Here is a 127,986-nt window from a genome sequence, read left to right as displayed (position 1 = left end):
AGAAAATTACAATTAATCATGACAAAATGGATGATGTGCAATTGTTCAGAAATTCAAGAAGTGGAGGCATCCATCATCATTGGATTTAATTAATACGAATATCGACGGTGAGGATTATGTTTCTATTATTATGACCTGTCATAAATAATTGTTGATAGAATAAGAAGGTATCACATCTGAATCTAAACCAATTTGTATTTAATATTTTCGACATTTCTTTTTCCCTTTTATTTCGTAAGTAGCTATTATTATAATTATCTTGCAAGCTAAGAATTATACTCTTCGCACGTGAAACATCACAAATAAGGAATCAAGGGCCTACTTTACACGTGGCGTGAATGGGATAACTATTATTTATTTATCTCAGAGTAATAGAGTTTGCTAATTATCAGATATATTGCTAATCAATTGAGGATCAGGAACCAATAAGCAATAATTATGAATTTGTTTGAAAGTGTTTTTAAAATTATCGAAAGTGAGTTTTTGATGAAATTGATTTTGAGTCTCAAAAACACTTCAAATACTTTGTCAAGATCAACTCGAATTTTTATTAAGGATTGGTTTGAAAAACATTTTCACTAAAAGCGTTTTCAGTCATTTTAAAAGTATATCCAAACGAGTTCTATGCCTTTCATTTTTTACAAAATAACGCATGAGGTTTGAGATGACTATAAAGAATGCGGAATCGTTATTAGTATTTGGAAAGAATGCAGAATGATTTTTTCAAACTAATTAATAAACGTTTTTCCAAAAAAAAAAATGTGGGATTGACATTTTCAAATGATTTATATCCAAATCAACAACAATTCTTTGAAGTTAAGTCAAGGGTTGAAACCCCACAAGAAAATTAAAATTTCCAATGAGTAGTAATGAGGATTTATGAGACAGAAACTCAGAATAAAAAAAGGTAAATGAAGACATAGAAATACTTGAAAAGAGACTTTAAGAAAATACATAGAGTAGTTAGAGTTAACAAAAGACTTAGCACAAAACCCAGCACAGTGGTGTCCTAGGATTCATACAACCGATCCTACTTAGTGGAATAATGCTTTGTCAATGGTTGATTGTCTTAGTTGTAATGGAGTTAAAGAAAAAAAAAATAATGATATCATCATGAAACAAAAAAAATAAGCAAAATATAAAAAGTGTAATTGAAGCAATCCAAAACAAAGGTTTGTTTCTACTCATATTTTTTACTCAAGAAATTGCCACAACAGCCTCCCCTGGCCAACTACGTTGTTGGGAATTTGGAGATTACAAAGTCACCAAAAACAACTAACCCCAGAAGAGTCCAAATCAATTTCTCTGATGAAACCAATAGCTTTCCCAAACAACTCCAACTCTCCAAATTTGTTAGTTTTCAGTTGTTGGCCAGTCCTTCAATCCAAAACACCAACCTCCTAATCCTCTCCCCTAACCCACCAATTAAGAGAGAGAGAAAGAGAGACACCATTAAAAAAATTTGGAAGAGAGGAGAACCAAACCTTTCTCTTCTAATACACACCCAAATTTGTGATTGACACACCCAATTTCATATCAATTTCCTCTCCCTTGGAGTGCAAGAAGGCTCAAAAAGCTCTTGCAATGGAAACAGCAGGCAAAATTCTCAGAAGATCAGTCCACATATTTCTTCTAAACTACCAATACTTCACCTCAACTGCTGCACTCATTGCCTTACCCTTCTCAGCCTCAGTTCTCATCTCTCAAGCACTTCTTCCTTCAAGCTCCGCCCTCTTGGCCGCCGTCTACAACCGCCTCCACAGTCTTTTCGACGCAGCCGGCTTCCCTCCCTCCTTGGAATTCTTCACCATTCTCAACCACAAGCTCTCCCAAACCATCACCTCCTCAATCTTCACATTTCCATTCTCCCTCACCTTCCTCCTCATAACCAAATCTTTTGTAATCCAAACTCTCAGCCGCCACCAGAAACCGAATTCCTCGTCGCACCCGTCATTTCTTTCCACAATTTCTCTCTACACCCCACTCCTCCACACCCATGTTTACAACTCGTTTTTGATCCTCTCTGCCAATGCAACCGTCTTTTCTATCTTGTTCATCGCCTTCAATGTCCTCGAAGGATCCGGGTTCTCTTCTCCTAACACCCTCCTCTTCTTATCAGCATCTGGGGCAGTTTTGTACTCCATTGTTCTTGCCAATGCACTCATAATATGCAATCTTGCATTGGTTCTATCAGGTACACAAAAGAGTGGCGGCTACTTAGCAATTCTCAAGGCTTGTCTTTTGATCAGAGGAAGAACTTCAACTGCTCTCTCTCTTGCTCTGCCTGTCAGCTTAACCATAGCTGCAGTTGAAGCATTGTTCCAATACCGCCTCGTACGAGCCTACCATTTCACAGGACAGCTCGGATCTTCCATGGCCATGGAGGGTGTTTTCATTGCTTATTTGTACTCAATTCTTGTTGTTCTTGATACAACTGTGAGCTTTTTGTTCTTGCAAAGCTGCAAGCCGAGTTCTCGAGGGATCGAATACAGAGACGACGAAGAAAGTTGTGGAGATTTGAAGGCTGTCAAAGTGCTTCCATAAATTTTGGTTCAAGAAATTGAAGGGAACCCTTCAAAGTTCGAAGGAATCCAGTTTTAGTACATTCTTTTTTATTTTATTTTTTTAGAGGAAAGAATATAAAAAAGGCATTGCCAAAAAAAAAAAATTAGTTTGTATCTTCAATTCAAAGCATGATTTCTTTTGCTTGGTAATCACTCACACCAGGCAACTTTCTTGACATAAAAAAAAGCATCCTCTCTAAAGTAGGAGAATTGTATACACAACTTTGCTTATGATTATTATATTCCAATTTTATTTAGTTGCTTTGTTCTAATTTTATTTTTATTTTTTTAAAAAAGGGACTACCTGGTGGCTTTGTCACCACAGTTCATTTTTCAGGGGCCGGTAAGACTCACATAGGCATTTCAACCTCTCTTTTACCACCATCGTGTAATTCACAAGCGTTAGATATCAAACCCAGAACATGCCGTGTGGAATATAGATCTGTAATTCGTTCCCAACCACTAAAATTTGGCAACTTTAGCAGTGTGGATGATACATTTTGGTCTCTTTGTTTCTTTTTCCATTTTTGTTATTGAAGTTAGAGTTTTGTGTTGGTTTATAGCATTAGAGGGATAATATTGGTCAAATTCCAATGAATTGTACCAGAGTGATAGAGCAATATAAAATTTACATCTTGCAGCGGTTTATAAACTCATGCATGAAATTTCAAAGATGTTCTATTGTGTACGCAAAGGATATTTTGAAACTCAGTCATCACATTTTTTCACCCAAAAAAAAAATGTAGCTCACGGTCTTTGATTGATTTTGCTAAAAACTGCAAAAATCATTCTAAAATATATTTTCGTGAAATTTTCACCACACCATACGGTTTTTTAAATTCATGCATGATATACAAGAGATATTTATGACATCACATGACGATGTTACGAACATTCAACAATTACACTTTTCACAAAAAATGTGAGCATTAGCTCACAAGTTTTAATTGATGGTCCAAATTTCATGTTTAATTGTGGGACTCATTTTATTAATTTGAAAAAGTTGCAGGTGACTCTGGAAATATACAAGGTCAGTTAATAATTGGGCTGATATTTTCGTTGAATGTGTGTTTTTTCCCACGTGGCATAGTAAATCTAACTTTGTTACTTATGATGAAGATGTTTGTACTGTGATTTGTCGTATTATTATAATCGTATTTTTGTTTTCTTCTGATCTTTTAAATTTGTATTCCTAAACAGGAAAGTTCAGCCATCAATTCGTTTGATAGTTAAAACTCTTTGAGAAATTGATAGAGGATACAAATCATAAATTTCACTAAAAATATGGAAATTCTGAAAATTCATGAATTTAAGTATATACTTTTTGACTAACAACCATAAGGAAGAAACAGTCAGTTTCTTAAACCAACCTATATTTATTTTACAATTACAACAAGAACAAAGCCTTATCCCATTAAATGGGGTCGGCTGTATGAATCCTAAAACGCCACTGCGCTCGGTATTTATTTTACAATTACCCTAAAAATTAAAAAAATTCCCTGTCGTAGTCTAGTTTCTTTCTGAACCTGATTCCCTATACAACGCCTATCACGAGGGGGTCTCCTATCCAAAATTTCAATGTAACGAGGAACTAAATTATATGTTACAGGAAAATGAATTGAATTCTAAACTACGGAGAGAGGGTTAGTGTGATTTACAGGAGTTCCACGGCACAGCAGGGATGTGGGATTTACAGATCCCAACGGCATCTTCCTTGGCGCTGTACATTTTATGCCAAACGAATGATGAAAGCTGAAACCTGATTGTGAACCGAGACTGAACTTTGCTCTCCCAAGGATGCCAGAGGGGGCCAGATCCGACATCATGGTGGCAGACGAAGCCAGTTGCCTCGGGAACCCTTGCTTCTTAATGAATGGTACACAACTGTAGAGTGAGAGCCAAGGTCCGGTCTCTTTGTATGATATCCCACATGACTGATCAGTTGGCCGTGATCATCTGACTGAACATCTTGTCAAGCATGTATAGTTAAGATTCATGCATGGTTCAAAACTTCAAATGCTGCAGGACTCGAATAGTTGCCCTTTCCGCCCTCATCCAAATAATATCTCGAAGGGCTTTCCTTTGCACTAGTTCTGAGAAGGGGATTCCGACCAGGATCCTAAAAGCATATGCTCCTTGCCACTAGTTAGCAACACTGCGACTGAACACTCTTCTGTAGGGCAGGAGAGCTCGATTTCCCATGTAGCGATAGAATGACTATATCCTTCACCTATTTTGGTGCTTTTTTTGTGAGGTTAATGCCCTGGGCCTTTTCCATTTCAGCTTCCTTTTCTGCTTTCTTCTTCTCCAATTCAGCCTGTTTGATATTCTCTTCGTGTGCTTTCCGAAACAACTTAACAAAGTTCAAGAGAGTCACAGTAACTGCAGTCATCAAAACAGGGGTTTTAATACGGCTTAAGTCAGCTCCATTATTACCGAATGAAAAGAGTGCATTTGTAGGCATCCAGAGAAGCCCTCAGCCCCTAAAATAGCATAAAGGTCCCAAAAATCTCTTACAAAATTCAAAATCTAAAAAATTCAAAATCCCCCCGACCCCATCCACAACTAACCTTGCTCAAATGGACAGCGGGCGGGATCCTCACCAAAATATAATGCAAGAGCATCTGCATTTCTACCCTGTCCACCAAAAGCAAATGACAAAATTGAGATCACAAAATACAAAATAAGACAGGCAACAAGGAGACGATAATTAGCAAATTACCACCACAGAATATAGGTTCGTCACAGATGCCACTTCGGTCTCAGCAACAGTAATGAACTCTTTCAATGTCTAGAAATTCAACAACAAAAACAAGTACAAAGAAATTGTTAGGGAACGGGAAAAAAAACAGAAGAAGAAATGAAGGGCCTTTCAACAAAGCTTTATAAATTTTAAAAGAGAGAGACTACATACCTTACGGAAAACTTCTGACACAGGGCCATCATTTTCTGATGCCGTCAGCTCCTGCTTGAGCTTTTCTAACCCCTTGATTAAAGCTTGCATTTCTTCAGCTAAAGACTTCAATTGTATCTGCATGGAAACAAGATCTGTCACATTCAAAATCTAACTACAATGCTTAGAATTAGCACCAAGGAAACAAATGTTCACCTTTGTTGCAGGCTCCAGGCTGACAAGGTCCTGGTAAAAATCAAGAAGTCCTGGCGATTTAGAAGCAAGGATCTAAGACACAAGAAAGCCAAATGTGAGACTCAAAATATGATAGTAATCTTGTCTCTCAAAACATTTGGCAACAAAAACATAAATTTTGCAAGCGGTCATCTCTTATTTGTTAGTTCTAGATCTCTTATTCCCCGCTTTGGTTATTCATTACATAACCAAAAATATTTAAGAAACGTACCTTACAAAGATAATGCATGAGTGTCATCTTACTAGTAGAGGCACGCGTATCATAGAGCTTCAGTAGACTGTCCAACTTGAACCCAACAGCAGCACCTGTACAAAAACATTTGACAATTCATATTATTTTGGAGGCTACCTAAAATAAAGCCAAGCGCAGATAGGAATTTAAAATGGAACACGAAATAGCTGGTTTCAAATATAAAGGTTGCTTCTGCCAGTAACTCTTGATTCTCCCAGATAAAAAGTCCAGGATCAATTCTAAGCTCCAGCATGTGAAGCACATGCCTCAGAATAAAGTGTCATAAAAATTAATTAAATCCTCCTCTTTGAACCCAACAGTGATCATAATTTCAAAACAGAAGCACAATTTTCCGAAAGGACTTGCCTATGGTTAAGTTAAATCAAATTGAAAGCCATTTGGAGATATGAGGCAGTTGCTTTGCATTCATATAATTTATCTTAATACTTCCCACCTCCCACCTCCCAGTCTACAGTAATAGATTATCTAAAGTGCTTACTTTAAGCAACATGTAAAAGAACCTTCCTACATGCTCTAAGTCAACAAACATAACAAATTCCAATATAACTTACCCCTTGCAGTTCCTTGGTTCAAAGTGTTCCCCAAAAACAGAATCTTCTTCATAATTTCCTTCAGCTTAGAAGAGTTCCGAACCTAATTTATCAGTAATAGAGTAGCTAAGTTAAAATCGGTATCTATATACTGCAGGAAGCAATTCATTGGTAGTGCTGACATACCTCCTCACATGCAGAGTTTACTGTGTTCAAACTTCTTTTAAATTCTGAGACCTGCAAAAAAGGTCAATAATTAGATAATGATGCAAAGAGACATACATTAGGTCCCATTTACTGCATTGGGAACAAAACAGCAGGTACTACCAAACCTGAGTGTTGAACTGAATCTTGAAAGAAAATACTCTCATCTTTGACTCCACCCGAGGCACTTTCATCAACTCCAAAAAAAACTGAAACATTACAAATATACAGAGAGTTTATATATCTGACAATTAGTTATAGCTGTAAAAGTATTTAAGGGGCATTACAATCCAATATGCACTCAAAACACAATTGCTATTACTAAAATTTTCTGAGCAACATAAAACATTTTTAGGAAAACAATATTCAAAAACTCAATAAAACTACAATCACAAAAACTAATCTGAAATGACTCCGCCTGAATTAACATCACTTCATATAACATGCTATGGTGCCTCACTAAATGTCTGGGTTTTTCCTATGTCTATTTAACACACCAATTAAACCAGTAGCAGTGCAATTTAGCATCTTAAACAAGGACAAGCGAAATATATCCCTTAGAATCTTTCATTTTTCAACAGTCTAGGGAAATCCTTTATTGATGTTTACCGATTATCAGCCCCTCTTCAAGTCTTCCATTGCCGCCACATATATACGTGTAGTAATATTCGAGGAATATTTGAAAATTAAACTGAATAAGTAGTGAATGGACTGATGTGTCTCCTTAATATTATAACTTCATAGAGCACAGTATAAGGGGCACAGTATAGAATTTAAATCATAATGGGAGATGCAAAATCCCTTGAAATGTGTAATATACAATTTTGGTTGGCCAGTCAACTTTCCAACGGAGAGATGCAAATATTAATCCTACCATTGGAGATGCTCTTATAATAATTAATCTACTACGACAAATACTTCAAGAATATATTTGATCTGGTCATACCTGTTCACACCTCCCCAGGGCCTCCTTGTCACCAGTGTAGTTCTAAACAACAGAAATCACAAGCAAGAAAACATATGATTAATGAGGAGATGGAGCCATGTCAGGTTGTAAAAAGAGTAAAATAACCATCAAAATAGTAAAAATAAAATAAAGAATAAAGGCTACACCTTGAGAAGTTCCATCTCCTCTTTAGTAGGACAAAATTTAATTAAATTTTCCACCTGATCAACATCTAATACTGAGTCATCCATTTTTAAAACAGCAGCCTGAGAATGTGCATATAAATACATAATTAGCTAAGTATGAAAAGCGTTCATTTACAACATCAGCTTTAAATTATTCGGGAAGTAAAAAGCCAATTGAGAAGACTCATCAGATATGCAAATTATCTATATTCACAAATCATGAGTAAGAAGAAATTCAACTATATCAGCTTACCATCATATCAGGAAGTGGCATCTTAACTTTTGTGAGCATAATTTCTGTGTTGTATGCCCTTCTCAGGTCAACCTACAATGTGGTACAAAGAGAATCACAGTAAGAAAGGAGAGAAGTAATAGCATCTGACATTATATGGAAAAAAGAGAAAAAAAATATTCATCAAAATAAATCTCCGCGTTAACAAATATAGCCAGCATTGTACACACCCAACTTATCAATACAAGTGGAACTCTACAACAAAAACTCTAGAGACATGGAGAGATGGTTGACAGATAGTTACACTCTAACAGAAGAATCAAATCCCATAACTGGTAGGAAGACCCACAAAATATAAAAGAAGAATCACCTTTAACAAGCATAACTTTTTTGTTCAAAAAAAAACAAGCATAACTTTTAGAAGATATGATTTTACAGTAAAATAACCAATTGCATAAAATTACCAGTTGAACTTTGTCAGGTTTAGAACCAGCAGGCTTGCGGCGCCCTCCTTTATCTCCTGAGTTTGCAGATTTTGGAACTGTAGCAGAGAAAAGGCTCTCTATCTCTGACACATCAAATTCCGGCGCACTAGATTAAAAGAGAAGCACATTAGTGATTTGAAATGAACAATCCTGAAATAAAATACATTTGTGTATGTTGAACACGTAAGATCCATCAAATCAACAAAAAAACTTTATGGCAGAAAACAGCTACCAAGGCAATAATAAGTTGAAAAATAAGATGGAATACTTTTGAGTCTCTCCATGTCTTTGCAGTTCCTCCCACAGGCTTCCTTGCAACGCCCTTGTCACCTTGTTCCAATGTAGTGGTTTCAAGGAGGAGCGTCGAGGCGCTGTGGCAGGTATCCCACGTCCGCGCCCTCTGCCAGCAGCAGGTCCTCTGCCACCTAATGAGGGTGGTGGTGGAGGAGCACCACCAGGAAGTCCAGGTGGAGCAGGAGGCCCTGGACCACGACCTCCTGGAGGTGGTGGCGGAGGTGGTGCTCCAGGTAGTGAGGGAGCGCGGCCTCCACCGGGAGGTGGAGGAGGAGGTGGTGCACCATGCCCTGAAGGTGGTGGAGGGGGTGGAGGCGCTCCCCCACTCATTGGAGGGGGTGGCGGAGGTGGTGCACCACGTCCTGAAGGTGGTGGAGGTGGCCCCCCACGCATTGGAGGGGGCGGTGGAGGTGGGACCCCATACATTGGAGGTGGCGGCGGAGGGGGGGCACCGTGCATTGGAGGTGGCGGTGGAGGTGGGGGCCCACGCATTGGAGGTGGTGGTGGAGGTGGAGCTCCGTGCATTGGAGGCGGTGGTGGTGGTGGAGTAGGTGCTCCATGTACTGAAAATGGTGGTGGGGGTGGTGGAGGTGGAGCCCCTTGCATTGGAGGTGGTGGGGGTGGCGGTGGCGGTGGCAGTGGAGCTCCACGTAAAGAAGGTGGGGGTGGTGGTGGAGCTCCAACTAAAGGAGGTGGTGGCGGTGGATGTGGAGTTCCTTGCATTGGAGGCGGAGGCGATGGTGGGGGTTGTGGAGTAGATGAAACTCCAGGCAAAGGAGGCGGCGGTGGAGGAGGAGGTGGAGTACCACGAGTAGGTGGTGGCGGTGGAGTAGGTACTGCAACTCCAAGAGGTTTGGATACACTTGCAGCAAGAGGAGGTGGAGGGGGAGGCGGCGGCGGGGAATTTTGAGAACCTGCCACAATAACATGAACAGCTGAAGAGTACCCAACCTTCCAAAGAGACGAAGAAGGCTGTGGAGGCATTATGGTGCCACTATTCTGCCCACCAGATTGCAGCGGAGGTGGAGGGAAAGGGGGAGGTGCAGGGACCAAAGCTATACCAGTATTCTGCGTGATAGATGACGAGGCATAAGGAGGTGGAGGTGGAGGTGGAGGTGGAGGTGGAGGTGGTGGCGGGGTAGAAGATGGAAACAAGCACGAGACTGAAGAGGGCTTTGAGAAGACAGAATTAGAACTTAGCAGAGGAGGCGGCGGCGATGGTGGAGGAGGAGGAGAAGGAGGTGCTGTTGCAGCTACTTGCGACAATGGTCTAGCTGGTGACAAATGCTTTGGAGAACTGTACAATGAAGATATTTGAGACATAGGTGGTGGAGGGGGAGGTGGAGGAGGAGGTGGAGGTGAAGGGGAAACTACTTGTGCATCAGTATGTTCCATTGTAATAGAGGAAGTCTCTGTCTCTTGGATTGGTGGTAGCGTCGATGGCAGGCAGGATGTGGATGTCTCTGTTAGTGTCTCTGGTGCAGACTTTGAATGCTTCAAAGGGTCCACTTTACTATGTTTCAGTTCAGTTTCCATATCCTTTGAAACCGCAGTTCCAGAAGAAGCTTTCAGTTTAGCATTTGCATTTGTATCTTTTGAAGAAGCAGCACCGGCAAAACCAGCTGGTGCACTATTATATCTTGATGGTGGATAGGAAACGTGCATTGAATTAGTATAAGAGCCTTTGTTAGGGGGAATCCACCTAGACACCGCATTTGGTTTTGCTATTTTTGCCGAAGTGCCCTGAGTTTCTTGTTGTTTAGACTTCTGTTTTGCTGCCGTAGTTTCTACACCTACTTTTGCGTTAAATGAAGGCTGTCTCTTAAAGGCAGGTGGCTGCAATTTCTCAGCTTTTGGTCTAGAGACCTCAGCACTCAGTTTTGATTGTGCAACCTTGGTCTCTAATCTCTTCTGTGTAGCCAAGTCTTCTTCATTAGTTATATCTTCCATCTCTTCCAATTTCCGGCGCACCTCTTCTACCACTTCCTTAGTTCCAGTATGACTCCGCACATCAGCAGCAACTGGGATGGAATTTGACTTCATATCTCCATCATCCACAGCAATGTCTTTCACAGCATCGACATTGGAATCCACCTCATCGAGCTTGTACTTCACATCATCAACAGCAATGTCCTTCACCGCATCATTATTAGAATTTTCCATTCTGTCCTTTTTGTGCTTTCCATCGTCTGATGTACAGTCTACAAAAGCATGACGATCTAAATCCTCCTTCCAGACTGTTTGCTGATCTATATGTTTACGAGTATTGTCGTGAACCATGGAAGTGTCGAAATCTGCCTTCACTTCCTGTGAATCCAATGCATTGCTAAATATCTCTTCCACCTCAAAAAATTCCTCGGGTGAAGCACTCCCTGTCTCGTTTTCTTCACTTGCCACAACTGTGGTGATATTAGGCACAACAGCATCAGCGTCCAGAAAAAGTACCTGATACAGATTTGAGTATGCATTCAACTCCTATAGCTTCAGAAAAGGACATCCACATAATAAACAATAACATACCTCTGCTCTAAAGTCCTTTGGAAATTGATCCTTGGCATCCCAAAGAATATCAATATCATCACGACCGAGCATCAATATATTTGACCGTACAAATGCTGTGTGGAACATAACCCTGAACATCATCTCCTCGCGAACAAAATCTTCATCCAGGTGGATGCATTCAAGAACCACATCCCCTCGAATACGGCAACGAATATCAATTTTCACCAGCACACACTCTGCCTGTGATTAGGATTCATAAGAATGCTTCAAAAATATTTCATCTTATACAATCAGATTTCGTTGCATGAAGTAGACATTACCTGTACATAGAGGTGGGTATTCTTTTCATTCCTTAAAGTTGAAAAGAGAAGCTTAGAGATCCTGTTAGCTGGTGTAGAAGGGTCTTGACCAAAAACACGTATGAAAGGCCTACAACCTTTTCCATCATCAAAAAGCGGAAGGTTTCGAAGTATCAGACAATCCAAAAGTAGAGGTGTATCTGATGGAGGCCATTCAGAACCCAAATTTCGTCGCGAAATGTATTGAAGATATCTCATCTGCGAAGGCTGTGGGTTTAAAGGAGACAAAAGATGGAGAAGTTCCCTAGGAGCCTGCTTGTAAACCATTTCAAGGGTCTTCTGCTCCCCATTGTATTGTTTACGGTACAACAGAAGACCCGCAAGCATAAATGCGAGAACAGGCCATCCTCCTCTTTCACAGTGCATCAGTAACACATTCTGTTGCCCCTCCAATGACAACCAACTTTCACTCGAACGAAGGAAGTGATGAATCATCTCTAGTGGCAACAAAGGACATCCCTCATATTGCCGAGGGTAATCCATTACTGTCATGTCATACTGCGAAAGCACATCGGAAATTTGGCTCCGCCTATCCCCTTCTCTGAAGTTAAACACCATGAAAGAAGCATCCGGGAAGTAGTCTTGCAGCTGTGCTACAATGCCACCCAAGTATACTTTGTACTCATCTTCTTCCAACACATCGGTCGAGAAGCAGCAGTCAAAAACTGCATAATTCGGAGCCAAAACAAGTTAAAATCAATCCACATTACACTAAAAGGTTCACAATTTTGAGCTAAAAGAATCCCCAAACATACAAAATGCACTAAAAAAACAAAATTCAATCGATTTCGAAGCAAATTCAATCGCATTTCAGCAAGAACCCCAAAAAAAGACTCTGAATTTCCATCAAATTCAACCGCATTGGCCCAAACACGGACCAAACCTCAACAATTGAGCACCAAAAAACCAGAATTTCTCAAATTCTCAAGAAACAGGAAACGGCAACGTACCGTACACCCGCTCGGAGATCTCAAGAAGGCGGTCCGGCGGCTTCCGGTAAAAGAATCGTCTGAACAGCGCCATCAGATGGCGCTGTTTCTCCCCCGATCGGATCCAAAACGGTAATCCAAACCAGCTCCAATTAGATCACAATTCCGATCCCTAACAATATACGCAGCCAGATCTCGCCCTTATCCGATTCTTCAACGGTCCAAAACCCGACCCGAACGAGCCGAACCCTTCCGGCGAAACGAAAATCCCGAAAGAAATCGCCAATTGAGAAAAATCAAAAGGGGGAATTGAATTCCCGAGACGAAGTGAGGGAGTGGGGGTTTTGGGAATGCAAAAGCAAAGGGAATTGGAATTCGAGGGAATTCTAGAGAGAGAAAGAAGAGAGGAGAGAGAGCGAGAGAGAGAGAGAGAAGAGAAGTGGACTGAGAAGGAGAAAGCAGCTATTGGGACCCGACCCGTCTTCTTCTCCTCGTCTGCTTGGGGCACCTGTGCGTCTTCTGCAACTCTTCCTTTTTTTTTTTCTTTTTTAAAAAAAAAAAAATTAATTCTCTTCTTTTTATGTTTTTCTGTTTTTCAGTTGGGCAGCGCGGGGAGGGATCGGGCGGGCAGCTGTCCGACGTGGCAAATACGATACTGGTAAATTAATCGATCAATGAATTAAATTCGTTATGAGTTAATTAAGACCACTGTAACTGCCTGAAAAGGAAAAAGATTACGTTTGTTTCTTTGGTCTTCAGGTAAAACATTTGAAATATCGATGTAAGTGTCACTCATACTACGATATATGATATTCATTTTTGTTTAAAAGTGAGAGGTTTTATGTTCGAATATCGTAAATGACGAATTAGATATCAAATTAGACTGTCCATTGTGTGGTTTAGCCCAATTCTCTCCTTAGTAAAAATATCGATGTAGGTGAAAATATTAATAGAGTGAAATTATCGATATACAAGTCACTTAGTATTTCAGTCTAGTTGTATTCCTCTTCATTTGTAAGTGAGATGTCTTAAATTCAACCACATTATTGCTATTAGGTACATCCTTCTCACCTTACGATAGATAATATTGTTTGTTAAAAAAAAAAAAAAAATTACCGATATACAAATTTATAAAAATATTAATGGTTATATCAATATTGCTTGTCTTTGACGAAAGTTATGGAAAGTTGTAATAGAGTGGGTATATCAACTCATTCGGATTTAGTCAAAATTAGAGAAAAATTCTTAAAAAAAATAAAAATAAAAAATTCGAAATCTGAAGTGGGTTTTAGAAAAATATCGATATTCATTGATTTTTTTTATATATCGTCAATATAGGATGACGTTTGCATTTCACTCTTTTACATATCGATCCTTGTTTTTTAGATATTTCATGAAAAATATCAATACTTTCGTGGATATTTTATACACTAGTAAAACCGTCAAGGGAAATAGTGAAAATACGAAGGTTTTTTTTCCTCGTCAAACTTTGTTTTTTGTATATACGAAGGTTTTTTTTCCTCGTCAAACTTTGTTTTTTGTATTGGGAAGTGATATTCACACATTCATTTTACCTCCCACACACCCTGATTATTTTTTTTGAAATTGATTTTTTTTTAATTCATTTGATCTGATGGGCGAGAATTAAAAAGAGTGTGTGAAAAGTAAAAATATGTATGAATGACGCTACCCTTAATATTTAGTTTAACTTATGGTTTCAACACAAAAATGATTCATGTTTACTACATATTAAACTCATCATCTATATTTTCCGTTTCATGATTGATAAGCATTGAGCAAGTTTACTTTCTTTTAATCACAAAAGGTTAGCATGGTCAGAAACTTAAAAGTGCTGAATAGTAGCAACTCAAGTTCATTTGAAAACAATTTATAAAGGGCCATTCTCAAGATATTTTTACTTTGATCGTTGCACGAGTCATAGACGTGTAATTTGAGTTTTGTCTAACTTTTATTTTTATATATTTCAAGTATAATGCTGCTTCAAAATGCACAATAACAACAACGATTTATCATGAGATTTTTAAATTTCTAAATCAGACAAAATAATAAAATAAGTACTCGTTAATGAGTACCCAAGTAATATTCTCGATCTTAGGCTATATCAAAAGACACTTTATTTTGATTTGCTTTGATTTACAATCCAAGAATTCAAATTTGAAGTTCCAATGTTCATCTTTTGAGGATAGTGGGGCCAAGAAGTTATACAATCATATTGCATAACGTGCCCAAAAAAACGTCACGTCGTCGCGTGTTTACGTTTCCCGGAACGTCTTTCGCTCGTTACCGGCAACACGACAGCCTTTCAGCGCCGAGCGATGTCGTTAAGCAACTGGAACCACCACGTGATTGCTCTCACGTGTTGTCAAAGTATGGGCCGCCTAATTTGGTTGTCTTCAGGGTCAAGGTTTTGGGCCGTCGCTTTGCTTCGTACAGCAGGTCAGGTTTCTTAAGGCACCAATCACTGCCCCCCATTTCCTTACTTTTCATCCGATTCATGCAATGGACGGTGACAATTTAATGTAGGGTGATGGGCAAGCAACCTTTGTTTTTTGTTTTATGTTATACACATATTTTTTTAAACAATCGATTATATCTACACTAAGAGGAAGGAGTAGACTTAGTCTCATGATGGATTATCAATAATATAGTTCAAACTCGTATTTGACGATAATCGAACCTAAGACCTTTCGCTTACAAGTGAAGAGAAATATCACAAAACTGTAATACTAGGTGACAGCATCCTTTGTCATATTCAAAAGAGTAATTTACAAAACAAAAAAAAGTTTAATTAAAATTGACAACAACAAAAAAGATTAATTAAAATCATTGACTAGCGGGTAAGTAGCCTAATCCAATTTACAGGTGCAGGATGAAGCAATTTTTCTCCAAGGACAAGATGAAGCTCGCACGCCATTTTGGTTTGTGGGTTTTAATTTTTTTTTGGGTAAAATAGAATTTAGGGGAAGATCCGTTACTCTAACCACTAGCATTGAGGAATATTTGCAATCTTGAGTCGGAATGACTTACGCGTGACACTTAACTATCATATGTCACCGTTATGAATTTACGTAAAAATTTAAAGATTGCGCATCGACAATGACTGTTGGCAGCAGGACTCGAACGTTAGTGGAGTCGTCACTCATCATACGTGTTTCATACAACTGATGAGATAAAAAAAGCAAGCCAGCAAGCAAAGGAAACAAATTTCTCATAGCATGAAATGCATTATTGGATTGGTTTTAATTAAGGAAAATTAACAAAAAATCCTCAAAAATTTTAGTTTTAATCAAAATGACAAAATAAAAGTGTAAGTAAATAATACCAAGAATCATTTTTTAGACTAAAAATGTTCTTAACGTTAAAAATAAGCAGTATTATGAGTGTTTTATTAAGATTCTCTTTTAATTACCATACAATACCAATGAGGATCTTAAGTTGTTAATTACTTTGTTAATCTCCTTAAATATCCTTGTAACCAAAGAAACATGGTCATCTCAGAAATCGCAGAAATCAGAGGGACATGTTGGGGGTGAAAGAAGATAGGACCATAAGGTCAATGAGATCTAGATCCACGTGGCGTGCATGCCATGAGGTGATTCGTCACAAAGTCAACAACATGAACGGTGCGATTACTGTTATCATCTTAAAGCGGGACCCACGAAATGATTCCAGCCACTCCATGCATGACATGTGCAATCCCAGCATATTCTGAGAGAATATATATCAATTGGTGAGATGATCATGAAAGTGAGATCTCGCCTGCCACATGTGGACAGATTTTTCAGTGCACTATGTACAGGGTCTGATACATTAAATGTCATAGTATAAGTAGTTGTATATTTAAAATAAAATTTCAATAACTTCAAGGAAGCTTTCTCTCGTTACGAAGTTCGCTCCTATGAAAATTCATATCTTTTTGTTCCGATTTGGACCATATTTTCGAGATATTGAAAAATTTCTTCCGAATATGATATTTGTGGAAAACTGAACTTCACCTAGCTTCACCATCATGTGTTTTACCAAGGTAATTATTAATTTATTATGGTAACAGTAACCCCAATTGCTTCAGTCTTCAGACAACTCTTTTGATTAAAATATGGGACCTCCTTTTTAATTAATTAGAATGGTACTGACAAGTGCTAGTTATTCGGTTGTTAACAATATTTGGAAATTCTCTAATGAGGATTGTTATGGTGGGAAAAGGATCATTTCCGAGTTCCTTCCACCTAATCCTCTTAATTAAATAATTCAAGCTCTTGAAATTTGATCCAATGGGTAAAAACACGAGCCCACTTTAAAAGTTATAATAATTTTAACCGTTGGATCAAATTTCAAGAGCTCAAATTGTTTGATGAGGAGGATTAGGCGGAAGGGATCCAGAGAGAATCCCTTTCCGTTATGGTGTTCATCAAGAGCAGATGTGAGTGCCGCTTGGTCACTCAGTCCCGCACCTGATGTGCACCATAGAGCACTGCATAAGAATGTGCACTGCATGAGAATGTTGTTGTAAAAGTATCTTAAGTCAATTACACACGGTCAGGTGAGGAAGTTAAAATGTAAAATATAATGCGTAATTGACTTAAAATATTGTTATAGTGACATTCAAATGTAGAAATTTCTCATGCGAAATGTGATCCTAACTAATGTTGGCCACCAAATGTGGGTGTGAGTGGATGGTCGATCGACCCCGCCCTTGATGTTCACCATTAAGATTTGTATAAAAAGAAAACTTTCATTCAACCTGAACGTCATTGTAACAATATTCCAAGTCAATCACGCAGCGTAAAATTTAAAACATATAACAATGTGTCGTTGACTTTGGGTATCAATGTAATGTGAATATCAATGTGGCAGTATTTCAAGGGAATCATGCACCGTCACTTAGAAAAATTACATGCATAATAATACGTGATTGACTTAAGATACTGTCATAATAGCATTATGATGTACCAAGTTTGAGTAGAGGATAACCATGCAGATAGACCCATGTTCTGTGGCGGTGACAGATTTGGGCCATTGGTTCCTTTTCATGTTCCCCTTTACATTACAATCATGGAGGTTGGAGAGCCCTTCACTCCACCCATGCCTTTAATTTCCATCTTAACGTTGTTTTTTATTTGTTTTCATCCAATTGATGCAAAGCTGGCCAACTAATTAGTTGCTGATGCTGATGCAAAGCCAGCCATATGATTCTTTGACATGAGAATCCAACACTAAGATTACAAGGTGTAGTTGCGGCTAAGGTTTTGAGATATCCAATAGAGACTTACATAAGACGGGGACGCCAACGTAACATATCAAAAGGTGTTCCAAATTTATCATGTGTCATCATAAATGTTTTAACTTTTTTACACTATGTCACATAATTGGTTTGGGATACTACCCTTTATCGCCTTGACTTCCTTATTTCTTCTAATTTCTCTCAATCACAGGCTAAAAGTTACATGAAATCGAGTGCACTCCCTAGATATTGTCTCTCTCCTCCCTTCTCACGGCTCACTTCCATGCCATGACACGAATACACAAGCCACCATGACGTCTCGTGAAGAATACATCATCATGTATAAGTTTTTCTCTACACGCTATTGTTTTATTAACACGGGACATTACAGTAGCAGTATACTCATACCACGACGTCTCCATCAATTGAATGACTTTCTAATTTCTCAACTTCACATAATGTGAAGTTAGATTGGACTTAAATCTGAATGTGAAGTTGAGATTTGTCCTAAGCTCTCAGATTTTGGGCCTCAAAATGTTCTATATGTGCAACAATCTGAGCTTGTCTAATATGTAAACCTCCTTCCATTTTTGCTATTCTTTCACTTCAAGACTCTTCTGAAAACTAAGTAGTTTGGAAGAACCAAACGAGAAACTGATGCCCTAGCCTACGAGGCTACGAAACAAGAGACTTTACACGGCATTTCCTCGGAAACCATCGCTACTAATGTACACATTTGCCCAATGGGACTTGACAAATATAGGAAACCAGGAGCTAATCAGGCAACAAACAAAAAGTTTCGAACAAGAGAGAAAGAACATTACTCTAGACAACTGATCCAATCATTCTCGTGCTTTCCTCCCCTCCCGGATATTCTAAAGTGGAAGGATAGTTCTTCGCCTTGTCACCGAGCTTGTGGCGGAGATTTTCAATTCCTCAACTTGTGGATGAAGCCACCTAGATGGAAATACCAGCTACCAGGCTGAACTCTTGTATAATCTGTTTCTCGTCGAGACCTGTTTCCTTTTCTGGTTTACTCAAAGTCTCTCCATCATATGATTACTTCCCCTGCTGCTTACCTGCAATTTAAAAGTCACAATATTTAGCTAAAGACAGCCATTGCAATTATCACTATATTTAGTCGGCTACACGTTTATGTATCGTTCTCCCTCCCCAACCCACTAGGTATGGGGAAAACGCTTGCAGAAGAGATATGGAAAAATTAGTATTAGTCCTGTACCTCTATGGAACCATGAGTTCCGGGTCGCTCTTCTGATGTGGCGCTCATGTCTTTCTAAAAATTCATCAACTCTATACGGTTGAGACAACAAGGGTCCGGAAAATTCAACCTTGTCTTCTTGATCTTGAAGTTGAAACCCCTGTTAACGAGGTTAAATATGTTAGGTGAATATATATAACATCATCAAAAAAGAAAACTTGTTTGCCTTTTACTTGTATTTTCAACTCAACCAAACAAACGAATAATTAAAGAAAAGCTACAAGATATATGAGACAGTATTCCTTGTGGTGTTCCAGGTAATGCGAAAACTGGGAGTTCTACGTCAAAAGTCAAATAATGATGCATCTGATTTTTGTATTTACAAACTTACCATATCACCGTGAGCTGCCATTTCCTCCCTTTGATAAAGTGCCAACGATAATTCCTGCGAGTGGTACCCATCGCAAGCATCAAAGGAATCTGGATTTTCAAGCTTGCCCCATTGTTTCAGCATCGCAAGCTTTGCAATCTCATACGAATCATGCCCTCTTGAATCATTGCGCCCCTTATACATAAGCTCCGCATTTTCATGCCTTTTGGAGTCAAAGTTACTCCTTGTATGCACTGTGATTGAAGATTCTATTGCGTTAAAAATGTGTCCTCTTGAAAAAGACCGAGTATGAGATCTTCTGGCCTCATCTTTTCGTCTCTTTGCCCATGCAAAGCCACTTGATGTAGAAACCTCTAATGGACCGGAGAAGGGAATGTCTCCTTGAGATGCATTCTTTACATGCGAAGAGTCTTCTACTTTACCAGCCGATGGCTTTGGAAGCTCCCTACCCAGAACTGAATCATCTTCCTTAAGAATATGTCCGTTAGTGCCATTAATTTTGTAAGAACCTCGAGACTGTACTGCCAAGTTCTGCAAGACAAGCTGAGTGTCAATAAGAACCTAGTGGTTACCATTATAACACGCGGATTCACAAATATACATGAAGGGAAGAGAGAGAGAGAGAGAGAGAGAGAGAGAGAGAGAGAGAGAGAGAGAGAGAGAGAGAGAGAGATACCTCTGCTGGTGCCAATTTAGTAAACCCAAGTGACTTCCTTGTTGGCTTTCGTGTTTCAGATCCACGAACTCGCCCACCAATTTTTTTCCTGAAAATTCAGTGGCCATATATTAAATTTCAAAATTCATATTTCGGTGAAGACTCTACTCAATTTTCGAGAACCACTCACCTCTTTGCCTCCTCCCGGTTCTTTGCATCAATCTCTTTGCTAGGTGGGTATATAGGCAAGCTTGACGGATCACATGCATGAGGCTTCATTTTGAAATACTGAAGTGGTAAATGAAGAATACTGTATTAGGAAAATCTGCACGATGCGAACCAATGTTTAAGGTACATATTACATTATTTTGCGAGTTACCTCGGATGCAAGAGCAGAGGAGGCAGTCGCACGCTTGTGTGGTTCTACAGAAAGGAGAGTCTCTAGTAGGTTAAACGTGGCTGCAGGCAAATCTTTAAAGGTCTCCCGCAGAGAACTATCGTAGGGTTGTTGTGGCTTAAATAGAGTTGCATGAGGAAGTTTGGACTTTTTCCAGTATTCATCTGGTGGGGAGCCACAAAGCTTGAAAATCTTGTGTAATTGTTCAACCTGTGGAAAATGCTTATAAGAACTTGAATTGGAGAAGTCAAAGCAAAGTATGACAAACAATCTAACGCATCCTAAGAGAATCAACCAGTTTGTTCTTGTAAGCACATGCCTTAAGAGAATCAGATACTTAATTTCTTGATTTATGCAAGCATAATTAGAATGGGGAGGACTCTGCATTCAAACTGTCGTGTTGGTAGACATCCAGACTATTATAACAAGATTGATAACGGGAATTCATGTATTATGGTTTGTTAATTACCTCTGTTCTCCCTTGAAGAACAGGTTTCCCCATCAGTAGCTCTGCAAATGCACAGCCGACACTCCATAGATCTATTGAAGCTCCATAATCAGTCGATCCAAGCAAAAGTTCAGGAGGACGATACCATAGAGTGACAACACGACTCGTAAGGGGTTGCTTATTCCCAGAATTACAGAAGTTTGCCAATCCGAAATCAGCCACCTTCAAAATCCCTTCGTTGCTCACCAGAAGGTTTGATCCTTTTATGTCCCGATGCATTACACCCCGCGAGTGACAATGTTCAAGTCCAGATAACAACTGCTTCATGTAACATTTAATCTACAAAATCAAAACCAACATCGCCAATGTCAGCTTGAAAGTGGATGGATAAACAGATGACTAAGGGTGAAGTAGAACATCACGAGAGATGAAGCCTATGAAACTAGCATGATAACAGCAGCTATTCATAAGGGCATTGGCAAGCATACCTGTGCCTCACTGAACTTGATGTCAGGGTTAGACAAGAGTCCGGTAATGTCATGTTCCATGTACTCGAACACAAGGTATATGCTACATGATAATCGGGAAGTTATTAAGCCCTCCAGTTTAATGACGTTTGGATGGTCAAGCCTTCTAAGAATCAAGATTTCTCGTGCCATAAACCTGACACTCTCAGGCTCAAAATTGTCAAACCGCACCTTCTTCAGAGCAACTATCTTCCCAGTTTCAAGGTCGCGTGCTCGGAACACACTACTATATGTACCCTGTCCAATCTATTCAAGGAATTGCGATCGAATAAGAACAGAGTTTTAACAATTCACAATCAACTAATACTTGCAAGGAGGAATACAAACAATAACAAAAGTATGAGATTATGATCCTATCGAAAACTTATCATGTGCATATTCCGGGCAGCAAAATTAATCATGTCGAAAGTTTAGACAGCAGAAAAAGCAGTCACAGAAACACCAGTTTGGATTTGAAGGCCTTGCATTTTACCAAACAATCTGAAAATGGTAAGCTGTTGTAAGCTTACCCTGATGCACGCCGTCGATTTCAAGCAAGTGCTTAAAGTTTCTAGCTTTTTAACCCGTCGATATTCTAAACTACTCTAATTTACACGGGATGAAACTCGGGTTCAAAAACTACTCTAAACAAAATATGCCAACTTTCTATACAAAAATGCCAACTTTCTATAAAAGTGTAAGCAAACGTTTGTGTTCAACATTTCTGTAAAATCCAAAACTTTTTAAACAAAAACCAAACAAATCAGTATCATCACCCAAAAAGACACAAACTTTGCAAAAAAATCAAATAAAAGGAGGGAGGGAGAGAGAGAGAGAGAGAGAGACTCACTTTCTCTAACTTCTCGTATGCATCGGCACGGAGTGGGACCCACCCTTGAATGGCTTCGCCTGCGACGGCGCTGAGCCACGCGGGCCAACCAGCCGCCACATGCTCACCCTCCACATACTTATGCAGATTGCTCAATCTAAAACTCAGAGACTCGGGATAACTATTATTACTCTTGTGACAATTCCCGCCGCCGCCATTTGAACTCGCTCTTCCCGATTCACCCAACTCGCTCCCACTCAACTCAGCCCCCTTCTTACTCTTCTTCTCCACCTCCCCCACCCCGACCCGACTCCGACCCGAGTTTCCCACATTGTCCCTGAAGGCGCCCGAGTGGTCGATCGCCGGCGTCACCGACACCGCTTGCTTCGAGCTCACGCAACCCATCCCCTGCCGCCGACCCAATGACCATGCACGACCCGCCCGCCGAAATTCTGGGTCGACCCGGATCGGGAAACCACCGGCTCAGCTGGGGTCGGAAGTCCAGAGCAACCAACTAACCAACGAACCAGCTGGTAAGCTCAAAACATAAAAAAAATGGGAAAACGCAGAGCTTGAATTGAGGAGGAAACAGAAATTGGGTTTTTATACAAACAATCCAAAGATAGAATGTTTGTTTGTAATTATCTCAACGATCCATTTCATCACTCGCTTTCTCTCTCTCTCTCTAACTTTTTTTCTTCGCTTTTTGAAAATTTACTTTCTATTTTTTGCGGTAATCGCGGCCGATGGAGGATAGAGGATTTTAATGCGCGGTCCTCTTCATGCAAACAGAAAAGAACAGAATTTTAAAAACACCGAAATCAACGGAAAGGTATTTGAGCCCGTTTCAGTGCTGGACACGGCGATTTTACAATTGGTTGAGTTTTTTTTTTTTTAATTTTATTTTTAACTAGTTGTATTATTAGATTTAAGATTCGTTTGGATGTACTTTTAACATGATTGAAAACGCTTTTAGAGAAAATGATTTTGGGTTTTAAAAGTACTTGAACTGCTTTATACAAGAAGCACCGATGTGCTTCTTCCAGGAAACAGTGCATTTTCAGCATTCACTTGCATATTTAATAAAAATTGGTTCTAAAAATATTTTCACTAAAAACACTTTCAGTCATTGTAAAACATATCCAAACAAACTCTTAATATAGTGAGCTGTGTACCTGACATACTGAAACATTTCTTCTCGTGGTGCTAAAGCTTAAGTTTCTTTTTGTTTTTTGTTTTTCAATACAAACTGTATAGTATACTAATCTATATTAAGAATACTAATATAATATTAAAAAGAAAATGAGAGTTTGAAATCACAAAGACTCTTAAATACAGGAATTCATATAGTTTTCTTTCATTTTTAGATGGTACTTATAAATGGTATTGCTCTTCACTTTCTTGGGGATGAAAAAGTCTTAAATTTGATTTAAGTTGACGGCGAGTTTCATGTTCATATATTATGACCAACTTATTGTGTAGTTTCTTACAAACCTCTCATCATTATTAAGTGTAAACATATAGTTGTCTGAAAAAGAAACGACACTAATCTACGTTACGTTTTTAGGAACATTTCTCTCTAGTTGTGAATTCAAGTTCCATAGATGACTAGTTCTATTCTTTACTTTTTGAAAACAAAATGAGAATGCGTCGTGCGATTGCCGACGGACGTGCGGGGACCGTTCTTGTTTTGTTTGCAGCCATTTTATTCTTTGTTTTTGTTTTTATTGCTATTTTCTTTTGTTTCCATTGCTATTTCGTGTGCTCAAAGTTAATGAGGCTGTATTATTTAGGCACCATTAGGCAACTACATGGGGATGGGGGTTACTGCAAGAAAGATATTTTTCAGTGTGTCAGTAATACAGTTTCGGTATACCAGGTGTCATAATAGAAACGGTTGGATACTTGAAAAGAAAAAAAAATTCTAACAACTTGTATTATGACATTTGGTGTCCATGATTGTGTTTTCGGCATAGACTGGCATTATACAAGTGGTCCCGATCAAGTTTGGCGATTTTGAACTAGTATAGTGGTTGGGTCATGAGTCATTAGTCATGAGGACTCATATATCGGTAGTTGTTGTAATGTTGACTAATGGTATGTAATTGGGTTGTGATTATTTTCTGGATTCTGTTTTGGGTTATAAAAATTTGATTTTGAACCAAGCAGTTCTTGGTTTAATGGTAGTTGTATTAATATAGTCCATGATGTCTTAGACTTGATTATTCTGGATACAAGAATAATCTAGTTAGCAGTTTAATTTATTGTTATTTCGACTCATTTGGGTTATTAGCTGTTCTTTCCACTCATATCATGCTCAACTCACTTGATTATTAACTTTGTTGTGGATTCAACTCACTTGGTTTATTGGCAGCTATCTCCACTTGTCTTAAGTTCAACTGACTTGCTCTATTTGTATTTATGATGAATTCAATACCTAGATGTAACTAGCTCAATTAAAGTAGCCTCTTTGCACTTGTCTTCACTCATCTCAGATTCGACTCACTTAGTTTTAGGACTTGTAACGAAATCAATATCTAGTTGTGATAGGCCAAATTATAGTGACGTAACTTTGTTGTTGATGTGATGGTAATATATGTATACGGAAAATATATATATAAATTTCAAAATTAAATATATTTGATTTTGTAAAGTCTGTTTCAAGCTTTGGCATAAGAGTAGGGGTAGGGTTTGTGGAAAGATACAAGAGGGGGGAATGGAAGAAAAGAAAGGGAGTTGATTAAAGAAGAATTGGAAAGCAATAAAGGAGAAAGGAAAACTCAAACAAAAGACCTTTCCTTCGCCTTGCTGTTCCTTTGCCCATCTCCCACTTCTAAGTTTCTGACATTTCTCATGAGGGCTTCAAACTTCATTAGTCTCATGGCCCTACATGTTGGAAAAAAATTTCATGTGTTGAGAACACTTCATGTTATACTAAGTGTAATAATACGGTTGGTTATAAATTTGAAAAAATAAATTCCAACCAATTATATTATTACACTTAATGGCACACTAAAAAATTACTCCACATGTTCAGTTTGATGGTGGGTTCCATTTAAAACAATGGGACAAAGCATCTCTATGCTTAATCTTAGTTTAGCAGTTTTTAGCTCAAGTTGGTTTGCTGCATCTGCCCACTTTAATGAAGAAATAAACATCTTAATTATATTATCTGTTTTTACCTAAGTTTGGTAGGAGTATCTAAATCCGTAAATGTAAATCCAATCTCATAAATTTCTAAATATTGAGTGACATTGACCACATTTCATTTCTTGAAGGAGTCCTTTTTTAAGATGCTGAAAATAAATGAATGGTGGGATTTCACAATTTGACACTTTCATATGATGTTTTTGGGGACAGCAATTAATGATATATGTAAAAAGTAGTTAGCTAAAAACTAATATATTTAAGGGCATGTCTGAGAAAGCGAGGAGCAATGCATAAATGTAAAAGTTGTGATCTACTCAAACCACATCTCAATTTTGACAAAGTAAATTCAAAGCAATTATGCATACAATTGATGTTAAGAGGAATTTTTGTTAGTTTAATATGCATTGTCGGCTTTTCTTTTTTGGTGGTTTAAAGTTTTGAGTCTAATATATTATCAAAGTTTTGGTTTCATGAGGTTTCGTTGTGTCGTGTATTTGTCTTTACTTAAGCTTTTGGGACTTAATAGTTATATGATATGGTGTTAAAACTTGGATTCCATAAGGGTTCGTTGTGCTGTGCTTCTTCTGATCCATGAGGGTTCGAGTTTGCAGCAGTAAATTTACTGCGGCGCGTATCGGGTTGTTTACAGCAGTGATTGGTGATTGCAGAAGACAGGAGAATGAGAAGAGTGGGTAATTCGGAGGATCCGGATATAATGGATCCTGAGAGAATCCTAATCCAGTTTTTAGTACTTAGTGGTTGTCTAATATACTATTAGAGTTTATATTCTATGAGATTTAGTACGCTGTGCCTTGCATGTATTTCTGCTTAAGCTTTTGGAGCATGATAATTGTCTAACAATGCTAATCCTTCACCTTAAGCTTCCCAATTACAAAGATATCTAAATTAGCTGACCTCGTCAAGTCTGTTTAGCTGAGTTTAACAATTACATGTTGCTGGGGAGTGGGGTCTGCTGCTTTGGTAATCTACATGCAAAATACGCAATGTGTCAACTTCTTTTTTGGTTTCCACCAAACAATATGCATGAAGTTTCGTACGCTCATATGACACACAAAAAAAATATTATAATTTATATCTTTGGTTTTTATAAAGGGACCATCATGTGCTATTTGAAATATTCATACAAGTATTTCAGCCATTCTTCGGGTCACTATCTTGTGATTCATACGCTCCAATCGAATTCAGAACATGATATGTAAAATACAGACTTAGAACTCATCTCTGTTCACCAGGTCATTCTATAATGTTTGTTATTATAATTTATAACAAATTCACTAGTTTAATTACCTAGTTGTGATGCTGCAACTTGAACCAGTCCATGAATTGGGTACATGTATTAGGTATATAATGAACCTTCTAATTAGTTAGTTAATAAGATAATGATAATCCAACTTTTAGGTACTTTAATTAAGAAATTGGCTTGTGATGTGTGTGCATGCCAGTTGCCACCACTACTTGAACCCACCCTTGAGTTATGATTGCTGCTTCCCATGATCCAATCAACGATCTCTCTAGCTACTCATCGATAGCACTCACGCACCAGAAAATATAAGAAACCTTCTTTTGATGAAAAGAAAACATAATAAATTAGTTGATATCATTTTTTTTTAATTTATACAAAGAATTTGTTATCATATTAATTTTTTTTTATTAATTATATCGCATTGCAAAAGAGCACCAGAAGCCCTAGATCACTTTCCGAACCTAAGGCTTACTTTTGATGGCCTTGAAACCTAATTATCATAAGAACTTAACCCTAAATCCTAATTCGTAAAACTGAAAGCTTCATTCGGATATATAACGTAAATAAAAATCTAACTGTTAAAACGCTCAGAATAACTCATACTCACCGCAAAAGATCTCATGACACAAAACTGTGCGATCTGCAGAAACCAAATTGCCCAGTTAACCTTAAAGAAATAGGGACATTTGATGGGGTAGTTAAAGGTAGGTCTGGTTGCATGTGTATCACAAACGAAGACCATGTAGTTGAACGACTTCAATCATATATAATTAAGATGAGTATATATATAAAATATATATTGAGATCAACTAATTAATCAACAGCTACATATGTCTCCTTGGTGAATACAATTTTTAATATCTTATTTATGATATAAAGATAGAAGAACAATGCATCTGCGCACAATCTAATATCTTAGTGGATAAGATGTTGAGTTTATACTTATGCGTTTTGAGTTTGAGACTTTTACTCTCCTAAATTTCAAATCATCCCCTTCTCTAAATAATAATATTAAAAAAAAAAAAGAAAAAAAAAAAAGAAGAAGAAGATAGAAGAACAATACATATTATAACACACTTGCAAGGACAGGTCACAGACTCTCACAAGGCAAACAAATAAGTAGATATTTTGGTTCAGTTATTTAACTATCGCAGGACAGATGGATTTTGACCTTTGAGACTCTTGCACATTGTTTGTCTCAGAAAATATCTTATATAAGAACACTCACAAAACAGAAAAAATAAAATAAAAGAAAGATATAAATTCTTAAATCCTTCAAGAATAATGCTTTCAGGTTTGGTTGCATGCACTACCATATAATAATACGCTTTTAGGCTTTTAGGTTGGGTTAATTATAATTGTTTTAGAGTTTGTTGGAAAGTATATTTAAAATAATTGAAATCATTTTTAGATAAAAAAAAAATTTCCTACAAGAATTAGATGCTTATTGCAGAAAGCATTTTAAAATGTTTTTTTTTTTTCAGAATTAACTTGCATATTTACTAAATGTTAATTCTAATAACATTTTCCCCAAAAGAGCTTTCACCATTTTTAAAAACACTTCCAGACGAGCTCATATTTAAAAGTTTAAAACTACTCTATATAATGTCAATACCAGTAGGAGGAAATGAATATACATCGCTCTAAAAATGCATGAATGCTTGTCTGTATATCCTGGTCGTATACCCCTTTACTCCTATAGCACATATGAGACTAGACTGGATTAACTAAATAACTAGATTTTATGTGCAATCATGAAGAACATACAAGTTTTCTAACTTGGAGATTGATGCCTAAAATTTATCCGCACAATCAGCTTGAAATGGTGAGACTAGTAAGAATAAGTTTTAGACATCAACTGCCTAGGAGGGTAGGAGTATTCCTTCTTAGTCCCTAAGCTAGAAGACAACTAAGTTAAAAGACAACTTTCAAATTCTTAGGGCATGGTTTGTGGATGTAAAAGCTTGATATGAGATAAACAACTCCCCTAATTAATACTTTCTACATGTTTTGGGTAACTCACATTCAAAATTAACGAGACTCACATAATTAATACTTTCTACATGTTTTAGTAAATGCAAAATTCAGAGAATCATACCTATTCATTCTTATTCTCAAATATGATAAACAAATATGCCATTAAATACGCATGAAATCAAGTTATTTAAGTAGTCTATTATAGTACAATCTAGTATCAAACTTGTCAATATAGAGCTCATTTGGAAGTGTTTTTAAAATAACTGAAAACGTTTTTGGTGAAAATATTTTTCTAAATAAATTCTTAGTGCAAGTGAATCATAAAAAAAAAAAAACACTTAAAAAACTTTAAAACTCAAAAATAGTTTTACTAAAAACGCGTTAAGTTATTTTAAAAGTATTTTAAAAAAAAACCTTACACTAGTCTTTCAAAAAAATGAGCTTTAAAATCCATGTTTGCTACCGGCCAGACTTGTACCGTAGTTGGTGGGTCAATCAAGAAGGTAGGTCTCCCTTGTCAATGGAGGTATGACCCATTCTTCTCTTTATGTCCCCTCTAGATAGTGTTCCTATTCTTTATTTACTTATTTGATTTTAGTCCAACCTTCAATGATTCGACGGTGGCGCAGCATCAATCATGCATATGCATGCTTAGATCTTAGAAATGCTAGAATTAATAATGTCCCTTTCACCAATCATGTATGCTAAGATTTTATTTACTGAAATACGTCCTCATCTCATGTACGATAGTTGTACAAAAATGTAAAAAACAAAGAAAGTGGTTTGTTGTTTGTCAACCAATGAAAATGATTTTTACATGCCCAGCTTCTTTTTTGCACTCTTGATTATTTCTAACATTTGTAGTGAATACAACAACAATAATTATCAAAATAAGTGGGTCGGTTATATGAATTTTAAAATATTATTGTGCTTAATTTTGTACTAAGATTTTTGTTAGCTCTAAATACTCCATGTCTTTTTTTAAAGTCTCTTTGTAGTCTTTCTAGGTATTTCTCTACCATTTTGCCCTGAGCTTCTGTTACATATTCGTATTTTCTAATCAGAGCATTTGTAGGTCTTTGGTCACGTGTCCAAACCACCTTAACCGATTTTCTCTCATCGTATTTTCAATTGCGGCTACTCCTATTTCACCTCAAATATCCTCGTTCTTAATCATGTCTTTGTCTTTTCTCATGTGCTCACACATCCAATAAAACATTATCATCTTCGCTACACTCATTTCTTGATGTGGTGATGCTTTACCACCAAACGTTTGAATTGAATAAATAAATAAAAATTTAGAGACGTAAATACTATACACATGAAGGAGAAAAGAGATATGCGGTAATCATTTTCGTGAAAGTTAAACAATAAATCATAACTTTATCGTTTCCATTGACTTGGCACAGCAGTATAAGAAAATTGCTTTGCATAATTGCTTTTTATAATGGGGAAGGTAATTTCCAAACATTATGTCAATGGCCATGATGGCACAAGGAAATTTAAAATTTGATTAACATGTCTAATCAGACATTAATCAAGTTGACCCAAATTTGTGGGCTGGGTTACCCTTCTCAAAAACTATATAGAAACTAGCAATTGGTTGCTGAAGAGCCTAAGCTATGGCAACTTGCAAGCAGCTGTTTGGTCCTTCGACTTGTGCTGGCCAAGCATCTCGGCCACAGTTCTGCATCGGCATTGGTTTCCTGGCCGGATCACGTCACCATACACGGCCATCTCGATTATGTCCAGCTCCTTATCTGCAAGTTAAGGAGATGCATGTGTGACCGGTTCTAGTTACTACTACAGGAACAAGAATGTGAAACGTTTGCGCATACATTCATTTTATGTTCGGTATTCGATAAATGAAAGCATAAGATTCACAGAAAAATGAACAAATGTTATAAATCATGTCAAATCTAGGTTTATGAATATATTTCAAGAACGAGATCTGACGCAATTATGTCAGGAACACGCAACGGGAAGTCAAGGTTATGAGGAAATTTCAAGTAAGCAGTTAGTTATTGGAAAGTTCAGAGCGAAGGTATAGCTTAAACGAATATAAGCTAGAGAAAAATGTACTTCCCTAGCTCCCTGCTGTCTGCTACTCAGAATTCTTTCACAAATAATCAAAATGCATACCAGAACCTAAGAAAATTTGTATTTCCGACTCCCAATATTGAATCAATGAGGATATGATATGATAATGATATCAATATCTAAGTAACTCAAACAAAGACCAAAGCCAACCAAATTCAACCCTTCAGTTTGTCAAAGTTGTGAAAGAATGACCCCAACTAGAACATTTACAAAGCACTGGACATATTGAGACATAATTCATGTTACCATGACCAAAACAAATATTCTTATCGCGAATCTTTGCATCTTACATCAGGAAGACAGTTCATAGGCATTCTTCAACTGGTGATAAATGATTTTGGGGATGGCACCCACAATAGTTACCAGTGGAACATAAGAGCATTGCGTCACACAGATTGACGAAGCGATTCAAACCCCCCGCCCCATTACCTCCAAACCCCAACCCCCCCCCACAAACAAAAAAAAAAATTCATTAGAGGCTAATTGGGGGTGCAATGTCAGATTAGATTGTAACACTTGTAATTCCTCTCCTGCCACTGTCTTACTTGTGATTTCATTGCAACAGTTAAGATCATATCGATCTGATCTAAAGAGACTAATTGGGGGTGCAATGTCAGATTAGATTGTAACACTTGTAATTCCTCTCCTGCCACTTTCTTACTTGTGATTTCATTACAACAGTTAAGATCATATCGATCTGATCTAAAGCTTGAGGATAACTCTATCAGCCCTTCTGACACACCCGATCCTGATATTCTCCAAATACCAGGGTCAGCAGTGTTGGCCGACACTCGAAGGTGACGAAGCCATACTAACATGCATAAGAACAATGAATATAAATAAAAGTTATGAATTAAAATACAATGAATATGCAACTTAGGAATTGTTCAGAGCATACAACTAACTAGACCACTAAAAAGAAATAATATAAAATTGAATGAGCAAAGGAATGGGTCCTACACCGAGAGGAGTCGAAGATGCCGATGCGGAAGTGCCTTGACGCCGGGATTGTACGCCTCGATTCTAAATCCTGAAGGGGTGCAAAACAAACATAAGTGGACCAAGTTGATATATATATAATACTTAAACAATTATTAATCAACGTACTAACCCCCAAAGTTTTATGAAAACTAATATCATAATATGTAATAAGTTTTCCGAAACCCTAGCATGCCATAGAACCTTTCATAAAACATATATCGTATATAATGTGCTAAATAGTGCTATCATAATAGACCGAAGTCCCTACATCACCCGACACGTAGGCCAAATATAATATATCTTCCGACCCATACGCTCTTACATCACCTAACCCGTAGGCTAAATATAATATATCTTCCGATCCATAGGCCCTTACGTCGCCCGATCCGTATGCCAAATATAATATCTTCCGACCTGTAGGCCCCTACGTCACCCGACCCGTAGGCCAAATAAGTATCATCACCTGTAGGAAAAACATTGACCACTAGATAAGCACAAAACATTGAATATAATCTTTCCAACATAAGTACATTTATCTCAAAACATCTTCATAGTATGTAGTCATCCATCATATATACTACAAAGAGTGCAAAAACATGTTCATAAATAGTATACAGTCATCCATCATATATACTACAAAGAATATAAATTCGATAAAGTACGGTATTCCAAAATATTCTCAGTAAAGCATGATAATCATATGGTGTAAATCTAATTTACTCATAAAACGTAACCATAAATCATGCTTTTCAATGTAACCATAAAATCAAGCTTTTTCATGTATGCATTTCTATTAAAACATGCATTTTAGAAAGGGTCCACTCATAGATACTTCGCCGCCAAAGAGCCACGCAAAATAGCAAAGACGAAAACGCCACAAACAATTGCCCCTAAGCACATAAAGGGTTCAATTAATAAAACTCTATTCAAACGATTGAATTTGGGAAAACGGACATAAAAAACGGATTCAGGACGTCGAATTACCCTAAGAAGGGTCCTGGGTAAATTTTGAAAAAATCAACAAAAAGTCAACACAAGAATATTCCTCGAAATATTCTAGGAATATTCCACCAGGTTGGGTTGGGTTTGTTTCTGGGCTTGGTAGCCCGACCCAAGGGTTCAGGGATAGGTTAGGTATTAAGCTTGGGCCAAGGTTCAACTAGGGTCTAAACCAGGTTGGGCTGAGGGAATTTGGGTTGAGCTAGGTAATTAGGTTTAGGCCTAGGTAGCCCGGCCCAAGGCTTTGGGCTAAATAACAGAGATGGGTTTGGGGGTTTGGATCAGGTTGACCTATTTCTAGGCCGAGTCGGCTGGTTTTGAGGAAGAGGAAAGTCGGAGCTTTCCAAGCTTCGTTCAACCCTAAAACGTGACCAAAACATGTCAAACAAAATACCAAAATGAAGCCTAAGGAACAAGGTAAAGATCTATACCAATTTCATAACATGTGGTGGCTGGCTGGAAAACGCCTGCAAAGATCGGGTTCCTTACCAGCAAATTGGGAAAGGTTTTTCCCATGAGAGTTCTATGTCCACAAACCACAAAAACAACTCAAAATTGTCCCAATTTCACATATGAACACCATCTAAGTGATTCTAGGCCTTACCTATGTCGAGGGTTAGTCGGAGGGGAAGGTGCATAGTGGCAGTGCTGTAACGTCCCATATCGACCAACAGAGAGGGGGGGGGGGATATGCCTTCTATGTACATGCCCACCTCCATATAGCAAGAGGCCTTTTGGGAACTCATTGGTTTCGGGTTCCATTGGAACTCCTAAGTTAAGCAAGTTTGGACAAGAGCATTCCTAGGATGGGTAACCCACTGGAAAGTTCTCGTGTGAGTTCCCAGAAACAAAACTGTGAGGGTGTGGTCGGGGCCCAAAGCGGACAATATTGTGCTACGACGAAGTCGAGCCAGGGATGTGATAAGTGCCACGGTACCACGAGGAGGTTTAAGTGCGTCCCTTCTTTGCTCCAAGTCTCACACAAAGAGGGAAGAGTGATGGTGGTGGGTGGTGGTGCTCGCCGCTTCGGCGAGGGTGGTGCCCCTGTCCTTGTTCGAAGAGAAGAAGAGAGATAGTTGGGAGAAGGTTTTGAGTGAGAGTCCACGGGAAAGAGAGAGAGAAGGAGAGGTGAAGAGAGATTGGGGCCGGGGGACAAACCCAAAAGCAATGGGCCCCCTTGGGCACACATAATAAGACCCAAAAAGTAGTCATTTCACAAAATATCTGGTCCGAACCAAGTGAAATTACGAGAAAACCCTTCCGTTCCATAAATTACGGGATGGGTGCTTTTTGCTTATTCACTTCTTTATTGGTTTGCAATTTCTTTTGATAGTGATTTATGCACACATTTTTCCACTATCTACGCATTTTCTTTTAATTTTGGCCCTTAATTCTTCTTTTATATATTCAATGCAACGGAAGGAAATGCACATGATTCATTTCCCTTTCATTTCATCCAAAATTTCGTTCTATTACCTTCATTATGTCACATGATTTCGTTCCAATCTGCATTCGATCGAATTGAATTCAGTGATGATCTTTTTGTTGCCAAAGCTCCTCTAAACCTCATTTGTTTTTGCTGTCTTTAATTAAGTGGAAATTTCCAAGGGCTTTTTCTTATGGTTTCATGTCAATGGTGATTGGTGAGCCTCTTGCTACAAAAACACCGTGCGATCTTCTTTTGTACAAGTAATTTTCTGATATATGAAAAACGGGTGAATGAATGTGTGAATGAATATTGCAGTTCACCCGATTAGACCACAGCTTGGCAAGCCTTCTGATATGAGCTCAGCTACTCGGATTTCCCTCTTGATATGTGTTGACATTTACTTTTTGATTAGTTTCTTTGGCGACGCAGTTTGGTGACTCGACAAAACTTTGATCAAAACCCTGATTTCCGCTTTGGACCTCAGATCTCAACGACATTGTTCGATTAAGCTACACAGCTCTTCTCCTGCTCGTGTTCTGTGTTATTAACTTCTCCTTGACGGGGAGCATAGACGAATTGCTTTTCGTAAAGAAGCCTAGTTTGTCCCGGGACACCTCAAGATTTGTATCCCTCACTTGCGCCTTGCTCTTCTTTACTTACACAGTGGCATTGTTATCCCAAACATATGGTGTTTCTTTCGGTTCATGCGATCAACTACTATGGTTTGTCTCTCGTTTATATTCTCGGCCACTCTAATCTTAAGTAAGAAAAATAAATAATTTTGACCTTGTTTACTTCTCTAGATTGCATTGCAAGCATGTTTTATATGGAGAATTGATTTTCGCATACTCATTTTCTCTCTATGAACATCCTTGTTTATTTTGCGCCTTAGATTGAATTAAATAAAAAAAAAAAAAATCAAGGAATAGAAATAAACCGGAATGTGCAAAAGGAGAAGAAGGATGCATGGAATTTCGCTTTCTATAAGGCAGTTTATAGTTTCACATTCTTGACAAGGATGGAAATCGTATAACAAGAAGGGACAAGATAGTTGCAGTTTTGGTGATCATTTTGGCCGTGGGAACAAGCTCAATTGCAACATCCACCAATATGTACAGTTCACTTCTTTGACATTCAGACTGCATTTCTCAAAGGCATCAGCGCGAAGTGAACCTGCCCGGCGCCCGCCCTTGAACTCGCTCTTTCCGAGGACTCGCCCCAACTCATTCCAACCCAACTCAACTGACGGAGTTGTGGAGGTTTTATCAGTTTATTTTTTATCATAGTTGTTTGTTGTGAATGATCATTTTTTTCTTTACATCTTTCAGAAATCTATTATATTGGGAAAATGATCAAGTCGCATGACAATTTCTGCATATTGAATTTAAGAAAACAATTGCGTGAACAATTATTTGCTTAAGATTTTGATATTCCGAAAATATAACGAGTGTAAAAACGAAAAACCTCACACATCCTTAGAATTCTTCGACTATAATGGCATCGCGAGGCATTTCATAAGCATCTTTGGGTCGTGATTTCTTCATACCAGCGGTGAACCATACTTTGTCAGACTTATAGCCCTCGACAGAAACGCTAGTGACTTTCACCCACACCAGAACCTTTGTCTTCATTCCTTCGATTCCACTAAGCTTTCCCCTCGACAATGTTCCTTTGATGCGAATGCTGTATCGTACAACAGATGAGTCCTTGAAGCTCACTTCACAGGGAGAAGGCAAGTAAACAATGAGCTTGCCCTTTGATTCGTCAAATTCGTAACATGTTATGTTCCGGGGAAACAGGCCGGGCGGAAGGTAGTACTCTCGGAGAAGATCAGGCAACGGTTTTTGTTGCTTACCTGTACAAGAAGATAGACAGGAGGGTTTAAGTGTGAACTTAAAGAACTATAAAGTCGTACTTCTGATTAATCAAGTGAATAACCATGTGATTAAAGAATAAATTGGGTCAGTCCAGCTAGGTACCAAAACCGTTCATACATAGCACACAAAATTAAGGCTGTATTAGGCCAAGAACATGTTTTGAGAAATCCAATCCGTTCTCATTCAAACCAACTCATACTCCATAACTAGTTAAGGATACATGCATTACCATATTTACTCGTTGTTGATTCACCATTTTAGTTTTTCTGTATAATGCCTAATTATTTGATGGATAATACAATTCACGCACCTATTTTTACCTCCCTCACACCTTTTTTTTTTTTTTTGTCATTGATCTTTTTCAATTCACTAGATCGCAAAAAATTAAGAGAGGTGTGTAAAAAGTAAAAATAGGAGTGCGGATAACACTACCCTATTTGATTACATCAAGCATATATCGTCCATCAGCTTGCATGCATCTTACCATTAGCACAATATAACAGATGTAGGAGTTTTATTACAAAAATCGGTAGTCTAAGCAAAAGTGGAGTCACTCCAAATAAGTCATATTTAATTTTGTCAAATTTTTATGTGACATTCAATGTATTCTTATAGAGTAAAATCACAAGGAATGAGGTTAAAATAAAAGGCTCCATATGTACCTTTGAGCTTGTTGAATATCCGTTTTGCTTTCTCCTCAACAGTGTTTGATAATGACTGAAATTTTCAATTAAAAGAAGAAAAATTGGGAAAGATTTAGTAAAAGCAAATATACACACAATTAATCTTAGACAGAACAAAAAGATCTCAATTAAGCAGCATTAATCCAAGATTACTTCCAACAAAAGAAAACAATATAATCAAGATCAAGAACAATGCATGCAACAGAGGGTGAGAGTGTATGTGTGGAAGTTAGGGTGGTAGAATTACATACAGAGAGATCTTGAGTGATGTGGGAGATCTCTTCCTTAGCTTTCTTGGAAACCCAAAAGCTCCCAACTCTTGTCAGAGTTTTCTCCATTTTCCAACTCTTCGCTAAAACACCAGATTGCAAGAAGAAAGAAGAAGAAGAAGAAGAAGAACAACGCCTCAGCCTCTCTCTCTCTCTCTCTCTCTCTCTCTTTCTCTCTCTCAATATGTGTGTTTGTTGGAGAAAAATAGAATTAAGAGATGAGAGATGATGAGACATCAGCATATGAAGTATCATTGGCAACTGCCAATCTGCCAAACTCACATTACTGCGCTGGTTTGGTATTGTTGTGCTTTGAAAAAAAAATTGTTTTTGCTGTACTGTGAGAATAAGCACATTTTTGCTGCTTCACGTTTCAACTTTTTTTTTTCCACCCAAAACTGTGAAAATAAGCTGTTTTTAAGTGTTTATCAAATACCTTTTTAAGCTCAGCTTTTTTTTATACCCACTTTTTATAAAAGCATCTTAGTACCAAACAAGTACTGCATGTGAGGAAAAATAGTTAATTAAAACGATTCAATAATTCATGAAAGAAAAAAAATTCTCAATATATCCAAATTTGAAAACCTTTAAAAGAAAAGATTGGTGTGTGGCGGCTTGAGTCACCACCACCTTATTTATCAACGTTGTATGAGTTTATATTTCAATATCTGTGCAGTGAATAGACACAAATCTCAAAATTTAAACTCATCCAATGGATTTTTCCAAAAAAACTCATTCAATGGTAATAAGTAAGGTGGTGAGCATTACCACCATTTAAGGATAGTGAGCCAAAATGCACCCCATAAACCATATCCAAGCCTATGTAGCTCAAAACAACCAAACCTCTAAGTTAATCTATACGGGGATGACCTTAATTCGTTTTTTCTTAACAATCCCATTAACTATATGCTTCTAATTCAATCAAGCGAATCATAATTGTTAATTATTTTGTACGTTAAGGAAGACAAGGACGAAAAATCACCATTTTCTCCATTCATAGATTCAATAATAGTTCAATCATGGTTGGGGCACATGACCTATATATATTTTGAAGCAGTGCCATGAGACAATTACAGGTCATCCATCACAGTTGGTATTCCCCATTCTCAAGTGACAAAGTACAAGTCAGCTCTTTAAGATAGCCCTTTTTACACGCGCTTATGCACGTACGAAAGATTTTATTTTAGTCACGTATATTTACTAAATAGCTTTATAATAGTATAGATATGAAGATGTTTGTGTGTAGAGTTTTTCATACATTTACTAAATAGTCTCTTATTAGAGGATATTCTAAATTCGACTCACATAAATGACGATAACGATATATATTTTAGAAGAGTTTAGAGCATTGTCTTGCCCACGTCGAACCACAGACGTGGATACAGAATTTGGGAGTCATATGCTGGAAAATTTATGGTATATAGTATATACCATTATTACCAACAACAAATTGGATTTAGCACACAAGTGCGCAGGCATATTTTTGTAATCTATCTATATGTCGCATAGTCCAACTATAACAAACATAGTCCAACTACATTTGTTGCTCCTAATCTTTTGAACCAAAGAGGTTTTTGTATTCTGCCATTTTTGGTGATCAATCCAAAGCACCGGCGGAACTTACACAGGAAGGACCTTCTCCTTAATTTGTAGCATCCTCCAAAGCAAATAAAACAGTGTTTCATTCTATCAATAATTCCCAGAATTCACATCAAGTTTCCTACACTTCTTTCTCCACTTTCACTCACTCAATTTCCCTGTCAGGTATCATTAATTCATCATTACAATTTCGCCCATATATGATTTAACTGACTGGGAAATATGGGAGAGATTGATACCAAACCAATCGAATCAGTCCGGGCTGCTTTGTCCTTGTTTGAAGAGAAGACTGATCACCTGAAAAAGCGGGTTTCTGGCACAGATGTAAGTGATCTAACTTTGTATGTGTACACATGAACAATAGAACTTTTACGGGAATCTTTTTATATTGCTTCTTTAGAAATATATATATATATATATATATATATATATATATATATATATATATATATAAAATCAGTGTTCAACTAGGAAACTAAATAAAGCTTATAAACAACCTACTTAATAAAGGACTCCTACTATTTACATTCCCTTTTTTCCTAATATTGACTCATGACTAACACTCCCCCTCAAGTTGGTGCATAGATATCACACATGCCCAACTTGACAAGTGAGTCATCAAACTTTCGACTACCTACTGCATGAGTTAGAACATCTGCAAGTTGCTCCTCTGAATTCACAAAAGGTATTGACACAATCTTCCTTTCAAGTTTCTCTTTAATAAAATGTCGATCAACTTCCACATGTTTTGTCCTATCATGCTGTACCGGATTATCAGCTATATCTCTCGCTGACTTATTATCACAGTATAGTCTCATGGTCTCCTTTGGCTTGAACCCAAGCCCCACAAGGAGTTTTCGAAGCCAGAGAATCTCACAAATGCCGTGAGCCATCCCTCGATACTCAGCCTCAGCTGAGGATCTTGATACTACCTTCTGTTTTTTACTTCTCCATGTAACCAAATTTCCTCCTACAAAAGTAAAATATCCCGAAGTAGACCGTCGGTCACCCACACTTCCTGCCCAATCAGCATCTGTGAACCCTTCAACCCTCAAATGTCCATGCTTCTGATATAAAACTCATTTCCCAGGTGCAGACTTCAAATATGCTAAGATGCGCATAACAGCAGCCATATGATCTACACTCGGTGAATGCATAAATTGAATTACTACACTCACTGCATAAGCAATATCAGGACGTGTATGAGCCAAATAAATTAGTCTCCCTACAAGTCTCTGATATCTTCCCTTATCAACAGATTTCTGATTCGGATCTAAACATAGATGGTGTTTTTCAACAATAGGAGTATCTACTGGCTTACATCCCAGCATACCAGTTTCTTTTAACAAATCCAAAACATACTTACGTTGTGACAAGAAAATACCTTTCGAAGATCGAGCAACTTCGACTCCAAGAAAATACTTCAAATCCCCTAGGTTCTTCATTTCAAACTCAGCCGCAAGATTTTTCTCCAACCTTGAAATCTCATCAAAATCATCTCCAGTAATAATCATGTCATCTACATAGATGATTAAAGTTATCACTTTCTCATGCCTCTGTTTAACAAACAATGTATGATCAGAATGACTCTGATAATACCCAAACTTTTTCATAACTCGAGTAAACCTATCAAACCATGCACGAGGCGATTGCTTAAGCCCATAAAGAGACTTACGCAACCGACATACTCTGGTATTTCTGCCAGCACTGTATCCAGGAGGAAAATCCATATATACTTCTTCCTCCAAGTTCCCATGGAGGAAAACATTTTTCACATCAAACTGTTTTAATGGCCAGTCCATATTAGCAGCTAAAGATATCAGAACACGTACCGTATTCATCTTGGCAACTGGAGAGAACGTTTCTTGATAATCTACACCATATGTTTGGGTGTATCCCTTAGCTACCAACCTTGCTTTGAACCTGTCTAATGATCCATCGGCTTTGTATTTGACAGTAAACACCCAGCGACATCCAACTGTTTTTTTTCCTTCTGGTAAGGACATCACCTCCCAGGTATTATTCTTCTGTAATGCCAACATTTATTCATCCATTGCTTTTGCCCACTTTGGATCCTTTAGAGCCTCCTCCACACGGGTTGGTACTCGAATAGCCTCCATATTGTCCACCAAGGTCTTGCGTTCTGGTGCAAGACCATTGCAGGAGACATAGTTGGCTATTGGATACTTCACTTTGCCTTCCGGAGAAAACCTGTCAGGTGGCACACCCCGATTTTGTCTCGGTGGCAGCTTATATGCATTTACATCATTACTCGCGTTAGTTACATAATCATCCACAATACTTATCTCAGGTATATCCAGAGAAGATTCATTGGGCAGCACTGTGGAGCTAGAGAGAGAGGGGGTTACGTCCGCAGACTTGTCAACAATCTGCCCTGATTGCAGATCACTATCACTCTCGGCTGCAATCACTCCTGAATGCATGCCGCTCTCGGCAACAATCTGCCGTGGCATTCCAGCCCCATTATCACGCACGACATCTATGATCACTGCCTCATTATGCACGGCATCAGCTACAGTGTTCCCTCCCAAGTCCAACCATTCCAGATCACCACTACAGCTCGCCCCCTAGTGATCTGAAGATGAAGATATGGGAGCATAAAAATACTCCGATTCAGAAAAGGTCACATCCATGGTAACATACATATGCCGAGTCTCAGGGTGATAACATTTATATCCTTTTTGGTGAGATGAGAAACCAACAAACACACATCGGAGGGCACATGGATCCAACTTAGTGCGATGAATTTTCTGAATATGCACATAAGCCACACACCCAAATACCCAGGGGGTGAGAGTATGAGTAGATACCACTGGAACATGGTGAGTGAGGGCTTGAAGAGGAGTGCAAAAATCAACCACCCGAGAGGGTATACGATTAATCATGTAGATGGCATAAGTAACTGCTTCAGGCCAAAAACTCTTAGGAACCGACGCGCCCAGAAGGAGAGCACGTGCTGTTTCTAAGATATGGCGATTTTTCCGTTCAGCCACCCCATTTTGCTGTGGAGTATAAGGACAGGTTGTTTCATGGAGAATGCCTTGATCACACAGAAACTCTGACAACTCACAATTAATATACTCACCCCCATTATCAGAACGGAGAACTTTAATCACAGACAAGTATTGTGTCCGAATCATCTGAAAAAAAAATCGAAATACCATACCAACATCACTTTTATTTTTTAACATATACAGCCACGTCATACGAGTGCAGTCATCCACAAACATAACAAACCACTTAATCCCAGAAGAAGTAACAACAGGGGAGGGTCCCCAAACATCCGAGTGCACAAGTGCAAATGGTAAAGCTCTTTTATTCATACTAGGAGGAAACGAAGCACGATGGCTTTTAGCAAGAATACATACTTCACAATGTAAGTCTGATTCATTTATTCCACTAAATAGACTAGGTAACATATGCCGTAAATACCCAAAAGATGCATGCCCTAACCGACGATGCAACAACCACACTTCTTGTAAATTACTAGACCGGGACGCTCGAACTGCATTAGCTCTGCCAGAAACAACGTCGTCCACATAGTACAACCCCTCTCTCTTAGTGCCACGCCCAATTATCTCCTTGGTCTGAATATCCTCAAGTAGACAAAAGGACGGATACATTAAAACAACACAATCCAATTGTTCAGTAACCTGTGGTATGGACAACAAGTGATGGGATAAAGAAGGAACAAGCAAACAATGATGTAAGGGAAGTGACGGGGTGAGATGCACAGTGCCGACACCACACACGGGTGCCAAAGTACCATTGGCAGTTGAGATATTTTTTCTGTGAGATGTAGTTATGTATTGAAACATATTTTTATCATATGTCATATGATCAGTTGCCCCAGAGTCCAGAATCCAACTTGTATGATTCTGAATTTCGGAGGCTAAGAGAACACGTCCCACGGTACCTGTGTCGGAAGACGAGTCACCTCGAGTACGAGTCAACAAATTGTGACTAGAGTCACTTGGGCTAGGCACGGCTTCCTGGACTGTTGGTGTGGCCGTAGCAAGGGAGGCACGGCCTCCACTGGACTCGGCTGCTCCACGCTCCTTGGCACGCAATTTTTTCTTTAATTCTGGAAACCAATCAGGCACCCCATGCTTAGTAAAGCATGTATCTTCAGTATGACGGGTTTGTCCACAAAAAGTACACTTCAAATCATCTTTATTTTCTCGGTTGAAAGGACGAGAATTGAAAGATTGAGTAGAAGAATTACTAGGACGAGAAGCACCAACTGGCCGAGAGATCATGGCCATGGACGGCAACCCTCCGTGATTATTATTTCCACCCATCATAGTAGCATGTCGTTGAGCTTCACGCCGAACAACAGAAAACACATCCTCAATAGATGGTAGGGGCTGAGTATGTAAAATATCACTACGCACTTTATCAAACACATCATCCAAACCCGCCAAAAAAGCATACACACGATCAATCTGACGTTCTTCTCGAAGTGTCTTGAGATCCACAGCACATTCCATCTTGATTGGTCTCCGTTGATCTAACTCCTGCTAAACGGACTTGAGATCAGCATAATACATGCCAACTGGCCGGCCCTCTTGACGAAGTCTGAACGATTTAACCTTCAATTCATAAATCTGAGAAATATCTGAGCCATCATAATAAGTCTGAGCCACCTCTTCCCAAATTTCTTTAGCGGTACGCAGGTGAACAAAAAATCTCATGATAGCAGGTTCCATGGAATTGATCAACCACCCTTTTACTATTGCATTCCCTGTCTCCCACGTCTCATACTCAACACTATTCTCAGCAGGTTCCTTGGTGCTCCCAGTCACAAAGCCCTTCATACCGCGTCCAGCAATGTGCATCTCCAAAACTTTGGACCAAAGAGGATAATTTGATCCATTTAATTTCACGGTATTTGGTACAGCAGACGCATCACTCTGAATAACAACCAGATTCAATACTGGATTATTGGTTGAGTTACTGCCCTCTAACTTCAACATACCATTGCCTCCTTCTGATGCCATTCGACTTTACTCACAAAAAAAAATAAAGCAAGACTGATACTGATATTCACCACACTGCCAGAAAAACACAGCACACCCACGCAGCACTACCACACATACACGGCAACACTGCAGAAATCGCAGCAATACCACACACACACAGCAACACTGTTTGCTGCAGAAAAATTGCAGAAAAACACTGCAGAAAACCACACTGCAGAAATCGCAGCAATACTACACACACACAGCAACACTGTTTGCTGCAGAAAAATTGCAGAAAAAACGCACCACCCACACTGCTGCACACGCAGCAAGATTACACACACACGGTACCACTGTTTTCTGCAGAAAATTTGCAGAAAAACAGTCAACCAAGCACAGCGGAAAAACTAGGGTTTCGGCGCTCTTGATACCAAATAGAACTTTTACGGGAATCTTTTTATATTGCTTCTTTAGAAATATATATATATATATACAATCAGTGTTCAACTAGGAAACTAAATAAAGCTTATAAACAACCTACTTAATAAAGGACTCCTACTATTTACATTCCCTTTTTTCCTAATATTGACTCATGACTAACATGAACAGCCTAACCGCTCAGTTCTGTTGGAAGATCCTTCCTTTAAGTTTGAGTTGTGATATGTGCATATGGTTTTCAAGTGTAACTCATATTTTCATTTTTTTTTCATGCAATTATAGCGTGTATTTAAAGATGTGATGTATGATGACATAGTAAAATTGGCTAGCACCGTCTGCTCATACTTTTGCATCCAAGTTCAAATCTCACTCTTCGTAAACCGTAATTTAGATTACATTAGAATATTATTCGAATAAAAAAAAAAACAAGTGATGCACGATCATTACCAGGTAATTTCTAGGATTTCTAGGGTTCCAAATGTGAGGATGTGAAAAACTAATTCACATCGAAAAGTTAAAAGACTTGCAAGTTTATAAGGAGTTGAGCTACTCCTACTACTACCATTGTTTTTAAGGAGTTGTGCTCTCTGTCAACCCAATTCAATTGTTCATATCAGGCTTGAACTTTTGCCACGCGTGAAAGGAGATGTGAAGGATGTGAACAATTCTCCCATATTGCAAAGTTAAGAAACTTTGCAAAAATGAAACCTCAACTTTCTTCACCAAATTTGATTTGATATAGTGCTTATGGAAAGGTATATTTGAAGATGCTTACCAAAACTAATTAACTAAATACATAATCTGGTAGTTTGTGTGTAACCATTCTCTTGATAGGCTGTTTTGGCATGCAAATATTGTTCTTAAGTTTGTTGATTCCCACAAATTTTTTTTTCAGAAGGATAGTGAGAAAAAGAGGGAGCTTGAAGGTGTGTTGAAGGATTTGGCCAATTACAAGGTGCAGCTGGAAGCAAAAGATGCTGCCTACATGCAAGCCCTTCTCAAGCTGCAACACCACCAGTACACTGCAGATGAACTCTCCGCCCTCCTTGAAAACATCGAGTCCGAAAGAGATAAGTACGTTGAGGAATGTAAAGAGGCTCGGGCGCAGATATACCAACTCGAATTCAAGGTAAAGGAGATGGCAGATCAGCTGACAGAAACTCTGAAGGTGAGAGAGCAGCTCATGCACGTTTTTGGTGAGTTGAAGGCTACACAAGCAGAGCTGCTTAGCATGGAAACAAAACTCGCGGACGCTAGAGATTCAGAGCTAAAAGCTCTAACGCAAGCGGAGCTGATGGAAACAGCTTTCGTGATGGAAAAAGAGAGGGCAGAAGAGCTTCTTAAACATGTCTCGGAGTTAAGTGAAGCCATGGTTATGTCAAGGGTTGCTGCTAGTGAAGGAGAGAAAGAGAAGTTAGCGATCTTATCTGCGAAAGATGCTGAGATTGAGGTAGCTATACAGGCTGCTCTTCTAGTACAGGAGCAGCTTGAAGATTCAAACAAACAAATGGCGAAGATGGAGGAGTTGGAGAATCAGCTCCAAGCCAAGTCTTCGTTCATTGAGATGCTTCAGTTGGAGATTAAACAGGCGAATGAAAACCTTAGTTTCTCTGAGATGGCGTCTTCTGATGCCATGAATGACTTGAAGCAGCTGGAAAAGGAGTTAGAAGAGAAGGAAAGAAAGATCTCGGATCAGGGAGGTTTCATCAGGGCGCTAGAAATGGAACTGAATCAATTAAAATTGGAGCTTATTGATGCAAGTCAAGTGGCCAACAGCCTGAAGCGCGACGTTGAAGTTCTTACTGAGGATTTACAGAAAGCTATAATAGAGCTTGGTGAGATGGCGGAAAGGGAAAACAATGCGCAGGTTGAGATAGCAATGCTGGAATCTGAGCTTCATAGAGGGAGGTCAAAAATTGCAGCAGCAGAGGCAGCTGAAGCAAGAACCGAAAATGTGAAATCGGGGTTGTACCTCGCGATTCAGCAACTAGCAATAGAAGCTGAAGCTGCCAAGAACGAAAACAGAATGTTAAAGCAAGGAGCAGAGAGCGCAGATGCAGAAACGGACGAACAATCTCCCCTTGTTGATTTTGTTGAGGTTTCCGAAATTGGTGAACTGAAGGAAGAAGCTGAAGAGCAAAAGGACGAGAACGATTACCAAGTAACAATTTCGTTGAAGGAGTACGAGTCCTTGGTTAAGAAGGCTGAGCAGGCTGATCAAATTCCTTTGTCATTGGAGGAAGGCCTTAGTCGTCAGTTCAGCTTCAGCGCCGCGGAAGATAAGTTAGAAAGTTTGAAGAAGGAGTTGGAAGCTGCAATGGAAAAGGTTGCGCAATTCAGGAACCGGGCTGAGCAGGCTACTACTAGGGCTGATCTCGCTGAGAGAGCGAAAGAAAGACTAGAGGACCAGATAAGGATTTGGCGGGAGGTGAAGCAAAAGAGAAAAGCTGCACTTGCCGCACTTAGGGAGGTATCTCTTCCCAAACAATTTAGCCCTCCCGAGTACGAATCTCCAGGTGAATTTAAGCCTCCTGCACATGAATCTGGAGAAGAATTTATGCCTCACGCATCAGAAGAAACACACAAAAAACGTCTGCAATTGCGTGAGGTACTTAAAATGAAATTCTAGTTGCGATCTTTGTTACGTTGAGGCCAGTTATTAATTGTTCATGTGAGTAAGACATACTGCTTGTTGAATTAATATATTCAGTTATTAATACCAGTTCTTGTTATCTAATGTGTTTTTCCTTTGCAAATGTATTCCTTATGCGTTCCATTGCACGCGTTCGTCTTGTTCATCTTCCTTATTTATATGATATCATTTCCTGTGTTACAAATTTCATTCAAACATATTGAATGATATGTTTCAAAGGGAGATTTCTGTTCATAAATCTGCATAAAAGCCTTAAAAGAGTGAAATTTGAGTAAATGTTTTCGAAGCATGTCGGTTGGAATTGTTGCATTGCTGTTCAAATTTGTATAAAATCATTGAAGAACATGATTACCATCTAAATCTTACTTTTTACTTGAACTCGCCATTTTCTAAGTCCGACTAGAGGTTCATGTTCTTGAATCCAAAGTAGTTGCCGAAAAAGTTTGTAACATACTGCACAATGTGTCGCATTGAGCAACCCTAGCACAGGATATTTCGACCCCATAAGGGATTTTTTATTTTTTATTTTATTTTAACAAACGATATTATCTATATTAAAAGGAATGAGGTAGGCTAAGTCTCACAATGGGTTAGCAATAATGTGGTTCAAGTTCACCCTTGACGAGAATCGAACATAAAACCTCTCACTTAAATCAACTCTTAATTATTATTTGAGATTTATGAATTTGAAAAGATTAAATTAACAATAAAAGAAATTTGGAAGTTTGTAAATAATATTAGCAAAGAAGAAAAGCGTTTTTTAAATTAAACAATTTAGAGAAAATATAGGGTTTAGCTGTCACCATTACAATCCTATTCAATTCTACCAATTACTTACAAATTTCCACATACATGCTTTGAAGGCTAGGTTTTCCTAATGCATATTCTCATCGTGATGTTCAAGCGAAAACGTATATCTAACATGCAATCCATATGTGATGTTCAGATCATAAACATACAAGACTCATTAAGTTTTGTAAAAACCCTTTAAAAAACCATGCAACCTTTAAGTGACACACCCCGATCGAGATCAGGGCATGCTGGCCGTCACGTGGAAGTGACGTAACCATGTGCACAGTGCGGAAGCTAATAAAATAATAATAAAAGTACGAATAAATAAAAACCAACTTTACACAAAGTAAGAACATACATGTGCAAGCGTAAGTGTGAAAAACAAAGTTCAGAGCTCGAAGACCTAATGCAGTCCGGGAGAAATAACACTACAAAAACACACCCAAAGGTGGTCCTACACTGGTGATAATCTGTCAGATATGCCAGGGAAATCCTCTGGGGAGCCACCAAAAGTGCTAGCCAACTAGAACCTGGAGGGGCGCAAAACAAAAAGTGTGAGTGGGCAAAAACAAAGCTTTTCAAAAACCAATTCATAAACAAGTTCTAACCCCTCGCCGTAAAACCTGTATACTTCCCAGAAAAGTAGAATGTACATATATATATATATATATATATATATATATATATATATATATATATATATAAGTCATGCTCAGAAATATGCCATGCCAAATGCCTCAAATAAATGCAAGTGCTCAGGAAAATGTCAAAACCAATGCCATGGATATGTCAGCCGGAGTCACCTAACGTGACCTGTACGGCTGAATCTAGAGCTCAGATCTCCATCTCACTAACTGTACCTGCACACGAGTCGGAACCACCTAGAGTGGTCTGTATGACAGGACTGGGTGTATAAATAGTACGCTCAAGTGCTACGATCACGTGAAGGCTAGGCGACTAATCGCGGGTCACCTACGAGTCGGAACCACCTAAAGTGGTCTGTACAACAGGACTGTGCACCTAACTTGGATCCAAGACGAGCGTGTGGTGCGGGAGGTGAACATCACGTGAAGGACTGTGCCCAAGTCTGGGCGGGAGAACTAACACCGGGGGTGCAGGTTATGAGCTCTCTATGCATCTCAAACCACTACTGAATATAAGCATAAACCATACTCACCTGGCACTTACATGTGCGCCCGCAGCACCAACATACATACATATATAGGCTACTAACAATGCATAAACAAACGGCAAATATAATTTATGGCATAAAAACGTATAAACGTTTCAATTCATTTTCTAGGAAAAGCATAACTATATAGGTATATACGGAAAACCAAAAGCCCACTCACTGGTATGTAGAAGGGTCGTAACCCCCTTGCCTCGAGTGACCGCGCTCGTCCTCGAGATAGGTCTCACCTATATGCGAAACAACTATAAAAACGTTAATTTTAAAACACATAACCAACATCACGAAATAACTTCTCATACAATGCTCAAATGGGGTGTATGAATACACCAACGTGATCTACTCAACCTTAGGAACATCCCCATATTTTTAGAAAAATTTTCCACCGCCGCACGCGCCCTCACGCGCTGGCCAAGGCACAGCCACATGCGCCGCCCACGCGCAGGCACGTGCCTGGCACACTGACGGCGTCAGTTAACGCCGTTAGGAATATTCCTTCCAAACTGACGGAATATTCCGTCATCTTCTCCGGCGAAGCTCCGGCGCCGTCGCCGGCGCCGGAAAATCGGGAAAACTTTAAAACCTTGCATGGAAAATCGGGAAAACTTTAAAACCTTGCATCTCACTCGTTTTTCAACCAAATTTCACAAAATTGGTACCAAAATGAAGCTTACAACAAGAGGAACAAATCCATACCACTTTCAAGCACTAAAACACACGGAATCTCGCCGGGAAAACACCACCAACTCCGCCCAACCTTGTAACTCACGATCCCGACGTCCAAAACCTTCAAACGAACCACCCCGAGCCTCCTAAGGACCTAACCAAGCTTCCTACAAGCTTGAAATTCCCAAAAACACAAGAATTAACGTGTGCATGAACAGTGACCAAATCGGGGTATCCCGAGTTCGACGTGAAAACGAAGGTATCCTTACCTGAAATGGGTATGGTTGAACTCCTACGGACCTCACGAGCACGAATATGTAATTTGTTTCCTCGATTTGTGAAGGTTTGGATGGTTTTGGTTGTGTCCGTACATGTGGGGATAGAAATGGGAGAGAGAGAGAAAGGAATAGGGTACGGGACACGGAAAGGGGTGAAGGGATGTGGGAAGGTGTGTGTGGTCCAGAACCAGCCAAACAAAACCCAAAACAACCACACAACGAAACCAACATGCTAAGGGCAAAATCGTCATTTCACCTTTACGGTTCGAAAATCCGGAACGGGCTGTCACAACCTACCCACCTTATTAGAATTTTGTCCCGAAATTCAAAACAACCACACAAAGGAAATCCCTAGCGATCAAGGAACAACCGAGGATACAAATCCCTCATCCGATCTTCAGTTTCCCACGTAGCTTCCTCCACGGAATGGTTCATCCACAAAACTTTCACCAAATTCACTGTCTTGTTTCTCAGAACCTTTTCTTTCCAATCTAGAATCGTCACTGGTTCTCATCATAAGTCAAATCCGAATTGATTTCCAAGGGTTGAGGAGGTATCACATGAGACGGATCAGAAACATAATGTCGAAGCATGGACACGTGAAAAACGTTATGTACTTTAACCAACTCGGAAGGCAACTCCAGCCTGTAAGCTACCTCGCCAACTCGCTCGATGATCATGTACGGTCCGATATACCTGGGACTCAGCTTACCTTTCTTTCCAAACCGTACAACGCCTCTTCATGGTGAAAGCTTCAGAAACACCCAATCGCCAACCTCATACACTCTATCAGTAGCATGCCGATCTGCTAAACTTTTTTGCCTATCCTGGGCCGCCTTCAGGTTAGACTTGATTACCTTAACATTTTGAGTAGTCTCCTCAACGATCTCCAGGCCCACCAAAACTTTTTCTCCAACCTCTGACCAACACAAGGGTGTGTGACAAGATCTACCATATAACGCCTCAAAGGGTGCCATACCGATACTCGAATGAAAGCTGTTGTTGTAGGAAAATTCCATTAAATCCAACCGCTTGTGCCAAGCATCACCAAACTGTAACACCGAAGCTCGCAACATATCCTCCAAAGTTTGAATGGTTCTCTCTGACTGTCCATCCGTCTGAGGATGATACGCCGTACTATAAAGTAGTCTCGTACCCAAAGCTTCCTAAAACGCCACCCAAAATTTAGATGTAAATCTTGGATCACGATCCGAGACAATACTCACAGGGACACCATGGTACTTCACGATCTTCAAGATGAACAAGTCAGCTAATCGGCCTAAAGAATACTTCTCCCTTACTGGAATGAAATATGCTGACTTAGTAAGCCGATCAACAATCACCCAAATGCCGTCGAATCCATTATGTGTACGCGGAAGCTTGTACACAAAATCCATAGTAATATTTTCCCATTTCCATTCTGGAACGGAAAGCAGCTGCAACAACCCAAACGGCTTCTTTCTTTCCGCCTTAACTTGCTGACAAACAGCACACCTACTCACATACTCAGCTATCTCCCTCTTCATCCTCGGCCAATAATAAAATGGTCGAATGCTATGATACATTTTAGTAGCTCCTGGATGCATAGCATAAGCCGAGATATGTGCTTCATCGAGAATTGCTTTCTTTAAATCCAAATTATTAGGCACAAACATCCTACCCTCCTGCATCAGCATGCCATCCGAATCACGAACTCTGAGGTCTCTCCTCCTCCCTCGATCTCGAGTTTGGATCATTTCTTGAGTTTCCCTATCAGCTACCTGAGCTTCAAGCACCCAATCAACTAAAATTGGCCTGACTTGAAAATTAACAAGTAAAGCCACTTCTCGATCTTCTGCCTCCAACCTCACTCCCGTGGATCTTAAGTCTGTCAAAAGAGGAATGTGACTAGCGTACAACGCATTGATATGGCCCTGGGATTTCCTGCTAAGTGCATCAGCCACTACATTTGCACGACCAGGGTGATAATCAATCGTGCAGTCATAATCACTGTGCAACTCCATCCACCTCCGCTGACGAAGATTAAGATCCTTCTACGTAAAAAGATACTGAAGACTCTTATGATCTGTAAAGATCTTACATTTCTCTCCATAAAGGTAATGTATCCACAACTTCAACGTAAAAATAATGACGGCTAACTCCAAGTCATGTGTAGGGTATTCAACTCATGAGGTTTCAGTTGTCGTGAAACATAAGCAATTACCTTACCATGCTGCATCAACACACAACCCAAACCATTCAAAGAAGCATCACTATAGACCTCGATACTTCAACTGCTGGAAACTCTGCTCATTATAGACCTCGATTTGTGAAGGTTTGGATGGTTTTGGTTGTGTTCGTACATGTGGGGATAGAAATGGGAGAGAGAGAGAAAGGAACAGGGTACAGGACATGGAAAGGGGTGAGGGGATGTGGGAAGATGTGTGTGGTCCAGAACCAGCCAAACAAAACCCAAAACAACCACACAACGAAACCAACATGCTAGGGGCAAAATCGTCATTTCACCCATACGGTTCGAAAATCCGGAACGGGCTGTCACATTAAGAGCGTGATGTTCATCTTAAGTGAAATTTCAATTACTAATCACAAGAAACCCTCTTCAATTTCAGGGTGATGTTCTAACAGAAATTGCATCAAATTACTTGTCTAAATATTCTAATGGTGATCAATCATTAAAATATATAGATAGTTTTAATCACGGTGATTAATAATTCAAAGCAAGCATGTATGCTTTCATAAGCAAATTAATAAAGTCACATTTTCATGCTAAGATTCATGGCCTAACCCTAGTAAAAGGAATTAGTTACGCATACTCATAATAAAAATTAAAGAAAATAACATTAACTAGAAAAGGATTGAAAACACCTTGTAAGGAAAAAAAATATGAAATTCTCCAAAGCTTTGCTAAACTCTCTCAATGTTGCGTAGAGAACCCTAATGGCTAAAAAGCCTTATTATACTACTCCAAATTAAAACCATCCTAGAAAAGGTTTTCTAAAAACTAAGAAATAAAATAATAAAAGGATAAATAGGAATTACATTTTTATTCTCACTAGGAAATCTGCCCATCAAAGAGATAGCTACCTTTATGGACCTTCAGGGCTCCAAAACAAGCCCAAAATGACTCAAATTAAAGATTAGGACCTCCTCTTCAAGTTCCAAGAAGAGCCCAAGTCCAAAATCGATCATCTCCTAGCCCAAAATTGCAAGTAAGCTCTGCAGCCCAATCTACCAGCACTACGCGCTAGGCATAAATTAATTTGCCACGATCAAATGTTTTGGGATAAAATTATGAAATTTTGACACAACCTTCTTGACAGCTTCACGAACCTGCTTCAATTGGAATCACTCAAAAATTCCACCATTTGATTACTTTATAGCAAAACATCAAAACCCTAAACACATAGCAAAACATCAAAATCTCACCAAAATATACCAAGAATAGGGAATAATATATAGTATATCATTCACCTTTGACGAGAATCGAACCTAAAACCTCTCACTTACAAGTGAAGAGGAATACCACTAGAATCTAGACCATAGTACGAAGTGGCGACCCCAAAAGGGAAATTTAAGCCGGAACGGATTCAATGTGAGGAATACGAATTATCAAAACTTAAAACCGATGTGGCCGGGTTTTAGATTTCTAGCTGTAAGCTTAGCACCACATAGTTGATAGGAGTAATGCTTAAAATATTGATATGCAAATTTATAGAAATATCAATGAATATATCGATATCGGTTGACTTCCATAGAAATTTGCAATGGGTGGGTATATCAAGTTTAGATTTAGTCAAAATTAGAGAAAAATTTCTCAAAAAAAATTCAAAGTTTCGAAATATATAATGAGTTCCGGTAAATTTTGTATTGAATCAGTAAATATCATTGATATTTATTGATTTTTCAATATCTTACCGATATAAAGTAAAGTTCGCATTTCACACCCTCTATTCCTATCGATTCTTAATTTTTCGATGAAAATATCGATTCGTGAATATTTTTAACACTGAATAGGAGTCACCGTTGGAACCTGTGAGCTGATGTTCCCCACATACTCCTATTGACGTCAGGTCTTTAAATAAAGTTTGAATTTGAAGGATTTGGAGTGCATTTTTCAGACCAGAAGAAGGGTCTGAAGTTTCTGTACACGGGTGACGTGGGAATTGTTGCACATGCTTGACCAGAGATTAGCATTAATAATCTTATAGTTAATATACTAATTGTGTTGTACTTTGACTGGAATAGCCGTAACCCTGCTGTCGTGGTGAGGACTAAGGAAAAAGAAAAGTCTTTGAGTATAGCTTTGAAGTCGAATATTTGAAAGTGAGGTGATTTTTACACGTTTTTTTGAACTTCTTACACAATTCTTTTATTTCTAATCATTAAATTTAATAAATTAAACAGAAATGATGAGCAAGATTAAATAGTGTGAGCGTTAAAAAGAATGTATGTTTATCATTTTCCTATTTTCAAGCAATGCATTTGCATCTACCTTGTATTAGTATTACTCTTTATAGGCAAAAAGCCAAAATTAATTGGTCCATCTCTACCCAATCACTTCTACTGTGATATTTAGGAGCTAAAATCGTTTGCACTCAAAATTCTCTGTAGCATCTCTGTGACATATGTGAGATTTAAATGAATGAGATAGGTCACAGAAATGCCACATAAAATTTTGAATGTAGAAACTTTGAACTCGATATTTAGTCTAATATTTAATTTGAAATCGATTTGAACTCGATATTTAGTCCAATATTTAATTTGAAATCGATTTGAATCCAGGAGTGAGTTGCTAGCCATTATAGTCTTTATGTTCATTCTTCCAACTTGATCAGTTGCAATAAGCGCTAATTAATTAATAGTTTCAAAGAACTTAATTCGTTGCAAGCCTGTAGTTAAGACTTGAGCTTGCATGGTTAATTACCTTGTAATTTCATTTTCCATAATTAACTAACAAATACCTGCAAGTTGGGGGTGCATTGACCCCCTATAAGCGTGTGAGATTTTATTTAAGTATAAATAAATTCCCTTTTTATGCATCTAATTACTATGATCTTTGTTGGAGAGATTTTTAAAGTGCCCGAAATATAACACGGTATGCTATATGTTATTATACAAGTGGAGAGAAGTTTTTTTTTAAGCGTCCATCTACTTGTATAATGACATATGACGTATGTACCTGTATTTCGAGCACACTGAAATTTTTTTTCTTTCTTTGGATTTTATTTTTCGACCTCAGTCCAAAACCCCATTTTTGCATGCGAATAATTAAATGGCCACTAGCCATCCAAATTCAAAACCCAAATAAGTGTCTTTTAGAATATTTGGCTGAGAGCATAAAAGTAAATGGAGCTCCAAATTTTATATGATTAAAATCTCTAAACTCATCACAATGATTCATATAAATATAAGAGTTAAAGAACCCATATGTCCAAATTCGATTACATCATCACTAGTAAAGGATAAGTGTTTCAATTTTTTTTTTTATTGTGTTGATGTCACACCCTTGAATTATTTAGTTTAGTCTTGTCAATTTATGCAAGCAAATTAGAAAAGAGCTTCCTATTGTGCAACAGATGGGAGTGTTCATTTTCTCTACCACTACAAAAAAAATCCCTTGGCAGATGAAATAAATTTGTCAGGTCAAATGAGGTTTCGTCGCTTAAAATTTTAAGTGATGAATATCTATCGGGAAAGGTCAACCCAAAAGTCGTTGTTCAGAATAAACTTATTCCTCAGGCGAACTAATTTGCCCAACGAAAAAAGTCCGTCAAGTAAAGGAACGTCAATTGACTTTACCTGACGAATACATCTTGGTCGACGAACTGTATTTCGTCGCGCAAAGCCTTTGGGAAAACCATATATGTTGATCAGCATTGCCCAACAAACGCAAAATTTCATTGGACAAACTCACTTGACCCGATAAAATATAGTTCATCGGGCTAAATTTTATCGTGGTAAATAGTATTTTCTGGTAATGTTGTTATCTAACTTATTATATGCTTGAGCTTGACTGTATTGTGCTTGCCACTTTCTTTTACTTATCTTATTTATTTGTATGATTTGAAAGGAACTTTTCATCTTCTTTGTTTCTTTATTGCGATAGGAAGTACCAGTTTGGCATAGTTGAAATTATAAAAAAAAAACAGGTATGAAAAAAAGTTAGGATCTATTTAATGTTTGATAAACACACTAAAATCAGTTTTTTTTCACTCTACCGTTGAGGGTGAAAAAAAGCCAAAATCCTGAAGCAGCAAATCATAGCTTTGAAAAAACAGTTTTTTTACAAAACACGCGGAGCTACAGTGCAATATTAATGAAACTTTCTAAATTCCAATAACACCTTGTTATTTTTACAAAATGACAATCATTATCCCAAACGACTGGAAGGATCTCTTTCCTATTCCCTCGTTCTCCACTCACATCAGATCCCTAGGACCGCCGTCGTCCCTCCCACTCCCGCTCGACACTGACCACCACTGCACCAACGATTATCCCTCTCCTCCACACACGATCAAATGTGATGATTAAAATACTGTTTTTTTTTAAAGTTACCAAACACTTAAATACTGCATTTTATTGTTAAATCACTTTAAAAAAAAAAAAAAAAAAAGTTTACCAAACACTTAACTGATTTATTTTACAGCTATTTAATCTCACAGCACAGCAGAAACAGTTTTTTTAAAAAGCACAGTAATAACAAACTAACCTGAATAGTGATCACAATAGATTCTGGTTTATAAATTTATAATTAGGATATATCTAGCGTACATAAGGCAGAGCCAGCGCATATGTCAATGAAACATATACCCCTCTCAAATGTTGTTGTATAATATTATGTTTGTATAAATATTATGATTAAAATTCTTTTTGAGTTGCATATATTTTGTTTTCTCAATGAGTAATAGCCTATTTCGTTCAATAACTGAAGAAAGAAAAAGTGGACAAAAGAGACCAAATTAGGGAGTACTAATTAAAAATTAGGTTAACAATCACTAAAAAACAGCTTGAGTATACTAAAATGTCATATTTGAATTGAGTTCCTCTCCAAATCTCCATCTCCAGAGCCGACGAACTCAAAAATTCAAACCACTCAATTTAAATCATATTTGTCTTTCCTCTATCATCATCATGTTAAAATTTGCAAACTATTGAACAAAAAACATCATGTTAAAATTCTACCACTCTCACCAAACAAAGAACGTAATATATACTAATATATAAATATATAGTTGACAAAAATGAGTATTCCACTTTGACTTTGATCAACCTCATTCACATCCCACGAGTACATCAGATGGAATAGTTCCCTTTCCCCGGAAGCCAAATCCAAGATCACGACCTCCGGCCGACACACACATGCCTTTGAAAACCACCCAAGCACAGAGACTTGTTTCCATAGATTCCTAATCCTGGATTAAAACTAATTAACCCATGAAAAATGAAAAACAAATAAAAAAAATGCCCTTTGACGGGTCAATTTTGTTCCTAAAGATTTACAGATTTGCAACAGCAGTTTATAAGAACCCTAACTTTATGTCATTTTCTTGATTACTTTTCTGTCTGGTCTGTCTGGGAATTTTTCACATGTTTTGTGTAATACAGTACTGGTATTAGGGCTTTTTGGTTTGATGTTTATTCCCCAAAACGCAAATTAAACAAGCTTATATTCTTTACGCCAACTGTTTCAAAAGTAAAACAGCCCTAATTGACCAGCTTTATCAATGTCTTGAAACTTTTTTTTTTTTTTTTTCCCAAAAATTGGATTGCACGGGAAAAACGACCAACAAACATATGTGACCCTTCTCACATAGCAAGGGTCCCATATATTAGATCTAGAAGTTGTTGGGAAATACCTAAATGGCTTTGAATATTTGCAAGCTCAATGTTACAAAAAAATGAGGTATTAGTTATATCATAAACAACCAAAGATTGTGACTCTTTTGACCATATCATTGTTGTTGGCTTCCAAGTTTTGGACAAGGATCTCTCAATGGTTTTGGGACTTCATATTTTAGTCTTGCTGAATAGTTGAAGAATGTAAGTGGCTAGTTGATCAAGTGATTGAGCTGATTAATCGACCGATTGCTCTCACATTCCGCAACGTATAGCTTACAAGATATGCACTTGAGAAACCATTCACGACAAAAAAAAAAACAGTGTAAACCATTTCATTTTCGTTATATGTATATTAATAAAATAATTATTGCATGTTGAATTTATAATTTTGTTAGGTGAGACACCACCATAACACACGTAAGTTGTAACCCTTATGTTAATAAAGGCTCTAATCTGCATATTCAAAGTTTTGTCTTCTTAAGATTTTAAAACCATTTTTGTATAAAATTCAAAACTATTTTGTTGTAAGACTAATGCATATTACAACATTTATTCGTAATGAAAGTTAATTAGAAGAGTAATGCTAAGTAGATCGATTTTTTAGACTAAATTTGTAAACCATATAATGTATTACCAACAAAAAATAAACACGTTAATCAACACCTAAGTGATAATTCAATCATTACCAGTCATGTCATATGGTTAAATACATGATAGATTTTTCAATGTGAAGGGAAGTTTTTTTTTTTTTTTTTTTTTTTTTTTTCCACTGTCCCTCTCTAATTGTATAATGACATATGATGTTCCACTCCATACTCCAAACACACTTGAAAATCTCTTTATGTAGATGATTTCCTAGCATTGGAGTTTAATCAACAGGCAGGAAACGGGTCTAACTCAACAACCTTCTATATGGATAAAATTTGAGAGTATTAAGGATAATAATTTTCTAAACGGTTTTGCATCAAATTCCAAAACCATGGGTGCCCTTTCGACTTTGAAGAATATTATTCTTAGTAATTTTGTTTTGGATTAGTATTACGGTTTAATGGTATTGATCTTCACTTGCAAGTGAGAGGTTTTAGGTTAGTTTCTCGTCAAAGACGAATATAAACTACATCATTGCTAGCTCATTGACAGGTTAAGCCCAACTTCCTTCCTCTTAGTGTATACTATCGTTTGTTCGAAAAAAAAAAAAAAAAACAAAAACAAAGATTCAAGTAGAACATGCTAAACAACAAAAATGGTATGGTTAAATTAGAATATGATGCTGCTTAAATACTAATTAATTAAGAACAAAGATAATGTCAGTTCATAGAATCCAAACAGACCAACGTGAAAGCATATAGACATGGACATCACAGTATTCGTTTCTGCCTATCTTTTTCTCTCCCGAGTCAAAACCCAACGCCTGTTTACTCAAACCGGTCAACATGGGCGGCTCAACGGCCCCCAGTCGACTCTATTAGCAGAGAGTTTTTAAGCTAATCAACGCAATCAAGCAAGATCTTTCATAACCAATAATTAATTTGTAATTATAATTAAATCACTGAAATAAAATAAATTCAAAAGAAAAATTCCTTGGTCCAAATTTTGGTTTCGTGTGTGTATGTATTGCAGGGTGTGTGTCTCTTCAGAAACATTCCTCCGACATGTTCAACCTTCATACATTCTTCACCTGTAAATAAAAAAAAAATACTCTTTAATCTCCACGAACACATTTTTCATTCAATTGTAGCGCCTAATCAAGATTCAATATCGAAGTTCTGCATGTAGCGAGCAGAGAGAAAAAAAGTTTGTATCATGTACTTATCAACTTCGAAAACTGGTTCATGGCGTGCGGTGTGTTCAATATTCTTGGTCTTAGACGTGATCATGATCACAGGTACATGCTCCAACATGTTTCAGATTTCTAAAACAATCTTTGTTGTGGGTACTTTTGTTTTCCGATTTTAAATTAACCCCCTTGATCGTTTTCCGAGGATGATTTTGTTTGGATTTAGTTTTTCGAGGATGATTCTGTTACATTTAATGAAAAAGTACAATTGTGTGTTTCAAGGAGGATTGTTATGTAATTTACTATGTTGCTGGATCGACTCTGAAATCTTAACAACTTTTTTGTCTTTTCGCAGGTGCTTCCGTTGTAGTCGGAGATTCTCTGGACACAGACAGAGAAGTTCTGCTGAGCCTCAAAGCATTTCTGCAGCAAAAGAACCGCGTAAACCAAGGAATATACTCGCAGTGGAACCAGCGCAGCAGCAACCCCTGCGAGTGGTCCGGAATTTCATGCAGCAATGACAGCAAGAGAGTTAGCCGTGTTGAGCTCACCGACCAAAAAATCACCGGCGAGATTTTCCGAAACTTCTCTGCCCTTACAGCACTTTCGTACCTCGACCTCTCGAAGAACACAATAAGCGGAGCACTCCTGGAGGACTTGAGTCAATGCCACAGCCTCAGACACCTCAATCTGTCACATAACATTATTGATGGCCAGCTGAACTTGAATGGTTTGAATAAGTTGGAGGTTCTTGATTTGACTGTCAATAGATTTTACGGCGATTTGAAGATGACCTTTCCCGGAGTTTGCAGTAACCTAGTGGTTGCGAATCTTTCAGCGAATAATTTCACCGGAAGGATTGATAGCCTGTTTGATGAATGCTTTAATTTGCAGCACTTGGATTTGAGCTCAAACTATCTTAGTGGTGAGATATGGAGTGGATTCATCAGGCTTACGGCGTTTTCAGTATCCGAAAACTATTTCAGTGGCGCTATTTCGCCTTCTGTTTTCGCAAATAATTGTAGCCTGGTAAAGTTGGACTTGTCAGTAAACGGTTTTTCTGGTGCAGTTCCTGCAGAGATTTCGAAATGCCAGAGACTGATCATATTGAATCTTTGGGGGAACCATTTTACGGGGCCAATCCCGCCTGAGATTGGATCAATTTCGGGACTGCAGGCCTTGTTCTTGGGTAACAACAGTTTTTCTAGAGATATTCCTGAATCCCTTTTGGATTTGACCAGCATGACATTCTTGGATTTGAGCAGGAACAACTTTCGCGGCAAGATACAAGACATTTTTGGGAGATTCAGACAGGTGAAGTTTCTTTTGCTGCACTCAAACGGGTACACCGGTGGTATCCATTCGTCTGGGATTCTCAAGCTACCAAATGTTTCCAGGTTAGACCTCAGCTACAACAATTTTACAGGTCCTCTGCCAGTCGAAATTTCTCTGCCGAAGTTGAAGTTATTTGTCCTCGCCTTTAATCAATTCAACGGAACTATACCACCGGACTATGGAAACATTTCGAGCCTCCAAGCCCTGGACCTTTCCTTCAACAGCCTAACCGGTGCAATTCCTAGCACCCTCGGAAACTTGAGATCTCTCTTGTGGTTGATGCTTGCGAACAATTCCCTAACCGGTCCAATTCCACACGAATTGGGAAATTGTAGTAGCTTGTTGTGGCTTAATCTCGCGAATAACAAGCTCTCCGGGCCAATCCCATCTCAGCTAACAATGATTGGGAGAAATGCTAAGCCAACATTCGACATGAATAATCGGGACAATGATCGGATCGTAGCGGGATCAGGCGAATGCTTAGCGATGAGGAGATGGATTCCTGCAGATTACCCACCATTCAATTTCGTGTACACGATCCTCACTAGGAAGAGTTGTCGAAGCATATGGGACCGGCTGCTTAAAGGAAACGGCCTATTTCCCATATGTGTAGCTGGCTCTTCTGTACGGACGCTTCAAATCTCGGGTTACATTCAACTGAGTGGGAATCAGATTTCGGGTCAGCTCCCTGCAGATATTGGTACAATGCACAGTTTTAGCATGATAAATTTGGGTGTCAATAGATTCCAAGGCGAACTCCCTGCAAATATTGGTCAGTTGCCACTTGTAGTGTTCAACATCAGCAGGAACAATTTTTCGGGTCAAATTCCGGAGGAGATTGGGAATATTAAGTGCATGCAGAATCTTGATATGTCATATAACAATTTTTCTGGCACATTTCCTGTGAGCCTGAACGACTTGAATGAGCTAAGTAATTTCAACATTTCGTACAATCCGCTCATTTCCGGCACAATTCCTTCGACCGGGCAGTTGGCAACGTTCGAGAAAGCGTCCTATCTCGGTAACCCCCTCCTGCAGCTTCCCAAATTCATCGACAACTCCACGTATCCAGAAAACAAAATGAATGGGAATCCAACAAAGCCTACAAAATCTGTTGCATATATGGTGGTCTTCGGTTTGCTAATTGCTCTCTTAATCTGTGGAGTTTTGTCACTTGTAGCATGGTTATTCGGAAAGAGCCGGCCACAGCCCCCAGGATGTTTGTTGCAGGACATCAAATACCGGCATGACTTGGCCTCGAGCTCTAGCCGTTCATCCCCGTGGCTGTCAGATATTGTTAAGATCATTCGTTTGGACAAAATGGCTTTTACACATGCTGACATTTTGAAAGCTACACGCAATTTTTCGGAAGATAGGATTATAGGGAGTGGAGGGTTTGGGACAGTGTACCAAGGAGTATTGCCGGATGGGAGAGTAGTAGCGGTGAAGAAGCTTCAAAGAGAAGGGCTCGAAGGTGAAAGGGAGTTCCAAGCTGAAATGGAGGTTCTTAGTGGGAATGGCATTGGTTGGCCTCACCCGAACCTTGTAACTCTTCATGGCTGGTGCCTTTATGGATCCGAAAAAATACTAGTCTACGAGTACATGGAAGGCGGGACCTTGGAGGATTTGATATCTGATAGAGTGAGACTGACATGGCGAAGGCGAGTTGATGTGGCAGTTGATGTGGCTCGAGCCTTGATGTTTCTACACCACGAGTGCTTCCCTGCCATCGTGCACCGCGATGTGAAGGCGAGCAATGTGCTGCTAGATAAGGATGGAAAGGCGAGAGTTACAGATTTCGGGCTTGCTAGAATAGTCGATGCAGGGGATAGTCATGTGAGCACAATGGTGGCGGGGACTGTTGGTTATGTCGCTCCCGAATATGGGCAGACATGGCAAGCCACGACGAAAGGAGATGTGTACAGCTACGGAGTTCTGGCAATGGAATTGGCGACCGGAAGGAGAGCAGTGGATGGAGGAGAGGAGTGCCTTGTGGAATGGGCAAGGAGGGTAATGGGAAATGGACGGCAAGGATTCAACCAGTCTATGATACCGGTTATGCTCATGGGGTCCGGGCTGGCCGATGGGGCGGAGGAGATGTGCGAGCTGCTTAAGGTGGGCATAAAGTGCACGGCGGAGGCACCGCAGTCAAGGCCAAACATGAAGGAGGTTCTAGCTATGCTACTCAAGATATATAAAGATGAAAACATATATAGTTTACAAAGTTATTAATTTTTATACTCAGATTGTGTTTGTGTATTTCTCTCTGTGAAGAATCGAATCAAATGTGTGCATAATTAAACCAAATGAAATCATCTTCCCCTACCTTCAAATTGCAATGCATTGATCTAATTAAAAATTAAGAATAAATTGTAGCAATGGTCTCTCAATTTTAACTCAATTGGAGTAATGGTTTCTCAATTAAAAATCCATTACCATTGGTCCCTCAACTCATCAAAACGTGTAAATATGATCATTTTCATCAACTCTGTTAGAACTTCCATCAAAATGAGTCACGTGACATGCCCGTGAGGTTGAATCAAGGGGCAAATATGGAAAATCAAATAAGAAAAATTCTATCAATGGTCCCTCAACTTTAATTCAATTGGAGAAATGGTCCATCAACTTTAATCCAATTAGAGCAATGGTCCCTCAATTTTAACCTAATTGTAGCAATAGTCCTTCCAACGTAACTCATTTTGACATAATCCTGATGGAGTTGACGAAAAGGACCATAGCTACATGTTTTGATGAGTTGAGGGACCAATGGTAATTGATTTTTAGTTGAGGGATCATTAATCTAATTAGGTTAAAGTTGATAGACCATTGCTATAATTTACTAAAAAATTAATCATTGATTAATGACATGTTTACTTGCTTAAGTAATACAGAAGACAACGTCTTGAACAGAAATAAAGCATACGATATATGATCAAGTAAGTCCCCTATGAGAGAACACAAGCAAGTCCCACATGAGAGAACACAAGGAATATCCTTAAAATTTTGAAAAGTAAAACAAACGAACGAACAAATAGATTACAAACTACAAATATTCTTTGATTAATGGAAAAACAAAGAAAAAAGAACTGCCGAGATGGCTACATATAGAGACTACATTGTGACCGACTTATATGAACAACAAACATGTTATGCATAATAAACTAAACCCTAACCTCTAAATGAAAACCTAATTCTAACGTGCTAGACCCAAACCCTAAACTTATTATTTTTGGGGGAAAAAAAAAAACGTATATTTTTCCATGTCTATGAAAAGAGTATGAAGACCATAAGTATTTTACAAAAAATACATACGTATATTAATATATATGTTATACTCTAATATAGATTGTCACAATGGTCCTTCCAATTTTTTTTTAAACAAATGATAATATAATTAATACTAAACCATTTTAAATTACGAGAAAGATTAGAACATAGAACCTCAAGTTTACAAGAAAATACTCTTAACAAATTGATCTACAAGCCACTTGCCTCTCAAAGTTAATTTAATTTTTATCTTTTGTTATCTTAAAACAAAAGAAGGGTGGCTTGTAGCTCAATGACTAAAAACGTTTGTCTCTGCCACGTCTGGTATCAAACAAAACTCTTGTCCCTTTATTTACCTTCAACAGAAAGCAAAAGGAAAATCTCAACTTCCCTTTTCTTGTTTCTTATTTTAAAAAGCTTCGTCAGAACTCGGTAAGTGATATTTTTACTTTTGAATTCTTTTTATAAACAATAGCATTAGTGGGTTAAATTGTAAAATGTTAAAGAGGAGAGAAATCGATGGAGACCAAACCCGCACCAATAGAGAATAACTACAAATTATTGTTCAGCAATTAACACAACAATTCTCAACATTTGTGAAAGAGTAAAATAGGTACAACAAAAGAGAAATTTGTAAGTTGTTATGATTCAACACTATTAAAAGGGAAAGTCTTGCTTAGGTGGATGAATGGTCAAAAGATTCGTTTTATAATAGGAAATTAAAGTATATTTAATTGTATTAAATTACATAGGCACATGCCACATAACATTGTTTACCCAAATTAATTTTATTGCTTGATTGAGAAGGAATAATCCAAGTCCACCGAGGAACTTCACACTTTTCTACTCCTAAATATACATATCCTTCTTATCAGTCCTCTCCTACCAGAAAACTCATTGGAACAAGCCAGTCATCAAATTACATAACTTCCAACGACGCCATGGCTGCCAAGATCTCCTCCCCCTCCTCCTCCTACGGCAATCCCTGCCTTGATATGTTTTTCCATATAACACAAAAATACTTCGAGGATGACACCGAGCAGGCCTCACATAATTCCCGTTTGCTTAACTATCTGAAGCAACTTCTGCCCTTGGCCTGGTCTCACAATCCCCTAATCACACTCAAGCTCATAAGCAACCTCGACTCTGGAAAACTTTATGATGAAGCGTTCTTCTCCGCCGTGTTTTGGCTCCACCACAACCACCCAAAGACTCTGCTATGTAACGTTTCATTTAAAGACTCGTATGTCCTTATTGACATTCTCTACAGCCTTCTGGAAGGCCAAGACGCCTCTGAGAGGCTGCGCAGCGATCCAAATTACAAGTTGTTGCACGACCGGGTGATGGATCTTTTTGTGGAGAGGTTGAAGTCTGATATTGAAAAGTTGAAGCAGAACAAGCTGAAACTCAAGTTGAATGATGATGTTGGCAATGATATTGATGATGATGTTTTCGTTACTGAGGCTGCAGCGTGGTGCGTTAGCACATGCCCCTCGGTAACCAAAGCCACCCGCGCTGTTTTGCTGCGTGAAAGCGTTGAGAGAAGGCTTTTCTCTCCAGAATCATCAGTTCATTCAAAAGAGTGGGAGCGGCTGACGAAGGAGGTTTTGGAGCCCTTGACCAAATACTACAACCGTCGAGGCATTGTCGGACACAAGCGCTGTGACGATAAGAAGTATATGGAGAAAATTGCAGCAGGCAATTTCAGTGGCATAAAGTACGATGCTCTCCTTCCACATCAGATCGTGCTCTATGCTGAAGATGGCAGCGATATCGAGCAAGCAGCTGAGCTTCAGTGGAAGACAATGGTGGAGGGCATGCACCTGAAGGGAAAATTCAAAAACTGTTTGGCTGTGTATCACACCACCAAATACGCGGACAAGGGAGTTGGACGAAGGATGATGATGGGTTTGGCACTTTTGCTGTCTCAACTGAGCGAAGGGCCATGGAAAGACAAGGTGATCACTTTTGGTAATTCGGCCAAAGATCGGCCAATGCTATGTCCCATACAAGGCAATGATCTGAAGTCCAAGTGCGAATTTATGAAGACAATGGAGTCCGACTTTTTTGTTGATTATGAGAAGTTGTTTGATATTCCGGAGGTGGCTGCCATTGCCAAGGGGAGTGTGAAGCCAAAGCAGAAGATCAAGAAGGTGTTTGTATTTAGCGAATCCCTTAGCGGCATACAAGAGAGCCAGTGTGAGGCAATACGGAGAAAGTTTAAGGACAAAGGGTATGGAGATGACACGGTGCCACACATTCTGTTTTGGAATTTTGGGGACTTAGAAGATCCGTCGATGCCTCCAAAACAACATCCAGGGATGACACTGCTCAGTGGCTACTCCGACAATTTGATCAAGGTCTTCTTGTGCAATGGTGGGGAAGTTGTCCCGCGCCATCTCATGGAGGCAGCCCTTTCGGACAAAGAGTATCAAACTCTTGCTGTAGTCGACTGAGCTTCAACTGATCAATCCTCGATCCATTGGATTGGGGTGGTCTGATCTCAATATCGTTTCTTTCTTTTTTTTTAGTATGTTTCAGATTATTACCTTTAAATTTCTTTTGCAGGGATATCATGTTATAGGTTATATGGATGAACTGATAAATCCAAATTTCTGGTGCAGTTAGTTGCTCCATCTTATGCTTATATATATTATATGTCATATACATCTACATACATGTAAGTTAAAGACATTACTTAAGGCACAAGCAATAGCAATCATTGAATTCTAACCTTAAGCATCTGCGAGACCGATTATGAGTTGGATATAGTGTCTTGAATCGTCATGTTCTCCAACAAAAAACTAATTCATTGGAACCCAGAAAATCTATCAGTCAAAGGATATAAAACAGAAAAGAAAGCATAGAGAGCGAGCGAGCGAGCGAGAGAGTGAGCATCACCACTGTTTGATTTCAGTTTCATTTTATGTGATCGAAAACTGATGTATATGCTTTCTATATTATAAACACATAGCAAATCTGTATTAAAACAGGAAAGCAAATCTTCCTAATATGTCCTGCATTGTAAGTGTTTAATCATATCTTGCCTTTCACTCCAAGGCTCTCGTAATTACTATACAATGGCTACAGGCCATGCCAACTGAACCCTATCACTCTCGTAAACTTCGTTGCTATAGCTTCAATCTCGTTCTGATGGCACATGATTTCAAGAAAAAATAGCCCAAGGTTTTGTTGTTTTAATTGAACTCAAGAATTTTAGTCTCGACATTCACAGTTTTCCAAGATGAAAAACCAAAAACTTCTCAGATATACATTCGTTGTCCTTATTAATTTCAATAGTCACTTGCTTCTCAATTCTTCTAGAAAGCAATTAACATGAAAGAACACGCAATTGACAAACAAATCATTTTTCTTGGGTTGAATAAATAGGCTGTAGTATATGAAAAGAATGATAGTAAACTTCAGCCAAAAACAAAGAGAGAAAGATGGCTGTTTCTATCTTTTGCAGCGGCTAATGACCATTGTCTGCTGCTTGGTGACCAAATATGGGTGCTCCAATCACGACTTTTAGCGCCACATCAAACCGCTATTAAAGGTATATTTAGCGACCACTGTTGATTCGCTGCTAAAGGGATTTTTAGCCACTAGAAATTACACTTTTCGCGGCCACATAAACCGCTACCAAAGATATTTTTAGCGACAACAGAATTCGTAGCTAAAGAGACTTTCAGCGACGAAAAAAGGCCGCCGCTAAAAGTTGTATTACAAACTTATTCTTCTCCTGAATCCGCACCAATTAGATTTTTTTTTTCATACACAGTGGGAATTTGGGAATCTCCACCGGTATGAAGTTTTCTTAATCATTTGTAATTATGAATTTCACATTACATTTTTACACTACGAATTGTTTTGGGTTTCCGAGAGAACTTGTGAAGATATCTAAAGATAATCCCCATAAAGCCAATTCACAACTTCCCGCAAAGATTCTTGACTGTTGAAACGTAAAAGTTTCTCTCCCGTGCGGCCACGCTGCATTGAAAACATTGATGTAAGAGATGGAATGCCATGGAAGCAAGAATCAAAATTATAAAGAGAGAATCCACTACACTGGGGTTTAGGGTTAATGCATTGGTCAACAATTGTCTACATTGTAAGATCGTTTCTACAAGACGGCTTAAACCTACTATCAAAAGCAAGAGAAAGCATAAACAAACAAAAAATGAAAATCTTCACTAGAATGCAAATGGATGAACACTCAAACGTCCCACAACTGATAGAACAACAAATGGTGCTTTACCGCAGTGGCAGAAAGAAAAAATTCTTATGCACCCTGGTGTGGGTTTGATTTCCAACGATCTCCCTCCCCCTAACATTTAACAATTTAACCTACTAATGCTATCATTTATCAAAAGAAAAAAACGGATGGAACAAAAAAAGGACAGAATATGGCCAGAAGATTCTAAACCACATACATCCATTTAAAATGAAGAATCGCACCATGCGATTTGCACAGCTTCGTAAAGGCAGAGACAACAGTGAATAAGTGAGCCTATGTACATAATGTCCCTCGCACAGGGGAAATGACAAAAAATTAATGAAAAGGATCAAAAGCGGGACTGAAAATTGTGCAAAGCAAGACAAACTTATTCATAACTATTCGCACGATAACTTCCTAAATGACAATTGTAAACAATGATAAGATTACTGAAATTTCATGTAGAGATTAACAAAGAAGGCTCTTATATAAGTTGACAATTAAAGATCAGCATGATAGATACGGCGTGTGCAAACACAAAAAATTCTATCAACTAGAAACAATTCATTATGGAACTCATTAGGTGACGGAGAAAAAATAAACGAGGAACTGAGAGTCAGATTATATTCAGCATAAGCAGATAAAATATATGCCTAAAGTAAGTTGGAATCGAGTTCTCACTTATAAATTTTGATATCTGCGTTGCAGAGCGTCACCAGGAAGTGATAATGCCTGATTAGTGATCTCTTCCAACCTGCATTCCAGAGCCTCCATATACAGGCACACACCTGAGACCCAGTACCCATGCAACTTGGTAATATTAATACGCTGAATCTGCTGAACAAGCTCCCTCATCCGCCATTACAAGACCAAAAGGCCCATCTCCTGCCACCAATGGTAGCTGGTCCTTGATATGCCTCAGCATTCACAGCACATATGCAAGGGTTTACCTGAGCCAGTTTTTGCAATGCCATTGCAATCTCGACTGCTCATAATTACAGGCACTGCCTGAGTCTGAATTGGCATTCGCTTTCATAGTTGAGCTTCTTTATTAGTTCCAAGATATATTTAGAAACCCCGTTTGGTGCAAGGTCTTAATATGCTTTGCCACAACTTCACCATGTATCTTTAATTCCAAATGTTTTCGGTATGCACCTACATCTTCTGGGATCATTTTTGAGATCTCCTTCACCTCACTGTAGAAATCCTTCCGGATGGTTGATAGTCTATCTTTGAGTGGTCAACTGGAGAGAGCTTCTCAAATTTTATCTTCATCGCCCTTTTTGTGAACAAGACATCACCTTCGTCTTCAAATGGATCTTCATCACTCTCATAATCCCATAACCGGAGTATGAATCCACCCCAAGAATTTTTCTAGCCAAAGATTAATTTGACCCATTTTCACCAACTACTAATTGGTCGGCAGCATTGGCCAGCTTCTCAACCTCAGGCAGCTCTGTGGCATCTAGCAGATTAATTTCATCATCCAGCAAAGCAGGTGAAGTTGTTTCATTCTCGGAACCAACTTCCATGGCAGCTCCATATTCTTTGTCAGTAAGATAGGCTTCTCCATCAACATCCATGCCCGTCTCTTCTTCATCGTCAGATTCTCCTTCAAGAGTCCAGGTATTTATGGACTTGGGTTCACGGGACATCATCTTTGTTCACCAATATCACTTTCCCTGTGGTTCTCTCTCTCTCTTAGATTATGTTTCCTTTCTTCTTAACTCCAGCCACTCCTGAACTCTCCTCCTCCACTTTTCCATTTCCTCATCCAGCTTCTTCTGTTCATCCTCTAACTCCTCCTCCTCCTCCACCACCTCACATGCTGGCTTCTTCTCTTTCTTGACTGGATATTCTTCATCACTATTCTTTATCGGGCTCTCAACTCCACCATCTCTATGTACATTCTGACCTGCTGCTACTCCTTCAACTCTCTGTCCACATTCTACTTATAATCTTTCTTACAGCACTTCCTATCACTCTCCCTAGCATCATCATCCTCATCTATATCATGCGCCCTCTCTCTCTCTCTCTCTCTCTCTCTCTCTCTCTCTCTCTCTCTCTTCTCCCTATCTTTCTCTCTACTCCACCGATGACTATCACTTTCCCTATCTCCTCAATGCCGCTTCTCTACATCGTGCCTCTCAATCCTCACAATAATCACAAAACTTGTCTCTCACGGAACAACTACAATCACAGTCTCTCTTATCTCTATCCTTACCCCTACAGCGTCCCTTCTCTCCAATCCTCTCCTTTTCGCCATCTCCATCTCGAAAACCACTAATCCTCTTCCATTCTCACTCCTTAATAGGTTTACATTTACCTTCTACAACAGCAGTTCCTCCTACAACAACAATATTCCCCTGCAATTCACCAAACAAACAAAAAAATTACTCCTTTTTCCGACTTACATACAATTGAGACCAACACAAATAACAGGAAACCAATTTAGACGAGAAAACACTAAAAAAAAAAAAACCCTAAACCCAAATCGAATAAGAAATAAAACAAATTCGTAAATTATTTGTCAAATTGAAGAAAATTCGACTCGGAAGAGTTTGATTACCTGATTGACACAGAGAAGCTCGTGAAAAAGGGGGAAAACGCAGAGTTAGGGTTGGGGCAGATTGATTTATTTGCCTCCAAAACCCAAAATAAATGAAATTGATCGAAATTGGGCTATGGTCGGTTATTTTGTTGGGTTACTTAATTGGGGCTTTTTTTTTTGGACTAACGTTGGGCCTTATTTCTAATTAACAATTTGGGATGTGTTTGTTTGCCGTTACTAACTTTTACTGAACTAGACTAGACTAAGAATTAGTGTAGTCCAGTGTTTATTCACAAAAGGGATTAACTTTAATAACATTAGGTGGGACTCGTATGGACTAAAGAGCTCTCTAGAGGGGCAAGAAGTGGAAGGTCAGAGAGGAGGGAGATTTGACTGAGGTTGAAATTGGGAGAACAAAGAACGGCAGAGAGATAGGGGTGAGATGCAAAGTTTGATAGAAACAAAGAATATAGTAGAAAGGAAAGTAAATTAAAAATAGTATTTTGTAACATAATATTTGATTATTTTTTGTTTTTTAAAGTAAAAGTAAATTAAAAATGATAAAAAAAATATTTTGGGCTTTAAAAATATTTTAGTCCGGTACTAAACCAAACACTTCATTATTCTTATCCTACTTAATCTCTTAAATTAGTTTAGTCCGAGAAAATCCGGTGCGTTTGTGACAGGACGTGAGATTTGAGGCTGGTTTGGGATTGTGATGACTTAAAACAAAACAAAAAAAAAAAAAAAAAAAAAACCGGTTGTCAATGACAATAAAAAAAACATAGAAAAGCAGAAGTAATGTTTACCATGCTTCTAAAAAAATGTTTTTTAATTTCAACGCATAGTAATCAGTGCCCATTTAATAAAATTTTTAAAGGATAAGTAGACCCTCACATATTTAACAAAATTACAATAATTGCCCCTACATTATTCTCTTTGACAATTATTATATCACATTAAATATTGTATCATTTTTAGTCATTTAACATATTCACATCCATTTAAATTTTTTTTTTGTTGCACATCAATTTATATTAAAGTTTACTAAATACTCAGACGCATTTTGACATTTTTTTTCACGCATACAAGCTTGGTGTTATGCTTATGATTTTCAAAGTTTTTTCATAGGCTCAAGGCCCCAATTTGACTTTTTACTTTAATTTCTTTCATCGGGTTTGATTGGAGGTTGGTGGCTCCTATGGAGTTCAGGCAATCTGTTGTTTTGTGAGCTTTGAGGAGGAGGGAGAAAGAAAATCAAAGAGGCCTAATGTTTAGGTTTAAGAAAGAGGATGATGATGACGACACCATACCAGACCTACACAACGGTAGTCAGTTGTTCACCACACAGCAGAGTAAATTTTACAATTTTGCAAGATCAGTATAGTATTTCGGATTGAGATTTTTGGGTCCTTCTAGGCTAAAGTTTTGACCCTGCCACTGCCTAAGTGGTAACGAAGGCTTTACATTCACTCTGCTTGTTAAGTGCATATGGATTAGCCGCTAAACATGTTATCAAATTTTTCAAATTCCATTTCATATAGATAAGAATCTTAAAAATCGGTATTTTGAAGTGGGCCAGAAGAGCAGTTAGCGTCATATTAAGCTACAATCAAGCTCTAATACCAACTGTGACCTCAAGTGGGAGATCGAAAATTGAGGAATACAGATTCATCTTAATCCTCTAGCTGCGTTGTGTGCATCATCAGATCAATCATCACCGGGAAGGAAACTAGTAAAGCTGCTTCTACAAAAGCACTTGTGGAAACATGAATCAGAAAATGACAGAGTCCCAGAGCTGCCACTAGATCATTCCACCCTATAGGATTTTACAGACAGCGATGGCGACACCTTTGGAGGCACCTCCTAGGAGCTGAAGTTTAGTTAGTATGGCAAAAGTTAGCACAAGTCGGAAGGCACCTAGGTGGGCACGAACGCTTAAAGCAAAAAAAAGCTTTGTTTCCTTTCACACTTTTTTTCTGCAGTGGCAATAGCTTTGCTAGGTGTATTATTTTCAACTTAGACTCAATTTCCATGCTTAATTATAAAGCAATGCTAGTGTAGCGTGACAAATGAAATTAAATTTTTTGTCTAGAGATGTTTTTCAAGTTCCGATACTTATGTCGGAAACCGTCCACGCTCGAATCACAATTTTTGGTTTCATACAAGCAAAACATAAGCAATGGTGTGTTTGTGTTGATTCCATAAAAGATTGAGAAGCCAAATCTTTTGTGATTCTTATGAAATCTAAAGAAACAAGCTAGTAAAACTTACCAATATTGTACTTGGTGGAGATAAATCCAAAATGTCAAGGAACAAATCTAAGGAAGATTACCATAGCCATAGCCATGGGTCGGTGGATTCTTGTGTGCAAACTAGGGTGCATCTCTAGATCAGTATTTCACTCATTACGTGATGAAAGAGATATTTCTATTATTATAGTTTTGAGTCTCTCTCATCACTTGACACAATATTAATATATCTCATCACGTAACGTAATGAAATCACTTGTCAAGTGATGAAAAAGACATTTTCGTAATTGCAATTTTGGTCTCTCTCATCATTTGACAATACTAATATATCTCATCACGTAGCGTGATGAAAGAGATACTTCCTAAATGTTATCTTAGATTTTGTCTCATAGTTAGTGAGACAAGTGATTTGGACCAATTGCTTCCCGTAATATTATGGAAAGTGTTATTTGCACTCCAAAAATCTTATTCTACACTTCTCACAAGTGTATTTTTCTTTCCTAATATAGAAAGTTTGAAGTGTAAAATGAGATTTTTTGAATGCTAATAACAATTCCCAATATTATTCATATATAAAAAAATTGCAGGTGGGAAATGAGTGATTTCATGTCATGGATGATAAGATTGAGACATGTTTTGTCCCTTGCCTGAAATGATTATTGTACCGAGGGGAACATTGAAGTGGCCCGTCCACTATACCAAATTGTGCTTTTAAAACTCTCTCTCTCTCTCTCTCTCTCTCTCTCTCTCTCTCTCTCTCTCTCTCTCTTTCTTTAAATTTGGTTGTGCTGCATGAGAGCCAAAGCGTGGAGGTAGGAAGATTAATTAGAAGAGAAATGGCGAGTTCTCATGAGCTTACAAGGAATGGCCATAAGGATGTTTCACTTCAAGAACTCAGTGATAGGCTTGCTGAGTTTGCCCAAGTAAGAGGATGGGAAGAATATCACAGCCCCAGAAATCTCCTTCTAGCACTAGTAATCTCTCTCACCCATTTACCATCTTATCTATTTACTTACGTTCTTATATGCACATATTTATTTTCTCATGTGAGACGTGAGTTAGGACAGCTGACCAGGTAGAAAATGAGTTTGTCGGCTGCATATAGATTGTAGTAGTTTAGAATATCGTCTTATCAAGCAGAAAAAAGAACTTACACATGGCATGTGTTTGTGCAGGTGGGAGAGGTTGGAGAACTGTCTGAAATTTTCCAGTGGAAGGGTGAAGTTGCAAGAGGGCTGCCTAACTGGACTTCTGATGAGAAAGAGCATTTGGAAGAGGAGCTCTCTGATGTTCTGCTCTACCTGATTCAACTCGCCGACGTCTGTGGACTTGATCTGGGACAAGCAGCTCTCACCAAGATTGTCAAGAATGCAAGAAAATACCCCGTTACGAATAAAACAACAGCTTCCACCACCAACTAGCTATAAGATCAAAATTAAGAACCACCTCTATATGTTTGGACTCATGCTGCTTATTTTTAATTAAGTTGATCATGTAAATTACGATCAAAGTTTTGTTTAGAGAGGAATCTACTTCCTAATCCTTCTTAATAATATATCTACGCATGACTTTTTTTTATTTTTTATTTTATATATTTATTTTTTTTATACAAGCGATATTATACACTAAACTTGTTTAAATTACGTAGAGCAGGGCGAATTTAAGTGCAGAGAGTAAAGCACACTAATCTAGTCAACTTAACTAAAGTCATGTCTGATAAGCAGGGCTTTAAACCCGAGCGTGCCAGGTGGACCAATTGGACATTGTTGTCTGCTAAGCAAGACTTTAAACCCAAATGTGCCAGGTGAACCAGTTAGACATTGTAGTCGTCATTTTGTTTGATTGTTATTATATACCTTTGTTAGGATTAATAATCTGCATTGCAAAGACGATGTATTTAATCAGGCCATTACCTTAAGTTTAGCATAACAATTAGCAAGCTAGAAATTTTATATTTTTCAATATGTTCGCGATTTCCTTCTTTAGCCAAACGGGGTGTTGGTGCAACTTGACAAAATTGGTCCTTCTTGGGGTCATCTATGCTTTTTGATAAGGGCCAACCATTCAAAGTGGAGGGGATATTATATAGGTTAGGCTTGCTTATGATCACATGGATATGTCTACCATGGTGTGATTAGTGAAAACAAAGAGATAATGATCTTATCCGATATAGTTAGTGTGTGGTGGGGTTAAATTTTAATCAATTTTTATTGTTGTGGTGGTATTCGAAACTAATAATGTAATGTCATGTATTTTAACTTTTTCATGTAACTGTGCATTATTAATTTAAAACACCATTATAATAATGTGCTTGGTGTAAGTAAACCTCTCTGTTTGGCAAGAGCCAAGCCAATCATCAAAAGTGGAGCAAAAATATAGGCCATTGGCCATCTTCCTAGTACTCTAATCAAAAGGGTTGTCTACCATCACCAAGTTGTGATCATTGAAAGCCAGAGGGCTGATGAAAACTTTAGCCAACAAAGTTAGTGTCTGGTGGGGGAAAGCTTAGGGTAGCTAGTCCCACTTCATGCCACCTTGCTCACTCACGTTAATCTCGTTTATGTTAGTTCTTCTATCCTTGTTATTGACCTCATTTGTGGTGATGTGAGAGCTTGTTATTTGGTGGTCGCACAAGTCATATTGCGTGGTGTTCTTACTAAAAAGTTCTCTGATGTGGTGGGGTTTTCGTTTGATTACTTTCTTATCCAAAGAGATACAAAGCTTCAAATGCAAAATTAAAATGTAAGTGTAAAAGAAAAGGATTGTAAAAAAAAGTGCAAATACATAACGAAAATTAATTTGAGTGATAAAGTGTTCAAGAAAAGCCCAATATGAGAAGTCATGGGCCTTCTCCGAAGAGATACAAAGCTGCAAATCCAATATTTTTTAGGCTTTTTAGTTATAAATGTTTTTGAGGTTGACATAACTTCTTACTTTGATTCCTGATAATTAAAATCGATAGATATGGTCATTGAGTATGTCCATAATAAATTAATTTGGTCATTCTGTGAAAAATCTGTCAATATCCTTGTTAAATTATCACGTGAACGACCACATGACTATATTTCCAAGGTATTTTTGTCAAACAAACCCCTCCACTTAACGAGGATATTGACTTATTTTCACTGAAGAGCCAAAATAATTTTCGATGGACACACCCAGGGAACGATCCTATCGATTTTCATTCATAGAGACCAAAGTAAAGGATTATGTCAATTTCAGACACTATTTTTAACTAAAAAAACCTATTTTTTACTTGCTCCTCAAATATTTGCGTACAACTTTCTTTTGCATTACCTATCCAAACAAATATTCTTTTACGTTGACAACTTGAGAATACTAAAACTTTTCTAGCCATAAAAAATTATTATCGACACTTCGAATCATTTCATACTCCTTTAATTTTCTACGTATTAAGAACAAAGAATGAATATTGAAAATGTCAGCAACCTCCAAAAATAAAAGCCAAAAATATGAGATTGCTTTGGGCTTGAAAAGACTATTTTAATCTTCACGGCAGATGTAAGAAAGTGAGACCCGGGAAAGCGACATCCAAAGAGGGACAATGTAGTAAATTGAGCAAAATCAAGGGGCAATTTTGTAATATGCGTAAGAAAAAAAAATAGTGAAATAAAATTGGAAGATCGAGGCCCCAGAAGGTCGACATCGGGATTGGACGGAGAAAAATACAAAGAAAAGGACGAGGGGTCCCACCGGAGAATTTTCGCCGCAATGCGTACATGCTGAACCAATTTTATACGGAAGATTCTATTTTCTCCACCCCCCTCAATTGTAGTTTATTTACAATTTAGGCTCATAAGTTTTTATATTTTCAAAAAGGTAATTCATTTCCTTGGCTATGGTTCATAAATCATGGACAAGATGATGAAGAAAAATAAAACTAAAATAAATATGTTTTGGGTTGGAAATTAGAGGACCACCACCTTACTAATCATCAACAAGATATAGCTATTTGGTACGTTTATTTGCTATAAGCAACAATTTTAATATCAAATTTTAAAGTAAAGAAATGTCAACTCATTTAGGCTTAAAATTTATCCACAAGTTTTACACATTGTTCTAAAAAAATTCCCCAATTAATCTATAAACGTTGAAATTAAAAAAGAGCGCCCACCTAATCCACCTAGACCTGCCTAGGTAGTGACTTTCACTTAAACAAAAAATAGAAAACTTTCATTTTGCATTTTATTTTTCAATAAATTCCAAGAAACTTGTTTAATATTTTTTTTCTAATACTTTATAATTTATATGTCGTTTCATTTTGTAATTTAAATATCGCATATATAATTATGTATTTTTAAGCATAAGTAAATATTTATTTATATGTCATATAATAAATTTAACTAAAATCTAAAAAACCGCCAAGACGCTAGGCTCTTACCCAACAAGACGCTTAGGCTAGTCTTTTACTGGCTGAGACGCCTGGGCGCCATGCTACTTTTAGAACCTTAGTTTTACAATATAAGCGCTTTGTCACTTTTTGTCATGAGGAGGGGGTATTATAGTTTCTTTGCGTACAAGTTGGTGATATCATATGACCTATTTCGAAGAATATTGACTTCAAACAAACAATTTTCCAATTAGCATTTAAAATCAAGTATTTAGTGCTTGTTTTCCCGTTGTCAATGTCATGCACCTCTTTCAAAATGAAAGCCAATTATTGTTACAATTTTTATGACACATATTTTACAATTTTTTATTGCATATTTTAGTTAGTGTTTATTTCTTTGATTTGAAGTTTTTTCATAAGATGTAACCTTGTAACTAATTTATTAAAGTAATAATTACATCGATTGTCGTGTCAGTTGTTTCTAGGGCAATGATTTTCAATGTGCTTCTATATATCATTATACAAGTGGAATGACATTTGAAAAATAAAATTTTCTTTCACTAATATAATAATATGTGATATCCACTTTTATTCTAAGCACACCAAAAAATTCTTGTTCGCGAGACCTTAATCATTTCCATTGCTAAACGATCATCATCACGAGATATTTTTCAGTTTGGGCCTTGTACACCCACAAGTGTCATAATAAAAATAGGAATAGGATTCTTTTTTTTTTCTCTCTCTCTCCCCTTCCTTCTTATTTAAATTGTCACAATTAAGTCACATTAATGTCGTATATAGGGAGAAAGATAAAATAGAAAGTGTGAGATGAGGAGAGGGAATGAGAAGCGAATATGAGGGAAGAGAATCATACTCTATAAAGTGGTAAAAAATTATTTTTAAGTATCCAACCATTATATATTATAACATTTGATATACTAAGCTATATTTCCGACACATAAAAAAATCTCTTCATGATTTGATTGATTAGATTGTTATAGTTGGCAACATATTTTGAAAATAAAAAATCAAAACTACTCACACAAACACAAGTGAGTGATTTCCGCATATTTGTTTCTTTTCGTATATATGTACGTTTATTTTCTACTTTTGAGTTTAATAAATTAAAACAGATTTTTTTTGTCAGAAAATTAAAATAGTATTTAGAGATACATGTAAACAGATGTGTGGAAAGAAATACAAACATGACAAAGACCCTGAATACAAATTTGTCATTGGTGGCACCAAAAAGTATCTTGGTTCATGTATTAACACTAATCACGGTTTCAAGGCAGGAAGAAATTCTCTACCCTCCTATTCTTATTTTCCTTCATCCCTTCCTCTCACACATTGCCTTTTGTCTTATTATCTTTATAAAAAAATCAATATAAAATGTTGACGCTTAACCGTGACCGTTCAAATAGGAGAGCATGGAAGGGTAGAGAGATTAGAAGGGTAGATAATCCTTCTCCTTCAAGGCATATCATAATTACACGGTGAGACCTATGCACTTCCCAATTAAGTCCATAATTATTATAAATTTTCATACGTATGGTTTTATTATAAAAATTTACGTGTTTATATTATAAAGTATTGTGCAACAAATACGAGATAGTAGAGAGTCTCTTTGCAAATGGACCGGGATCAATTAGCCTCTAAAACATATGTTGATTCCACGAACAATTCGTAATGCAATTCCTAAAAAAAATAGGAATTACAGAAAAGTAGTTGATCTTATTTCCATTTCTTCTCTTTCACTATTTACAACCTCTTCCGATTCAGAAATTTTCTTATTACAAATAAATAAGATATAAGTTTATTTTGAAAGCTAACATCCAACATGAAAACGAGTCATGAGAGTTTTCCTTGTTACCAGGAAATTTCTACGGGCCCACTGCTAACGGATCATACTTGATTCCTAACAAATTTAGAACCGTGTCTTCTTACCTAATAGAATAGTCAGTTATAGTGCAACACATGTTTCTGCCTGATAGCATTTAATAGCATGTTCATTGTTTTTTTATAACAAGAGAGAATATTTACAAACATGAGTTAGTCTAGTTGACTAGAATAATATGTTTGCCTCTCGCAATCGAGTTCAAATTCTCGTTCACATAGTTAGGGTAGTGAATATCGTCTTATACAAAACAAGAGGATATGTGTCACATTATTATTGTATGTGATTAAAGATATGTGGTCTAAAGTTTAAGGGTTTGTTTGGAAGTGTTTTTGGTGAAAATTTTACCAAAAGCGCTTTTAAAGGCACTTTCAAACGCGTCCTAAACCTAAGTACTACCCATTCATAACTAATGAAAAAATAAAAACTTGTATTAAATTCTTAATTAAATTAGGAAAATAATAGTCTAATAACTAATAAGTGGTTGTGTGTCTGCTAGTTGCAAGGTTCTAAAATACGTTAGGCGCTAGTTGGATGGCGGGTTGGGGCCTAACGCCTAGGTGGCTAGGTGGATTTAAGTAAATCTATTGTATTTCGTATAAATAAGTGTCTGTTTATACTTAAAATATATATAATTTCATCATAAACTAGAAAATAGAATGACATACATATTATGAAGTATTAGAACATAATGAAAACATGAGGAGTAAACATATAATGTGTGTTTATTTAAGTGTTCAATAAGTTTTTTACAATTTATTGAAAACAATAAAATGCAAAAGGAAAGTTATCTATTTTCTATATAAGTGAGTTGCAACCTAAGCATGTGTTTAGACGGGTCTGAGCAGGCTAAGCGGGTGCCTAGACGGTTTAGACGTCCTTTCTTAATTTTCAAATGTCTAAGCATTAATCGAGACGATGATCAGCCACCTAATGTCTAAGTGAAGATTTTTAGAACATGGCTGGTTGCAGTAAAATCCGGTTTGCAGAATGCTGGTGGAGTGTTTTGTCTTATTGAATCCCAAATACTTTTGAAGTTAAATATTAAATATATGGTTGTATTTGGTTCTTCTTTTCCGGGAACAGAAATGGTGAGAGAATCTAGAGCCTCATAAGACAATGCCAACCCACTTGCTCAAAAATCCAAAAACAAACACAAGAAAATTGAGAAAGGGAGATACTTTGTTGGGTGTGGACAACTCTCATATCTCTTCTCATGTAAGTTTCGTTGTTTTCTGTGGATTTTTCTTATCTGCTATTTCTCTCTCTCTCTCTCTCTCTCTCTCCCCTTCTTTCTCTCTCTAAAATCTTCCAAGAGAAAATGGTCCAGCGGATCCGAAGCTTCATCGTTTTATGCTTTTTTTTCATGGTATTTCCAAAATGCCTATACATTTTTTTATGTTCGAGCTCTGTTGGGGTTCTGTGTTATTCTGATTCCTGATTCATGAGTTGTTCTTGTTTTGCTGTGTTTTCTGCAGCAGAGGAATCCAGAGTCCTGGAATGACTGATTCCTTGATGGGTTTTTGAGGAGGAGCTGGATTAGAAACTAGCATCAAATTTCAGGTGGGTTTTAATTTTTTTTGTTGTTGATGTTTTGAATGGTAAAGGTGATTCCTTTAATTCTTTTGATTAGTAAAGGTGTTTCCTTTGATGGATTTGTTGTATTTTCCTTTTCTGTTTCTTTGCTAATTTTATATTTTCATATGTTTGATCTGTAAAATATGCATCCATGAACTGGGAAACCAAAAGGATGGAATTTTTAACCACATTTTGTCAAAAGAATTCTTTTTATTGATTTTGTTTTAGTAATTTGTGTTTCTGGGTTCATTTTTCTCTGGACTTTTTAAATAATTCTGATATTTTTGCCTTTTTTAAGCTTTGATTTCTGAGTTCCCCTGGAATTTTGGGATATGTTTTACTGTGACTTTTACATTCACCTTTCCACCATGTGAGTATATGTAAGCTGAAGAAAATCCGGATCAGGGAAAGTATCTTTTGTGCTTCTGACTAGTGAAATGGACAAAACTTACTGTGTGTGATTTCTGAGTTTGTTCTATGTTTTTAATTTTGTTTCCACTTTTACTTGTCTGGCAGCTTTTACTGTAATGGGTTATCTTGAGTTAGCGAATCGCTTCAAAGATGCAATTTTCAATCTTCATAGAGTGATGACATTTTCCGTGTTCCCCTTTTTCTCCAAATGCAGACACATACTTTAACTTGCATTGCGTTTTCTCTCAAATCGCTTCTTGATGAGCTAAATGATTTCATATTGACTCCCTAGAGGGGATCGTTGTAGCCTAACAGTTATAAAATGTTCGCTTGTCTCGGTTGGTTCTTTTCAGATTTCGTCAATTCATCTATACAATGCAGACTAACACATTCTGCTTTCTGTACATTGCATGGTTTCTTTCTGATGGAACTGATAGCGCTTGCGCTCAGCTATACTTTATTGTGTTAACCAGTAAACTGTGCTTCACTACACGCAGATTTTCTGCAAATGGGGGCAAATGTCCAGTGCAACAACTATTTCCCAGGATATTATGCCTCAGGAAATCATAACTTAATTGCTAACGACGGTAAAAAGAATCATAACTTATCTCCTGACCAGCATTTCGGGTATTACAAGGAGGCATTAAAGCAGACAATGCTCAAGCAAGACACAATACTTAGGGATCAGGTACAGTCAACCATTCACGTCTAGAATAATATGCAGCATTTGAGTTTCATCGAGCTTAGTATATTCAAATGATTTTGTCATAACACTTTCTACAACAATTTTTGTTTCGACCACTTGTTAATTCTTCAGCGTCGTTCATTAACGATAACTGGAGTTGCGGCAATAAAAACCATGCTGCTATCCTTTGTTTTGCAAGGATTTTGATTGTTTTGGTTTTGCTTCAGTTGGTTTATTCATTCTGGCCAGACTATCTTTGGCATTCCCAAATTTTTATAGAAGTCCTTAAAAACTAAAAGGTGCCCGAAATGTCTTCTGTCCATCCAGATTCAGGACCTCCATCTGCTTTATGGAAGACAAAGGGAATTAATGGATGGAATAAGAAGGAATGAATTTGAGAAACATCAGCCGAAGACAGAGGCTTCATGGTTGACCACTGCTTTGTCTCGGAACTCATCTGTTTATGTTCAAAAAACACTTCACGCCCCTTCCTTGCCTTTGGTAAACCCTGCATGTAGTCAAATCTCTGTGTCAGCTGCTGAAAGTATAGAGTCACCTTCATGTTTTGTTCGAGGGAGGAACATACAGACATGCTTTTATCCTACTCAAACTGAAGGCCGTTCGGGAGACTGTGAATTGTTGGAATCCAAATGCAAGAAATTTCAGAAGAACTTTGATCTCGAACTTCCAGCCGATGCATACATTGATGATGAAGGAGAAGGATTCTTAGTAGATGGAAAGGTTTCTGAAGCACCTGAGGTATCAAGTTCTCGTTTGAAAAGATTTCCAGAGGTTTTGTGTAATGGTGATGCAAAACAATTTCTTGGTTCTGAAGATGATACCTCAACTTCTGCATCATTAGAAAAAGATTCAGTTGACTTAAATTATGTGTATAAGCTTGAGAAAGGAACATCTCCTACACCAGGCCGTCAGTTTTTATCCAAGGAACTTATCCAAGACGCCCGGAAAAGACAGGATTTTGAAGTTTTCTCAAATGTTCTACTGCAAGAGAGAAAAAGGAAACAAGAGTGGTCATCCACTTATGAAGCTGGTAAGAATTTTATTGCAAGGTGGAAACAAAGCTCAAGTTTCTTCATTTTTGTTTTTAAAGAACTGCATCTCTTATAAGTATACTTTACAATTAGTTCTAATGCTACGAGAATTTGTGGTCAGCTTGAATAACTATAATCACCGGAAATGTTCTTATAATGGAAGCGTTTATCTTTCAGGGAAAAGGAAAAGAACCTTGGATTCTTTTCCTCAAGGTTCTCATGCAGATCAATTTTATCCTTCATCTAGTTTATTACATGAGGAGCTTAAGGCAGCTGAACCTCCACCCTTTCATCAGAGTAACCACAATTCATGGAGTGGAAGAACAATTGTCGGTCTACAGAAGCCAGGAAGTTATAGCCAATCTGGACCAAGCGGAGCTTCTTCCTTGTGCATGCCATATCAACATACTCCTCAGGGTGAGATGGCAAATTCAGGGGCCTCATGCATTGCTGCTTTAAGAAAACCTGTAAACAACTTTGCACGTTTCCCAACAGCAGTTCAAGCACTCCCTTGTTTTAACACCCCCATTCGATTAGGTAATAGTTATAAATCGTCGACGATAAGGCCTGGGATCAATGGTGATAGGTTACAGTTGAAACATGATTTGAGATCTAGCACAAAACATGGTAGTGCCTTCTCTCTTGATGATAACTTTAGCAATGGCTCCCAGTTGGAATCCAAGAATTCAGAGGTCCACCGACCACACATCAGTTTAGATAATCTGATCCGGACTAATGACAATGTAGGGATTGAACACCATGGCGTTACAAAAGACGTGTTGGATTCTGCAAGTGTCAAGTCTCGTAAGGATTTTAACTTGAATTGTGTACCTACTGGTTGTTCTCTGGATGCCACAGTTTCCCAGAGTTTCCAAGCAACAACTGGATCAGAAAAGCTCGAAGCTTCTAGTGAGGGGTTGCCTTGGCATAGGCGGAACCATAATGGCAAAACTGACAAAGGATGTGATAATTCAACCCAGGTGGAGGCAAGTGATTCCTCAAGTAAAATAATTCGCGACTCTACTGGCCACCCCTACAATTCCATTCTGAACCCACCTGAAGAAGTCAAGAAAAGAAGAAAAGCTGTGGTACTTGATTTAAACGCGGCTTGCGATTCCGTGCTTGACGCAGAAATTGAACTTACAGAACAGCTAGTAGAGAATGAATTTGATAGGAAAGATTTTGGATTTCAAATTGACCTGAACTCGTCCGTAATTGGAGATGAGTTTTCACCAACGGACTCTCTTTCAACTGGAATTCTTTTGGAGGCACCTGCTAGTCCAGAAAACAAGGAGTGTTCTCCACTGAGAGGAGAATCAGATGAAAATCAAGTTGAGACACCTTTTCTGTTGCCAGGACAGGATGATCCAGAAAACAATGAGCGTTTTCCGCCAGTAGGAGAATCTGATCAAAATCAAGTTGAGACACCTTTTCGATTGTCAGGACAGGAAGATCCGGGAAACAATGTGTGTCCTCTGCTGATACTAGAATTTGATGAAAACCAAGTTGACAGTACCGCAGCAGAATCTTTGGTTTCCATTTCGTCATCCGAGCTTCATACTTGTATCGTAAGCACCACGGAAAAGCCACTTGAAACTTCATGTGCCTCCCTATGTTGGTTTGCTGGGATAGCTTCTTCAGTTGTTGGCGGTCGAGAGAACGAGGGTAGAGTGGTTATCAGCGAGGAGCTTCTACCTGATGGGATGGACTACTTTGAGGTCATGACATTGAATTTAACTGAGACAAAAGTGGAAGAGTGCTGCTGCTGCAGAAGTAATTGCCACAATAAGGAAGAAACTAGTACCACTTCATTACCAGATCAGCCAAGGAATGGCCGGAAAAGGAGGGGAAGGCAGCGGAAGGATTTCCAGAGCGAAATTCTCCCAAATCTTGCTTCTTTGTCAAGGCATGAGGTGACTGAAGATCTTCAGACAATAGAAAAGTTAATTGGGTCTTCTGGTAAAACAAGGTTGGTTAGATGCGCAGCTAAACTTGGGTTGGCGAGGGGGAGGAGAAGGTCCAGCATTTCTCCGTCCACTGTAACCGAGAATACTTTGGAATCACTGTTGAAGCAGATTGGTGGCACAAGTCAATTCGGAAACGAGGAGAGAAGAAGTCTAATTTGTTGGGGAGAGGTAACTAGGCGGCGTAGAGGGCAGAGATATCCAGTTAGCAAGCCTCGGCTCATTTCAGGCCAAGTATAGCAAGAGCGACGATAAAATGTCTACATTTATGCACATTTGGTGAGGTTTTTGTGAATCAATTAGACTGTTTTGTACATGTTCTCCAGACCAGAGTTCATACATGTGGATATATATATACATATATATATATATATATATATATATTTGGGGTGGAGAAGAAAAAAGCCATATTGCAGAATGAAAGCCATATTGCAGAATGAAAGTTCATCTTTTTATCAAACTACTTTTGTACAGTGCAATAGCACTTATTTTGTTATCTACCAAACTACAAAACTGCAGCTTTGTAAAAGCACCACTGAATAGTGCTACAAACAAAAATCGCTAGTGAATAAAAGCGCTTTATAGAGTTTGACTGTCAAACGAGCCCTTAGCCATTACAGACATGTTGAAGCTGAAGGAAGAAATGTAAAGAGCACATTGCTGAATATATCTGATAATCAAAAAAAGTCATTTCAAACGAATCTAATCTAATGAGGTATTCAACCCAATTGTTTGTGCTAGAAGAGACCAAAATGTGCTTTATGAAAGGTGGCCATATTACAAGTAACTTGTGGCATCATTGCTTGACACGTTGACACATTGACAATACATATTGAGTAATGTGAGACTATGTGGACTGTTCAACTCAACAAACTAATAACCTAATATGATATTGCATTAATATAGGCATCCAACTCAAAATCAATTGACTATGAGTGAAAAAAAACTCGAGATTATATATTTAGACTTTTAGACAATACTTTAATTCATCGATACGAGATTCCAACTCTCAGCAGTTTACAAGTCGGCAACTTACCAGATATTTCGTACAAAGTATGTGAAATTTGGAGAAACAGAAATTTAGTTAAGTTGAATTAAGCTTGTCTTTAATTTCAAATATTGATACAAAATCCGTGAAGCATTATTGAAAAACAAAAACAAAAGGATAATAATATTTTTTAATAATAATAGCAAAAACTTAGAATATACTCAAACTTGGTGGTCCAAGAAAAAGAAGAATAATAATATTTGTAGGGTTTCAAAGAGGAAAATCTAAATCTTGAGCCCCAAATTGAGTAAAATGTGGACTTTGAAGAGCCTCTTGAAGCAGCTCATGATCATCCCACGAATCCCTATATGTTTCCAAGTCGGTTTCAGCATTTCTTAGTGCCGAAAGGCAAAGCTCTTTCCTCCATTCTTCCAAATGTGGGAACCCTATATGATCTCCATATTTGTCACAATACTACAACAACAAGCAAAACAAAAAAAGGTAGAGACCTTAGAATATAAGGCTACAATAATTTTACTAGTTACGTGATAAGTAAATGTGATACAAATAAGTTCGTCGCACGAAAGTTTACCTCGAACTCGGCGATGTCGTGGGTGTTATGCTTTGGAATGCCAGCAACATCCCTTGAGTGGTAGAACTCCTTGATGGACTGCATCATGTCATCCCTTGATGGCAATGTTGTTTTCCCAGAGAGCAGTTGAGCTATCCATTTTGCTTGCGACTCAAAGAAAGGGAACCCTATTATCTAGATCACATTTATGATTAATAAATAAAATTTTCACAAAAATTATTAAATTGGAACAAAAATTCTATTAACCTTTGAAGCATTCTATATTTCGAAATTTTTAACTTTTAAATTTTTTACTGTTCTATTTTTGATCAAAAATCTATATCTGAACGCATACTAAAAATCTCCGAATTAGAAATGCTTTATTTACCTTTCGAGGAATGCCTATAAAAGATAAAGAGGGAGCAAGTGATGGAGGGAAGGTGTGCTCATACAAGGGGCTCACTCTGTCATCATCCACAGTTACTATTCCTTTGGTGTCAAGAAAGGGGAATGTGTATGAATACCTGCACGCAACCCACTCGGAACAATCAATTTATACACCATTCAAAGCAATGCAACTAGGTGTGGGTCATAATTTGAATGTGGGGACCCACACAAAATCTTTTCAGTCAAAACTCAAAAGAATGTGGTTAACCAATCACATATCAAAGCAAGTCCTCACGTGGCGGGATTTTAAGTTAATCACATAATTTAATCTTTTTACATAACAGTACATAATTGATATAAAATATTTTCAATTTGTCTCAAGTTCCCATTGTAAATATACAAATGATTTTGGGTTAGAAATATACCCAGTGCAGTACATGATAGTATCTGCAATGACCCAAGAACCGTCCACAAATAATACCTTCCCATCTTCTTGAAGTGCCTCTATCTGCATTTGGTTGCATTTGAATGTTACATAAAAAAAAAAATTGTATTGAAACCTAGTTTTATTTGCTTATAATCTAATTCTAGACACTAAACGTGACAGTTAGCCAGTAGAAGTTAATTTCTTGAACCTGGGGACGAAGGTGCAAGTTTTCGTGTTTGGAAATGACTTTGGACAAGCCCTCAGATATGTCAAGAGATTTTCCACTGAGGTAGATTGCCTTCGCCACATCCACTAGTTCCATTGATATATCTTGTCCACTTAGTGAAGTCCCAACCACCACCACAACCTGCAAATAGAGCAAAAGGATCACTTCATCTCTTTGTGCTAGACACCTTCGTTGATCTATATAAACTTATGTTAGACAACCGCATTCAAAGCTTTTAAGTTGTCAGGGAATTAGCCAACAATGTATATATCGAGCTAATAATTTAATATTTAACTACTATAATATTGCCTTACCTCATCACGAAATGGCTCTGGAACCCTGTAGATGTGACTATGCAGTTGCTTCCTTTTCCATGCATCCATTCCTAAACATAACCAAATTAACCCCACCTCAATTAAAAAGACACTATATGGAAATAGAGAAAAAGAAAAAGAAAATTGAAACCACATATAATTATGATTAAAAATGTGACTGTTAAAAAACGCATGTTAGTGCGTGATTGACCAAGATTAATACAACGAAATTCTTGTTAGACATGAGCTAGCAAGAAACTAAAGAAATTGATCAAGTAGTACATACCTTGAATGGATGGCAACCTTGGCTTAGAGTAGTGGCCCGTGGCCACAACCACCGCATCAAACACCTCTTCTATGAAAATCTCGGTCTTCTTTTCCACACTCTTCACAACCCATTTCAAATCTTTACAACCAACTACATGATCTCCATCCAACATCCCCACATATGAAACCCTAGTATTGAACCTTATCAACTCCCTCAACCCAAACCAATCACAAAAATCCTTGAGGTACAAAAGAAGTTCCCTATGGCCTGGAAACCTCCTCATGTCCCTACCTTTTTTTACTGCAAATGGAAAGTCAGTGAACCCCATGATCTCTCTGGGAGATATGAGCCTCAAAGAGGTGTAAAGACTGCTATGCATTTTTAGGGTAGGTGCCCTTCCTAAGGGATCCTCTCCCTCCACATTTGGGTCGTACAGCCACTGCCCTCCCACATCATGGTTTTGTTCCAACACCACCACCCTGTGACCTTCTTTCCTCAGCTCCCTTGCAGCTACAAGCCCTGAGGGTCCAGCTCCAATCACACAGACATTTTTGGATTGGTAAGTTTCAGAAACCATGGTTGGTCTAGGGTTGTGGGTTGTGGGTTTTTATTTTTATTTTCTGGGTGTGGGAAATTTGTTGCTGTTGAATGGGGTTTTATAGTTGAATTTTCTTCACACAAACAGATGGAATTTTTTTTTTTTTATAATAATGTTGTTGGGAGATGGTCTGATGGAGATGGTTTGCTAGCTGGGAGACCAAACGTGACAGACTAAAATCAATGCCTAAGATTTGTCTTACTTTTAGCTAAAAAGTTTACTTGCATGACAATTTTTCAATCTCATTTTTTGCTATTTGTGATCCTTCATAATCATCACGTCCCAACCAAAGTGTTCTCGAGCCAATTAAAGGACTTTCGGAAAGGCAGGCTCATGCAGGTAAAGTTCAATTCAGTCATTAAAACTTTCACTGAAAAAATAAAATAAAAGTAGAAACTAAAATTTTACAAATCGTAAATTTTATAAGAGTACGTATTAGTCTCTCCGTACACGTGTTCTCCAATATTTTGATTTTGATTATGTTTGCATACATACCACATACACATTCATCCAACATCATCACAATAACGCTCAAGGATCCTGATTTTATGAAAATATTAGATTTTCCACACACGTTCTAGTACGTCGAAAGAATATTTTATAAAAATATCGTGTTACATAATAGACTTCAATAATGTTTGAATACCAACATAACGATATGACCATTGATCCAACAACAATTAATATAGAAGAGGACTCAATGGGCCATCGAGGTTGGACAACTTATCATGGAGTTCCATTTTCTGCTTATATATATATATATATTTCCTCTGGTTAGGGTATCAGATGTTAACATTTTTTTTTTTTTTTTTTTTTTGCAGAAATTAAAGGGTGCATGTAATTAGCAATCTGTAAAGTGTAGGGTTAGCAAGAAGAAGAAAAGTAGTCTAGTCTCAGTCTGAGTCCCCACAGCAGAAGAATGCCCCATCTTGAAGCCAAGAAAACATCAACAATCATGAAGCAGTGAACATGTTTATTCAACCCAATTTCCTTTTTCCAATTTGACTTGTAACTGTGGTGATCATGAAGTGAAGTGATCATTACACAACCACCCCCCCCCCCCCCCCCCCTCTTTAATTCCTTTTTCTTCTCCCAAATCTCCTTTACTTCTACGAAGAAAATTTTCTCAAAAGTGGAAATCTCCATGAACATTTTGAAACCTCATGTTTTTTACAAAATATTTATAATGTGGACATGGAAATTGACGTTAAAATATAAAATGACATATAATTTATAGAAAGTTCTATTTTGAGAGTCTTCTCAACATTTCTCTTGCTTCTATATATTAACAAGGAGATCTGACACACACATACTAATATATTATTACATAGAAAAACCAAAGAATTAAGTACTCGTAAGTTATTATTCATCATTTTATTAGTGTGTAATCTAAGTATGTAGGGGTAAAAAAAGAAAAATTAATCCCTAGCTAATCTAGCAAGTAAATGATTGACCTACTTTGTCACTTTATTACGATTCAGAAATTTCTAATCATGCCATGCAAATGTCGTTGCATTTCAGATGGAAGACTTGCAAGGTAAACTACGTTGATGAGATAGCCAATAACCCTATGACGGGTACTAAATAATATATAAATATATATACACACATATTTAAATAAGTGATATATTATTATTGAATAAAATATAATTGCAATTCTTGAGCTATACAACTTGTAAAAATAAACATTTTCTTCAACCATATTGTAAGAGGCATTGACATGAAGAGCAAACATGGCGAAAAATTGGTGTATAATATATGTGCGCATACGTATTTTTAAAAAATACGTTTATTTTTTTGTATGACCATGAATTATTTGCTCGAATGCATATTTTAAAAATAACCATACTATTATATTGTGTCACACATGAATGTATTTTCACATTTAATACATATTTTATTAAAAAATTCTTTAATAATAAAGATAACAGATAAAATTACATAGTATATTATTGAAAAAAATAAAACATTTAAATAAATAAACTAAAATTTTAGAAATGGCCAAATTTTTCATGGCATCTTTTCAAGATAGCTGCATAATAATACTATTTCTGTCCCAGATTTTACTATCAAAATTTTAGTTTAATTTTTTAGTAAGTGAGGTTTAAGCACTAATTATAGCAAGGCCTTAATTAGTTATGCAAACTACTAACCTGTACCATGAATTAAGTGGGTTCTGTAATTACAACTTTGGAAATTGTATAGTTTTTTTTTTACTGTTGTTGGCCCACGAAATAAGATTGCTTTTAGCTGGGTTCTGTAATCTAATCTAACCTTTGCCATGAAGACAAGCTCTTGAATCATACCCATGGACTACCTAGCTTGCTTTCGAAATCATGTTTTTACCAAACAAATGCTTCCACAAATTTTCATACACCAAAATTGACTGAAAGCGAAAGTGTTTTATATGTACCAATAAATTTGGGCAGTCTGTATTATGTAATGGAAAATATTATTCACACATCCTTACTAATTCTTTGTTTTGATTTATTTGATCTGATGATCGAAAATTAAGATGAGTGTGTGAGAAGTAAAAATTAGTGTGTGGATAGCACTGCCCTTTTGTAATTGCAATGTCCTCACTTAATTCAAGCAAAGTCAGTTGTTTTTGCTGAAATATTTATTTACTTTTGAATTGAATCATGGAGAAAAAACTTCAAAGGAATGAAAATTGGGGCTTGAAAGTGAGGTTGAGTAGGTCATTCATTTGGGAAATATTTACCTACCCTTGTTAATGTCATTTTCACTTATAGTTTTTGTCATCATAATATGTATTTGAAATTGCTTTTAGTAGACTGTTAAAATCATCAAGCTGATCGAGGGTTGATTAGTATTAGGATGTCAGAAGTTTTTGATTTATTTCATTATATGAAAAGAAAAGAAATAAGGCGATAACGATTGGTAGGAGTATTCTCGAATCTAAATGTCTCGCATTGCCTAAGTAAGAAAATTATACGTAAGCATTTGAATCTCTCCTCCTTGAAGATTATAGTATTTTTGAAAACAACTACGACAACCAACCAGTGCTACCATACCACGAATCAAGACCATAAGCATTTGCGTTTTGGGTTGGGCTACTCAACATATTGCCAAGTGGTTTTATGTTGGAACCTCAATTTTTTTTATGGTATTAGAGCAAGTTGTCCCACATGTAAAGCCTAATGGTCATACGCACTCTACGTCATCCCATTTGTATTGTCCATGTGTTAAGCTTGAAAATTTGCCACACATGAGAGAGAGTGATGAGAATAAATCTCACATTGATGGGAGGAGAGACCGAGATGTTGAGGGGGGGGGGGGCAAAATAAACTATGCCAACAAAGTCATGAAAAAAATAGCATCAGAATCCTGAAAAAAATCCCTAAAATAAACTGCATTCGCAAAAGAAAGGACATGATCCCACCAATGAGAGCCAACATGATCAATCCCATAATTAACTAAAGAATTAGCAATCTGATTGTCTTCTCGGAAAATATGAGAAAAACGAGAATGTGTTTTAGCAACCAACTAACCCTAAGATGCCAAGAAGGGACATGATCCCACCAATGAGAGTTGACATGATCAACCTCATAATTAGCTAAGGAATCAGCAATCTGATTGTCCTCTTGAAAAATATGAGAAAAACGAGAACGCTTTTTAGCTAAGAGCTAGACAATCTAACAAACTAACCCTAAGATGCAATGCCAACAATAAACTTGAAGAAGAAAGAAAGTGAACAATCAATGACGAGTCACATTCAATCCATAAACAAAACCAACCTCCAGAACACGAGAAAATTAAGTTAGGAACCGAAATAATTCCAATATGAACAAATATATATCAACTGGGAGTGTTCAACTATGAAATTTCATCTGCATACGTGCACCTCCAACATAAAACCAAGGATTGATGAGCTACTTGTGTCTTAATTTTAAAGAAGCATGAATTATTTTTTGAAATGGCTGCTGGATCAATCTCTTGCAAGAACTACACTTTAGTCCAACAAATGAACAAATATGATCAATAATTCCAAGCCTGCCTTGGTCGATGGTATGCTGGCACTAAGATACACGTTGCATCACGATTTTGAATCAAAAGGGAAATTTAAAGAAATGGAAGTAGGTTTTTCGATAACAGGTTATCCTATACCATACAACTGTTGATATTCTATAACACGTATTGAGAATGATTGATACCCCATGATACCCCATGATTTTCTTCTTTTCAAATAATGCAGCTCAGGGTTTAGGGTTTACGGTTGACAAAAGAAAATAATGGAAGAAATCGAAAACTTAATTAAGAATAATCCTAACCTCTTTCCCAACAATCTTCACCACTTTCGTATCACCTGATGTCAACAGAGTCTGGCAAAAGCAGTTTCAAGATAAGGTTAGATATAATTAATGATGACAGAACACCAACCTGCTACTTGATCTCACTTTCAAGCTCCAATTTTCTTCATGATTCAATTAACACCAAAGGATCAATAATAATTAATAATTAATAGTAGATAAAAATCTTCATCAGTTTAAAATGGATGGACCCAATAATGGTTTTTATTTTTTTTATTATAATTATTATTATGAAGGGAACTGGGATAATTCGAAACTATTACAATGTAATAGTGAATTCTACCTCTATTACAGAGATAGTACAAATGTGGTTTGAAAAACATGATAAATGTAACATTACTCTATTATGTTATTGTTTTAGTCATACTTATATTTTTAATGTTCAAAGATGTCCAAAATTTAAATGACCATAAGTAACTATAGTAGTTTAAAATTAATATCGAGTAATTAAGCCTTATGAATAAGGGGTTGATTTTGGAGTGTCAAAATCATAATCCTTGGTTGGATCTTGCAAGCTGCTAGGGTTTGTGTTTTGTTTTGTTTTTTTTTTTTTTTTTTCTTTTTCTGTATCTGTTTTGTTTTGTTTTGGTGGTCTATTTTTTGTGTTGTGCTTATAATGTAATTGGATCTCTGTTGGTATAAAATTTACTTTTGACCAAAAAAATCATAATCATTGGTAAATTGTCCTCTTTTTATTAAGTTGTATTCAATTCAAGCTTCAATTATAAAAAAAATTGTTTTTGTATCATCATTTGTAATATTTTTTTAACAGAGGTTGACTCACCAATACATGTGGGCTTCATTTCTATTACGAAAATAATACAAATAAATGATAAGAATAACATTTTTCGAAAATTATATTCAATAGACACCCAGGCTAAAAATTAAGAAAAGAAAAACTAAAAATAGAAGAGTAACCGTCCCAACCGATACCGGAAGGGAAAAGGGTCGTTGGCGCGTGTTTGTCGTTAAACCCAGAGTCACAGTCAGGTAACTCAATCTTATTATCCTAGGCGAATAGAAGTATTTCCAGCATAAGACCGTTAGGAACCGCCCTTTTTCTCCCTCTAGAACTTTCTCTCTCCTGCACCTCTGCTCCCTCTCTTTCCAGCCAAACATAGCAGCAGACCCGCCACCAAAACCCAAAGGCAAGAAAAAAGGCGCAAAATAAACTATGCCAACAAAGTCATGAAAAAAATAGCATCGGAATCCTGAAAAAAATCCGTAAAATAAACTGCATTCGCAAAAGAAAGGACATGATCCCACCAATGAGAGCCAACATGATCAATCTTGTAATTAACTAAGGAATTAGCAATCTGATTGTCTTCTCGGAAAATATGAGAAAAACAAGAATGTGTTTTAGCAACCAACTAACCCTAAGATGCCAAGAAGGGACATGATCCCACCAATGAGAGTTGACATGATCAACCTCATAATTAGCTAAGGAATCAACAATTTGATTGTCCTCTTGAAAAATATGAGAAAAACGAGAACGCTTTTTAGCTAAGAGCTAAACAGTCTGACAAACTAACCCTAAGACGCAATACCAACAATAAACTTGAAGAAGAAAGAAAGTGAACAATCAATGACGAGTCACATTCAATCCATAAACAAAACCAACCTCCAGAACACGAGAAAATTAAGTTAGGAACCGAAATAATTCCAATATGAACAAATGTATATATCAACTGGGAGTGTTCGACTATGAAATTTCATCTGCATACATGCACCTCCAACATAAAACTAAGGATTGATAGTATTGAGAATGATTGATACCCCATGATTTTCTTCTTTTCAAATAATGCAGCTTAGGGTTTAGGGTTTACGGTTGACAAAACAAAATAATGGAAGAAATCGAAAATTTAATTAAGAATAATCCTATCCTCTTTCCCAACGATCTTCACCACTTTCGTATCACCTGATGTCAATAGAGTCTGACAAAAGCAGTTTCAAGATAAGGTTAGATATAATTATTAATGATGACAAAACACCAACCTACTTGATCTCACTTTCAAGCTCCAATTTTTCCATGATTCAATTAACACCAAAGGGTCAATAATAATTAATAATTAATAGTACATAAAAATCTTCAACAGTTTAAATTGATGGACCCAGTAATGTTTTTTTTTTTTTTTAATTATTATTATTAAGGGAACTGAGATAATTCAAAACTATTACAATGTATTAGTGAAATCTCTCTTTATTACAGAGATAGTACAAATGTGGTTTGAAAAACATGATAAATGCAACATTACTCTATTGTGTTATTGTTTTAATCATACTTATATTTTTAATGTTCGATGTGACATCCCACATCGCCCAGGGAAGTGATCCTTATATGTATATTCCCATCCCTACCTAGCACGAGGCCTTTTGGGAGCTCACTGGCTTCGGGTTCCGTCGGAACTCCGAAGTTAAGCGAGAAGGGGGCTAGAGCAATCCCATAATGGGTGACCCACTGGGAAGTTGCTCGTGAGTTCCCAAAAACAAAACCGTGAGGGCGTGGTCGGGGCCCAAAGCGGACAATATCGTGCTACGGTGGTGGAGCGAGCCCGGGAAGTGATCCACCCCGGGCCGGGATATGACATTCGAAGATGTCCAAAATTTAAATGACCATAAGTAGTTATATATAGTAGTTTAAAATTAATATCGAGTAATTAAGCCTTATGAATAAGGGGTTGATTTTGGAGTGTCAAAATCATAATCCTTGGTTGGATCTTGCAAGCTGCTAGGGTTTGTGTTTTGTTATTTTGTTTTTTGTTTTTTTTTTTCTTCTGTATCTGTTTTGTTTTGTTTTGGTGGTCTATTTTTTGTATTGTGCTTATACTGTAATTGGGTCTTTGCTTGTGTAGCTTTGTTGGTAATAAAACTTACTTTTGACCAAAAAAATCATAATCATTGGTCAATTGTCCTCTTTTTATTAAGTTGTATTCAATTCAAGCTTCAATTATAAAAAAAATTATTTTTGTAACATTTCTTTAACAGAGGTTGGGCTTACCAATATATGTAGATTTTATCTCTATTACGAAAATGATACAAATGATGATATAAATAAATGATAAGAATAATATTTTTCGAAAATTATATTCAATCGACACGCAGGCTAAAAATTAAGAAAAGAAAAACTAAAAATAGAAGAGTAACGGTCCTAACCGATACCGGAAGGGAAAAAGGGTCGTTGGCGCGTGTTTGTCGTTAAACCCAGAGTCACAGTCAGGTAACTCAATCGTATTATCCCAGGCCGATAAAAGTATTTCCAGAATAAGACCGTTAGTACCCGCCCTTTTTTTCCCTCTAGAACTTTCTCTCTCCTCCACCTCTGCTCTCTCTCTTTCCAGCCAAACATAGCAGCAGACCCGCCACCAAAAACCCAAAAGGCAAAAAAATGGCTTTTTGGGTATATTTTAAAATTTTTTTTTTTTTTTATTTGCAACAAAAACAAACGCGCATTCTCATCCTCACAGAGCCAACGACGATGAATAAATCGCCACTTTTTGTAAGGGGTGACCAATTTGTGCAGCCGCGTCCCCTTTTGGGGTCTTTTCTCCTCTCATGATTGAGAAGAATAGGAAGATGCACAAGAGAAGGTTCGATCTTTGATGCTTTTTTCAAGTTTTGGATTTTTTCCCGGGATGTGATTTTTTTTGACGGATTGCAGATGGGTTTTGTCTGTTTTGCGATTTTAATTTCATGGTTGATGTGAAAATATGGACTTTTTATGTTTGTTTTTGGATGAAATGAATGATTGTGTGAAAACTGCAGATGGGCTAGTCTCTGTTTTCCTAAATGTTTGATATTTCATCACAAATTTGCTTTTTTTACATATTTAATAAGAAGATTTTGAATCCATCACGCAAGTTCGAATCCCCATCTCGTTAGTTAGATGAATTAGTGTAGAATATCGCTTGTAGAAAGAAACTTTCTTTTGAATTGGCTGCGGTTACCGTTGTGATAGATGAACAAATATTTTATAGGATTTTCCTTGGCCTTTTGGACCTGCAAGTGTAATAAGAACATTTTGAATCCATGTATGCACCCAAGTATGAATCTCCATCTCCGTAGTTACATGAATTAGTGTAGAATATCGCTAGTAGGATCCGGATGTTGAACCTTCTTCCTCGAGTGAGACAGACGGGAATGAAGGAGTTTCTGCTCCTAAAAGAATTTTTTTATTTTTTTATTTTTTTGAATTTGTTGCGGTTACCGTTGTGATGGATGAACAAATATTTGATAGGATTTTCCTTGGCCTTTTGGACCTGTAAGTGAATGATTCTTTTCTCTATTGTTGATTAATGGAATTACAAGTTTATACAGTTTCCTGATTTATGCGATACACCGTTCTTGTTTTCGAATTGGTGTTTACAAATGTAGATTATAGATGTTTTTGCATTCATCTTGATTGTACCTTTTTTTGTTATGGTTTTTCAGGTTTTGAAACAACGAGCTCAATAATCGATACTAATTCTCCCAGGAGACCTATCATGGTATCTGCATTAGACCTTTCTCTTTGTATCAGCTGCTAGGTGGTGTGTTTACTTTGTTTAACAATTTAATAGGGTGATTTAAAATCTTTTAAAATGTTCCCATAAGGTTGTGTTAAGTATTTTGTGCAATGAAAGTTGAATTAATCTTCTTAGAGAGTGCGCGAGGCTGCTGCTTTGATCCTAACAAGTAGCGACAAGTATTTTACAGACTTAGAATTTGGGTACACAAATGGTACGTTGAGTTGATGCATGAGGTATCTGAAGGGCATCCCATCTGAATTAGGAGATTGAATGTTTGATCATCTGGTGTTTGATAAATATTAGGTGAAGTGGAGGTGACAAGTTCTTAGGAGTACTAAGAAGGATAAAACCCTAATCCAAGAATACGGAAAGAAAGAAAGAATTAGGGACTGCTGTAAAAGTTAAAAGGCGCACCATAAATGTTGCTTCGAGAAGTAGAGAATCTATTTCGATAACAAATGATCTCTAAATGCTTTTGCAAGCTTTCCTTTTTCCGTTCATGATATAATATGAAATCTGCATTTTTTTTTCTGGAACTGTTGTGAGTGTTATCTTAGTAGAATCTTTTGATTCGTGTTGAATGCAGCAGAACATCCTTGTGAAGTTTTGAGGCCTCAAGGTTCTCCCTACATTATAGGACATCAGATTCTTGTTAAGCAATCCACGTCAATTTTATTCTTTAACTTGAAATATGAGAAAAAAGGGAATTAAAATTTTATTTTGGAAGCGAGTGTTGCTTTTTTATGTACTCTATCTCACTCTCCCTTTCTTGGGAAATTATAATATTTTACAGGGTTGTCAGTTTGCTATGTCGTCTTCTTCGTAATGGAAGCAGAGAACATCGGTATCCCAGTGATCCTACAAGGCCTGGACCTTCTTGGTGAAAAGGCCAGAAAGAATTCGATCCCACAGGAAGTGGAGTCCAATGGTGGTGATGTTGGCAGTGATATCAGAAGGGATTCTATCACGGAGATCCCACCGGAAATGGATCCCAAGGGTGGTGATGTCAGGGGTAACTCTGATCCAGGGGTTTCACAGGACATAGAGCCCAATGGCGGGGATAGCAGAAGGAGCTCTATCCCATTGATCCCACAGGAGATGGATCCCAAGGGTGGTGATGTCAGAGGTAATCCAGTCATGGGGATTCCACAGGACATAGAGCCCAATAGAGGTGACATCAGAAGGAGCTCTATCGGAAATCTTGATCCTCCTTCTACCGAGAGGAACTCTATCCCAGTGGTCCTGCAGGACATGGATCTCAGTGATGATGATAGGAACTTCTTTGCAGCTGTCCCACAGGATATAGAACCCGATGGCAGTGATATCAAACAGAAATCTATCCTAGCAATCCCACAGAAAATGGAGCATGATGGTGGTGATATCGGAAGGAAGCCTATCCTAGTGAGGCCACAGGAAATAGAGTCTAATGCCGGTGATATCAGAAGAAACTCCATAGAGAAAGTAGATCCTCCTGCTGATTTCAAAAGGAACTCTATCCCAGTGATCCCACAGGAAATGAAGCCTAATGCTGGCGATGTTAGAAGGAACTCTATTGGTGTGATCCCACAGGAATTAGAGCACAGTGGCAGTGGTATCAGAAGGAACTCTATGCCAGAGGTCCCACAGAAAATGGAACCAAAGGCTGGCGATACCAGCAGGAACTCTGTTCTGTGGATCCCGCATGAAGTGGAACCAAAGGGTGGTAGATGGATTCAGTCCCGATATCTTAGAGCTCCGATAAGTTCCTGCCATGATTATTGCAAATATGGAGTGAGAAATGCCTCTGAAGAAAATGCAACTGCTGCACTGCGAAAATCAGCTACAGAGAGGAAACGGATATCCACAACCAGTCAAAAGCCTTCTCCAGATTCAGACACCCAGAAGCTTGACAGTTCTGTCGTCACAGAGAAAAAAGTATTGTCATTGACAAAGAAAGAAATTGTTTCTGCAGAAAAAGTTCCATCTTCTTCCAAGGACATTGATGTTTCTATGGAAGATTCCGCCGGTTTGAAGGTGAAACGTGTGCAATCAGAGCAATCTTCTCTCCCAGAAGCGGCCTTAAGCCTTAGAAATTCAAAGGTGATATCCACAACTGGACCGAGGTCTGTTCCACATTCCCAAACCCGGAAACTTAATAATTATGTTGTCACGGAGAAAAAAGGTTCATCGTCGACGAAAGAAACTTCTTCAAAGAAAGTTTCATCTCCCAAGGAAATAGCTGTTTGTATGGAAGAGTTGATTGATTCGAAGATGAAGGATAAGCAATTAGATCAATCTTCTCTCCCAGGATCAGACCCAAGCTTGAGAAATTTGGAGGTTACATCAACAATCAATCCTAACCCTTCTCCAGATTCTGAGTCCCAGAGTTCTACTGCCACGGCGAAAAGAGTTTCACCTCCCTATAAGGATATAGATGTTTCTGCTGAAGATTCCACTGATTCAAAGGTGATATCAACAGTCAGTCCTAATCCTTCTCCAGATTCTGAAGCACAGGAACTTAATCATTCTGGTGGCACGGACAAAAGAGTTTTATCATCGAAAAGGAAAGAAAATGTCTCTTCAAAAACAGTTTTGACTCCCATTAAGGAGATTGATGTTTCTACGGAAGGTGACGCCTGTTCAAAGGTGAAGCCTGAGCAACTAGAGCCATCTTCTCGCGCAGGACAAGGTTCAAGTAATCAAGGAAAGAGTGGAACTAGAAAGGGCAAGGAAATACTAGAAGGTTCGGGCAGTAGTGTAAATAGAAAAATCAGAAGCAAGCTGCAAAGGACTCCTGTATTGGTTGAGAAAAAGATGTTAGAGCCTGAAACTGTTTGTTTGACTTCCAAACACCCTGTCAAGAGAGTCTCCGATGCAAATGCTGGAAGCTCTAAGAACCTTAAAGGGCTGTCCCATATGAAAGATCAAAAGTGTCCCCGAAAAGTTGAACCTGAGGGAACCTGCAATAAGGATGTTCCGGAAAAGATTTTGTATGTCGTCGAATCTAATACTGAGAATAGTACTGTCAAACCAACTCCAAATGGTGCCGATGCCCCTGAGTTATCATCATCATCACATCTATCCTCTGATGTCAAAAGCTCGAGGCAAGCAAGGAAGGGAGTTGGTACCACTCGATCACCTACATCCTCAAAGAAGAAAAACTTCAAACGCACTGTATATGGAGGTTATGGTCGTTCACCTACTGCTCCACCCCCTGAAAACAAAGGTTTGAGGCGGAGTACTCGAAGACCTTTATCTTCATCGTTGTCATCATCATCATCATCATCCACATCCGCATCCCCAGCCCAGTCCACTCATAAAAGAGAAAATGGCGTCACCTCTCAACGCAGAGCAATGAAAACTGGTAATCAAAGAGAAAATTTGAAGGTGGAGAAGAGTACTAGGCCTCGAAAGTCTGAGACACATCGCTCTGAAAGTAAAAACAGCTCAGCCCGAAAGCTGACATTTAAGAGAGGAAGGGTGCTTGACATAAAGCCTGAGATCAGTACTACAAGGAGACTCAAATTCAGGCGAGTAAGATTGGCAGGGGAGATCCAAAATTGTAAAGGTGGTGTCACAGGGGGGAGCGCCGGGAGGAAAGAAGTTTGTGACAACCATTCAGTTGGTGATGTATTAAAACAGTTGAGCCCCGGGAGGAAAGTAGCTGATCACAGTCACTCAAATGGTGCTTTCATCAAAAGGCATAGCCCCGGGATGAAAGAAGTTGATGGCAGCCAGTCAAATGGTGGTAAATTCAAAAGTGAGAAAGTTGTTCTGAGAAGCTTCGAACGAGATGTGGAAGGTTCACGAAGGAAGAGCTTGAGGAGGAAAACGGCTAGTGATAGCGGGTTGAATGGTAGTACTAGAACGGAACCTGAGAGGGTTGTGTTGAGACATCAAGATGTGAAAGGAAGGAAGGATGTGCAGAAGTTGTTAAATAATGTGATCGAAGAGACTGCCAGTAGGCTTGTTGTGTCCAGGAAGAGTAAAGTCAAGGCCTTGGTTGGTGCTTTTGAGACCGTGATTTCGCGTCAGGATACCAAATCCATGGCTTCGGAAACAGACACGGAAGATGCAATCTGATATACCAAATACATATAGCTATGATTTATGTACATATTTGAGAAGAAACATACAAAAAACGAAAGAAAAAAGACATGAAAGCAGTTGATTGGAGGTCGCGTGGGATTGAAGTTGTGTGAGTTTGTGAAGTTGCGGAGGCATAAATGAAGAGAAAACCGAATCAAGGTGAGAAGGCTCTCTGAGAATGTGAAACATTTTTCTTGTGTGTACTGCTATACCGATTGATTTGCTGAAGGAGTTGTGTATTATTGCTATTATTTTTCTGTTGTACATTTCTGCCCCGTGCGTGTTGTTGATTTATTAGTTGCTGCTTATCAAAAATTATGTATTTAAGCTTGCAAAGAACACTCAGGAACCATGGCGTGCTTGCCATTTGCACCAGCACCGCCCATGGCGGTCTGGTGTTCTAGAGTTGGAAACTAATGTGTCCCCATAGATGGTTATGTCATCGTCGCGTGACATGATGAGAATGTCGGTAACATGAAAACGTACGTTGATATCTTGAGACCAAATTAATTGTTATGGTTCAAAACTCACATCAGAAAATGTTGTGTGGGGCAAAATTCTTGTGGTTTTAACAGAGTCATGCATCCATTTTCCAGGATATTGTGATGTTGACTTTCTATCTATCCGGATTCAAAATTATGTAAGAAGAAATAATTTACAAGACTTAATTGATAAGTCCAATCATACAAGATCATTAGTAATTAAGAGAGATAACGTTTGAATTAGTCGCATTTTACCAGGGCTAGCTCGTACTATTAGTATTTCTCTTATCACGTGAACTATAATATCCGGGAGCTTGGTGCGTCCTTACTAGTTCCTTCGAACCTGGCTTGACTGTGACGGGCTGCTTGACGCTGCTGTCGCCGGAGTGACTTGTTGGCGATAGAGAGCTGCCATCCTGTTGAACAGGTCCATATTCATTGATTGCTGCAAATCAATTCATTTAAATTAGTTCCATAAGTAAAAAATAAAAGATTAATGACCGTACAGAAATGCTTTTCTATAAAGCACATATGCTTGCTTTTATTATAATAAAAATTCAAGTGCTGAGCGAGACCTGGTTTGGTACTGAGGTGATTCTGAAAAAAGCTGCTATAAAAAAAAGCTGGGAGCTGTTTTTGTGTTTGGTAAATACTTAGCTTCAGCTTTTTTTCACAGTTTTGGATGAAAAAAAGCAAAAAACAAGAAGCTGCAAAACCTAGCTTTGAAAAACCGGCTTTTTTTCACATCTGTTTTACATAAAAGTTTACCAAACACTCTAATACTGTTTTTTTTTTTCAAAAGCACTTTTACAAAAAAGTTTACCAAATACTCTGCTGCTTTATTTCACAGCTGCTTATTCTCACAGCACAGCAGAATCAGCTTTTTTTTAAAGTACAGCAATACCAAACCAGCCCTGAGAAAGCACTCAAAGTGATTTTAGAAGCACATAGCAGACGCTCTTCCATAGAAGCACTTCCAAGCATTTTGTTATAAATACTTTAGGTTATCTGAAAATAGTTTTAGCTATAGAAGTACTTCCAAACATGAGCTTCTTGCTATCATTTCCTCACACGTTTATGTGAATACATGCACGTACCTGTGCTAGGAGGGAACAATATGGATCAGGTAGAGGGTCTGAACCATCGTTAGTGCCGGTTGGTTCAGGCTTTGCTTGAGGAGGAGGGTGCGGTGGCATCAACGGTGGCATCATAAAGGGCGGCATGAAAGAAGGAGGAGCGGCAGCCACAACCGGTGTAGGATGAATGTGCGTTCCCGTTCCTGTTCCCATTCCCATATGAGCGAGGAGTGACATTTGATGAAGATGTTGCTGCTGCTGCTGCTGAATTTCTAAAGGCATCATCATATTCATGTTCATATGGCCATTAGGCATGAAATTTCTCATACTATGCATCATTTGGACTTGAGCTTGAAGTTGTTGCAAGTATTTGATCACCTCATCAAGCATTGAAGCTTTATTAGTCTGTAATTAATCACATTACAATTCAAAAAATAATGTTGTCACCAAATTAAATTAATTAGTGATGATCATAATTAAGCACTCAGCAAATTTTCTCACCTTACTTGCATTTGGCACCAACCTTTGCAGAGCTTTCATCTTCTGGTTAATCCGGTCTCTTCGTTTCTACACGGATTTAGTCTCAATTAGGGAAATGATTCTCGCACACGAATTATTAGACGATAGGGATTCTTTTCCTTTTGGGGTGACCAAAATTAAATTGTTACCCGCTCTGACTGATTATGAACAGCAGCAGCTCGCCTTGGTCTTGTTGAGTGTGAACGGCTTGGTTTTCCACCTTTGGTGGTTTCCCGGCCATCATCTCGGTTTTTCTGCTAGATGTGTGATACAAGTTGCGAGAGATATGATGAGTATATGTGATACATGTAGCACGACGCTCAAAGAATATATATGTACATGCATCTTACCAGTCCTCCGTGACAGGCCGAATCCTCTTCGATGCTTTTGGTCTTCAAACTGGGAGGAGACTCAAAAGAAACCAATGTGGACATAGTTGTATCATTGTCCCTGCACAATCTAACACTACTGGGATCTGCATGTTCTTCATGAATGCTATTAGTCTTACTACTAAAATTATTCTCAAAGAAGCCGGAATCTGACTGAGTGCGTTTTCTTATCCACCCCTGTGCCGGTGGTACTTGGACAGAGCTGTCAGTCCATGTTCCGCCGGAGGTTGCAACCATTGAGCTTATGTTGGCCGGTGTCTGGTCATGGCGGATGATATTTGGGTCACGTTTGTGGCATGTAGCTTGATCGACAATTGATTCTAATGTGTCACAAGCCATGCTCCTGCCCCATGCGGGCTTTGATTGGGATGTGGGAGGAAGCCCACCAAGCCCATGCATGGCCAACTGGCCATTTTCCAATTTTAGCTCTGTGACGTCATAATTAGACCTGTATATGTGTTAATCAGCAAGCAAATCCTAATAATAAGATGAAATATTTTGATTAAAAACAAAAGAATATTTAATAATGTCTAAACATAAGTTGATTGACCAAAAATTCAATGTTTGAGACTAAACTAAGTTATCAAATCAAGGTAAGCTTTGTTGGTGGGAAGAAAGACCGAATAAATTAATTGAATATATGCATGACCATTTGATCTAGCAGTATTCATTCTTTATTTTGTTAGATGAGCTTCAAAATTAAAATCTCATGAAACGATAATTGATATGAAAAAGAAAGATTAATTATAGCTTCCAACTCAAAGATTTTAAGTGCATCGAGATTTTAGTCAAGGGATAGAGCAACAAAAAAGCATATGAACTATTCTAAAATCTAGTGGTGTAAATGGCATTGAACAAGAATAAAAACACCAAACTTGGGTTTTTTTTTTTTTGTCAAAAAACTTGGGCTAATTATACCATACACAATTACGCATTAATTTTTTTTTTTTTTTTTAAAGTCCATATAAAAAAAGCAGAAATTAAGAGAAAATTGCATTAATAATTAACAAAAAATTCAAAGGTTTATGAAAAAAAATATGAACGGTGGTGCTTACAAAGGGACAAGAAGACTGGCGTTGGGTTGGTTCTGCTGTTGCATGATGCATGCACACGTGAGGAGGATATCTGCACTTTCTCTCTTCTCCTTCGACTTGTTCTTTTCTTGGCCTTTCCTTCGAATATAGTAATAGTATTCCTAATTAGAACTCTACACTACTACTCTATATAGTTCTCTCTCTCACTCTCTCTCTCTCTCTCTCTCTCTCTCTCGATCGAAAAATGAATGAGTTGGAGATGTGAGTTTGGACTCTTTCTATTATTTCGTTGTCTTTCTGGTCCTTTTTTTGTGTCAAACTCACATTGCTGTGATGGAGATATTACACAAAACATGTGGTAGCTAAAAGAAGAATGGAGAAGAAAACCAGATATGGTTGCCCCCCCTGGACCAATTTAGATCTAGGGTCTTAAAGTCACTTGGTGTTTTTTTCGTGTGACGTTTTATACTTTCACAAATAATTAGGATACTCTTAAACTTCCTTACACATGGAGTCTAATACGCTCAACACATGATAGTTCACGTGAATAGTCTGCTCTAAATTTTCATCAACGTTAATTTCATGTCAATCGCCCTGGACCGATATAGATAAAGGGTCTTCAAGTCATTTCGTGTGACTTTACTTTCGTGTAGGATACTCTCAACCTCAAGTCACCTACACGGTCTTTTACGTTTACTACATGACTAATTTTACATGGATAGTCTACTCTAATACCAAGTTAATTATCATGCTACCCTTTTCATCCTTTAACGACGAATACTCTCCACACAAATTTCGTAATTCAATCACAATTTCTTGAAATCTTAAAAGAGAGAGGAAACTAAAATTGGTGAAAATATAGTATATCCCTTAATCATATTAGTCCCTGGTAAGTTGACAATCTGCACATTGCAGTGCCTCAAAGTTCAAGACAACCTCCAGCTTGTTTGGTTGATTTAAATCATATATGTTATGCAAGTTATGAACACATTAAATTTGACAGATCCGTTTTGGTTGAAAATTGACAATTTCACTCCTCTCATGGCTATCTCTATCTCCCTCTCTTTGTCTATCTTGTCCTGCAAAACTTGAGACCAAAAATAATTTACACGACTATATTATGTGTGTGCGTGTGTGTTTATACATGAATGTGTGCGTCATCCGTGGCCTTATTCATCGCCACTGACGGGTCCATGGGCTTTTGATGTTATATTGGTCATTGAGTAACCAGTTATCTATGTCCATATTTTAATAGTGGACTTGACTATAAATTTTATTTTTTAATTTATCAAGCTAAGAGTTAGTTGGTTAGACGATTACATGTCATAAAATTGCTATGCGTTTTTGTTACAAGAAAAGATCAGATGTTGTTTAAAAATAATGATGAGCTGGCTGAAGAATTTGGTGCATATTTTTCTAGAGTTATATATGTGGGCTAAAACATAGGAGCCTTGCACATGATTTATTCAGATTTGACCTAAATTCATGGCAACTAAAATTCATTTTTTTTGACAAGACGATATTTTAAACTACAGATAATCAATGTGTACGGGGATTCGGACTTAGGGCCATTAACTGGTCGAATTTGGACAAGCAACGTCTTTCATTTTCTCTCCATCTCATCGATGATCTGGTTTCTGACACTCTACTAGCTAGCTAGAGTAGCCTAGATGAGTGATTAGCTTGACAAATAAGGCCACATTTTGTTTTATGTCTAACATAACCATGGCAACTGGGGACACTTTGCTCCATCTCCAGGAACACCTTCTCTTTATCCTCTTGAATTTCCCGAATCATTAAGCTCTATTAGCAGACAGAGCTTGCCTTGTGATGGTGATTTGATTTCACATTCAGGTCCACTTAAAGTTAGTCATGCTTAACCATGAGAGAGACTTACATGAAGGGGCGACGCTAGCTAGGGTGGCGAAAACTAGAAAACTCGAAATTGGTTGGCTTCCAGCCTCTTGATAAGTCTGGCTTAAGTTCACAAAAATGCTCCGCGTGAAGAGGCCGCAGCTAGCATGTGATGCACAGATAGACAGACTGAAGCTAATGTTGTGTCGTATAAATTATTGAAATGATTTCCGGACCAGATTACTAACAAATTACTTTTGCTGCAGTACTTGATGAACATATTAGGGGCACACAAAATAACTGTCCAAAGTATGAGGGGAAGGTGTGACGAGGAGGTAGCTGTTGGAAACAATGTCGTTTTGGCGGATGCAGCTATCTTGCGGTCGAGGTAATTTTTGGGTTTCTGGTTTAGAGTTTAGGGTAATTTCATCCATCAATAAGATGGACCAGCTGTCGTGCCCTTGCCCTCAAAATGAGGGAAGCGTTACTTCCATGTCGCGTGACTCGCATCGATCCAAATCAAAATCTTGGACCTTATTCTTTCCTCTTTATTCACACTGAGTTTGCCTCAGTACTTTCCATACCTATAGAGGCAAAATTGTAACAAAGATTTCTATGTAATGTTTGAGCTTTCGAGAGGAAGTAGCAGCTTTATGGTTGAACCGGTACCTACTTCTTCGTGCCGAGTCTTTGAATCGAAAGAGCCATATATAGTTTTATTGGATGAACAGATTCAACAAACAACTAATGTTATACATCATGTACAAATTAAAATAAGTTAGGATCGATGCCCGTATTGTAGTTAATATACACAGATTATCAGCAGAACAGAAGATCAAGTGGCCGATTAACTTTCTAGTTACAAGTGAAGCAGAAACATGTAGCAGGAGCCTTGCCTGTTGATCTAATCCTTTTCGCCTTTTCTTTCACTTTTGACTCTTCATTTCTTCGTTTCTCTTCCGCTTGTGCCCTCGCTCCTCCTGCTATCTGGTCAATTCTTGCTTGCTTAATTTGGTAATGCTGCATGTTTCTTGCTCTTCTCTGCTCAATTTCATTCTGCAATCAACACATTATTTCAGCGATCTTCTTCATTGGCGTTCCTCAAACTTTGAATTAAAAAAAAAAACAATCATTGCAACGTACCTTTCTCCTCTCCATCTTAGCTTTTGCTTGCATTTTCTTCTCATTTTCCCAAGCAACAATTGTAGCCTTCACTTTCTCATACCTGAATAGTATAATTTACCATTTCAAAAGGAAGAAACTGTATTCGTCTTCTATCAAGTGACTTCCACACATGCCTTTTCCCCTCAGAATCAAGGGTTATAAATAGTAAGGACGTGTAAAAGGGGAAAAGGGGTGTGCAGAAATCGTTTCCTTAACATAAAGATAAAGCAATTAGTCTTTACCGCTTCTGAATCTTCTTCATCTGGGCACTCTCCCAAGCATCTGGTTTTGTTTCCACAACATTACGTCCGACTGAACTTCCCCTTTGGTTCTGGTATCCATTTCCAGGAGTCGAAGGTCTTGAAGAGGATGCCCGATTAGGGTAACTAGATGGAAGTTCTCTTTGATCCATTGACTTTTTCCTTGAAACTTCATCTACTATGTATACAACCTGTTAATTCTCTGAAACATATTATCACAAAAAAAATTAATGATGTATGCAGTCAAGTACCATTATTCCTTGTTTCCTTGTTTGGTCGCCCAGTCCTCATGTCCTGCAAACTCTTGGTCCTTGGGATCGGAATGCTTTCCCTCGTCCCTTTTCGATGCTGTAATTTAGGTTCTTCATTGGAGTGAATGGCGAACGCAGCTGATGCAACGGCAGTTGCAAGCTCGATATCTTGTGCATCAGAATAATGACTCATTTTCAACAGGCCCGGGAACCAGTTTTGCCCCTGTTATCCACCAAAAAAATTTCATTAAGAGTTTCTTTAGTATTCATGTAACTTTAGTTTTCTGTGTTCCAATAAACAGCCACATAATTGAACAAACGTTCTGTTTTCAGTTACATGAAATATATTTTCGACAAACATATGTCAAGTTTAACTGCATACATATAAGGAAATATAGTAGAAGAGTATGCAAATTAGTACCTAGCTATACAGATTCCGTTTGTTGGCAGCCGCTTTCTTTCTGTAGAAACCTCTGTCTTTGATTCCTAGCTCTCGAACTTCCTGGTTTACGAGTAGATTACTGTTTGGTTGCCAAGAAAACTACAAGCAAAGGCTGTGATACTATTACTTATATCAGAATTTTGGTCACCAACAGGGAGAGACATGGAAGCAAAGCAAAGAAAAAGTTATGCTTTGCAGTTTGCATGAATCCATGGACAAGGAAGCAAAGGATATTACCCGAATACAACACAAAAGTACTTGTACAAAAACCTAAACTAGCAAGTTTCTTCCACTTTCATTTATATGGTCTTCTTTTTCCTTCATAATGTTATATCATATTCAGAAAAGTGATTTCCTCATTCCCTTTTTCTTCTTCTGCACATCCTTCTTTATTTATATCTTTTCATTTCTTCAGTTTGAATACTAATAATGAACATAAACGCGTGGTGAAGTAAAAGGGTACGCACAAATCACTTTTCTATATTGAAGATGCAGTAGTGATCTTGAAGTTTGATGAATGGAAATGGAATGGAAATCCAAGATTAATGGACTCACCAATCGCAGCATATTCTCATTCCATGCAGCTAGCTGTCCTTATTCTATTGGATGGAGAAGTTTTCAGCGTGCCGGTAACACGTTACAGTACACCAAGTGTCATAATACAAGTGGTTAGAGATTTTTTTCAAGTATACAAGATATCCAACCACTTATATTATGACACTTAATGTGCCGGACCTTATTCCCGGCACACTGAAAAATCTCAGTTGGATGAGAATGGTATAACAACAATGGGTTCTGCTGGCCCACCAGACTAACCAAGCAACAGCAGCTTAAAATATAATTAAATCAATGAATCAAAGGTTGGAAGTTAATTGGAGAAGTAGTAGATGTGTGTTATTGGGTTTAGGGTTACTTCATTCTCAAACATTGAGAAGCATCTGTGTTTGCTTGTTTTTGGGGTTTTCAACTTTTCAAGCACTTGGTAATCCTAGCGTAAACTTCTTCAATTATGAAGGACCTGACAGTACGTACGAAAATTTAGTATTCAGGATAAATCTTAACAGCTGCTTTGCTAACGGTTGAATCCATTAGAATTGGTCCTGTTTGTGTCAATCCTAGCTCGAAACCTATCAGTAACCCAAGTTGCCGCTGAGTGGTAGCGGTATAATGTGGGAGCTGTGGTTGCCTGTTGGGGTTGACCGTGACCACGAGTATTGCGATCCGATGGTGGGGATGGTTTGATTAAGAAGTTGGATCAATTGAAGGCGGTTGGATTTAGGGTTTTGTTGATTGGATGTGATGGGGACTTACTGGTTGACCGTCAGATGGGGGTGGTGAAGATGTTGGAGGGAAAGGGTGTGGAAGTGGCGGGGCATTTTGTTGGAGGAGGTTATCATGGGGTTGAGACCAAGCCTCTGTATCCTGTTATTGAAAGTTTCATATTTTCTTCGTCGAGAAATTTTTCATTGTGACGGGAATGGTACACCACGTGGTTTTATGTAAGTGGTGGAAAATTTTATTTTAGCTATTAACTTTTTAACACGTATCCCACTATTTGTATAATGATATATCGTGTGCCAATCATATTGAAATATCTATCTTCTTCGTCAGCTGCGGATGTCAACTGAGGTTTCTAAATCTTATGTAATTAGTGACTAATAGATTAGTGTTAATAAAGCTTGATGTAATTATATTGTACTTTGTAGTTTGTTATTGTCAAACTGTCGTGGAAACAAGGGAAGCCTTCTCGGTTGCAGCCCGTTTGCCCGTTTGCTGAAGCGTTGGTTCAGTCAGTTTCCGCTCGCGCCCATGAAAACCGATGAGAAGAGCAGTGGCGCAATGGGAAGACGAAGCTGATTATATTGTTGTAATTTTAATTAATATGCATCATTATTTCCCTTTTTTGGATGAAACACAGTGCAAATGTGACACATCTTGGATTAGTTGCACCACTAATAAAGATTCTATGACCAAAAGTGATTAAATTAATGACTAAGAAGCTCATAATCTGCAACTTATAAGGGAAAATAAAAAGGAGACGATGACGACGACGATGATGCGACCATGATCAGTTGGATGCAGTTCAGGTTCAAGTTCCTCCTGAGACACATTTGCAGTAATGACACTGGTTTCTTCATCTCCGACAAGAAGGTTTCCTTGAAATCAAATTTGCTTGAGCACCAAGGAGTTTTCCTTTTCCTTCCTAAAGTTTTGAAATCAAATTTACTACTATACCATACTTTTTTAATTTAAATTAGCCCATAAATCATCCAAATCCAAAGACATCAAAAAATTTCAAATAATACATTTACATGATACGAACTGAATCATATTCAAGAAGTAGAACAAAAGATTCACTATGAGCAAAGCCTCCTCGCAATGCTTCCGCGGAGAAAAATGGGGCTGGCGTGGTGGTTGTCCTCATAGTGTTTGGGAGTGCAACACTCTGCAGCATTGGTTACAAACCGATCAGCATCCTCGTCATCGTCATCAGGCTCATCAGTGAAATCAGACTGCTTGTTCTGCTTCTTCCTTTCGTATCCAGGTCGTGTAACAGCCTATAATTCGGGTCACCATCTTACCTCTCGGGAGGTTAACTTGAAAGTCAAAACAAAACGATAGAACAAAATCAGTAAACAATTTATCACCGATAGTTTCACTTTCGAAAGAAAACAAATAAATTTAAAATTGGTCAATCGAAACCATATGTGATCATTCTTCAGTGCTACTCGTTCAGTCCACCACAACTGGATTTTGATACTTTCGTCGGAGATGGCTGTTTCGATGACATGTTTGTAAGAGTAAACAAGTATTCAATATAATCACTAGGAACACATGGATTGATCAAGTAAATCACAAATCTTGAACTGTGTAAACAAGAAGCAAATTTGATACAAAACATGTTGATCAAAGCATACATGCAGACATGTTTGTGGATGTAGAGGCGATATGTAAACTGCACACAACCTTCTTCTCCTTGCAAAGCACAATACTCTCCAACTTATAGGCTATTGGAACAATATGAGCAATACCTTTGTGAGAGCACGGATTGTGATTTTATACTACAAGTTCCGGACTGCCTATAACAATCCTACAAGGAATATGAAACTAAATCCTTGTATAATCATGAGTACTATACTCATGTCCCAAAACAGAGCTCTAATCCAAAACCAAATAGGATTCACTCTTATAAACATATTGAGACTTCTTTATGTTAATCCACAATAACTAAATCATGTGAAAACATAATCACATTCCTACATTCTCCCACTTGAGTATGATTCAAAAAGGGTAAAGTATTAACATAAAATTATCACATAAGTCTCACAACAATGTTTCTCAAGTAAAGCACACAACTAAAAACATGTGCCAAGGCAATGAACTCATAATCTCCTCTACAATACAATGTGCAGAATCAACTTATAAATCACAAAGTCTAACACATGTTCACAGAAAAGTGACTCTGCATACGAGCAAACCAAAAGTTTACTCCCACTCATATTGCCCAAAATACAACATAAGTTTTTTAGTCATTCACCAAAAGAACAACTGATTATAATTCTCACAATAGCTTTGTCAAAAACAAAAATTGACTCAAGAGCTTTTATTGAATTATCACAATGTTTCCTACGAACAACTAATCACAGATTTATCTGAACTAATTGAACCAAAAGAAAACCTCAACTAACTTCTAAAATGCAAACAAATCTAACTAGATAAACCAAAATACCTAGCCTCCAGAAAACATTGCTGCAACACACTTCTTCATGAAAAAGCATCCTAAAGCTATCTTCCAGAAGCTTGACAATATCAACTACTCCCACTTATCAAAAGCATCGACAACTCCCATATGAGAAACATGTGCTTTAAAAATCCCATTAGGCAAGGCTTTTGTTAGTGGATCAACAATCATCTTATCTGTGGACAAATGTTCCACAACAATGGCACCTTCTTTTACTTTCTCTCTAACTTTAAGAAACTTCACATCCATTAGCCTAAAAGTCGAAGTCCTTTTATTGTTCTTTGAGAAAAACACGACTGAATTATTATCACAAAACATTCTCAATGGTTTCTGAACTGAATCAACAACCTTCAATTCACTAATGAAGTTTTTAAGCCACACTGCTTGCTTCATACCTTCAAAACATGCTATGAATTCTGCTTCCATGGTAGAAGTAGAGATTATGGATTGTTTAGCACTTTTCCATGAGACAGCATCTCCATTCAGCATAAAAATATATCCCCCAGTCGATTTCCTTTCATCCATGTCCCCAGCTAAGTCCGAATTTGTGTATCCGACTGCTTCTAGTGTATTCTCTCTTCCATATACCAACAAGTAATCTTTTGTTCTCTGTAGGTACCTCAAAACTTTCTTTGCAGCCACCCAATGTGCCTCACCTAGATTTGATTGAAATCTCCCAAGTAAGCCAACTATAAATGCTAGATTGGGCCTTGTGCAAATATTAGCATACATTAAACTACCTACTAGAGAGGCATATGACTTCATCTTCATCTTTTCTTTCTCTAACTCATTCTTTGGACTTTGTTGTCGAGAGAATTTGTCACCCTTATTCATAGGAACATCAGCACAATTGCAATGCTCCATATTGAACCTAGTCAAGACTCTCTCAATATACCCCTTTTGTGAAAGTCCCAGAAGCTTCATTTTTCTATCTCTGACTATCTCTATGCCAAGTACATAGTGAGCTTCCCCCATATCTTTCATTTCAAAATTGGCACTGAGCATTTTCTTGGTTTCTTGTAACAACTGCAAATTTGAACTTGCTATCAATATGTCATCAACATATAGCACCAGAAAAAGAAATTTAGTACCCTTGAACTTGTAATATATACAATCATCTAGCTTGTTCTCTTTGAATCCATGTGCTGTCACCACTCTATCAAACTTAAGATACCATTGCCTACTAGCCTGTTTAAGTCCATAAATAGATTTATTCAGTTTGCAGACCATGTTATCCTTCCCCCTTTCAACAAATCTAGTTGGTTGTCGCATGTAAATGTCTTCCTCTAATTCTCCATTGAGAAAAGCTGTTTTGACATCCATCTGATGTAATTCCAAGTCAAAGTAGGCTGTTAAAGCCATGATTACTCTCATAGAATCTTTTGAAGAGACTGGAGAGAAAGTGCCACATAAATCAATTCCTTCTCTCTGTGTAAATCCATTTGCCACCAACCTAGCCTTGTATCTTTCTATTTTGCCTTCGGCATCTCTCTTGGTCTTATAGACCCATTTACAACCTATTGGTTTGATGCTTGAATCAGAATTTACCAATGTCCAAACATTGTTTTTAGACATAGATTCTAGTTCCTCCTCGATGGCTTTCTTCCATAAGGCTGCGTGAGGACTTGACATTGCTTGTGGAAACGTTAATGGATCATCAATTTCCCCAAAGTCATATTTAGTTTCTTAAAGATACACTTAATCATTGGAAATCACAGGTTTTCTAGTTCTCATTGACTGTCTCAATGGTTGCTGCACAGGTTGATCACTTTGTGGTTGAACTTCTTCATCTACAGTCTCTATAGGATCATCAATATGAAACTAAATCCTTGTATAATCATGAGTACTAAACTCATGTCCCAAAACAAAGCTCTAATCCAAAACCAAATAGGATTCACACTTATAAACATATTGAGACTTCTTTATGTTAATCCACGATAACTAAACCGTGTGAAAACATACTCACATTCCTACAATGTTCTCGGCCACTATCTCCGTCATTGTGCGAGAAACACTTGACTAAGTTGTTACTGTTGCCCTGCAACATGACCCCGCCTTGTTTTGTCGAGCTCGCCGCACCCTTTGTCCTTAAACTTTCTGTGTATTGCCTCGCAATCACTCTCTCAGCAACACTTATGGTTGCCGGAGTAGTTTTGGTGTGGAGTGAGCACAAACACCTTGATCATCTGCTCTGGCTTCAAATTCTCGTTCACGGCTACTTCTGGAATCAAATCAAACACTTTCTCAAGATCATTAAACTGGTCCTCACAAGCTTCCCCGGAGTCCAAACCGCTCACAAACTCGCACTTGGCCATTTCAATGGCAGTAATTCTCGAGTTGTGGAGGACCAACAAGACGACTAGTGGCGGTTGATGGTGGTCGTAGTGGTGGTGGTGAAGAAGAAGAAATATCGCCGCCACTGCCGCCTTTCCTGACGTTCGCATCGCATGACCACAATATCACAATGTCTAGTAGGGCTGCAGCTCCAACAGACATCACACTATCTTTGGATTTATTTGACTTGGAGAACCGGGAAAAGTAAAATCAAATTCATTGTCCCTAATTTAATGGAATTCAAACTACCTACATAAGAAAATGAGTTCAATCCAAGCTTTTATAGTGTAGGTTAGTGTTGAATATGGCTTCTGATAATAAATAAATAAAAAGAGCATATCAAATATTAAATCAATTGGAGGTTATTTTCACACACTTCATTTACTTTCTCAAACAATAAACAGTAGGCATGATGAAATACGTGTGTGTGAGAAATTAAAACGCGTAAGAGTTTATCATTTTCTTAAATCAACATAAAGATAGAGCATTTCTAATTACGTTTAGCATAAAAACGCTTCTAGAAAAGCACGTGTCAAATGCTTAATCCTCACAAAGCACTCCCGAGCACTTTTCGAAGAAGCGCTTAGATTTTTATTAAAAATTTTCAACGTGCTTTCTACTAAAATGCTTAATTTCGAAATTACCGAGTATCGGTCAACTTCACATATTCAAGGACCCACTGAAGGAGTCATGCTAAGGCATCCATGCTGAAGCACAAAAGTTTCTCTTCAACCAGAAGGCTAATCATAACAAGACACGTGTCAACATCATAAGAAGGCTCCTAGAGTTTTACATCGATTGCGGACAGAAGCCAGAAACTTTCCGCAACTATAAAGGAGATCATTCTCCTACAATTAGAACTCACCAATGAGATTATGCTTAAACCATTGTATTATGTAAACCCTTCACTATTAATGAGAACTCATCTTGCGTTTGTTTTCTATCTCTATCTCTTACATATCATCTTCATTAGGTGACCAAAATAACCTCGCGAATATCACAAACTTGAAACTTTACGCTGTTTCAAAATCTCACTAATTTTATGCATCAACAAATCCTAAAATAACCTAACTTGGATCAAACACATCAAAATCATAAAAACTTAAAAACATTCCCTAAAACAAAAGCAAAAACCTTTATTCTAGGAGGAGAACATTTTGTGGTGGCATTACTTACGGGTAAAGTTTACGCTTCTCAAGAAAAATTAAAAAGGAAAAAGAAAAACTACCTTCCAGAATATCTGCTAATAAACAAAGATAAGCTCAACAGACTGAGAGGAGTATCTGCCAATAAAAATTGCACGCAAATCCAACCAAAACTCTCACTTTCACCTCTAATTAGTATTTAGTAATTAATTATCGTTAACTCTGTACGATCATAACCTTTCCTCTAAAATTATACGTAACTCTTGATCTACTCCCATCATCTAATCTCTGTATTCTTTGTCTTTTTGCCGACTGTACACAGCGACAGTGTGCCATGGCATCACATGATATGAACAGTTCGTATGCAGCTTAATCTAAGACTTTTAGCTGAATTCCAATTATCCAAGACGGACCCATCTCACCCAACGAAGTTTCCATGTCCTTGAATCGGCTGCCAACAACTCCGGGTGGGGACAGAGATAGCTCGTTTGATTAGCTGCAAAGCATCACAGAATTGATGTGCTTTTGCTTCCAGCTCCAGCTTCATCAATGGCGTCGTTGATGGTAAATTTTCAATCTTTGAGCTTGATTTTGACAAGGGTTTGCCTTGTTATGATCAAATATTAGTTCTTCACATGCTGGTTGTCCTTGAAATCTGAACTCTCCAAGGAAAAGCTGCTTTTTTTGGTTTTGGTTGTGATAATTCTCAATAGGGTTGTGTATATTTGTGTTGAATTTTGTCGGTGAAATGCCCTTCTTCTTCATATGTGTGTGTGTGTGTGTGTGTATGTGTACATATATCAGTGCCTTGATGTAATAGCTTGAATTTGAGATCTGAATTTGGTAATCGATTCCCTTCTCTTCACCTAATGCAACTTTCAAATGTTGGTGCGTTGCTTTTGCAGCAGTTAACAACAATTAATCCGAATAAAAGTTCATTTATGGCAATGCAACCATTGTCAAGCATATATTTACCATCCACTAGTTTGAATTGGCTTTGGTAGTGTTCTGATTCACAAATTAATGTATATACACAAGAAATTGGAACTACCAGTGAACTAACTGTCACTGGATCTTCCTCAGAACCCGAAATCTCTTTTTACGAGAAAACAGGAATGTATAAACTACCTTTACTTTCTCGTCCGAAAGATGATGCCTTTCTTTCTCTTTTGCAGTTTTCGATGATACTTTTTTGCTTACAATGATATTTTTGTATCAGAAGTTTTTGCTTCTGGGATTTTTAAGATATATAGCAGCGGAGAATCATGTATTTTAGGAACATGTCAAGTGGTGGCATGACACAATCTCTGCTTCTCAAAGGTTTATCTTTCTCCTGTTGCAGTTAATTTAAATTGGCTGAGCTGGTGGCGAGACTGCTGTGACTGAATTTCCAATGGAATTCCATCTCTCCTTCGTCCTCTTTCTGGTTTCTCTCCCTGCAATTTTAGCTCAAGATTTTGGGAAAACTAACAATGTTGAAAATGTTAAGGTTGTGGTTAACGGCATTTTAGCTGTTGCACGAGTTGACAATAACTTTGTCTGTGCCACTATTGATTGGTGGAACCATGAAAAGTGTGACTACGGCCAGTGTCCATGGGGAAATGCATCCGCATTAAATTTGGTAAACAGTCGGAGATACCTCTGTATGGTTTTTTTTTTTCTATTTTCCCTGCATGTCAAATAGTAAGAAAGGCAGTTTGAAGTTAAACTAAAACTTAATGTTGTTTGCTTTTCTCCAGAACTTATCTCATCCTTTGCTAGCCAAGTCAATCCAAGGTTTGTCTGTTTGTGTTAATAAGTTCGCATCCTTGACAGAATACTAGTTTTTGAATTAGACTTTCACGTCAGTTGGAACAGATAGAGTCTTCTAGTTATATTTGTTAGAATAACATTTTGTTGAATTACTCTTCTATACTGGTGGTTTGATAGCTTTCAATCAGTTGAGAATCAGAATTGGAGGTTCCTTGGAAGACCAACTGTTGTACGATGTTGGAAATTTGAAATATCCTTGCCATCCTTTCAGAAAGATGAAAGGTGGCTTGTTCGGTTTTTCTAGAGGATGTTTAACCATGAGTAGATGGGATGAGCTGAACCAATTTTTCAGCAAAACAAGGTAAGATTCAAGTTATCAACCTCCACCACAACCAGCCAAATATTTGAAGACAAGAAAAGCCGGGTCTTCTTCCGTGCTTACTTGTGGTCTTATCTGTGATTTTTATCTTGCCTTTTTAGGTCCATCGTCACATTTAGCTTGAATGCACTGTTGGGGAGGCACCACAAAGGCGGGGGAGTTTGGGTAGGAGACTGGGACTCTAGCAATGCTTATGATTTTATTAAGTACACCGTCTCAAAGAGATACCAGATAGATTCATGGGAATTTGGTATGAAACTATAGACAAATCTTGTTTTATTCCCCATCGTTCGGTGTTTTGCTTCACTTAAGCTTTTGTTTATTTTGCTGTAGGAAATGAGCTCAGTGGTAGTGGTGTTGAAGCTAGTGTTGGAGCTGGACAATACGGAAGAGATTTGATCAAGCTTAAACGCATCATCAACCATCTGTACAATGAGTCCGTTGCTAAACCTGCACTTATGGCGCCTGGAGGATTCTTTGACCAATCGTGGTTTGCCAGGCTTCTTCAGGTTTCTGGTTCTGGCACAGTCGATATCATCTCTCAGCATCTCTACAATTTGGGTGCAGGTAAATTAGCGTGTTAAACTTTTAATAAATGTGCAGTTTATAATTGTATAATATATGCTTAGACTGTATTTTGTTCTATTGTCAGGTGTTGATCCCATGTTGGTGAAAAAAATATTGGATCCCCATTACCTCGACCGTGCATATGGGTCATTCCATGATCTTGAACAAACTGTGAAAAAGAACGGTCCTTGGGCTTCTATATGGGTTGGTGAATCTGGAGGGGCCTATAACAGCGGTGGTCGTAATGTGTCTGACACATATGTGAACAGCTTTTGGTAATAATCTTGATTGCCACATTACTTGCAACATCGTGTCTTTGCCATTGCAAGCTTTTGATTGCAGAAAGGAGCTATTCGCCTTTGGTGACTGTAATTTTGTTTAATCAACTAACCAGAATAAATATTACATATGAACTTTAGGTACTTGGATCAGCTCGGAATGTCTGCAAAGTACAATACCAGAGTATATTGCAGGCAGTCTCTAGTTGGCGGGAACTACGGCCTTCTCAACAGAACCTCATTTGTTCCTAACCCAGATTACTACAGGTAAAGCATAGGCGGGAGTATTGAAGAAGGATTTTCTTTTACTTGATACAATAGAGCCCTGAATTTTGTTTTCTCTGATTTGTTTTCTGAATACTGAATAGTGCACTTCTATGGCATCGGCTTATGGGACGAGGAGTTCTTAGTGCCGACAACAATGGTTCAGCAGATTTACGCACTTATGCCCATTGTACAAGAGGAAGAGTAAGTCCTAGCAGCATTTCAACTTCTACATAATACATAACAAGTGAATACATTGATCTTATTCTTCGTAGTTTATGATTATTTTCACGGTATTGTTGCAGGCGGGTATAACTCTGCTCCTTATCAATCTAAGCAATGAGACTAATTTCATTGTCAATATTGAAAATGTTTTGGACACCGATTTGGGTGCTCAAGCAAGAAACGCTGGCAAAGAGAGTAATTTCAAGCGCGGCCTGAAGAGAACGGTGTCATGGGTTGGACGCAAAGCATTAGACGAAGCAATTTACAGAGAAGAATACCATTTGACACCGAAAGATGGGGACGTCAAAAGCAAAACCATGGTTCACAACGGAGCTCCATTGGAGATTACCAAGGACGGAAACATCCCAGAATTGGAACCCTCTCGTGTTGACATGAAAGCTCCGTTAAGAATCTCCCCGTTGTCCATCAAGTTCGTGGTGTTACCTTTCTTTGATGCGCAAGCGTGTCTATGATTTTTGTGTACTCAACCAAACCATTACTTATATTTGGTTGTTAGGTAGCATACACCTAAAAATTGCAGGAATTTGGGGGCCAATGGAAATTGTAAATTTTGTGCAATAAAACAGGGGCGGTGTTAACGACCCACCTATGTTTACCTTTCACGCACCTCCAGTTAATTTTTGTCCTGTGATCATCTGCAATTCTTTTGATCCAAATGGCGAAGATTGTGAGGAGTGAGTGGAAGGTAAAACCCGCCAAAGATTTCATATTCTCAGCACGTATTTCATGTGGAAGAATAAGGGAAATAGTCTTTGTAAAAAGTGATGTTTCGTATTCTTAATCTTGTATTCTTTCCTATTCAATTCGTGAGTTTATAGTAAGTTACCTGTGTTTATAATGCTCTGTTTTAATTATGTTCTATTATTGTTGCATCATTGGAATACTCTAATTCATGAGAAGTGGAATTCGAACCTAAGTGCAAAAGGCAGGTGAATTGTTGTACCGAATAACTCAGGGTGATAGTCTAAAGGTATTTTAGCTAAAATTGTGTGAGATTGGTGTAACTATTCACTTTGGCCATTAAGATTTTGATAGTAGTGGGTCCACCGTTATTCATTTTGGTCCTTCAATTAATGGAGATTTTCACGGAATGACCAAAATGATTGGCGGTTAACTAACTCAGTATCACTTCTATCAATTTTCAATCTCAATGACCAAAGTGAAGAGTTATGTCAATCTCAGAAATCATTTTAGCTAAAAGCTTAGTCTAAATTACTCGAATGATGATCCTCTCCGGATCCTCTTTGTGAGGATCCAGGGGAACCTTTAATCGTGTCTGTTTGTCATAAATCGTGCTGTCAGTTTTCATAAAGTATTATTTGTGTTTAATTTTAAATATAAAATTTAAAATGATTTCTGATAGCATGATATATGACGAATGGATATGATTAAAGAATTCTTAAAATCCTCACAAAGAAGATCCGAAAACGATCTCATTCAAATTACTCTAAAATCGAAATTACCATAAACGACCGAAAGGACAAGAAGTCCCTCTCCGAGCCGTCTCATCTCTCTTCAGCCTTTTGCGACGGCAAGACCCAGCCGGACGTAGCTAAAAGGCAAGCCATCGTGTACAAGCTCTACCCCACAAAGATGACCAGCATCATGACCTCAAACTCAAACCCACCAACTCGTGACACGTGTAAAGTTACATAAATTACTCACGAGAGATTTTTTTAGTGTTACCGGAACACGAGTAATATATAAAAACACGTGGTATATCACTCATGTTTCAGTCACAATAAAAATTTCTCTTTATTCAGAATACCATTACAATAACATCTTATTAATTCATAATCAGCTAGAAAACCTTTGTATCGATGTAAAATTAGCTTGGAATACTACTACGGTAACATCGTATTAATTCATAATTAGCTTAGAAATTTGTTGTATTGATGTCTAATTAGCTTGAAATACCGCTACAGCGAGCCAGCAACGTCCCATTGCAAAGTGCTTCCATTCCATAAGAAACCTCTCATATTTGCTTGCTTGCTTGGTGTAGCCCCCAACTTCTGTTTGTTTTACTTTGCAAGGTCATTACTTTGTGTAGCTCTTGAATTATATGCAGAAAGCAAGATAAAGGCATCTTAAAGGAAAATGTCTCGTTTATCAATTAATCTTCCAACTCGCGTTCGACGAACAAAGTTTTATACAAAATCCAGATACTTGAAAGTGTGTACATCCAGATCAATGAATGGGGGGAGAAAAGAATTAGGGGTATGAGACGGAGCCGCAAATACAATCCGAAAGAATGAGGAGTACGGGGAGGGAGACGCAAATACAATCTGGTCTGTCCAGGAAAGCATCTACAACCCTGCATTTTACTTTCCGAGCAAGCGACGACCACGTAGATTTGCATCTCCAATACGGCTGTTTAACACATCAGCATCATCGTAGAGATGGTCAATAGATCTGCTTTGCCTGCACGTATTACAGAAGTAACTAGTTACACATAGTTCTACATCAGCATCATGAGCAAATAAACGTTAAAGGTATAGAATGATTGGAAACATGCAGGCACGCCCGTGTATCGGAATCATTATAACGTACCTCTCAATTTCAGACCCCATATCAATGGCCATACCCTTCAGCTCTCCCAACAGATCACTTAAATCGGACAATCCATCATCTTGCTTTGACTTCTCAACCTGTTTAAGACAAAAGGTTAGACATCCAGAAGATTTGAGGAAGAACAAAGCATTTCATATGGCAAGCAAACAAAACCGGTTAATATCCTCTCTTGTTTTCTACAGATACAATTATTAGTAACAAGTTAATGACAAATACAAACCTCGACTTTCTGTAGGGTGCTGGTTGGTCCATCAGGTAATGTTCGTGGATTAGATCTTCCCTTGGGTTCTGGTCTCAGTCCCAACTTCTCCCTCTCCTCCTGGCTGCCCATTCTGACTGCATGGTCTGCATTTTCCAAATTTTGAAATGAAAATTTTATTATTTTCCAACGCAAACTGACAACATTATTACTTTTTCCACGGACATAAAGATGGAGCATATAAGTCATGGACTAAAAAAGAAAGAAAATTAACCTCCTGTAATGAGAGGGCCACGTATTGGGCGAGTCCTCTTTGGCTTCCAAGTCTTAGAGAAGATGCCCCCAAGACTTCCCAGAAGCTTTTCACCCTGAAATTAGCAAGTTCAATTGTTCAGTTTGCTGAAGAAGATCATCGTATATCCCAAAAGAAACAGTAACAAAACGATAGGAGTTGTTGAAAGCCGACTGCAAATCTAAAAGAAGCATAATTCTTAGTGAAGAGAAGAGAAATCGAAGCGATTGTTCACAAAGAAGGCAAAAAAGTCTGCATAAGATATAATCAAACTCTCTCCAGGAGGAGCCAGGGGTTTGGAATGGAGAAGTTCTGACAGAAATCAAGACCAAAAGGACAAACAGACATATTACAAACACAAAACAGACAATACATGTACGAACAAGGTCACTTGCAATAACAAAATTTCACAGAATACAAAAACGATGAACTCCAATGGTTCACCATAAAACTATAAGGACATAATACTTTCATGTCCAATCCTTTTACATGCACTTATTCTTGATGTATCAAGTACATATTTTTAATTTGATAACATACCCGAGTAAGATCCTGATCGATGTCTGCAGCAACCATGTGGGTCCTAGTGATTTGTTCGCCTTGCTGATGCAACATGACCAAAGTCTTGGTAGCATCCTCCCTCATTTCTTCAGCAATCTTCAAGCAGCCGTGGACTGCTTTTGTAGTCTCCTCAGCCTTGTACACTGCATAGTTCTCCAACTCTTCCACTGATTGATTCTCTACTCCTCCTGTGTCACGGAAATCATTCTTGTATTTGTTCCTCTCAGTCAAAACAGTCTTGTATGCATAGGAAGAAGACTTCTCCTGTCCTCGCTGTCCAACTGGTGCATCTTCAAAAGGGTTTGAGTCAGAGGATGCCGGATGTACAGGATTCAGTGTGATATGTTTAGCAGCCTTCAAAGGAGACTTCTTTAAACCAAACATTTTCGATGGAAAAAATGTGCACACTTTGCTTGGGCCGCGTTGAAGATCTTAGAAGAACTAAAAAATATGGTAATTAGAAATCTACGCAGAGATCAACAGCAATCCTGGAAAATCAAACAAGAACAATATGTGAGATAACAAAAGCATCGGTGCTCAAACAGAGAAGGGGTCAATTTCGGAGAAGTACACTAGAGCATTATCATTGCAAAACTTCACAGAGAAGAAACAACACAATTGAATGATGAGGACCAAATCAAGCAACACAAACTTGTACAGAAAACATACAGAAATTGAAAACGTTGCCCAATTCCTAAATTCATACAATCTTTTAATATGAAAAATCGAAAAAATAAAACGAGATCAGACCTAAAACAATAGCATCTACAATATTCAATCACAAATCCAACAACCCCATTTGCTTAATTTGGTTGCCAAGAAAATACAAGAGAAAGAATCAAATTCCAACTTCATCATATGGGTATCCCAGAAAAATAAACAATTTCTGGTTGACTTGACCTTGTTCATTACTCAAACAACCCCAAACTTCACAAACAAAAGAACACAAAATTCCATTTTACTTGCGTTTTCCTCCATTTCTCAGCAACCAAACAAGAAAATCACAAAACCCATGTAGATAATTTCAGAACTGGGAATTTGAAATTAAAAGTAGAGAAGTCGACCGTTAGATAACGACAAGAAAGGGGACAAAAACAGAGAAGCTACAGGGCAACCCATGTGAAAAAAAAGCAGAAAATAATCGAAAAGCAGAAGCAGAATCCAAGAAATCGTTTGAAAGTGAAGGATTTGGGTACCTGAGAAATCGCGGCAACTGTCTCGCAGAAAGGAAAAGTTTGACGCTCCGCACGAAAGGCCAGATCTTTTGAGAGAGAGAGAGAGAGAGAGAGAGAGAGAGAGGAAAGAGAGATTTTAAAGAGTGGGGAAAGAGGGAAAGGGAAGTATTCAAAGGTAAAGACTTGGTAAGACGCGGAGTCGCAAATCGTAGGCTTTGAAGATGGAAACTGGCGAGAAACTGTAATTTCCGGTGATCTGGGGATGTAAAACGCAGTGTTTTGGTGATTTTTGTGTGTGTGTGTGTGTGTGTTTTTTTTTTTCCTTACTATCCTCTTTTAATTAATTACTTTTGCATCTCAATTATATTTTCTAGATGATCCAAGTTGAACAAATCAAATTATTCTTAAATGGATGACTTGGACCACTTCTTTGAGTTTTTGTAATTAAATCCCCTTTGGCAAGGTGGTACTATCCTTTGCAATTACTGCAAGGATGGTGATATTCACACATTTGTACATTTTACATATTTTTCAGTTTTTGATCCCTGAGTTAAATGAATTGAAGAAAATCAAAGTATCTAAATTAATAAAAAATGTATGGATAACACCACCCATACTAAAAGTCTTTTAAGATATGTCCATATGTTTGTTAGTGTGTCCACTCCTTTACATTCAAATTAATTTTTTTTCCTTCATGATTTAGAATGTTTCCTTAACATCAATGTAATTTTCATAAAATGAGTTCATCCTTGTTATGAAGTAACAACAACTACTACCACTAACGCATACTTTGTAGCGTTTCACTAGTATAGTGAATTGGTGGTATTTATCTCTATATACAAGTAGAAGGTCTTAGATTCAAAATTTTTTTTTCTAATAAATTTGATATCCAATTATGATTGATGCATTGTGTAGCAATACACATTTATTTCTCCCAATATTATTGTATAAAGAAAACTATTTAATTGAAAACAATAATTTCATGCATAGACAAAGATTATTTGTGGTGTTATTAACTAATAAGTTTGCTTCACATAATATTTATCCTTTTTTGCATGGAGGCCTTTCATAATTTATGCTTATATTTTTTTTTTGTTAACTTTTTTTTTCTTGCAAGCGATAGTTTTAGTGGATTAAATTGTTAGTTATTAGGGGAGGAAGGGGATCGGTGAGGATAGAACATGCATCATGGTGTATAGACATAATTACTTTCTGTTACCACACTAAACCGCCATTTGTGTTCTTGCTAACCTTTTCATTATTAACAAAATTGGAAGAGGCATGCAACTATCCAAGTTACAGAAGAACATAGAAGAAGAAGAAGATGAAGGTTTAGAAAGAAATGAAAGCTTGAATTGATATCTTCTAAGTTGAACAGATTACAAAAAAAAATAAAAAATGAGAGAGAGTTTACAAACACAACTAACTCTATATCCTTCTAACAACTCTTCTAATAACTTTTATCAGCTAGACCAATCTACATCATTCAATTATAAATAATCTTCACCATTCATCTGTTAATATTCATTTGGGCAAGGATGTACCACAAGAAGAAAAATGGAAAAATAATGGAGGCAAGAAATGGAGCCAATGCGCAGGATATTTAATTCCAGTACCATAAGAAAGAAGGACTTCTACTTCCAATTGTCGACTTTCAGAATACTTGTACAACTTTTATATTTTAGTTTTTGGCCCCAAAAAAACCTTCTAATTAATTAGGAGAAAAGTCACCATCCGTTATATCCCTTTCCCTTGTACCATATGAGAAGGGCCGGCTTTTTTGATAAAGAAATATATCTATATATTTCTATTTATATATATATATATATAATATTTTGAATCCAAGGAAAAAATCACATTCTAGAAAATCTTATATATATATATATATATATTATATAATATTTTGACCAAGGAAAAAATCACCTTCTAGAAAATCTTTTCATCATGCATTTTGGCTCGGTTCGGTTGGCTTGACCTTACTCATTTCCCAAAGTCCGCAACCAAACAGTGGACAATTTTTTTAGACTTTCAGATCAATAATTTATGAAGCAACTTCGCGGAAGACTTCAATGTCAACATCTAAAAATTAAATTCTTAAGCCTTAAGATTTTTGTACTTTAGACACAATGAGGGTTCCATATTGTCCACGGCAAACAAGGGTAAAACAATAAGAGCACTTCAGCGACCGGTTATCACCAACCGCTGTTAAAACTCAGTAGACCTTTCATGGCAACTTATTTTCTCGGAGCTACATAATAATTTCGGTACATAGATAAAAGAAAAAAAGGCTAAAAAGATCATGTTTTTAGACCATATCTCCCAACACCACTCGGTTCCCCCACACCACCCACCACCCCACCCCACCACTCCCCCCACCCCCCCCCCCCCCCCCCCCCAACAAAAAAGCCATAAGAGAGAGAGCAGTGAGAGCTGACGCTGGAATGTTAACCATGTAATACGGGGAATGCTACTACCTTCGGCGTTCATCAAGACGTCGGAGAGCAGCAATGGATTTGGTCCCTTTTTTTATGTCACAGAAACAAGATTATACGTTTCAGATGTGTTCTCTCACGGGTAACTGAAACATACATTACAAATCTAAACATCAATACCTGTGCTTCTAACTCAGCAATTCTGTGTAACGATGCTTGCTCGATGCAAGCACGGCGCTTACACACTTCTTCAAGCAAACCTGTCATTCGGTATATCTGAACAGACTGAACTCAGCCATTTCTTGAGCTAGATCCTCCGCTTCTTCGTTTGCCTTCAACTTTTCCTCTTTCAGTTCTTCCTAACAACCATAAGTAATGTAAGATTTAGAAGTATGATTAACTTATATAACCTCAAAACTCGGAAAGACAGTACGGATTGAATTCGCACCCGAAAGCTTGAAGTACAATTTATGCAACCAGTCAGATAGATTTTCTAATAAAGGCTGTCAAAATCGTCTTAATGATGCCTCCCTGGGTATACATACCTTTAATTGCTTCACAAGAACTTCGTAATCTTCTATCTGCCGCGACATCTTCTCTACCTTCTTTATTAAATCTGCATCTGGTGTGACTACGTACCATTGCCAGTTTGGAAAAGAGGGGGGCCAATCTTCTCCATACGTGCTTTAGAAAGCTCATCAAAATATTACCACATCAGTGCGAAGAAAAAGTTCTTTTTAGATGAATTTGGAAAGATGAACTGTGTTTTACGGTGATAATATTCGTTATTATACTTGACCAAATGAGGTGTATAAGTTAGGATTTGAGACCAATCCTTAGTGAAAATGCAAGTGAAACTTAGAAAAGTATTTAAAGTATTTCCTGCAAAAAGCACAATGTTTTTAATCATTTTAAAAACACTTTCAAACGAGTCCTTAATCAGTAAAGAATGAAGTAATTGTAACAGGATACCCCATTTCGTCTGACAAGGCGAGCTTTCCCTCTAGTTCACCCAACAAGGACTCAGAGTCGAGTTGATCACTGTTCGTCTCAAGCTAATGTTTTCAACTCTCTGA

The 127,986-nt window shown here is 37.8% G+C and overlaps 15 protein-coding genes and 3 long non-coding RNA genes across 30 annotated transcripts; 9 read left to right on the top strand and 9 right to left on the bottom strand.

Annotated features, from left to right (window-relative positions):
• Window positions 1-1,293: 1,293 nt before the first annotated feature.
• Window positions 1,294-2,821, top strand: LOC137711658 (uncharacterized). The gene has a single exon (XM_068450913.2). The coding sequence runs from the start codon at window positions 1,585-1,587 to the stop codon at window positions 2,542-2,544; it is 960 nt and encodes a 319-aa protein (XP_068307014.2). The 5' UTR covers window positions 1,294-1,584; the 3' UTR covers window positions 2,545-2,821.
• A 1,099-nt stretch (window positions 2,822-3,920) lies between these two features.
• LOC137711659 (formin-like protein 20) lies at window positions 3,921-13,213 on the bottom strand. 4 transcript variants are annotated; one of them, XR_011065082.2, is made up of 17 exons: window positions 12,653-13,213; window positions 11,664-12,367; window positions 11,362-11,583; window positions 8,816-11,286; window positions 8,527-8,653; window positions 8,084-8,155; window positions 7,813-7,911; window positions 7,646-7,687; window positions 6,828-6,908; window positions 6,682-6,732; window positions 6,517-6,598; window positions 5,956-6,018; window positions 5,674-5,745; window positions 5,479-5,595; window positions 5,287-5,355; window positions 5,135-5,201; window positions 3,921-4,946 (listed from the first exon to the last, which is right to left on the bottom strand). XR_011065082.2 is itself a non-coding variant. In XM_068450914.2 (17 exons), the coding sequence occupies exons 1-17, from the start codon at window positions 12,723-12,725 to the stop codon at window positions 4,795-4,797; spliced, it is 4,596 nt and encodes a 1,531-aa protein (XP_068307015.2). In that variant the 5' UTR covers window positions 12,726-13,213; the 3' UTR covers window positions 3,921-4,794. The 4 variants fall into 4 exon arrangements, 3 of the variants coding, with proteins under 3 accessions (XP_068307015.2, XP_068307016.2, XP_088551535.1); XM_068450914.2 differs by having other exon boundaries at window positions 5,924-6,018; XM_068450915.2 differs by having other exon boundaries at window positions 5,135-5,196; window positions 5,924-6,018.
• A 5,221-nt stretch (window positions 13,214-18,434) lies between these two features.
• On the bottom strand, window positions 18,435-23,118 carry LOC137710600 (protein IMPAIRED IN BABA-INDUCED STERILITY 1). 2 transcript variants are annotated; one of them, XM_068449669.2, is made up of 9 exons: window positions 22,340-23,118; window positions 21,472-21,756; window positions 21,005-21,322; window positions 20,518-20,745; window positions 20,329-20,426; window positions 20,160-20,247; window positions 19,484-20,014; window positions 19,114-19,252; window positions 18,435-18,952 (listed from the first exon to the last, which is right to left on the bottom strand). In XM_068449669.2, the coding sequence occupies exons 1-9, from the start codon at window positions 22,721-22,723 to the stop codon at window positions 18,933-18,935; spliced, it is 2,091 nt and encodes a 696-aa protein (XP_068305770.2). In that variant the 5' UTR covers window positions 22,724-23,118; the 3' UTR covers window positions 18,435-18,932. The 2 variants fall into 2 exon arrangements, with proteins under 2 accessions (XP_068305770.2, XP_088551534.1); XM_088695408.1 differs by having other exon boundaries at window positions 19,484-20,026; window positions 22,340-23,053.
• Window positions 23,119-35,570: 12,452 nt separating this feature from the next.
• LOC137709860 (uncharacterized protein At5g01610-like) lies at window positions 35,571-37,310 on the bottom strand. The gene is made up of 3 exons (XM_088695407.1): window positions 37,030-37,310; window positions 36,758-36,812; window positions 35,571-36,073 (listed from the first exon to the last, which is right to left on the bottom strand). Exons 1-3 carry the CDS (start codon window positions 37,300-37,302, stop codon window positions 35,694-35,696), a joined length of 708 nt encoding a protein of 235 aa, XP_088551533.1. The 5' UTR covers window positions 37,303-37,310; the 3' UTR covers window positions 35,571-35,693.
• A 1,558-nt stretch (window positions 37,311-38,868) lies between these two features.
• Window positions 38,869-46,736, top strand: LOC137710423 (uncharacterized). The gene is made up of 2 exons (XM_068449438.2): window positions 38,869-38,970; window positions 44,962-46,736. Exons 1-2 carry the CDS (start codon window positions 38,869-38,871, stop codon window positions 46,693-46,695), a joined length of 1,836 nt encoding a protein of 611 aa, XP_068305539.2. The 3' UTR covers window positions 46,696-46,736.
• Window positions 46,737-47,832: 1,096 nt separating this feature from the next.
• On the bottom strand, window positions 47,833-49,093 carry LOC148696116 (uncharacterized). The gene is made up of 2 exons (XR_015963255.1): window positions 48,864-49,093; window positions 47,833-48,041 (listed from the first exon to the last, which is right to left on the bottom strand). It is a non-coding gene; the product is annotated as an uncharacterized LOC148696116 (long non-coding RNA).
• A 9,973-nt stretch (window positions 49,094-59,066) lies between these two features.
• On the top strand, window positions 59,067-62,928 carry LOC137711519 (putative LRR receptor-like serine/threonine-protein kinase At1g74360). Its single transcript, XM_068450758.2, has 2 exons — window positions 59,067-59,368; window positions 59,616-62,928. The coding sequence occupies exons 1-2, from the start codon at window positions 59,287-59,289 to the stop codon at window positions 62,825-62,827; spliced, it is 3,294 nt and encodes a 1,097-aa protein (XP_068306859.2). The 5' UTR covers window positions 59,067-59,286; the 3' UTR covers window positions 62,828-62,928.
• Window positions 62,929-64,803: 1,875 nt separating this feature from the next.
• Window positions 64,804-66,318, top strand: LOC137710221 (uncharacterized). Its single transcript, XM_068449158.2, has one exon. It carries the CDS (start codon window positions 64,804-64,806, stop codon window positions 66,316-66,318), a length of 1,515 nt encoding a protein of 504 aa, XP_068305259.2.
• Window positions 66,319-67,531: 1,213 nt separating this feature from the next.
• On the bottom strand, window positions 67,532-70,751 carry LOC137711694 (uncharacterized). The gene is made up of 3 exons (XR_015963338.1): window positions 70,648-70,751; window positions 68,760-70,444; window positions 67,532-67,852 (listed from the first exon to the last, which is right to left on the bottom strand). It is a non-coding gene; the product is annotated as an uncharacterized LOC137711694 (long non-coding RNA).
• A 2,886-nt stretch (window positions 70,752-73,637) lies between these two features.
• LOC137711604 (uncharacterized) lies at window positions 73,638-74,459 on the top strand. The gene is made up of 2 exons (XM_068450860.2): window positions 73,638-73,855; window positions 74,057-74,459. The coding sequence occupies exons 1-2, from the start codon at window positions 73,718-73,720 to the stop codon at window positions 74,300-74,302; spliced, it is 384 nt and encodes a 127-aa protein (XP_068306961.1). The 5' UTR covers window positions 73,638-73,717; the 3' UTR covers window positions 74,303-74,459.
• Window positions 74,460-80,188: 5,729 nt separating this feature from the next.
• On the top strand, window positions 80,189-85,525 carry LOC137710733 (uncharacterized). 4 transcript variants are annotated; one of them, XM_068449841.2, is made up of 5 exons: window positions 80,189-80,347; window positions 80,608-80,692; window positions 81,616-81,806; window positions 82,131-82,854; window positions 83,033-85,525. In XM_068449841.2, the coding sequence occupies exons 3-5, from the start codon at window positions 81,627-81,629 to the stop codon at window positions 85,057-85,059; spliced, it is 2,931 nt and encodes a 976-aa protein (XP_068305942.2). In that variant the 5' UTR covers window positions 80,189-80,347; window positions 80,608-80,692; window positions 81,616-81,626; the 3' UTR covers window positions 85,060-85,525. The 4 variants fall into 4 exon arrangements, with proteins under 4 accessions (XP_068305942.2, XP_088551530.1, XP_088551529.1 ...); XM_088695404.1 differs by having other exon boundaries at window positions 80,197-80,347; window positions 80,611-80,692; XM_088695403.1 differs by lacking the exon at window positions 80,189-80,347 and adding an exon at window positions 80,354-80,498.
• Window positions 85,526-85,898: 373 nt separating this feature from the next.
• LOC137709756 (flavin-containing monooxygenase FMO GS-OX-like 9) lies at window positions 85,899-88,675 on the bottom strand. Its single transcript, XM_068448734.2, has 7 exons — window positions 88,019-88,675; window positions 87,733-87,803; window positions 87,401-87,559; window positions 87,191-87,273; window positions 86,767-86,902; window positions 86,400-86,573; window positions 85,899-86,281 (listed from the first exon to the last, which is right to left on the bottom strand). Exons 1-7 carry the CDS (start codon window positions 88,575-88,577, stop codon window positions 86,078-86,080), a joined length of 1,386 nt encoding a protein of 461 aa, XP_068304835.2. The 5' UTR covers window positions 88,578-88,675; the 3' UTR covers window positions 85,899-86,077.
• A 9,584-nt stretch (window positions 88,676-98,259) lies between these two features.
• LOC137711196 (uncharacterized) lies at window positions 98,260-101,841 on the top strand. Its single transcript, XM_068450404.2, has one exon. It carries the CDS (start codon window positions 98,260-98,262, stop codon window positions 101,494-101,496), a length of 3,237 nt encoding a protein of 1,078 aa, XP_068306505.2. The 3' UTR covers window positions 101,497-101,841.
• Window positions 98,312-105,230, bottom strand: LOC137711197 (transcription factor PIF7). Of its 2 annotated transcripts, none has more exons than XM_068450405.2 (6): window positions 105,024-105,230; window positions 103,930-104,416; window positions 103,729-103,836; window positions 103,562-103,627; window positions 103,082-103,465; window positions 98,312-102,429 (listed from the first exon to the last, which is right to left on the bottom strand). In XM_068450405.2, the coding sequence occupies exons 1-6, from the start codon at window positions 105,065-105,067 to the stop codon at window positions 102,313-102,315; spliced, it is 1,206 nt and encodes a 401-aa protein (XP_068306506.2). In that variant the 5' UTR covers window positions 105,068-105,230; the 3' UTR covers window positions 98,312-102,312. The 2 variants fall into 2 exon arrangements, with proteins under 2 accessions (XP_068306506.2, XP_088551528.1); XM_088695402.1 differs by having other exon boundaries at window positions 103,729-103,833.
• A 1,657-nt stretch (window positions 105,231-106,887) lies between these two features.
• LOC148696115 (uncharacterized) lies at window positions 106,888-110,958 on the top strand. 2 transcript variants are annotated; one of them, XR_015963337.1, is made up of 3 exons: window positions 106,888-107,025; window positions 107,123-107,244; window positions 110,680-110,958. It is a non-coding gene; the product is annotated as an uncharacterized LOC148696115 (long non-coding RNA). The 2 variants fall into 2 exon arrangements; XR_015963336.1 differs by having other exon boundaries at window positions 106,923-107,056.
• Window positions 107,546-109,494, bottom strand: LOC137709799 (uncharacterized). Of its 2 annotated transcripts, none has more exons than XM_088695401.1 (5): window positions 108,953-109,494; window positions 108,532-108,754; window positions 108,263-108,458; window positions 108,000-108,081; window positions 107,546-107,912 (listed from the first exon to the last, which is right to left on the bottom strand). In XM_088695401.1, exons 2-5 carry the CDS (start codon window positions 108,722-108,724, stop codon window positions 107,712-107,714), a joined length of 672 nt encoding a protein of 223 aa, XP_088551527.1. In that variant the 5' UTR covers window positions 108,725-108,754; window positions 108,953-109,494; the 3' UTR covers window positions 107,546-107,711. The 2 variants fall into 2 exon arrangements, with proteins under 2 accessions (XP_088551527.1, XP_068304883.2); XM_068448782.2 differs by having other exon boundaries at window positions 108,263-108,455; window positions 108,953-109,490.
• A 5,365-nt stretch (window positions 110,959-116,323) lies between the features above and the next one.
• Window positions 116,324-120,501, top strand: LOC137710364 (heparanase-like protein 1). 2 transcript variants are annotated; one of them, XM_068449318.2, is made up of 10 exons: window positions 116,324-116,758; window positions 117,537-117,815; window positions 117,934-117,970; window positions 118,124-118,307; window positions 118,427-118,575; window positions 118,659-118,892; window positions 118,978-119,167; window positions 119,312-119,437; window positions 119,539-119,638; window positions 119,740-120,501. In XM_068449318.2, the coding sequence occupies exons 2-10, from the start codon at window positions 117,588-117,590 to the stop codon at window positions 120,130-120,132; spliced, it is 1,641 nt and encodes a 546-aa protein (XP_068305419.2). In that variant the 5' UTR covers window positions 116,324-116,758; window positions 117,537-117,587; the 3' UTR covers window positions 120,133-120,501. The 2 variants fall into 2 exon arrangements, with proteins under 2 accessions (XP_068305419.2, XP_088551526.1); XM_088695400.1 differs by having other exon boundaries at window positions 116,656-116,758; window positions 117,515-117,815.
• A 1,266-nt stretch (window positions 120,502-121,767) lies between these two features.
• On the bottom strand, window positions 121,768-124,799 carry LOC137711123 (SNAP25 homologous protein SNAP33). Of its 2 annotated transcripts, none has more exons than XM_068450329.2 (6): window positions 124,500-124,799; window positions 123,283-123,791; window positions 122,725-122,818; window positions 122,472-122,596; window positions 122,231-122,328; window positions 121,768-122,101 (listed from the first exon to the last, which is right to left on the bottom strand). In XM_068450329.2, the coding sequence occupies exons 2-6, from the start codon at window positions 123,685-123,687 to the stop codon at window positions 122,002-122,004; spliced, it is 822 nt and encodes a 273-aa protein (XP_068306430.2). In that variant the 5' UTR covers window positions 123,688-123,791; window positions 124,500-124,799; the 3' UTR covers window positions 121,768-122,001. The 2 variants fall into 2 exon arrangements, with proteins under 2 accessions (XP_068306430.2, XP_068306431.2); XM_068450330.2 differs by lacking the exon at window positions 124,500-124,799 and adding an exon at window positions 124,204-124,343.
• Window positions 124,800-127,986: the final 3,187 nt, after the last annotated feature.

Source organism: Pyrus communis, chromosome 6 (assembly GCF_041283825.1).
Source record: "Pyrus communis isolate YQ-2024b chromosome 6, ASM4128382v1, whole genome shotgun sequence".
Classification (NCBI taxonomy): domain Eukaryota; kingdom Viridiplantae; phylum Streptophyta; class Magnoliopsida; order Rosales; family Rosaceae; genus Pyrus; species Pyrus communis.
The sequence above is the reverse complement of the archived record's forward strand: the minus strand, read 5'-3'. Positions and strand labels throughout refer to the sequence as shown.

Bases quoted from the DNA above. Each gene is read 5' to 3' on its own strand.
- LOC137711658 (XM_068450913.2), top strand. From the start codon at position 1,585: ATGGAAACAGCAGGCAAAATTCTCAGAAGATCAGTCCACATATTTCTT.
- LOC137711659 (XM_068450914.2), bottom strand. From the start codon at position 12,725: ATGGCGCTGTTCAGACGATTCTTTTACCGGAAGCCGCCGGACCGCCTT. The intron at 8,156-8,526 runs GTAATTTTATGC...ACCACATTGTAG, and splicing joins AACCTGACAAAGTTCAACTG to GTTGACCTGAGAAGGGCATA. The intron at 5,746-5,923 runs GTACGTTTCTTA...CTTGTGTCTTAG, and splicing joins TCATGCATTATCTTTGTAAG to ATCCTTGCTTCTAAATCGCC.
- LOC137710600 (XM_088695408.1), bottom strand. From the start codon at position 22,723: ATGGGTTGCGTGAGCTCGAAGCAAGCGGTGTCGGTGACGCCGGCGATC. The intron at 21,757-22,339 runs GTGAGTCTCTCT...TTCCTTGAATAG, and splicing joins CATACGAGAAGTTAGAGAAA to ATTGGACAGGGTACATATAG. The intron at 18,953-19,113 runs GTACAGGACTAA...TTTAAATTGCAG, and splicing joins GAACTCATGGTTCCATAGAG to GTAAGCAGCAGGGGAAGTAA.
- LOC137709860 (XM_088695407.1), bottom strand. From the start codon at position 37,302: ATGATACTTCATATGCTGATGTCTCATCATCTCTCATCTCTTAATTCT. The intron at 36,813-37,029 runs GTATGTAATTCT...TGAAAATTTCAG, and splicing joins ACATCACTCAAGATCTCTCT to TCATTATCAAACACTGTTGA. The intron at 36,074-36,757 runs GTACATATGGAG...CTTCTTGTACAG, and splicing joins GATATTCAACAAGCTCAAAG to GTAAGCAACAAAAACCGTTG.
- LOC137710423 (XM_068449438.2), top strand. From the start codon at position 38,869: ATGGGAGAGATTGATACCAAACCAATCGAATCAGTCCGGGCTGCTTTG. The intron at 38,971-44,961 runs GTAAGTGATCTA...TTTTTTTTTCAG, and splicing joins AGCGGGTTTCTGGCACAGAT to AAGGATAGTGAGAAAAAGAG.
- LOC137711519 (XM_068450758.2), top strand. From the start codon at position 59,287: ATGTACTTATCAACTTCGAAAACTGGTTCATGGCGTGCGGTGTGTTCA. The intron at 59,369-59,615 runs GTACATGCTCCA...GTCTTTTCGCAG, and splicing joins AGACGTGATCATGATCACAG to GTGCTTCCGTTGTAGTCGGA.
- LOC137710221 (XM_068449158.2), top strand. From the start codon at position 64,804: ATGGCTGCCAAGATCTCCTCCCCCTCCTCCTCCTACGGCAATCCCTGC.
- LOC137711604 (XM_068450860.2), top strand. From the start codon at position 73,718: ATGGCGAGTTCTCATGAGCTTACAAGGAATGGCCATAAGGATGTTTCA. The intron at 73,856-74,056 runs GTAATCTCTCTC...GTGTTTGTGCAG, and splicing joins GAAATCTCCTTCTAGCACTA to GTGGGAGAGGTTGGAGAACT.
- LOC137710733 (XM_068449841.2), top strand. From the start codon at position 81,627: ATGGGGGCAAATGTCCAGTGCAACAACTATTTCCCAGGATATTATGCC. The intron at 81,807-82,130 runs GTACAGTCAACC...CTGTCCATCCAG, and splicing joins ACACAATACTTAGGGATCAG to ATTCAGGACCTCCATCTGCT. The intron at 82,855-83,032 runs GTAAGAATTTTA...TTTATCTTTCAG, and splicing joins GTCATCCACTTATGAAGCTG to GGAAAAGGAAAAGAACCTTG.
- LOC137709756 (XM_068448734.2), bottom strand. From the start codon at position 88,577: ATGGTTTCTGAAACTTACCAATCCAAAAATGTCTGTGTGATTGGAGCT. The intron at 87,560-87,732 runs GTAAGGCAATAT...CTCTATTTGCAG, and splicing joins CAGAGCCATTTCGTGATGAG to GTTGTGGTGGTGGTTGGGAC. The intron at 86,903-87,190 runs GTATATTTCTAA...GGTTGCGTGCAG, and splicing joins ACTATCATGTACTGCACTGG to GTATTCATACACATTCCCCT.
- LOC137711196 (XM_068450404.2), top strand. From the start codon at position 98,260: ATGGAAGCAGAGAACATCGGTATCCCAGTGATCCTACAAGGCCTGGAC.
- LOC137711197 (XM_068450405.2), bottom strand. From the start codon at position 105,067: ATGCAACAGCAGAACCAACCCAACGCCAGTCTTCTTGTCCCTTT. The intron at 104,417-105,023 runs GTAAGCACCACC...ACACATATACAG, and splicing joins GCCAGTCTTCTTGTCCCTTT to GTCTAATTATGACGTCACAG. The intron at 103,628-103,728 runs GTAACAATTTAA...AAATCCGTGTAG, and splicing joins TTCATAATCAGTCAGAGCGG to AAACGAAGAGACCGGATTAA.
- LOC137709799 (XM_088695401.1), bottom strand. From the start codon at position 108,724: ATGAGTCATTATTCTGATGCACAAGATATCGAGCTTGCAACTGCCGTT. The intron at 108,082-108,262 runs GTAAAGACTAAT...TATACTATTCAG, and splicing joins ATGAAGAAGATTCAGAAGCG to GTATGAGAAAGTGAAGGCTA. The intron at 107,913-107,999 runs GTACGTTGCAAT...TGTTGATTGCAG, and splicing joins CTAAGATGGAGAGGAGAAAG to AATGAAATTGAGCAGAGAAG.
- LOC137710364 (XM_068449318.2), top strand. From the start codon at position 117,588: ATGGAATTCCATCTCTCCTTCGTCCTCTTTCTGGTTTCTCTCCCTGCA. The intron at 117,816-117,933 runs GTAAACAGTCGG...GCTTTTCTCCAG, and splicing joins ATGCATCCGCATTAAATTTG to AACTTATCTCATCCTTTGCT. The intron at 118,893-118,977 runs GTAAATTAGCGT...TTCTATTGTCAG, and splicing joins TCTCTACAATTTGGGTGCAG to GTGTTGATCCCATGTTGGTG.
- LOC137711123 (XM_068450329.2), bottom strand. From the start codon at position 123,687: ATGTTTGGTTTAAAGAAGTCTCCTTTGAAGGCTGCTAAACATATCACA. The intron at 122,819-123,282 runs GTATGTTATCAA...TGCTAATTTCAG, and splicing joins TCGATCAGGATCTTACTCGG to GGTGAAAAGCTTCTGGGAAG. The intron at 122,102-122,230 runs GTACGTTATAAT...TAATACGTGCAG, and splicing joins ATGGGGTCTGAAATTGAGAG to GCAAAGCAGATCTATTGACC.